Below are 144,179 nucleotides of genomic sequence, written 5' to 3'. Positions count from 1 at the left end.
ACGTGCCTTGTATGGCTCACGTGTTGAACCTTGTTGCCCAGCAATTTTTAACACACTATCCCGGCCTAGATGGCCTTCTGCAAAGGGCACGAAAACTGTCTGCTCACCTCCGCAATTCAAGCGCCGCAGCTGACTGACTTGCATCGCTCCAGAAGTCTTTTGGCCTGCCGGTTCATCGCATGAAATGCGATGTGCCGACACGCTGGAATTCGACTGTCCACATGTTACAGCGACTGTGGCAGCACCGCCGAGCACTGGTGCAATATGTCATGATGTATAGCCTGGGCCAACGAGATGCAGAGGTGGGGCAGATCACCCTGATGGAGTGGTCTCAGATCAATGACCTATGCACCCTTCTGCAAAGTTTCGACATGGCGACGAATATGTTTAGCGCTGACAATGCCATGATCAGCATGACAATTCCAGTCATTCACATGCTGGAGCACACGCTAAACACTATTCGGAGTCAGGGGGTGGGACAACAGGAAGGGGAGGAAGTACAGGAGGATTCATATGCGCGAGGGATACCAACATCTACAAGGTCCAGACATTCATCATCACCAAGGCGGCAGGCATGGGACGGTGGGGGAGAGGGATCAACAAGGGCGCATGGTAGCAGGCAAAATGTGGAGGAAGGTGCAGGAGAACATGAAGAAATAGAGGACAAACTGTCCATGGACATGGAAGACTCAGCAGATGAGGGAGACCTTGGTCAAATTTCAGTTGAAAGAGGTTGGGGGGAGATGTCAGAGGAAGAAAGCACGGTTAGCACCTCTGTGCCCCAAACACAGCGCGGACTTGGTCCGCATGGATGCGCAAGACACTTGAGCGCCTTCTTGCTACACTACCTACAACATGACCCTCAGATTGTCAAAATTAGAAGTGATGATGACTACTGGGTTGCCACACTATTAGATCCCCGGTACAAGTCCAAATTTTGTGAAATAATTCCAGCCATAGAAAGGGACGCACATATGCAGGAGTATCAGCAGAAGCTGTTACTCAACCTTAGCTCAGCTTTTCCACCAAACCCCAGTGGTGCACGGAGTGAATCTCCAAGTTGTAACTTGACAAACATGGGACGGTCTCGTCATCAACAGTCTAACCGTACCAGCAGCACCGTATCTGGTGCTGGTAACAGCAATTTTATTGAATCGTTTCATAATTTTTTTAGACCATCCTTTGCAAGGCCAACAGAGACAAGAAGTCTGACACATAGTCAATGGCTGCAGAGGATGATACAGAAATATCTCCAAATGAACATCGATGCCATGACTTTGCAACTGGAGCCTTGCTCATTTTGGGCTTCAAATCTTGAAAAATGGCCTGAGCTCTCCACTAACGCCTTGGAGATATTGTCGTGTCCAGCTGCCAGCATTGTCTCTGAACGTGTCTTCAGTGCTGCTGGGTGTGTGCTGACAGATAAGCGCACGCGTCTGTCCAGTGACAATGTGGACAGACTAACGTTCATCACAATGAACAAGTCATGGATCCGCAAGGACTTTACTACCCCTGTCTCATCCTGGGGAGAGTAAATGCTTGTGGATTTGGAATGTGCTTGATGCAAATGTACCTGTCAAGTTTGCAACTGGGGCACAAGTGCTGCCACTGAAGGGGTGTCTGTGTGGCCCAATTTTTGGAAAAAAAAGGGAGACTCCGCTTGGAGTAACCCTTGCTTGCAGTGTTTCTAAAAATTATCCAAGATGAAAAGAGCTGGGATCAGCAAAGACTTTGCTACCCACCCCGGTGTCATCCTGGGGACGGTTAAGGATGGCGTATTTTTGAATGTGCTTGATGCAAATGTACCTGTGAAATGTACAACTGGGGCACAAGTGATGCCACTGAGGGGGTGTCTGTGTGGCCCAATTTTTTGAAAAAAAGGGAGACTCCGCTTGGAGTAACCCTTGCTTGCAGTGTTTCTAAAAATGATCCAAGATGAACAGATCTGGGATCAGCAAAGACTTTGCTACCTACCCCGGTGCCATCCTGGGGACAGTTAAGGATGGCGTATTTTTGAATGTGCTTGATGCAAATGTACCTGTGAAGTGTACAACTGGGGCACAAGTGCTGCCACTAAAGGGGTGTCTGTGTGGCCCAATTTTTGGGAAAAAAGGGAGACTCCGCTTGGAGTAACCCTTGCTTGCAGTGTTTCTAAAAATGATCCAAGATGAACAGATCTGGGATCAGCAAAGACTTTGCTACCTACCCCAGTGCCATCCTGGGGACAGTTAAGGATGCATACCTCCCAACCGTCCCAGATACAGCGGGACTGTACCGGATTTAAGCGGGTGTCCCGGTGTCACGATCGTGAGGATTCTGTCCCGTGGCTCCGCCCACCCGCTCTCTCCCCGTCTGACTTTTTCCCCCTCCTAATGCACATGAGCAGTGCCGAGCGCTGCTTCACTGCTCTGGCTCTGTGTTGCCGCTGTTATGGGTGGGCGGCAGCAGCACTTTCCTGGCTGTCGGTGCTTTAAATCGGCACCTGCAGCTCAGCGCTGTCTGCTGGGCTGCTTGTGTACGGAAGGAAGTGCATCTGTGGGCGGAGCTACCGAGCAACATGCTGAGCTCTGTCCACAGATGAAGAGACTGGAGGAAGAGGAGCTGCAGCACCAAGGAATGCTGTATGTGACCCCCCCCCACCTACCCAAAGCTGTATGCCCAAACCCCCTCCTCACCAGAGCTATATGTCTCCAGTCACCCCCCTCACCACATCTGTATGGCCCCCTCACCAAATTTGTATGCCCCCCAGCCACCCCACTAGATCTATATGCCCCCCAGCACCCACCAGCTCTGTATGCCTCCCGCCCCCTCCCACCAGATATGTATCCCCTAGCCCCCCCTCACCAGATCTGTATGCCCCAGCAGCCCTCTCCTCACCAGAGCTATATGCCTCCAGCCACCCTCCCCTCACCAGATCTGTGTGCCCCCCACCCCCCATCGGAGCTGTATGTGCCCCCAGAGCTGTATAAGCCCCAACACTAAAGCTATATGCCCCTTAGTAATATCTATGCTACCAGTAATTTGTATGCCCCACAGTAAAGTGTATTTCCCCCAGTAATGTGTGTACCCCCTAGTAACGTGTATGCCCCGCAGTGAAAAACACAGATGTTCTTCACTGATCTGTTAAACACGCATATGTCCCTTCATACTCCATGATTCACGGCACACAGTGGTTGTCCATGTGCAATCCGTGATACGTGATCCATACTCCGTGATTGCACATGGACATATACTCACCTGCCCCCGCTCCTGCTCTCCGTGGTGCTGAAGAGTCCCGCGATTCAGCATCCAGCCACCGCTCTCTCACCTCTGCAGCTACTTCCGGGCCGGCTCTGGCTGCATAAATGAATATGCATGCCATAATGTGCCGGTCAGGAAGAAGCAGAGAGCAGCTGCCGAACTCAGCATCGCTGGAGAAGGTGAGTTGAAAAAGCTTTTTATTTTAAATGTCCATGTTTTTCTGGTACGTGTTTCACGGATCACACCATAGTGTGGTCCGTGGGACATCAGTGATGCCAAAAAAAACGGACATGTGTCTGTGCGGCAATCACGGACACACGTGTACGCCGCACGGAGACACGGTCAGTGAAAAATCACTGATGTGTGTGCAGACCCATTGATTATAATGGGTCTGCATAGGTCAGTGATTCCTGTACGTATAAAAACTAGCACATACATACCAGAATCACTGACATCTGAAACAGGACTAATATGTATGCCCCTCAAGTACTGGCTATGCCCCAATACCCTCCTGTGCTATATATACTATAACCCCAGCCCCTCCTGTGCTGTATATACTGTAGCCCCCAGCCCCTCCTGTGCTGTATATACTGTAGCCCCAGCCCCTCCTGTGATGTATATACTGTAGCCCCCAGCCCCTCCTGTGATGTATATACTGTAGCCCCCAGCCCCTCCTGTGATGTGTATATACTGTAGCCCCCAGCCCCTCCTGTGATGTATATACTGTAGCCCCCAGCCCCTCCTGTGATGTATATACTGTAGCTCCCAGCCCCTCCTGTGATATATACTGTATATATACAGTGTATACACATTATATATATATATATATATTATATAAAACCCCCATCCTCCCTTGTGATACACACACAGCGGTGTCAGTGTGCATTGTGTGTGGCTAGGTCTGTTAAAGTGATGCCAAGTGATCACATGCCGAGGAGGAGCTGGATAGAGACAAGCGGGGTAAGTGAGTGCGGCTGCTGCCGGTTTCCCCATATTATTACCTCCAATGTGTGTATATGTATGATGTATATATCTAAGTATGTCAGTGCAGATGACTGTGTATAGATTTGTCTGTTTATATGTATTTTAGGGAATTTGTCTTCAAATATGTACTGTATATGTGCGTATGCCTGTGCCCACGATCAGGACTCACTGTGTCCTAGAGGCAGCGGGTCCTGACCTGCGGGGCTGCACATCTCCTCCGCAGGAGAACGCAGCTGCCTGTGCCTATGATCAGGACTCGCTGTATCCTGGAGGTATCGGGCCCTGACCTGCGGGGCTGCACGTCTCCTCCGCAGGAGAACGCAGCTGCCTGTGCCCACGATCAGGACTCACTGTGTCCTGGAGGCAGCGGGTCCTGACCTGCGGGGCTGCAAGCCTCCTCTGCAGGAGAACGCAGCTGCCTGTGCCCACGATCAGGGTTCAGTGCGCTGCGGTCTCCTGCTGTGTTCTCCCTACGGAGGACGCATGCAACTGCAGCAAACAATTGACATGCTGCAGTCTAGAAAGACGCTCCGCAGGTCAGTGTTTGCTGCAGAAAAAACAAGCACAGTGGGCACGGGATTTCTAGAAATTCCTCCACTGTGCTTGTACTGTACAATGCAGCGTTTTAGACACAGCAAAAACACGCTACATGCAAAATACTGCAAATATTGATTGTGGGCACGCAGCCTTAAACAATGTAATCAGCAGTGCTGAAAAGGATTGGATGTGGGCGTGACAAATTGCAAAATGGGTGTGGTTAGGGGGCGTGGCTTAAAATTGCCGCTGGGGACAGTTAAGGATGGCGTATTTTTGAATGTTCTTGATGCAAATGTACCTGTGAAGTGTACAACTGGGGCACAAGTGCTGCCACTGAAGGGGTGTCTGTGTGGCCCAATTTTTGGAAAAAAGGGAAGACTCTGCTTGGAGTTGCCTTGCGGTGTTTTGCATGATTTTAGAAGGGCATGCCATGCCTATATCTGTGTCTCGTCCTCTTTTTCCTCGTCAAGCTGTTTTGTTATTGCATGAGAATTTGTTCTTGTCACTTTCCCATGTGTTTGTGTTGTCTTGTGAGTTGTTTGTCACACCTTTGAGGGTGTTTTCTAGGTGTTTTTATGTGTTTGTGATTGGCTCCCATTGTTTCCTATGGGGTTTGAGTGGTTCGTCGAATGGTTCGCCGAACCGAACTCGAACGCGGCCTCTGTTCGGCGAACCGACCCGCGACCGGTTCGCTCATCACTAGTTAGGAGCATTAAATGGGTTGTCCAAGTTTGTGATGAGTCTGCAGTCACTCCTTGTGTCAATCTATGTGACTGCAGACTTCTGAATTCTCACAGTGTGCACACTGCACGCTGTCAGGATTCTCTGATGCCGGCAGTGACAGTGGGAGCTTACGAAACTGCAAGTATGGGATTTACATAGATGTGGTCACATACTGAACAGACATGCTCAATGAAAATGAATTGTCTGAGGCTGGACACATTATATCAGAATGTGACCAGAAGTTTACAAATCTCATACTTGTGCTCACATGATCGTCCATTCTCATCACTGGCACTGGAGAATCCTAAAAGTGTGCAGAGCATGCATTGTAAGAATTCAGAAGCCTGAAGTCACGAATAGATTCACTGCAGACTTTCTTCTCTAATCTGGACAATCCCTTTAATAACAAAATTAAGCAGTGTAGTATCCTCAGTTCTAACAGCGTGTAATATACCCACTGTCACAATTCAGCTCTGCTCACTGGTCACCACATGGCCACTCCACTCATATGTGATTTTCATACTTGCATGTGACAATTAGCTTTTCTTCATACGTTTCTCATTGAACATTGAGAGAATTAGTAAGAGAAGCTCGTTACCACATGACTGTAAGTGTGCAAATCATATATGAGTGACTGGTCACATAACGACCACCTAAATTGCTTGGAGGGGGGGGGGCGCCAAACTGAATTCTTGCCCCGGGTGCCCTCTGGCCCATTTCCCCATGCAGATCTTCTCTAGAGCAGTGATGTTTTGGGCCTGTCGCTGGGCAACATAAACTTTCAACTCCCTCCAAAGGTTCTCAATGGGTTTGAGATCTGGAGACTGGCTAGGCCACTCCAGGATCTTCATATGCTTCTTATGAAGCCACTCCTTCCTTGCCCTTGCGGTGTGCTTGGGATCATTATCATTCTGAAAGACCCAGCCACATTTCATCTTCAATGCTCTTTCTGATGGAAGGAGGTTTGCAGTTGTAATCTCACAAAACATGGCCCCATTCATTCTTTTATGTACACAGATGTGGTGCCTTTGCAGAGAAATAGCTCGAAAGCATGATGTTCCCACCTCCATGCTTCACAGTAGGCTTGGTATTCTTTGGATGTAACTCAGCATTCTGTCTCCTCCAAACACGACGAGTTGAGTTTCTACCAAATAGTTCTACTTTGGTTTCATCAGACTATATGACATTCTCCCAATATTCTTCTGGATAATCCAAATGCTCTTTAGCAAACTTCAGACGGGCCCGAACATGTACTGGCTTAAGCAAGGGAACACGTCTGGCACTGCAAAATCTGAGTCCCTGGCAGTGTAGTGTGCTACTGATGGTAGTTCCAGCTCTATACAGGTCATCCATTAGGTCCCCACTTGTGGTTTTGGGATTCTTTGCTCACCGTTCTTGTGATCATTTTGACCCCACGGGGTCAGATCTTGTGTGGAGCCCCAGATTAAGGGAGATTATCAGTGGTCTTGTATGTCTTCCATTTTCTTATTACAGCTCCCGCAGTTGATTTCATCACACCAAACTGCTTGCCTATTGCAGATTCAGTCTTCCCAGCCTGGTGCAGGGCTACAATTTTTTTTTCTGGTGTCCTTTGACAGCTATTTGGTCTTCCCCATAGTGGAGTTTGAAGTGTGACTGTTTGAGGTTGTGGACAGGTGTCTTCTACTGATCACAAGTTCAAATAAGTGCCATTACTACAGGTAATGAGTGGAGGACAGAGGAGCCTCTTAAAGAAGAAGTTACAGGTCTGTGAGAGACAGAAATCTTGCATGTTTTTAGATGACTAAATACTTATTTTCCACCATAATTTGCAAAAAAAAACCTTGCAAATTAGACAAGGTGATTTTTTGGATTTGCTTTCTCATTTTGTCTCTCATAAATGTGGTCTACCTATGATGTCAATTACAGGCCTGGCCTCTCTCATCTTTTTAAGTGGGAGAACTACAATTGGTGGCTGACTAAATACTTTTTTTCTCCACTGTATACGAAGTCAAAGTGGTAAAAGAGGGTCTAGTAACAGGGGTTGTTCCTCCCAATCTAAATCTGTCCAAATTATCATTCATTCCAAATTAAAGTCTCCCATACATATCCATATATATGATATTCAGTTCACCGTGTATGAACCCACTCCTTTTAGCATCTTCCCTGGAGCACGGACAGGCACTGCCACGACCCAAAATAATCCAACAAAGTAAGGAGAATCCAGACTTCAGGTTTATTTCAACATGCAGGCAAAAGAGATTGCATGACCATCGCTACGCGTTTCAGGTGAAAAGAATCACCCTTAATCATGAACTGTCCAAATTATCCTTCATTCCAAATTAAAGTCTCCCATACATATATAGTGCCTTGCGAACGTATTCGGCCCCCTTGAATTTTTCAAACATAAAGATAAAAATTTTAATGTGATGGTGAAGAATCAACAAGTGGGACATAATTGTGAAGTTGAACGAAATTTATTGCTTATTTTAAACTTTTTAAAAATATAAATAACTGAAAAGTGGGGCGTGCAATATTATTCATCCCCTTTAAGTTAATACTTTGTAGCGCCACCTTTTGCCGTGATTACAGCTGCAAGTCGCTTGGGGTATGTGTCTATCAGTTTTGCACATCGAGAGACTGAAATTCTTGCCCATTCTTCCTTTACAAATAGCTGGAGCTGAGTGAGGTTGGATGGAGAGCGTTTGTGAACAGCAGTTTTCAGCTCTTTCCACAGATTTTCGATTGGATTCAGGTCTGGACTTTGACTTGGCCATTCGAACACCTGGATACGTTTATGTGTGAACCATTCCATTGTAGATTTTGCTTTATGTTTGGGATCATTGTCTTGTTCGAAGACAAATCTCCATCCCATTCTCAGGTCTTTTGCAGACTCCAACAGGTTTTCTTCAAGAATGGTCCTTGTAGATTGTAAGCTCTCACGAGCAGGGTTGTATTTTTTCCCCTCTAAATATTGTATTTCTATAACTGTTACTTGTATGTATATGATCCTCCTGAATTGTAAAGCGCTACGGAATATGTTGGCGCTATAGAAATAAAGATTATTATTATTATTATTATTATTTGGCTCCATCCATCTTCCCATCAAGTTTAACCATCTTCCCTGTCCATGCTGAAGAAAAGCAGGCCCAAACCATGATGCTGCCACCACCATGTTTGACAGTGGGGATGGTGTATTCAGGGTGATGAGCTGTGTTGCTTTTACGCCAAACATATCGTTTAGCATTGTGCCCAAATAGTTTGATTTTGGTTTCAGCTGACCAGAGCACCTTCTTCCACTTGTTTGGTGTGTCTCCCAGGTGGCTTGTGGCAAACTTTAAACAACACTTTTTATGGATATCTTTGAGAAATGGCTTTCTTCTTGCCACTCTTCCATAAGGCCCCTTTCACACGTCAGTGATTCTGGTACGTTTGTGCTTTTTTTTAAACGTACCAGAATCACTGACATACGCAGACCCATTATAATGAATGGGTCTGCTCACACATCAGTGATTTGCCACTGCACGTGTCTCCGTGCGGCGTACCCGCGTGTCCGTGATTGCCGCACGGAGACATGTCCATTTTTTTCTGGCATCACTGATGTCCCACGGACCACGCAGTGGTGTGGTCCGTGAAACACGTGCCAGAAAAAAATGTGCTTTTAAAATTACAATCATTTTTACTCACCCGGCTCCAGCGATGCCCTCTGCAGCCCGTGCAGCCTGCTGCTTCTGAGCCGGCTCATTACTGTCGCGCATATTCATGATGCATGACACAGCCTACCCGGAAGCAGCTGCTGCGGGGGTCAGCGCCGGCCGGATGCTGCACCCCGGGAGCGTCAACACCATGGAGAGCGGGAGCGCGCACAGGTGAGTTAATCTCTAAGTGCAATCACGGGCCACGGAGAACGGATTGCACTTAGACAACCCACGTGTGCCGTAATTCACGGCACACGGAGGGACATGTGCGTGTTTTACACGCCAGTGAAAAACGTCAGTGTTTTTCACTGACGTGTGAAACGGGCCTAAAGGCCAGATTTGTGCAGTGTACGACTGATTGTTGTCCTATGGACAGACTCTCCCACCTCAGCTGTAGATCTCTGCAGTTCATCCAGAGTGATCATGGGCCTCTTGGCTGCATCTCTGATCAGTGTTATTGTTTGAGATGAAAGTTTGGATGGACGGCCGGGTCTTAGTAGATTTTCAGTGGTATGATACTCCTTCCATTTCAATATGATCGCTTGCACAGTGCTCCTTGAGATGTTTAAAGTTTTGGAAATCTTTTTGTAAAAAAATCCAGCTTTAAACTTCTCCACAACAGTATTATGGACATGCCTGTTGTGTTCCTTGGTCTTCATGACGCTAGCTGCGCTTTAAACAGAACACTGAGACTATCACAGAGTAAGTGCATTTATACGGAGACTTGATTACACACAGGTGGCTTATATTTATCATCTTCAGTCATTTAGGACAACATTGGATTATTCAGAGATCCTCAATGAACTTCTGGAGTGAGTTTGCTGCGCTGAAAGTAAAGGGGACGAATAATATTGCACGCCCCACTTTTCAGTTATTTATTTTTTTAAAAAGTTTAAAATAAGCAATAAATTTTGTTCAACTTCACAATTGTGTCCCACTTGTTGATTCTTCACCATTCCATTACAATTTTTATCATTATGTTTGAAGCCTGAAATGTGGGAAGAGGTTGAAAAATTCAAGGGGGCCGCATACTTTTGCAAGGCACTGTAATTTGAGCATCTGGGTAGCTTAAGGAGAAGCTCACTGCTTGTTTAATTATTTCTAAATTAGCTAGAGGAAGGTTATAGAAACACACAAATTCATTCTCTAGAATTTTTTACAGCCTATGTTAAAACAAAACAGCCTTTTGGATTTGTGTGTGCAGCCTTAGCTTCCCACCTATCCGATTTGTGTACCACCAATGAGACTCCTCTAGAATATCTGGTGTGAAGTGTGCCGACCATTGTACCCAGGGTTTCTTCAACCACCTAGCCGTGGCTACAGTGAGAGAGTCTCCACAATACCTATTATATGTGGTTGACATTTCTTAACCTGTGAAAATACCTTCATCTTCTTACCAGGGGAGCCGAAGCCCTTCATGTTCCAAAGACATATACAGTGGTACCTCTGTTTTCGTTGACATCGGTTATCGCTGGTTTCTGTTTTCGGAGATTATTTGCCACTGAAAATTTGACTCGGTTTTGGTTGGTTGCCTCGTATTTCGTTGGTTTTCGTCAGCATGCCCACGTGACCATGCTGCTAATTTTGCGGCAACAAAGGGCTACCCATGCATTCTCTTGCTCTGTGTGACATTGTGTATTACCCCTCACGTCAGTTTCAAAATGTAGTAACAAATGTAAGATAAAATGTATTTATTCTTTACATTAGTCTTTTATATTCATTTTATATTAATTTCTTATTGATTTTAGTATTAAACACTATCTTTATTCTCTATAAAATGTGTATTTGGTCTGTATTTTGGAGTGTCTTAAATTAATTGGATGTACACTGATTCCTATGGAAATAATTTCATCGGTTTCGAATTTCACCAATTGTATTCGGTCGGATTATCAACAAAAACTGCGGTATCACTGTATTTTAATTGGGAAGCCATATATCTACAGAAAATCTAAATAAGAGAAAAAGGAAGTATCACTTCACAAAGCATGAAAACATTGTCATAAAGGATATAGCAGAGCCAGTCTGGTTACTGTGATTCATAACATGACAAAGTCTTCCACAAAAAGTAACTCGACCAATCTGAGTCATTAAAGGAGAGTGAAACAAACTAGAGTCTTTGCAGCAAGCAACAAACAAACCAGTATCAACGTAAAGGGAATCTGTCATGTGGAAAATTACTATTAACCTGCACATATGGGGTTAATCTGCAAGTTAATAGCATTCTGAACCTGCCCGTCGCCTGCACATTAGGCCAAAAACACACTTCCGCATAAAAAACGTACGTGTGACACGGTCCGTTTTTCGGGTCTGTGTTCCATTTTTTTTTGGCGTTTCTCCGGTACGTATGACATCCGTGTGATAGTGTATGCTATCCGTGTGTGCGTGTGGAATGTCCGTGTGTGCGTGTGGAATGTCGGTGTATGTGTACGTGAAATGTCCGTGTGTAATGTCTGTGTGTGTGGTAAAATGTCATTGATACATGTCGGCAGACAGCAGACAGAGTTGCGCGATGAGAATGAACTCGGGTGAACTTCACCCGACTTCATCCTCATACCGCGGCTCTGTCTGTGTCGCGTCCTGATTAGCGGTCACCCGTGAAGGACTCACCGGTGACCGCTAATCCCCTGAGTGACTGAAGTGAGCAGCGCGATTAGCGCTGCCGTCACTCAGGCTACCTGTGGCTAGCTAGATCCTCCACCCGAGACAGCAACTCACCTGTGACTTCATCGCTGTCACTCGGGCGACTTGCTGTCACAGTTGGAGGATCCAGCGGTGGCCGCGAGTAACCTGAGTGACAGCTCAGCTGATCGCGCGGCTCACCTCAGTTGCTGCGTGGAGCTGTCAGGAGCGGCGGTGTTCTTCTGCAGCTCCTGTCACCTTCATGTAGCAGAGCTAGAAGCGACGCTGGACCTCCGTGGATTACGCCGGACATGGATGGGTATTTGGGGCATAATAAATTGGTGAACGAGGGTATTTGTTATTGTTTATTATTTCAAATAAAGGATTTTTTCACTGTGTGTGTTTATTAACTTTAACTTGCAGGTTAATCATTGGGTGTGTCTCAGACGCCTGCAATGATTAATCTAGGACTTATTGGCAGCTATGGGCTGCCAATAACTCCTTATTACCCCGATTGCCAACGCTCCAGGGCAAATCGGGAAGAGCCGGGTAGAGTCCCAGAACTGTCGCATCTATTGTATGCGGCAATTCTGGGCGGTTGCTGGCTGATATTGTTGGGCTGGGGGGCTCCCCATAACGTGGGGCTCCCCATCCTGAGAATACCAGCCTTCAGCCGTATGGCTTTATCTTGGCTGGAATCAAAATGGGGGGGACCGCACGCCGTTTTTTTTTAATTAATTATTTATTTATTTCACTGCACAGTATATACCTGCCCACCGGTGGCTGTGATTGGATGCAGTGAGACAGCTGTCACTCAGCGTGGGGGTGTGCCTGACTGCAACCAATCACCCTGGTGATCGGGGATTGGTAAGTATGAGCCGGGGGGAAGAAAAAGACCGAGCGCCAATGTAAGTATGACTGAGAACAACAGAAAAAAAGGTAAGTAGACTGACTTTAATAAAAAAGAAAAAAAAAAAAGATCGCTCGTTTAAAAACGCACACGGACGAAACGTGAACACGGACATGCTCCGTGTGCCATCCGTGCACGCACTGACCCATTGAATTTAGCAAGTCCGTGCCTGCGTGCTGACCGCCAAAAACGGACATGTTGTCCGTGCGGGAAAACGCACACACGTACTTATCACACGGACACACGTTCCGTGTGATTTTACGCGTGTGTGCCATCACCCATAGAATAACATGGGTCTCCGTGTCTCCGGTACGTGCAAAAACGTACCAAACACGTACCGGAGGCACGGATGTGTGTTGCGGGCCTTAAACCCTGCTGCCGTGAGGAAATGAACTTTAAACCTTTCGGTAGTGTTCCAGCTTCAGTCATGGTTCAGTCATGGCTCTGTGCATGGAGAGCAGCCGCTGTAACCACACTCTTTGCACTGTCAGAAGCTCAGCATTAGAACCAGCTGTCAGTTAGTGCGTGGAGCGTGCTTATAGGTGCCATTCTCCATACACAGAGCGGTGACTGAACCTGCACCATGACTGAGACAGAACGCTGTCGTGAGGATTAAAGTTCTTTTCTTCCTGGCAGCAGAATTTAACGTGCAAGTGCTGGGCAGGTTCAGACTACTATTAACCTGCTGATTAACCCTATATCTTCAGGTTAATAGCATTTTTCCACATGACAGGTTCTCTTCAAGTTGATACTGGTTTGTTGGTTTGTTTGTTTATTTGTTTGTTACTTGTTGCCAAGACTCTAGTTTGTTCCACTGTGGAAAGAAAAGGAGGTTGATACCTCATTAAGTTTACAATTTCGGGGATACTCACACTAAGCATAGTGAAAGGTATAGTTATTACCAACTATGTGGGAAAGCACAACTTCTATTGTTGTGAAATAAATCCAGTTTTTCCCCCTCATCCAGGTTCACGAATGAAGGATTGGGGTGTCCTTTGGGTTGAGAGAATAGCATTTCTTCCAGCTCGGAGCAGGAGGAAGCTGTACCCATTACAACACTTCACTGGGTTTGGAGAAGAACGTTGCAGATTCTTCGTATATGGTGCGGAGGCAAGTTGAATAAAAAATAGAATAAGAAATGTTCAGATCTTTAAACGTCCTGTTGGCATCCATGAACATCATGGCATCTCTGCTTTTGGAGATCCACAGAATAACCTGGTAATATGGAGTTTATTGCATTGTTATTCTTGAGTGGGCCTCATTGCTTGGCCTGGGGCAATGTAACATCTCTGACCTTGCAATTCAAAATCCGTGCTAGGAATGAGCTAGGAAGGGCTCCTGGAGGCGAAGGTTTAGCCAGGACTCTCTGGGCCCTCTCCACCATGAACAGGTGGGAGAATTTATCTCCCAAATTAGATTTACAGCCAGGTATCAATAAATTGTTCAGGATGTTGACATTGAGCTCTTTCAGGTAGGTCTATAACCCTAGTATTATTGCAGTGAAGTCGGTTTTTAAGATCATCTGTTTATTTATGCCATGCATCGGCTGACCCAGCCACCTTCTTTAATTTGGTCATCATAGGGGAAAGATTGTCCTTTATATATGACACTTTGGATTCCACTTCATAGATACGGCAACTTAAAGAAACTGTCAGGATGTTTTGCTATGTAAGCTAAAGCCAGCATGCTGTAAGGGTACCGTCTCACTAAACAACGTACCAGCGATTCCGACCACGATATGACCTGGTCAGGATCGCTGGTGCGTCGCTACATGGTTGCAGGTGAGCTTGTCAATCAGGCAGATCTCACCAGCGACCAGCCACCATCGACTCTGCGCTTGGTAACCAAGGTAAATATCGGGTAACTAAGCAAAGCGCTTTGCTTGGTTACCCGATATTTACCTTGGTTCCTAGCGTACAACGCTTAGCGCTGGCTCCCTGCACACGTAGCCAGGGTAAATATCAGGCAACTAAGTGTGGCGCCCCTGACTCGGTCAGGCGCCACTGAGTACTGCACCCATGCTGAACAGTACTTCCAGGTAATCCTAAGGGCCAGAACGAGGTGTGTACGCACAGACACATAGCAACCAGTTCTCCCACACCATTAGATGGGACCCTTGGGCAGTCTCCGGAGGGATCTGGCCTTCAAATCTTGTCAAGGGGTGAAGTGGAGGGGCTGGGAGCTAGGAAGTGCAGAGGTTGTCAGGATAGGGAGGAGAGTCAGTCTGGTAGTGGTGATCGGCGGTCGCGAGGTGATACGCGCACGGCCACTAGTCAGACCCTGAACGGGGCAGTAGCCGTCAGCAGGGGAGAACGGTCACCTGGTGAGACAGTAAGGAGTTGCCGGTGACTAGGCACATACGGGGAACAGGTCCCTAGAGCAGACTTCAGTTTAACGACCTGCTAAACCTGCCGGTGAGGGGAATTACAGGTACCTCACCAACCTTACAGAGTCCAAGCCTCAACAGTAACGCAGGGACCCATAAGGGGACAGAGCCTGAAGCCATCTCACTTGGTCCACGCTGCCAGCAAACGGGGCGAACACAGGGGAGAAAAGGCAGTAGCGACTCCCTGGATCATCACCCCTGGGGCGTCACATGAGCAAAGCGCTTTGCTTAGTAACCCGATGTGTACCCTGGCTACGTGTGCAGGGAGTGAGCGCTAAGCGGTGTATGCTGGTAACCAAGGTAAATATCGGGTAACTAAGCAAAGCGGTTTGCTTAGTTACCCGATATTTACCCTGGTTATCAGCATACACAGAGTCGGTGCTCGTTGGTCTCCCGCTGTCAAACACGCCGATGTATGCTGCACAGCGGGAGACCAACGAGCAAAAAATGAACCCGAACAGTGTGTAACGATCAGCGATTTCACAACAGGGGCCAGGTCGCTGCTTAGTGTCACACACAGCGAGATCGCTGATGAGGTCACGGGTACGTCACAAAACCTGTGACTCAGCAGCAATCTTGCTATGTGAGAAGTACCCCTAAGGCTATGTGTGCGTACCCTGCATTTTTTTGACGCTGCGTTTTTGGCCACTAAAAACGCACAAAAATGCATAAAAACGCACCTGCTGCAAAAACGCGCAGAAAACGCACCGGTAAAAACGCATACGTTTTTACTGCGTTTTGGGGCGCGTTTTTGATCTTTGCATTTTTATGCGTTTTTCCAATGCATTGCATGGGGGGGAAACGCAGAAAAATGCAGGAGAGAATTGACATGTCCATTTTCTTTAAGCTCAAAAACGAAGCTTGAAAATAAAGTTGTGTGCGGACAGCAAAAATGAAAACTCATAGACTTTGCTGTTAGACATTGAGTTCAATGAGATGTTCAAAAACGCAATGAAAAACGCAAATTGCAAATATAGCTGCATTTTAGTGTGTTTCTATGACTAAAAACCCAGCTATAAACGCAAGGGGTGGGTAGTAAAGTGACATGTACAGGAAGAATTCCTCCTGTTGGTAAACACAGAAGCATGAATCCTCCCGGTACCGCCACCGCTGCTTCCACCTCTCGTCCGGCGCAATGTCCGCTCCCGTGCGGCGCCATGGCCGGGCGGCAGGTAGAAGCAGCTGCAAAATCAAAAGTGAACAGTAGAAAAAAAAAAGTCATATTCACCTGTCTGCAGACTCCCGACATGTCCGCTCCCAGCTTCTCTTCCCGTACCGCCACCCCTGCTCCGGCTGTGTGCAGACTCCCGGGCACGTCCGATGGCTGCAGGACCTGGCGGTGATCAGCTGATGCGGTCACCTGATGCGGCACCTGACGCATCAGCTGATCGTATAAGTGCAGCGGTGAGGCCGGCTTTTTACCGCCCGGCCGGCTTAAACGATCAGCTGATGCGGTCAGGAGACGTCATCAGATGATTACTGCCGGGTCCTGCAGCTATCAGACTGGAGTCAGCACAGAAGTGAGTAGTTTTTGTTTAGTTTTTTTGAACTGATGCATCAGCTGATTGTATAAATGGCTTGTATACAATGAGCTGATGTGTGATGTGATTCACGTCCTTGAACCTGACATCATCTGATCGCTTTGCCTTCCAGCAAACCGATCAGATGATATTGGATCCAGATTGGACGGCTCGGGACCCTTGACCCAGGATTACTGCGGAGGGGGTTATTTATTTCAATAAAGATGGAGTCACTAATTGTGTTGTGTTTTATTTCTAATAAAAATATTTTTCTGTGTGTTGTGTTTTTTTTATCTTTACTAGCAATTCATGGTGGCCATGTCTAACATTGGTGTGACACCATGAATTTCGGGTTTAGGGCCAGCTAATAATATACAGCTAGCCCTAACCCCATTATTACCCAGCGAGCCACCAGGCATCAGGGCAGCTGGAAGAGTTGGATACAGCGCCAGAAGATGGCGCTTCTATGAAAGCGCCATTTTCTGGGGTGGCTGCAGACTGCAATTCGCGGCAGGGGTGCCTGAAATTCATGAAATAATTAAAAAAAAAAAAAGGGCTTGCCTATATTTTTGGTTCCCAGTCGGGTACAAATAGGCATCTGGGGGTTGGGAGCAGCCCGTACCTGCCTACTGTACCTGGCTAGCATAAAAAAATATGGCGAAGCCCACGTCATTTTTTTGGGGGGGCAAAAAACTCCTGCATACAGTCCTGGATGGAGGATGCTGAGCCTTGTAGTTCTGTAGCTGCTGTCTGCTCTCCTGCATACACTAGTGGATGGAGTATGCTGAGCCTTGTAGTTCTGCTCCCCTTGCCGCTCCCTCCAGCATACAGTCCTGGATGGAGCATGCTGAGCCTTGTAGTTCTGCAGCTGCTGTCTGCTCTCCTGCATACACTAGTGGATGGAGTATGCTGAGCCTTGTAGGTCTGCTCCCCCTGACTCTCCCTCCAGCATACAGTCCTGGATGGAGCATGCTGAGCCTTGTAGTTCTGCAGCTGTCTGCTCTCCTGCATACACTAGTGGAAAAGGAAGAACATATTGAAGAAGGAAATGACATAAGACCTTTTTTTTCAACAATCTTTAATGGCATTGCTCACTGAAAAAACGCATAAAAACTCAGCAAAACGCAGCCAAAAACGCATTTTTTGGGACGCTGCGTTTGTGTGCGTTTTTTGCGGGAAAAAAATGCACAAAAACGCAGCATCAAAAAAATGCAGTGTGTGAACTTACCCTTAGAGCAGGGGTGGGGAACCTTTTTTCTGCCGGGGGCCATTTGGAAAATTCTACCAACCTTCGGGGGCCGCACAAAATTATCAACTTGAAAATTACCCTAATATATTTGGTCAAACAATTAACTCACTGTGACGGCTGGAGCTTCTACTCTTTGGTGCACCTGTAATATTAGGCGATGTTGATCTTGTTGCTTTTCACAACTGCTTTTCCAGGTTTGAGTTGTCTGGGACTGCTGTATATACATCAGAGGAGGGTATGGGGGCATATACATCACAGGGGAGGGTTGGGAGGAATATAGAACACTGGGGAGGCTGGGGGCATAGACATCACTGGGGGGTACATACATCATTGATGGGGAGCACAGACATAGCTGGGGGGGTATAAACATTGCTGGGGAGGGCTGGGAGGAATATACATCACTAGGGAAGCAGCAGGGCATAGACGTCACTGGGGGTACATACATCACTGGGGGTATATACACATCACTGGGTTGCACAGACAAGACTGGGGGGCATAAACATTGCTGGTGTTATATACATAGCCGGGGGCAGACAGCCCTTGGGGATGCCGGAGGGACACAGACAGCCCTGGGGGCACAGAGAATGATGGGAGAGGCTGGAGGCACAGACAAACCTGGGGGCACAGATGGCACAGAGAAGGATGGGAGAGGCTGGAGGCACAGACAAATCTGGGGGACGCTGGGGGCACAGATGGCACAGAGAAGGATGGGAGAGGCTGAAGGCACAGACAGACCTGGGAGAGGCTCGGGGCACAGAGATCACTGGGGAGACTGGGTGGGCACAGATCACTGGGGAGACTGGGGGGGCACAGATCACTGGGGAGACTAAGGGGGGCACGGAGATCACTGGGGAGACGGCACAGATCACTGGGGAGACTACACAGATCACTGGGGAGACGGCACAGATTACTGGGGAGACGGCACAGATTACTGGGGTAACGGTACAGATCACTGGGGAGACGGCACAGATCACTGGAGAGACTAGGGAGACGACACAGATTACTGGGGAGACTAGGGAGACGGCACAGATCACTGGGGAGACGGCACAGATCACTGGGGAGACGGCACAGATCACTGGAGAGACAGCACAGATTACTGGGGAGACTGGGGAGACGGCACAGATCACTGGGGAGACGGCACAGATCACTGGGGAGACTAGGGAGACAGCACAGATCACTGGGGGGGACGGCACAGATCACTGGGGAGACTAGGGAGACGGCACAGATCACTGGGGAGACTAGGGAGACGGCACAGATCACTGGGGAGACTGGGGAGACGGCACAGATCACTGGGGAGACTAGGGAGACGGCACAGATCACTGGGGAAACTAGGGAGACGGCACAGATCATTGAGGAGACTGGGGAGACGGCACAGATCACTGGGGAGACGGCACAGATCACTGGGGAGACTAGGGAGATGGCACAGATCACTGGGGGGATGGCACAGATCACTGGGGAGACTAGGGAGACGGCACAGATCACTGGGGAGACTAGGGAGACGGCACAGATCACTGGGGAGACTGGGGAGACGGCACAGATCACTGGGGAGACTAGGGAGACGGCACAGATCACTGGGGAGACTGGGGAGATGGCACAGATCACTGGGGAAACTAGGGAGACGGCACAGATCACTGAGGAGACTGGGGAGACGGCACAGATCACTGGGGAGACGGCACAGATCACTGGGGAGACTAGGGAGATGGCACAGATCACTGGGGAGACTGGGGGGGAACAGATCACTGGGGAGACGGCACAGATCACTGGGGAGACTAGGGAGACGGCACAGATCACTGGGGAGACTGGGGGGGGCACAGATCACTGGGGAGACTGGGGGGGCACAAAGATCACTGGGGAGACTGGGGGGGGCACAGATCACTGGGGAGACTAAGGGGGGCACGGAGATCACTGGGGAAACTGGGGAGATGGCACAGATCACTGGGGAGAAAGGAGGGGCACAGAGCGCTGGGGGCACAGGCAGACCCGGGGGAGCTGGGAGGCAGTTAGAGAACTGGGGGAGGCCTGGATCACTGAGTGCTGGAGGTGGCTGCGGGCACGGAGAGCGCTGCCGGCGCGCACAGAGAGGAGCCGCCGCCGGGTACAGGGAGCCGCCACCTCCACCGGGCACAGAGAGCCGCCACCGCCGCCGGGTACAGAGAGCCGCCACCGCCGCCGGGTACAGAGAGCCGCCGCCGGGCACAGGGAGCCACCGCCGCCGGGCACAGGGAGCCGCCACCGCCGCCGGGCACAGGGAGCCGCCACCGCCACCGGGCACAGGGAGCCGCCACCGCCACCGGGCACAGACCTGGGGGATGATTGGCAGTCAATCCTCTCCTGTTTGATTTTAGCGCTCCTCACGCCGACCCCACCTACAAAGTACGTCCTCACGTAGGCAGTGCCAGCGTGGGGACGTAGTCTTTCAGGTATAGGAAATGTAGCGTTCAGCACTGAACGCGCTGTGTGGGGTTTTAAAGGCCAACAGCCAGCAAGATCCGGCTGCCGCTCCAGCACTGCAGTCCCCGGGAATCAGCTCGGGGGCCGCAGGAAAAGTGGTCGCGGGCCGCATACGACCCGCGGGCAGCATACGACCCGCGGGCCGGAGGTTCCCCACCTCTGCCTTAGAGTTAACATGAAGTTACAGCCAGCTGTCTCTTATCTCAAAGTGTGTTTTTGGTTACCTGCATTGTACGTTTAAGCCTCTTAAGAATATCATTAGTGGTTCTGAGACGCACATAAGCTCTCCGCTCCCCTCTGTGATTAGAAGCTTCTGTGTATGGAAATCTACACTGAAAGCCGCCTAGTGTGGGCAGAGCAGCTCCCAGAGCTTTGCTACATGTAAAAATCTGAAATCTTTCACTGTGTCATTAGGGGCGCACCCAGTAATCTAAGAGATACATAGTTGGATTCAGAATCTCTTTGCCTACATAATGCTGCTCTCAGATGAGGTAGCAAAAACCTGCTGACAGATTCCCTTTAAAGCCTGTATATCTTGACGTAAAAGTCCCACGCCTGACCTCCTCAATTTTCCCCATTGGTTAAATTTCATCTGACTTTTCATTTAGATTTTTTTTCATTTAAATTTTACTTTTTACAATCGTGGAAAAAAATGTCGATTAACATAAATTTTCATTTTCACAAACCTTGTTGCTTCAGTGTCTTTAAATATTTTAGTTAAATGGTTACTGAAATACAAGCATAAGATTTTCATAGGTTTGCACACTTTTATTGGCAAATAAACTTGATGAATGTAAAGACTCAATATTTACAGCGTTGACACTTATTTTTCTGTAATTCACCCTTGCATACTGGATATCAGATTCTGGTCCAAGTCCTAAATATTCCTATTACAACCTTTATACAACATATTCTTGTTTATTCAGTGCTTTGAGTTTATCACAATTTCTGCGTTTTTTACCTACCCACCCGTTTTTGGGGATTGACTATAGGGTCTCAGTAGGAATGCGATCTGGGAAGTTTCCTTGCCCTGCACCCGAAATTTCAATGATTTATTCACCGAGCTACTTAGCTATCACTTTTGCCTTGTGATATGATGCTCCATGACTCTGGAAAAAGCTTGTTCCTCACGCAATTGGTCTTGGATAGTTGGTAGAAGTCACTCTTGAAGGGTGTTTAGATACTATTCTTCATTCATGGCAGTGTTCTTAAGTAAAATTAAGTGAACCCACGCCCTTGCATGAAAAGCAGCCTCACTCATGAATGATCTCAGGACTGCTGGTATAACACAGGACTCATGATACGTCTCACCTTTTCTTCTCTGGACAATCATTCTTCCAGATGTTACAAACTGTTTGAAAGAGACTTCACCAGAGAAAATAATGTTACTCCAATCCTCTGCAGTTCAATCCCTGTACTTCCTTTAGAATATCAATTTGGTCTTGATGTTTTTCTTGGAAAGAAATGACTTCTTAGCTCACCTTTTTGACAGCAGGCCATCATCCAATAGCCTTTGACTAACTGGGCTTGGAGGAGCTACGCTCACTGCTCGATAGCCTTACTCTATGTGCGCACAGTGCATTTTTCGCGGCGTTTTTGCACGTTTTTCAGGTGCGTTTTTGGCCTCAAAACTGCAGGACTTTGCTTCCCCAGCAAAGTCTATGAGTTTTCATTTTTGCTGTCCGCACACATCTGTTTCTTTTACCTGCGTTTTTGAGTTAAAAAAAAAAAATGGGACGTCAGTTCTTTCCTGCGTTTTCCGCCCATGCAATGCATTTGAAAAACGCAGCAAAACGCAGAGATCAAAAACGCAGCAAAACGCAGCCAAAAACGCACCAAATCGTGGCAAAACGCATGCATTTTTTGGACGCAGGTGCGTTTTTAGCGACCAAAAACGCACAAAAACGCAGCATCAAAAAGACGCAGTGTGCACACATAGCCTAAGTGGTGTTTAACATCATGCCCTGGCGCTTTGAGTGATAGCCCACGCAGATGCGCAGCTGAGTGAATTGCCAATCAGTGTTGGGGCATGCAAACAGCTGACTCATGGGGTGTACTGAGCAGTGACTAAAGACGTTCTAGACATCCCTCTGACAAAGCCAGCAGCTCCTGGAAGGAATGGTTGTTTTTCACATTAAACTCTCAGTAAGGCTACTTTATAGTCCTATTAACCTGCAGGTTAAGTGTTTGGAAATACGAGAGACTCCATTTATACAATAGATAACGTTGCAATTTATCTGATAATTTTTTCACAATGAAAATTGCCACTATAAAAAGTAAAGTAGCAAAGTTTATGAAAAACAAAATTTGTCTCTGTTACCAAAAATGGTGAGACAGTCTTTTTCTCTATAGTCTATTCCATCCTGATTGGGAGTAATAAGGTCTGACCTGTATTGTTTTCATTCACTGTAGGCTCAGTGTACTTATTTGTATGTGGACCTAAGATGGATTGGTTTGCTGGCTAAGAGCTGTCTGGGTCATGATATATACCATTGTATATATTCCTATGCATATGTGTGCTTAGTATTTGTTTGGGGTTTTTTGTTTGGTGCACCAATGATAGTATATAGATGGGGGGTTTTTATCCCAGGATATTCAGATTTTTAGTAACTTTGTCCACATTACATCCTTCAAAAAATGCAGCAAAAAACATATGCGTTTTTACCGCGAGTTGGTGCGTTTTTGATCTCTGCGTTTTTCCAATGCATTGCATGGGGGGAAACGCAGAAAAACGCAGGAAAGAATTGACATGTCCATTTTTTTTTTTTAAAGCTCAAAAACGCAGCTAAAAAAAAAAAAAAAAAAAAAAGTGTGCGGACAGCAAAAATGAAACCTCATAGACTTTGCTGGGGAAGCAAAGTCATGCAGTTTTGAGGGCAAAAACACACCCGAAAAACGCTCAAAACCACCGTGAAAAACGCACTGTGTGAACTTACCCTTACCCTTGGGCCTCGCTCCCACATGTTTAATATGAAAGAGTACAATCTGATAAACAAAATCGGTTTGCACTCACACCAACACTAAATGATTAGGCAGTATTCATCTGCGTTTTTTGGGGGTTTTTTTGCTCATGCTGAATCAGAATGAGGGGGGAAAGAAAACAAAAAAACAGCATACTGCATTTGGCAGCGAATATAAGATCATACTCGCCCATATAAATCTATGGGTGTGTGAAACATTGGACTGCACTCGGATGTCATCCGAGTATATTGTTTATAGTGTTTCTAATCTTATCTTTACTCAAATGACTGGACCAATTGAGCGCATCATAGCCACTGTCTGCATTTGGCAAACACCCCATTGTTTTGAACATCAGGCTTTTTTCTACCTAATGCCTTTAAGCATATTGTACAGCCCAATTACATTTCAAGTAGCTCAAGGGTCTATAGCATAGACATAAAAGCCTACAATAACCAAAAGCCATGAGCAGCATGACATTTGCAAGCTAGCCCCACAATGTTTTTTTTTTTTGCTTAAAAATTGGCTTTTAACCCACAGATTTGCTGGATTTGTACACGACCGACAGTTCAGGAGGAGCCATATATAGGACACATAGTAGGATTCTGCTGCTCCCCATGGTAATATGTAGTACAAGTCACTTGTTTCATTGCAGTCCTGCTTTGGCCACTCGGGAGGAAGGTCATCTAAGGCCTCCTTCACACATCTTTGTCTCCGGTACATGTGATGTCCATTTTCACATGGACACATGTAGACTCATTAAAGTCAACGGATTGCACACTGATGTGATCCATAACTGAGAAAACAGGTGACAAAAATAAAGCATTTTTATATTTACCGGTCTATGGCGCTGTTGCTTCCATGCCGGCTCATTACATATTCACTGCACTGACCGCAGACCCAGAAGTAACAGCAGCACCGGGGACAGGTAAGTATACCAGCTCATGCTGTCCGTGTACTAGCCGGATGTCACACAGATAGCACAGGGACAGCATATATAAAAAACACACACATACCCTGAAAAATACGTAATTACTTATCGGTAATGTGTTTTTTCCGAACCCATGACGGCACCACGATATAAGGGTGCCGTCATAGGGTGAGGGAAAAATATTTGTGTTTTGCTCACACTTGTGAAGGAGGCCTACATATCTTAGCAATAATAGGTTGTAAGACATGGGCACATTAACTTTATTTGTGCCTGGAAATTTTCTTTTAGATCTATTTTGAGGGAAAATTAAAAAAAAAAAACAAAAAAAACTGAGTCCTGCTACGTACTTTATTTTGACAAACTGAATTTCTACTTTTCTGGTTAGTGTACTTTCAGCTCTGGCTACATATAAGTGTGCCCCAGCACTTGTCTTACCCTTCAGTTCCACCAGAAAAGCAGTGTACCTGTGAGTAAGTGGGGGTAACCCTGAGGTACAAAAATTATACAAAATGGAGTTTAGAAACCCTTATGAAAAGACACAAAGCAGATGTGCAAATGAGGATTATGAACTGGACGCATTCTGCACCACAAAATAACCCTCAAGCGTTTTCGAAATTAAATCAATGCATCGAGCCCACTGAGATAAGATGATACAAGCAGAACAATTCACACATACTTGTGACACAGGAAGATTGAATGGAGTGGTTCTGAAGCCATTCTTACACAGCATGAGGCTAGGAAAGAAAACCTAGAAGACCAAGAGGAGCAGAGGGTTCTTCCTGTGCCCACGTGCTGCCTGCTGTCTATACAGACTGTGATATTACCAACCCACTCCTCTAATGGTAAGAGAGCAAGGCAGCAGAACAGAAAGTGGGCCAGAAGCGAAGCCACCCTACATCACAGCGCTGCCGAATGTCAGCCTCTTCCTGAAAACACCCACAAGTGGGGGGGGGGGGGAGCACATTAACAGTTCTCACGCACAGACTGCCAGGAAATACCTGGTGCACACAGAACAGAATACGTCACTGTAGGCACAGTGGGTGCAAGGGGGAAGAGTCAAAATTAACAGAGGGAACTAAGAGGTCTTACCAGGTTTACCAATACTGCATAGAGAAGGAGTCACCCATCACAAAAAAATAGATATATACGCGGCTCCGAGAACATTTAATAAAAAATAAAAATACCAATTTAAATTCAAATAAAAACAAACTAAACTGTTGATCTGGGAGCAAAGAATTACAAAAAAAAAAACCAAAAACTGAAACATGTGAGGTAAATGATAAAAACATAGAAAGCTTGGACACAGCACAAAATGCTGCCTCTCTCCCTGCTACTGTCCCCACCGCAGTGTCACTTATAGGTGAGGATGGGTGAGAGCCACAGCATGCAGAACAGATCCCACCCCAAAGCCAGGCAGAGGAGGGACAGAGGCCCATAGCATAGTACAAGGATGCTACATGTGACAAAAACCGTGATCATTCAGGGGATGATTATTTTAAATAAGTCCCTGTTTAACCTCATCCCAGATCCTTCCAAGTATGAAGTCCAATAGAAGCAGGAACGTCCTGAACAGCAGCATGTCTAAGGTTTAGTCAAGAGCAGGTGGATTCTGAGAAGCATTTCCAAGCTTTGAACGTCTGTGCATTCATGTGATATGGAAGTAGTCTGAGGGTTGAGGGAGGGGTAAACACCATTTCCAGGAACAAGAGTGTGCATTATTGCTTTCACACTCCACAATGCAAGGATACAGTTCAAACCTGCAACGCCTGCGACAGAAGCGTCTAAGGCAGATTTTTTTTTTTGTTATTCAAGTCAAAGAACGAAAAAAAAAAAAAAAAAACTTAAGGTTTGACCAAGTATTCTTTTCCTTTGATGACCACAACATCTTAATCCAAAATTAGTCCTAAAATTCCCAAGGTCCATTTACAGCTGATGAGGTGGAGCAAACAAAAGGAATATGGCTCATGCCACCACAAATTCAGAGTTTACTTCAGCCTTCACATCTGGTTTCCATAGAGAGTCCTCAAAGTCCATCTCAATGGCACCATCTCCACTCGATGTACTGCTGTTACTGCTGGTCCGACTTGACTTTCGTGTAGGAAGCCAATGATAAGGAGCTCTGGAGTCTCTCCGTGCCTTCCGACGCAATCTCTTCTGATGCATAAGCAACTGCAGTCGTTCTACTTTGCAACGAGTCGCCCTATTTTCTGTTTGCCGCATACGATCCCCTGTTAAGGGTGACAATTTAAAAAAGGTGACATTTTCCATTGCAAGTCAATAGTTTAGGTGCCATTTCCCCCTTACATATTTATATTACCGGTGACAGCTATAAGCTGAAGTAACAGAAGTGCTAATAGCCAAATATTGTTAAAGCAGAAGTTTAGCATAAACAAAGGAAAAATTATCAAGTTATTAAGCACAAATGGAAGGGGGAAAACAAACAAGTTTTGTGGGTGGGGGCCTGTGAACAAGCAGTAACTTTACATTCTCACGGCTTACATCAGTCATCTATGACTGAACGATTCGCTTTCCTCAATCATGTGGTGTGTGCAATAAGGGGTCTTTTCTCTAAACAGTTAAAGCAGCCTGTGGATGATCAGATGCACACAAGCATTGCATTTTTTATCATGAAGCTCCCACAGCTTCCTGCTGTATAATAGGATCTGCTTACCCCTCCCACACTCAGCCGTTCTTTGTTCTCCAACACAAAACACACAGAATGAAACCGGCCAGATGCATGCAGACCCTCCCCCCTTCTCACCCACACCCCATGAAGGGGTGGAGGTCCCCCCTACAAGTCTGTCTAGATACCAACTGACAACAGGAGTCAAAATGTGAAAATGTGTACACTGTCCGCCAAACAGACCAAGAAATGTCTCCTATCCCTTCTAATTAAACACTCCATCCCCAGAAGCAAAGCACCCACCACTGGTCAGTAGAGTATACATTCCCCACCCGTCGGAGCACACACTATACCGATAGGGCACTGCACTGGACATGCAGGTCTGATTTCTATGCAAGTGGACCATTTTCCCTTGTAAACCTAAGAGCTTACATTTCTGGGGGAAGTGTGAGAAATAAGTCCTTTACACCTACTGACAAGGAGGGGGTTGGAAGCAGCATTGTAAGGGCTTTATTTTGTAAGAGGCCTTTGTCTAGTCCCTCCCTAGAGCCAACCCACAAAAAGGTCAGGTAACCCTTTCAGTAGGCAGGACACAATCTTTTTGTTTGTGCCATATTTAAAAACAATGCATAAGGGCTCATTCACATGACCGTTCCATTTGCCTTGGTCAGTTCCTTTTTTTTTTTGCGCACCTACTGACAGGGCCATTTTTTCATCTTCATCTTGTGTGTTTTGTATAGGATCGCATGGCACACGGAAGTGCTTCCATGTGCCATCAATGCCCGTATGTCTGTTCCGTTATTATGGAACATGTCCTATTCAGTTCCGCAAAATGCAGGCCGTAACACAAAATACATCTCAATGGGTCCACAAAATCCCCAAAATTCTGTCTATGGGTGACCCTGCAGTCCATGTCCCATTGCCCTGGTCAGCCCCACAGTGACTCACAGCAGTGGGAGCAGCTGCGGGGATGATTAGCACTGCTGTCAAGAAGTTAGCAAAGCTCATTACCTGCGGTGATGAAGTCCCCTGTACTCATGACCTCAACACTCATCACTGACTTTCATGCCTGCTGCGGTTTAACCAAGTCTAGCTAGCGGTGATGTCACGGGCTTCCGCAATACTTTGCGTGAGAACGCTGAGGCCATGGAACTCAGTGACGAGTGCTGACGTCACGAGTTCAGCAGATTTCATCACCATAGGTAATGAACTGAACTAACCTCATGTCGTCGGCGCTCAACCTGGCCTGACTATGTTAGCTCAGGTCACTGCACTGCTCTCACAGCCAATGGGGAACATTCTGTTCTTCACTGACTGGGACAGTGAGTGTGTATCATCGTGGGACACCCTTATTGGATTACACCGGACGCGGATTTGTTTTTTTATTTTCAATAAATTGGTGAAAAACTGAATGAGTTGGGGAGTGTTTTTCATATTAAAAAAAAATGATTCATCACTGACTGGGTTAGTGATGTCAGGTATCTGATAGAGGCCGTGACATCACTAACCCCAGGGCTTGATGCCAGGTGACATTACACAGCTAGTATCAACCCCATATATTACCTAGTTTGCCACCGGACCAGGATGAGCCGGGGCGCCAGCAATGGCACAACTAATGGTTGTGCCACTTTTGGGGCGGCTGTGGCCTACTATTTTTAGGCTGGGGAGGATCCAATAATTGTGGACCTCCCTAGTCTGAGAATACCAGACCACAGCTGTCTACCTTGGCTGATGATCCAATTTGTGGGGGGGGGGGCCCCATGTTTTCTGTTTTTTCTGTTTTAAATATTTCATGTAAAAATAACAGTGTGGTGTGCCATATGTTTTGGATTACCAGCCAAGGTAGAGCTGCCGGCTGTGGTCTGCAGGCTGCCTCAGTCCGCAGCAGTCCCTGTCCAGGGAACAATGAACAATGAATTTGTGGCTAAAAACAAGGCTTAACACCCCTTAGGGCCACATGACTAAGGCTTTTGACTGTATGTAACCCTCCTATTTATTTTGTAGTCAACAAGAAAAAAATACAACATGGAAGGCACGCAGATGTAAGATGGACCGTATCCAGAAAGGATGCAGTTGTCACAGGGATGCACATGAGAAGAAACAGGACCGAGATTAAGAGATTACTCACCAGTAGGCTTGCACTGACGAGCTTGGGGCTGGGAATGCCTTGTTGGTTGGCTAGTTTGCTGGGGATTACTGCTTTGTGTAGAGGTAGACTTGGCATTTCTGGTCTGGGATGTACACTGTGTGTGGCAACGGAGTGTTGTAAGTGAGGGTGGCATGCCCTGGTAATGGCGAGTAGCACTCAGCAAGTCATTAAGGATCTGTAAAATTGTTCCAATGTCTCGACGAGGACGTCCTGTACTATCCTGGCAGTGGGGGTGCAGAGTGCCTGAAGAGAAAAAAAAACAAAAAACAAAACACTGTAAAATATTGCACATAAACCAACAATCACGTTCCAACAGAAATAAAACAAAAGTCCTTAGGCAAATAACCATCATCTCACCTCCCAGGCACTATTCAGACCTACAGATTAGTATCTATGAAGCAAGGATAGCCTTCTGCTCTCATTTAAAATAAGTGACTAGATAATAAATTGAATTTGTCAACAGGTTTTTGTTACCGACAGTAGCATTATGTAGGGCGCCCCAATTCCATTGATGTGTCACTTTACTGGGTTCTGTAGTTTTGATTAAAACAGTTTTATCTGCTGCTGTTCTGTCAGTTTTCTCATTGCTGGGCTCTAACTTCACCCCCTACCCTCCATCAAGGATTGAGTTTTTTGTGCACACTGTGCATAGGCAGAAAGCTGGTAATCAGTGTTTGGTGGTGTGGTTCGAATACCTGCCATCAGGTTTACTAGTCCCATCTTCTGCCGATAAAACTGGTTTTATAAAACACTAGAAAAGTCAGTGAAAAAACTCTGCAATCAGGTTCTCTGCTGCTCTCAGATTCCCTTTAATGTCTGTTTCAGCAGGTTTTTCATCGGAAGCCTGGATTATAATGGCATGTGCATTTCTTTGTATACAATATTTATTTGTACTGAAAATTGGTAGCCTTAAAAATGTAGTTTTTCTAGGACTTCTGTCATAGAAACCTATATGGTGGTGTGTTCAATGTGACCCTGCCCATTTGTCCCATCACGATCACCGATGGTGAGAACCTACAAGTTAATAAACTACACCTACCAGAAAATGTCCCTGAGAAGACTCCAGGAGCATGGTTGACAAAACTTTCTATAATGGCACCGGGTTTTCGGGGGCGTGCAGATTGGGAAGGACTACCAGCTTCACTACTTCGAGTGCTGCTGCTGCTACATGGTACCTGCTGGAAAAAGGATGTATAAGAAAACATTACTACCACCAAAAGAGCTTGCTTGTTAAAACAACGGTCAAGAGGAGAAAGCTCAAAAACTCGTCTGAGGACCTCAAACAAGGTTTGGAAGTCCTCCACTATTTTTAACTTGAAAACATTAAAGCTGTCAGTGTACGCACCTCTGCACAGGGCGATACAGCCACACCCTCTCCATGTGAGCGGAAGACGCTGGTGGTGAGGGATGAGGAATGAGGAGCATCACAGCGAGTGGAAGAAGCTGGTGCTGACTCAGTAGGCTGAGAAGAACCCTGTGTACAGCCTGCCAGCCGGGAGAGCACAGGTGTGGCGCTTGTATGCAGGGTGCGGAAGTGAGGGGCAGCATTGTGCTCAGTTCCTCTAGTGATTAGATGGCGGTGCTGGAGGTGGGATCCACCCGCTTGTTGGGCAGCCAGCTGAAGCTGTACAAACATCATATGATCCCCAACACGAAGCGCAAGTGTGAGTGGAGAGCGTCCAGATAAGAAATCGTTCACCTTCAAGATAAAAACAGAACAAATTGTTTTAGGACTATAGCAAAAAAGAAATGGAATATAATAAGACTAACCTGGAGAACATCCAAAATGAGGCATATGAATTTGAAGATGGCCACACCAATAGCAATGTGACCTAATTAATACCTCTATTGGTCACTCATCCTAAGGCTGGCTTAACACAGCCAAAATTCCAGGTCTTAGTACGGACAGCAATATGGACTGGCCGTGGGTCGGATCCTGATCAGCTTATATGAGGCGGGCAAGCTCAGGTCAGGAGATCCACACTCAGTCCATACTCAGATGTGTGAAGACACGCTAGTCCCGAAATAGGAAACCAGGGCAGTGAACCAGTTCCCTCAGCGGGCCACGGTAACAGGCCTCACCAACTGACAGAATGTGACCAAACGCAAGGATGCAATAGCAGAACACCAGCTACACAGAAGCAGCACACCATCACGACTCAATCACACAAACAGGCATCATTTCAGCACCCCTCCCCCCACGTCACGACTCCCCCCACCCCCGCATCACTGGACAAAGAGCAGAACATTAACCCTGCAAGAGCTGGAGACAATACATTAACAGCCTGTGTGTATGGCAGGTACATCATGTACTCTTTCCATGTATATATGAATGCAGCTACTCTCCCGGTTTTATCAGGCTGCTCTCTGACTCACCCCCCTCCAGCCCACGCCTGCAGGAACAGCTAAAAATAGCAGAGTCCAGCACGCAGCAGTCGGGAGAACAAGGCCAAGGGAGGGAGCAGGGGGAGAAGGTACAGAAATGGGAAGGCTTTGTAGGGTGGGAGGCCAAGGAGAAAGGTACAAAGGCAACCGTGTAAGCAGCAGCCAGAGCTGCTGTGCAAGCAGTGACATGGGATGACACAGCTGGTGACGGGGGGCAGTGTGTTGCAACAAGGAAATGCAATCGTGTCGAACAAAGAAGTGTCTGCAAAACACGCAGGCAAAAGGTCACCATACAGTGAAGGCGCCTTCTATCACTACAACACAGAATAACCCTGCCAAGCAGGAAGAAGTATGGGACTGCACAAGGGAGGGAGGCAGAAAGCAGCGCCACCCTCAACACCATCTGATTAGTAACCGGCTTGTTTGTCAGAGGAATGGCATGATCTGCGTCATACAGTGCATGGTGACATCACGCCGCCCACTTGTCCTCCCCCACGCCAGTCCTCCAGGGTTACTCACCTGCGTCTCAGTCAGGCTTTCCAGGGCCTGCATTACGGACTGCTCCGGACGAGACATCTGGGACTAGAAGTGGGAAAGAAATGAGGGTTATTACAGGGCAGGTTATCCATGTCTCTTTCTACACCATGTCTGTACAATAAACTCACCATAAGTCCAGATTCGACCGTAGGCAGGAGGGTCAGTCTGCTCCCGTCCGCAACTCCCAAATCCTGTAACTTCCCAGAACTTAAGCGCCTGAGGAGAGGACACATATGAGCCTTAGACCTCTGCTACACTACCGGCATATACAGCCATCAGGGCCAGAAAGCTGGGGGGTGCAGTGATGATGGTGAAGGTGGAGTGAGGCATTCAGTGATGTCACCACTGCTGGAGCCTCCCTGGATTACTGGAATAGAGGGGGGTAGGGGCCACCCTGGGGCAGATTCCTAGCCCAGGACCATTGGATGGACCCACAGCCATCAGGGCCAGAAAGCTGGGGGGTGCAGTGAGGCATTCAGTGATGTCACCATTACTGGAGCCTCCCTGGATTACTGGAATAGAGGGGGGTAGGGGCCACCCTGGGGGCAGATTCCTAGCCCAGGACCATTGGATGGACCCACAGCCATCAGGGCCAGAAAGCTGGGGGGTGCAGTGAGGCATTCAGTGATGTCACCATTACTGGAGCCTCCCTGGATTACTGGAATAGAGGGGGGTAGGGGCCACCCTGGGGCAGATTCCTAGCCCAGGACCATTGGATGGACCCACAGCCATCAGGGCCAGAAAGCTGGGGGGTGCAGTGGTGATGGTGAAGTGAGGCATTCAGTGATGTCACCATTACTGGAGCCTCCCTGGATTACTGGAATAGAGGGGGGTAGGGGCCACCCTGGGGGCAGATTCCTAGCCCAGGACCATTGGATGGACCCACAGCCATCAGGGCCAGAAAGCTGGGGGGTGCAGTGATGATGGTGAAGGTGGAGTGAGGCATTCAGTGATGTCACCACTGCTGGAGCCTCCCTGGATTACTGGAATAGAGGGGGGTAGGGGCCACCCTGGGGGCAGATTCCTAGCCCAGGACCATTGGATGGACCCACAGCCATCAGGGCCAGAAAGCTGGGGGGTGCAGTGAGGCATTCAGTGATGTCACCATTACTGGAGCCTCCCTGGATTACTGGAATAGAGGGGGGTAGGGGCCACCCTGGGGCAGATTCCTAGCCCAGGACCATTGGATGGACCCACAGCCATCAGGGCCAGAAAGCTGGGGGGTGCAGTGGTGATGGTGAAGGTGGAGTGAGGCATTCAGTGATGTCACCATTACTGGAGCCTCCCTGGATTACTGGAAGAGGGGGGTAGGGGCCACCCTGGGGGCAGATTCCTAGCCCAGGACCATTGGATGGACCCACAGCCATCAGGGCCAGAAAGCTGGGGGGTGCAGTGGTGATGGTGAAGGTGGAATGAGGCATTCAGTGATGTCACCACTGCTGGAACCTCCCTGGATTACTGGAAGAGGGGGGTAGGGGCCACCCTGGGGGCAGATTCCTAGCCCAGGACCATTGGATGGACCCACAGCCATCAGGGCCAGAAAGCTGGGGGGTGCAGTGGTGATGGTGAAGGTGGAGGTGGAGTGAGGCAGTGATGTCACCACTGCTGGAGCCTCCCTGGATTACTGGAAGAGGGGGGTAGGGGCCACCCTGGGGGCAGAATCCTAGCCCAGGACCATTGGATGGACCCACAGCCATCAGGGCCAGAAAGCTGGGGGGTGCAGTGGTGATGGTGAAGGTGGAATGAGGCATTCAGTGATGTCACCATTACTGGAGCCTCCCTGGATTACTGGAATAGAGGGGGGTAGGGGCCACCCTGGGGGCAGATTCCTAGCCCAGGACCATTGGATGGACCCACAGCCATCAGGGCCAGAAAGCTGGGGGGTGCAGTGGTGATGGTGAAGGTGGAGGTGGAGTGAGGCAGTGATGTCACCACTGCTGGAGCCTCCCTGGATTACTGGAAGAGGGGGGTAGGGGCCACCCTGGGGGCAGAATCCTAGCCCAGGACCATTGGATGGACCCACAGCCATCAGGGCCAGAAAGCTGGGGGGTGCAGTGGTGATGGTGAAGGTGGAGTGAGGCAGTGATGTCACCACTGCTGGAGCCTCCCTGGATTACTGGAAGAGGGGGGTAGGGGCCACCCTGGGGGCAGATTCCTAGCCCAGGACCATTGGATGGACCCACAGCCATCAGGGCCAGAAAGCTGGGGGGTGCAGTGGTGATGGTGAAGGTGGAGTGAGGCAGTGATGTCACCACTGCTGGAGCCTCCCTGGATTACTGGAAGAGGGGGGTAGGGGCCACCCTGGGGGCAGATTCCTAGCCCAGGACCATTGGATGGACCCACAGCCATCAGGGCCAGAAAGCTGGGGGGTGCAGTGGTGATGGTGAAGGTGGAGTGAGGCAGTGATGTCACCACTGCTGGAGCCTCCCTGGATTACTGGAAGAGGGGGGTAGGGGCCACCCTGGGGGCAGATTCCTAGCCCAGGACCATTGGATGGACCCACAGCCATCAGGGCCAGAAAGCTGGGGGGTGCAGTGGTGATGGTGAAGGTGGAGTGAGGCAGTGATGTCACCACTGCTGGAGCCTCCCTGGATTACTGGAATAGAGGGGGGCAGGGGCCACCCTGGGGGCAGATTCCTAGCCCAGGACCATTGGATGGACCCACAGCCATCAGGGCCAGAAAGCTGGGGGGTGCAGTGGTGATGGTGAAGGTGGAGTGAGGCAGTGATGTCACCATTACTGGAGCCTCCCTGGATTACTGGAATAGAGGGGGGTAGGGGCCACCCTGGGGGCAGATTCCTAGCCCAGGACCATTGGATGGACCCACAGCCATCAGGGCCAGAAAGCTGGGGGGTGCAGTGGTGATGGTGAAGGTGGAGTGAGGCAGTGATGTCACCACTGCTGGAGCCTCCCTGGATTACTGGAAGAGGGGGGTAGGGGCCACCCTGGGGGCAGATTCCTAGCCCAGGACCATTGGATGGACCCACAGCCATCAGGGCCAGAAAGCTGGGGGGTGCAGTGGTGATGGTGAAGGTGGAGTGAGGCAGTGATGTCACCACTGCTGGAGCCTCCCTGGATTACTGGAATAGAGGGGGGTAGGGGCCACCCTGGGGGCAGATTCCTAGCCCAGGACCATTGGATGGACCCACAGCCATCAGGGCCAGAAAGCTGGGGGGTGCAGTGGTGATGGTGAAGGTGGAGTGAGGCAGTGATGTCACCACTGCTGGAGCCTCCCTGGATTACTGGAATAGAGGGGGGCAGGGGCCACCCTGGGGCAGATTCCTAGCCCAGGACCATTGGATGGACCCACAGCCATCAGGGCCAGAAAGCTGGGGGGTGCAGTGGTGATGGTGAAGGTGGAGTGAGGCAGTGATGTCACCACTGCTGGAGCCTCCCTGGATTACTGGAAGAGGGGGGTAGGGGCCACCCTGGGGGCAGATTCCTAGCCCAGGACCATTGGATGGACCCACAGCCATCAGGGCCAGAAAGCTGGGGGGTGCAGTGGTGATGGTGAAGGTGGAGTGAGGCAGTGATGTCACCACTGCTGGAGCCTCCCTGGATTACTGGAAGAGGGGGGTAGGGGCCACCCTGGGGGCAGATTCCTAGCCCAGGACCATTGGATGGACCCACAGCCATCAGGGCCAGAAAGCTGGGGGGTGCAGTGGTGATGGTGAAGGTGGAGTGAGGCAGTGATGTCACCACTGCTGGAGCCTCCCTGGATTACTGGAAGAGGGGGGTAGGGGCCACCCTGGGGGCAGATTCCTAGCCCAGGACCATTGGATGGACCCACAGCCATCAGGGCCAGAAAGCTGGGGGGTGCAGTGGTGATGGTGAAGGTGGAGTGAGGCAGTGATGTCACCACTGCTGGAGCCTCCCTGGATTACTGGAATAGAGGGGGGCAGGGGCCACCCTGGGGGCAGATTCCTAGCCCAGGACCATTGGATGGACCCACAGCCATCAGGGCCAGAAAGCTGGGGGGTGCAGTGGTGATGGTGAAGGTGGAGTGAGGCAGTGATGTCACCATTACTGGAGCCTCCCTGGATTACTGGAATAGAGGGGGGTAGGGGCCACCCTGGGGGCAGATTCCTAGCCCAGGACCATTGGATGGACCCACAGCCATCAGGGCCAGAAAGCTGGGGGGTGCAGTGGTGATGGTGAAGGTGGAGTGAGGCAGTGATGTCACCACTGCTGGAGCCTCCCTGGATTACTGGAAGAGGGGGGTAGGGGCCACCCTGGGGGCAGATTCCTAGCCCAGGACCATTGGATGGACCCACAGCCATCAGGGCCAGAAAGCTGGGGGGTGCAGTGGTGATGGTGAAGGTGGAGTGAGGCAGTGATGTCACCACTGCTGGAGCCTCCCTGGATTACTGGAATAGAGGGGGGTAGGGGCCACCCTGGGGGCAGATTCCTAGCCCAGGACCATTGGATGGACCCACAGCCATCAGGGCCAGAAAGCTGGGGGGTGCAGTGGTGATGGTGAAGGTGGAGTGAGGCAGTGATGTCACCACTGCTGGAGCCTCCCTGGATTACTGGAATAGAGGGGGGCAGGGGCCACCCTGGGGCAGATTCCTAGCCCAGGACCATTGGATGGACCCACAGCCATCAGGGCCAGAAAGCTGGGGGGTGCAGTGGTGATGGTGAAGGTGGAGTGAGGCAGTGATGTCACCACTGCTGGAGCCTCCCTGGATTACTGGAATAGAGGGGGGTAGGGGCCACCCTGGGGGCAGATTCCTAGCCCAGGACCATTGAATGGACCCGCAGTGATCAATAGGACAAAGGCACAATGGCCTGGGGGAGACACCGCGGGCACATGCATTGGGGGAGCAGGAAGGACGCAGCAGCCGTTGAGGTCCTGGAAGTTTCGCTAAACAAAGACCAACCTCTCCGGGTGAGAACAAAGGACGGAAACCCCGGAGAACCCGCAGGTCCGTGGGGCGCCACTACAAGGGCCACCATCCGGAGCCCCCACCCTCTACGGTCCGCCAGAGCTGAACTCACGTCTCCCGGTGCAGCAGGGTGAGCCGCTCCTTGGGCACCTTCAGTCGCTGGGAGATCCGACGCTTCAGCCCGTCCACTGTCTCCCCGGCTGGCACTGAGAGCTCATAGCGAGTTCCGGTGGTGCTGTGCACGTTCAGGTTCATGAGCTGCTCTCCTACGTTCGTGCAGCTGCGGGCACTGGGCTGCTGCTCCATCCGGCGATCGTTCTCCAGCTCTGCTCTCAGCTCCGGCGTAAAACTAACACAAAGTTCCACAAGCTCCCCCTCCTGAACAGCCGCGAGAAAGCCCGCCCTTTCCTCCCCCACGTGGCGATAACGTGAGCCCGTCACCAGGCCTTCCAGCCTATCAGCAGCCCGAGTGCACACTGCTTCCCACGGCCCCGCCCCGTCTGCCTGTAGCCACACCCACCCTGGCCATTCATAATAAATCGGATAGAAAACAAAGAGAATCAAGGTGCAGGCGGATGTCAAGGGGAGAAACAAAAGTCCACGTACTCCAGGAGCGGAGGGGGCAGGGCTGCCACGGGCTCCTCTAAACATCAGGGTCTAATGTACCCCTCTAAGAGCTTGTTTGTAGCTGGCTTCCCATAGGTGCACTTGTGATGATGGGGCATCATGCACACAATAGCCCAGGACCGGGTCCATGTGCAGGTTTTCTACAATGGCGCACGAGTGGGCAGAAGTATTTGCGTATGTGAAATACGAAACAAAGAATGGTGTCGTTCCCATTAGCAGATTCCATGCCACAGAGTGGATCCCAGCAGGAGGATGCGCCCTCCTCAGTACGGATCAGCGTGTCTCATGGGCCAGACATGCTCTGCTGTCCTGTCAGGAATTCCCAGGTGCCCAGTCATCCTCTCCCCTCCCAACATGTGCACCCCAAGGCTCCAGATGCCACTCCGATGGATAGTATACGTGGTGTATGTCGTGTGTGTAGTATATGTGGTGTATGTCGTGTGTGTAGTATACGTGGTGTATGTCGTGTGTGTAGTATATGTGGTATATGTCGTGTGTGTAGTATATGTGGTGTATGTCGTGTGTGTAGTATATGTGGTGTATGTCGTGTGTGTAGTATACGTGGTGTATGTCGTGTGTGTAGTATATGTGGTATATGTCGTGTGTGTAGTATATGTGGTGTATGTCGTGTGTGTAGTATATGTGGTGTATGTCGTGTGTGTAGTATACGTGGTGTATGTCGTGTGTGTAGTATACGTGGTATATGTCGTGTGTGTAGTATATGTGGTGTATGTCGTGTGTGTAGTATACGTGGTGTATGTCGTGTGTGTAGTATATGTGGTATATGTCGTGTGTGTAGTATACGTGGTATATGTCGTGTGTGTAGTATATGTGGTGTATGTCGTGTGTGTAGTATACGTGGTGTATGTCGTGTGTGTAGTATATGTGGTATATGTCGTGTGTGTAGTATACGTGGTGTATGTCGTGTGTGTAGTATATGTGGTGTATGTCGTGTGTGTAGTATATGTGGTGTATGTCGTGTGTGTAGTATACGTGGTGTATGTCGTGTGTGTAGTATATGTGGTACATGTCGTGTGTGTAGTATACGTGGTATATGTCGTGTGTGTAGTATACGTGGTGTATGTCGTGTGTGTAGTATATGTGGTGTATGTCGTGTGTGTAGTATACGTGGTGTATGTCGTGTGTGTAGTATACGTGGTATATGTCGTGTGTGTAGTATATGTGGTGTATGTCGTGTGTGTAGTATATGTGGTGTATGTCGTGTGTGTAGTATACGTGGTGTATGTCGTGTGTGTAGTATATGTGGTATATGTCGTGTGTGTAGTATATGTGGTGTATGTCGTGTGTGTAGTATATGTGGTGTATGTCGTGTGTGTAGTATACGTGGTGTATGTCGTGTGTGTAGTATACGTGGTATATGTCGTGTGTGTAGTATATGTGGTGTATGTCGTGTGTGTAGTATACGTGGTGTATGTCGTGTGTGTAGTATACGTGGTATATGTCGTGTGTGTAGTATACGTGGTATATGTCGTGTGTGTAGTATATGTGGTGTATGTCGTGTGTGTAGTATACGTGGTGTATGTCGTGTGTGTAGTATATGTGGTATATGTCGTGTGTGTAGTATACGTGGTGTATGTCGTGTGTGTAGTATATGTGGTGTATGTCGTGTGTGTAGTATATGTGGTGTATGTCGTGTGTGTAGTATACGTGGTGTATGTCGTGTGTGTAGTATATGTGGTACATGTCGTGTGTGTAGTATATGTGGTATATGTCGTGTGTGTAGTATACGTGGTGTATGTCGTGTGTGTAGTATACGTGGTGTATGTCGTGTGTGTAGTATACGTGGTGTATGTCGTGTGTGTAGTATATGTGGTATATGTCGTGTGTGTAGTATACGTGGTGTATGTCGTGTGTGTAGTATACGTGGTGTATGTCGTGTGTGTAGTATACGTGGTATATGTCGTGTGTGTAGTATACGTGGTGTATGTCGTGTGTGTAGTATATGTGGTGTATGTCGTGTGTGTAGTATATGTGGTGTATGTCGTGTGTGTAGTATACGTGGTGTATGTCGTGTGTGTAGTATATGTGGTACATGTCGTGTGTGTAGTATATGTGGTATATGTCGTGTGTGTAGTATACGTGGTGTATGTCGTGTGTGTAGTATACGTGGTGTATGTCGTGTGTGTAGTATATGTGGTGTATGTCGTGTGTGTAGTATACGTGGTGTATGTCGTGTGTGTAGTATACGTGGTGTATGTCGTGTGTGTAGTATATGTGGTATATGTCGTGTGTGTAGTATATGCGGTGTATGTCGTGTGTGTAGTATACGTGGTGTATGTCGTATGTGTAGTATACGTGGTGTATGTCGTGTGTGTGGTATACGTGGTGTATGTCGTGTGTGTGGTATACGTGGTGTATGTCGTGTGTGTGGTATACGTGGTGTATGTCGTGTGTGTGGTATACGTGGTGTATGTCGTATGTGTGGTATACGTGGTGTATGTCGTGTGTGTAGTATATGTGGTGTATGTCGTGTGTGTAGTATACGTGGTGTATGTCGTGTGTGTAGTATACGTGGTGTATGTCGTGTGTGTGGTATACGTGGTGTATGTCGTGTGTGTGGTATACGTGGTGTATGTCGTGTGTGTAGTATACGTGGTGTATGTCGTGTGTGTAGTATAAGTGGTGTATGTCGTGTGTGTAGTATAAGTGGTGTATGTCGTGTGTGTAGTATATGTGGTGTATGTCGTGTGTGTAGTATACGTGGTGTATGTCGTGTGTGTAGTATACGTGGTGTATGTCGTGTGTGTAGTATACGTGGTGTATGTCGTGTGTGTAGTATACGTGGTGTATGTCGTGTGTGTAGTATACGTGGTGTATGTCGTGTGTGTAGTATATGTGGTGTATGTCGTGTGTGTAGTATACGTGGTATATGTCGTGTGTGTAGTATACGTGGTATATGTCGTATGTGTAGTATACGTGGTGTATGTCGTGTGTGTAGTATACGTGGTGTATGTCTTGTGTGTAGTATACGTGGTGTATGTCGTGTGTGTAGTATACCTGGTATATGTCGTATGTGTAGTATACGTGGTATATGTCGTATGTGTAGTATACGTGGTATATGTCGTATACGTGGTATATGTCGTATATGTAGTATAGGCATACTGCTCTCCAGGTTTCACTCTAGAAGATCGAAGCAAAAACAAGGCAGACACCACACTATAAATCAAGGACAAGCCAGTCAGTATTGGCAGAATCAGCCATACAGTGCCTTGCAAAAGTATTCACCCCATTGGCTTTTTACCTATTTTGTTACATTACAACCTGAGTATAAATATTTTTGTAATCCGATTTGTATGTGATACATCAGCATTAACAGTCTACGTTGGGAAAGTGAAGGGAGAAAAATATAGGCAAAAAATTACATTAATGGGATAAAATAAATAAAAACTGCCGTGTGCATATATATTCAAACCTTTTGTTAATAAGCCTCTAAAAATTTCTGGTACAAGCAATTACCTTCATAAGTCATATGCTTAGTGACAGGAAGCCCACCTGTGTGCAATGTGTAACATGGTCTGAAAGGCCACAGAGACTGAAACACCATTAAGCAAGAGGCACCACTAACCAAATCACACCATTAAGCAAGACGCACTACAACCAAACAACACCATTAGGCAAGAGGCACCACTAACCAAACAACACCATTATGCAAGAGGCACTGCTAACCAAACAACACCATTATGCAAGAGGCACCGCTAACCAAACAACACCATGAAGCAAGAGGCAGCACTAACCAAACAACACCATTAAGCAAGAAGCACCACAAACCAAACACCATGAAGCAAGAGGCACCACTAACCAAACAACACCATGAAGCAAGAGGCACCTCTAACCAAACAACACCATTAAACAAGACGCACCACTAACCAAACAACACCATGAAGCAAGAGGCACCACTAACCAAACACCATGAAGCAAGAGGCACCACTAACCAAACACCATTAAGCAAGAGGCACCACTAACCAAACAACACCATGAAGCAAGAGGCACCTCTAACCAAACAACACCATTAAACAAGACGCACCACTAACCAAACAACACCATGAAGCAAGAGGCACCACTAACCAAACACCATGAAGCAAGAGGCACCACTAACCAAACAACACCATTAAGCAAGAGGCACCACTAACCAAACACCATGAAGCAAGAGGCACCACTAACCAAACAACACCATTAAGCAAGAGGCACCACTAACCAAATAATACCATTAAGCAAGACGCACCATTAACCAAACAACACCATTAAGCAAGAGGCACCACTAACCAAACAACACCATGAAGCAAGAGGCACCACTAACCAAACACCATGAAGCAAGAGGCACCACTAACCAAACAACACCATTAAGCAAGAGGCACCACTAACCAAACACCATGAAGCAAGAGGCACCACTAACCAAACAACACCATTAAGCAAGAGGCACCACTAACCAAATAATACCATTAAGCAAGACGCACCATTAACCAAACAACACCATTAGGCAAGAGGCACCACTAACCAAACAACACCATGAAGCAAGAGGCACCACTAACCAAACACCATGAAGCAAGAGGCACCACTAACCAAACAACACCATTAAGCAAGAGGCACCACTAACCAAACACCATGAAGCAAGAGGCACCACTAACCAAACAACATCATTAAGCAAGAGGCACCACTAACCAAATAATACCATTAAGCAAGACGCACCATTAACCAAACAACACCATTAGGCAAGAGGCACCACTAACCAAACACCATTAGGCAAGAGGCACCACTAACCAAACACCATGAAGCAAGAGGCACCACTAACCAAACAACACCATTAGGCAAGAGGCACCACTAACCAAACAACACCATTAGGCAAGAGGCACCACTAACCAAACACCATGAAGCAAGAGGCACCACTAACCAAACAACACCATTAAGCAAGAGGCACCACTAACCAAACAAAACCATTAAGCAAGAGGCACCACTAACCAAACAACACCATTAGGCAAGAGGCACCACTAACCAAATCACACCATTAAGCAAGACGCACTACAACCAAACAACACCATTAGGCAAGAGGCACCACTAACCAAACAACACCATTATGCAAGAGGCACCACTAACCAAACAACACCATTAGGCAAGAGGCACCACTAACCAAACAACACCATTAAGTAAAACGCACTACTAACCAAACAACACCATTAAGCAAGAGGCACCACTAACCAAATCACATCATTAAGCAAGACTCACTACAACCAAACAACACCATTAGGCAAGAGGCACCACTAACCAAACAACACCATTATGCAAGAGCCACCACTAACCAAATAATACCATTAAGCAAGACGCACCACTAACCAAACAACACCATTAGGCAAGAGGCACCACTAACCAAACAACACCATTAAGTAAAACGCACTACTAACCAAACAACACCATTAAGCAAGAGGCACCACTAACCAAATCACATCATTAAGCAAGACTCACTACAACCAAACAACACCATTAGGCAAGAGGCACCACTAACCAAACAACACCATTATGCAAGAGCCACCACTAACCAAATAATACCATTAAGCAAGACGCACCACTAACCAAACAACACCATTAGGCAAGAGGCACCACTAACCAAACAACACCATTAGGCAAGAGGCACCACTAACCAAACAACACCATTAGGCAAGAGGCACCACTAACCAAACACCATGAAGCAAGAGGCACCACTAACCAAACAACACCATTAAGCAAAAGGCACCACTAACCAAGCAACACCATTAGTCAAGAGGCACCACTAACCAAACACCATGAAGCAAGACGCACCACTAACCAAACAACACCATTAAGCAAAAGACACCCTGAAGGAGCTGCAGAGGTCCCAAGCAGAGACTGATGTATGTGTCCATACAACCACAATAAGGCTATGTGCCCATGGTGCTTTTTTTCAGCACAAAAAAGCATGTCTTGGCAGGAAAAAGCTGCTGATAAATGTGCTTTTTCATGCTTTTGTGTTTTTTTCACATGCTTTATTTCATGCTTTTTTTTGTCATGGCAATTGCGGGGGTTCTGGGGTTCAGGCGCTGTACCCCTGTGTTCGCCGCCAGGTCTCCGGCTCATGTTACAGCCGGGACCCGTCTCTCTCTGCTCAGAACAGTGCTTGCGCCGCTCCTGGCAATTTAACTCCCTGAATGCTGCGATCAATGTGATCGCAGCCATCACAAGGCAGGGAGAGGGATGTCTTACCTCTCCGTAGCGATCAAATCCCTGGAAAGTGGCCCGAACGCTGCCATAGTAACCCTGGGTGATCACCATGACGACCCAGGCTTACTGAACTACTGATCACCTCACAGGCCTGGGGACCTACGTCACCGGACGTCTCTTGATAAAGACCGCGATGCCTAGGTGCAGGTGTGATGCCCCACAGGTGTAGTGTCGGTGCATTACCTTCAGGGACTCCACTCGGCTGGATCTGGTCACAGGTAGGAGATCTTCTTCTTGTCGTGACGCCACTCTCAGTATTGCGGCCAGTAGGGACCGCCACTGCAGGTTGAGGGTCGCCTGGGGCTGATGGTATGTGCAGTTAGTTGGAATAGCCTCCTGAGAGTGAGGCAAGCCCCAGGGCCCGATGTAGGTGCGTAGTACCACAAGGCGCAGAATAACTCCACACAGGCAGAATGTCTTTCAGGGTTTTTACTCACTTCAGGTGGCAGGGTGAGTAACCCGGGCGTAGCTGGGATGAACCAGGCGGGAACCAGGTGTCCTTCAGGCTGACTTGTGAGGGTGACTACTAACTCGCCTTCCTTAGCCCTTGGTGGTTTGGGGTGACCCCGACTTTGAGTCCCTATGGGGGTCACCCAGGGAAGATGCTGCAGCCTCTCTCCCCTTCGTTTGCCGTTTGCTTGTCGCCTGGGCCAGATCACTCCAGCTTCTTGCCTCCTGTGAGCTATGGGCCCTAACTGTGGCTACGTGGCTGCGGCTTTTGTGGTGTTGTGGCGTGGGCTTTGAGAGCCCCACACCGGCAGGTTTAGCAAAAGAAAGCTGGATCTATCTCCGCTTCGGGATCTGCCGCCCGTTTGGGCCTGGTACTCTCTAGCAGTCTCCTTACTTCCCACTCCGTTGCTCTCTCTTTAGCTGAAGATGGATTTCGGGTAGCCCTCCTAGTTGACCGTTCTCCCCCGTCAGTAGCCACTGCGCGGGCGCTGTTAGACAGCAACAGCCCCACAGGTCTGCTCCTCACTGAGCCCTATGGAGTTCTGCTCTAACTGACTCACTGCCCCTCCTCTCCTGTTCTTGCCTACGCCACCTAGCAACCAGACTCTCTTACCACACCCCTTGAGAGGAGATGGAGGCTTTTGGCCCCCTCCACTATTCCAGTGAAGGTCAAGGCTTTTCCCCCTCCTGGGATCCCCAGGGGTCCTCTCATGGGTACATGTGTGAGACCTGATCACTATGCGCCTGTGTTCCACACCCCTGTCAGCCTTCTGGATTACCTGTATTGTACTGTCCCCAGCATGGGTGCAGTACTCAGTGGTGCCTGACCAGGTCAGGGGCGCCACACAGGGAAACCCAGTAACGTGACAAGGTGAATCACGTTCATGCGGGTGGATCTGCAGGAAACCTCAGTGAGTGACGTCACCTCTAAAAGCGGCTCACTCTCTGCCTGCAGTTACAGCGCTTAGTAATGTTCCATGATCGCACCTGTAATTTCAGATGTAGCAGTGCTAGAATCATCATGGGACCTTGTTTAGATTACGTCAGACCTTCAGGGGTGTTTTCGGGTTAATAAAGTGGTGAAAGACAGTGGGTTTTTTTTTTCTTTTATTTCAAATAAAGGATTTTTACGTTGTTTATATTTATTTACTGTTACTTACAGATTAGTGATGGGGTGTCAGACACCTGCCATCACTAACCAAGAGCTTAGTGACAGCTGTGGGCTGTTATTAACCTCTTATATTACCCTGATTGCCACAGCACCAGGGCAATCGGGAAGAGCCAGGTAAAGCACCATGCTTGTCACGTCTAATGGATGCGACAATCCCGGGCAGCTACAGGCTGCTATTTTTAGCCTGGGGGCAGCCTAATAACCATAAGACTCCCCAGGCTGAGAATACCAGCCCCCAGCTGTTGGACTTTATCATGGCTGGGTATCAAAATTATGGCGGACCACATGCTGTTTTTTTAATTATTTATGTAAATAATTTAAAAAAGCCGCATGTGGTTCCTCTTATTTTGATACACAGCCAATATAAGCGCACAGCTGGGGGCTGCAGCCAGCCTTATCTGTGCTGGTATCAATACAGGGGGGCCCTACGCCAATTGTTTTACTTATTTATTTTATACCATGATATAGACCTGGAGACAGCACCTGTGATTCCAACCAATCAACAGATGCTGTCTGGGGGCAGGGTATGACACCAGCCAATCAAATACGCTGGTGGGCGGGGACAAGAGTGAATATTCATTAGAGATAATTGTCGGGCCCGGAAGTAACACTGCAGCTGCGGGGGCTCTAAGTATGAACTGCTTTAACCCCCTTTTTTTTTTTTACAGTGGCCAATCAGTTATGCTAATACGTGACATGGCTGTGATGGGCAGGGAAAGGATGGTTTTTGCAATCCGATCATTTACCAATCCTTGGCAAGATCTTTTGCGGTAAATGATCGCATGTCCGATCCAGCCAAAGAGCATACGATTTTTGCTAATTAGGATCGCTCATTTCTATTGCAGGGAACTCCAGTGGTGTCAAAAAGCACATAAAAAAAGCACAAAAGAAAGCAACGTGAGCATTACACATGTGTATTTTCCTGCGTTTTTCACTGACTCCATTGAGGTCAATTGGGGAAAAAAGCAGAGAAAATGCTAAAACAACTGACATGCTGCTTCTTTTTTCAGCAACAAAAAAGCAACCGAAAAAGAAGCAGCGTGGGTACAGCAAATCACGATTCTCATAGACTTTGCTGGGATGATTTTTCCTTGTTTTTATTGATTAAAAAAGCAAGAAAAAACGCTAGAAAAAAACACCCTGTGGGCACAAGGTCTAAGCCGTACACTCCATAGAGCTGGCCTTTATGGAAGAGTGGCCAGAAAAAAATCCTTACAGCCAAAAGTTAGACAGCTCATTTTAAGTTTGACAAAAGATGTGGGAGACTCCCCAAATATATGGAGGAAGGTGCTGTGATCAGATGAGGCCAAAATGTAACTTTTTGGCCACCAAGGTAAATACTATGTCTGGCACCAAACTAACACAGCTCATCACCCCAAGAACACAATTCACACAGTGAAATGTGGTGGCAGCATCATGCTGTGGGGATGTTTTCCAGCAACAGGGACAGGGAAAATGGTCTAAGGGGTACTTTGCACACTACGACATCGCAAGCCGATGCTGCGATGCCGAGTGCGATAGTCCCCGCCCCCGTCACAGCTGCGATATCATTGTGATAGCTGCCGTAGCGATTATCGCTACGGCTGCTTCACATACACTCACCTGCCGTGCAACGTCGCTCTGGCCGGCGAACCGCCTCCTTATTAAGGGAACAGGTCGTGCGGCGTCACTGCGACGTCACACGGCAGACGGCCAATAGGAGCGGAGGGGCGGAGATGAGCGGGATGTAAACATCCCGCCCACCTCCTTCCTTCCGCATTGCAGCCGGGATGCAGGTAGGAGATGTTCCTCGCTCCTGCGACTTCACACACAGCGATGTGTGCTGCCGCTGGAGCGAGGAACAACATCGGACCGTCGCATCAGCGTAATTATGGAATTCGACGAAGCTACACCGATGATACAATTACGACGCTTTTGCGCTCGTTAATCGTATCATCTAGAATTTACACACTACAATGTCGAGAGCGACGCAGGAAGTGCGTCACTTTCGACATGACCCCACCGACATCGCACCTGCGATGTCGTAGTGTGCAAAGTACCCCTAAGTCTAAGGGAAGATGGATGGTGTGGAATATTCTTTAGCAAAACCTGTTTGTCAGTGATTTGAGACTGGGATGGAGGTTCACCATCCACCAAGACAATGACCTTAAAGCATACTACTAAAGCAACACTCGAGTGGTTTAAGGGAATCATGTAAATGTATTGGAGTGGCCTAGTCAATGTCCAGACCTTAATCCAGTTGAGAATCTGTGGTCAGACTTGAAGATAGATGGTTTCCTCCAGTGAACAGCAAACTTGAAGGAGCTGGAGCAGTTTTGCCTTGAGGAATGGGCAAAAATCCCAGTGGCAAGATGTGGAAAACTGATGGAGACTTATCCAACGTGACTTGCAGCTGTAATTGCCGTAAAAGGAGGCTCTACAAAGTACTGACTTTAGGGGGTGAATAGTTATGCACACTAAAGTTTTCAGTCATTTTGTCCTATTTTTTGTTTCACAATAAATAGAAAACCAATTGTTCACAGTTGTAGGCATGTTCTTTACATGAACTGGTGCAAACCCTCAAAAAAAGCCTGTGAAGTTCCAGGTTGTGAGGTAGCAAAACACAAAAAAATGCCAAGGGGGATGAATACTTTCACAAGGCACTGTACATCTTGTGGGTGTGAAGGGAGGGGAGGGTCCTCTGACACGCCCTGGTGGCAGCAAAGTCAGGGCCCTGATTGTATTGTTCTCAAGTGACCTCCAAAGAAGTCTGGCTTACCAAAGCAAGCATGTTGCATGGATGGATGGGGGAAAGGGAGAGGGCGCGGTAGCTTTTGGTTTGAAGTTAGGGTACCTTCACACTTTAGCGATGCAGCAGCGATCCGACCAGCGATCTGACCTGGTCAGGATCGCTGCTGCATCGCTACATGGTCGCTGGTGAGCTGTCAAACAGGCAGATCTCACCAGCAACCAGTGACCAGCCCCCAGCCAGCAGCGACGTGCAAGCGACGCTGCGCTTGCACGGAGCCGGCGTCTGGAAGCTGCGGACACTGGTAACTAAGGTAAACATCGGGTATGGTTACCCGATGTTTACCTTAGTTACCAGCTCACACTGCTTAACTTAGCGTGTGCAGGGAGCAGGAGCCGGCACTGGCAGCGTGAGAGCTGCGGAGGCTGGTAACGAAGGTAAATATCGGGTAACCACCTTGGTTACCCGATGTTTACCTTGGTTACAGCTTACCGCAGGCTGTCAGATGCCGGCTCCTGCTCCCTTCACATTCAGGATTGTTGCTCTCTCGCTGTCACACACAGCGATGTGTGCTTATCAGCGGGAGAGCAACAATAAAAAAACGAACCAGCACTGTGTGTAACGAGCAGCGATCTCACAGCAGGGGCCAGATCGCTGCTCAGTGTCACACACAGCGAGATCGCTAATGAGGTCACAAAAAACGTGACTCAGCAGCGATCTCAGTAGCGATCTCGCTGTGTGTGAAGTACCCCTTAGGCCGGTTTGAACTTGACCCTATAATATAAATGTTACACTAAGAGATAACAGTTACAGTATCACATCCCAGTTGCTTTAGGGCTCATGCACACGTAACTGCTGAAATTTCTGCATCGATTTGACAGCACATGTGTGCGTCAAATCGCTGCAGAAACACTGCATAATGGATGCAGTTTTTTTGTTAAAAAAAAGCTGATTTCATGCGCTATGGCTGCTGCCCCCACCATAGACAGAGTGGGAGCTGCATCCATAGCGCACAGAATAATTGACATGCTTATTTTATGAATGCACGGATTTGGGTCATAATTTTAGCATCCAAATCGCTGCGTTCATAAAAGCATTGTGTGCACGTGTGATGCAGGGGATGCAGGACGCTTGCATTTACGCTGCAGTGCTATACGCAGCGTAAATGCATGTAAGTACGCAATGTGCGCACGAACCCTAAGGCTATGTGCCCACGTAGCGTATTTTCATGCAGTTACGTTGTGTTCTGCACCGCAGCGTAACTGCGTGTGTCCTGCGTCCCCAGCACAATCTATGAAGATTGTGCCTAATCTATGCCCACGTGATGTATTAGAACGCCGAAGCGCTGCATTCTATAAAGCAACATGTCACTTCTTTCATGCCGTTTGGATGCAGGTCCCGCTCTGTCTATGGGAGAGGCTGCAGTCAGAGCGCTTGAAATCGGCTTTTCACTATGGACTATTTCGGCAGCGATTTGAAGCGCACGTGTGCTGTTCAAATCGCTGCAGAAATTTCTGCAGGGACAGAACGCAATGTGGGCACATAGCCTTAGAGTGATTCTTTCTCAGTAGAGGAACAATATTGTACACCAGTACGAGCACATTGTTACAATAGAGAATTTAGAGATCTGTGAGGATTATTTGAAAAAAAAAAGAGATATTTAGCTAATGTCTTGATCAATTCATTACTGGTTATGGGGCAGTAATGAATTGATCAATACTTTAGCTAAATATCTTTTTTTTTTATTTTTTTCAAATAATCCTCAGCAGTTATGCAATGTCACATTTCACTTTTTTCAATTTTTCATATGGCTAATTGTATTTTTTATTCCTTATGTATTATAAAGCAGTTATGCTTGTTCATATTTCTCTGAATTTGGTGTGCAGCTTTCACTTCATATAGATTGTGTATATTTTAGCTAGCAACCTTTTCACATTTACAATGGTGTTCCAGCAGGCTTTTTGATTGTCTGTATTTATTCTGTCTCTTCCTGGTAGCAATGAATCCAACCGCTCTAATTATCAGTCCCTTAGATAACTGTATGATTTTACTCACTCTACCGGCTTCCACAGATAGTGTTAACTCAGCCCAACGATGACTTGTAGAAAGACAAGGAGAAACGCTGTAGTTTTCTTCTAGAATCTTGTATTAAATTCAAAGTAAAGGCAGGTGAAAAGGAATAATCTGTACAGGGTTTTTGACATGTCTCTTCAGCAATGGTTCCTCTAGACTAAAAATTAAAGAGAAGGGAGGAGCTTTCTATACAGAAGCCAACTAAGGGAGGTACATAGGGACAAACTTCATACAGTCTAATCTACCTAGTAACAATAAGGAATTTCCTGATAGGAGGAAAAATATGCAATGCAAGAATTATATACAACAGGTTGTTCCCATTCATGGGACACAACAGTATTGCCGTCATCTCAAGACAGCCTAAAAAGGCCCCGTCGCACACAGAGATAAATCTGCGGCAGATCTGTGGTTGCAGTGAAATCATGGACCTATTGTTCCATTTGTACACCGCCACAAACCTGGCACTGATTGTCCACAATTTCACTGCAACCACAGATCTACCACAGATCTACCACAGATCTACCACAGATCTACCACAGGTCTACCACAGGTCTACCACAGGTCTACCACAGGTCTACCACAGGTCTACCACAGGTCTATCTCTGTGTGTGACAGGGCCTTTAAGCCTTCATTCACACATTGGCAATTGTTCTCACTCACAAAAAACGGACGATTTTCAACATTGTGTCAGTTTTAATCATCAGAGTTTCGTCAGGTTATTTTTATTTGTGGATGAGACTTTTTCCCTCAAGCTTCCATCAAACAAACTCCAAAATTGGAGAGTACATGGATGGCATCTGAGTGTGTCTAGTTTCTTTCATGGACGACAGACATGTAGTGGTGAGTTTGGTCTGTGACCCAGACATATTTCCACGTTTTGGTGCCGATCAATCGGACTGCAAAAATACATGGACTTGTAAACAGCTCCACAGACCATAATGGGTACAATCTAGTCATTGAAAACACATAGAACTTGCATGTGAAATAGTGGTGCCTGAATGAGGGCTTAGTTTGATAGCCCACTATTAAGCAGGACATAGAAAACATTTTTCATATTATGCATCATGCATGTAATAGGCTTAGGAACACTCAAAGGCTATGTCCCCACAGGACTCTGTATCTGCGGATTTTTCTGCAGCTAAATCCGCAGAATTCCCCCGGAATCCGCCCCTTTTCATAGGTGCTGATTTTGTGCGGATTTGTCACGGATTTCATTGCGGATTTTGCAATTTTTTTTTACATTCAATTGAATAGGCAAAATCCGCAGGCAAATCCGCAACAATAATTGACATGCTGCAAATTTTTCCGCACGGAAATCCGCATGATTTCCGCTGCGGAAAAATCCGCAGCGTGGGCACAGCATTTCCCAAATGCCATAGAAATGGCTGGGGAGTAGCTGTGCTGCAGATTTTTGAAAAATCCATGGCTTTTCCGCGAGAAATCCGAGGCAAAATCCGCGCATTTTCCGCAGCGTGGGCACATAGCCTAAGGGCTCATGCCCACGTTGCGTACTTGCATGCATTTACGCTGCGTATAGCACTGCAGTGTTAATGCATGCGTCCTGCGTCATCTATGTAGATTGTGCATGAGACGCGCGCACGTTGCTTTTTTGAACGCAGCGATTTGAGTGTCAAAATTTTGACCCACATCCGTGCGTTCATAAAATGAGCATGTCAATTATTCTGTGCGCTTTGGATGCAGCTCCCACTCTGTCTATGGTGGGGGCAGCAGCCATAGCACATGAAATCGGCATCTATTCTGCTGAAACACTGCATCCATTATGCAGTGTTTTTGCAGCGATTTGAAGCCCACATGTGCTGTCAAATCGCTGCAGAAATTTCAGCAGGTACGTGCGAACAAGCCCTAATAACCCTAACATATATACAGGGTGGGCCATGAGTATGGATATACCCTGATAAAATGGAAGTGGTGTGGGCAAAACATTTGAGGCTGGGTGACGCCCATGGCGGCCGTTTGCAAAGCCACCATTTTGAATTCAACTTTCTTAATCAGGGTGTATCCATACTATGGCCCACCCTGTATGAGCTAGCACATTGCAACATATATATATATATATATATATATATATATATACAGTATATATATATATATAATATGTTGCAACGTGCTAGCTCATAATTTCCATATTAATCAACTTTAGGCTATGTGTTCACACTGTGGAATTGTTTATCCAGCGAAAAAAGCACCTACCTGCGGAAAAAACGCACCTGGCTGTGGAAAAAACGCACCTAGCTGTGTAAAAAAACGCACCTAGCTGTGTAAAAAACGCACCTGGCTGTGGATAAAAATGCACCTAGCTGTGTAAAAACACACCTAGCTGTAGAAAAACACACCAAAAATGCATGCGGTTTTACCACGGTTTGGTGTGTTTTTGCCTGCGGTAACAGTGACATGCTGCTTCTTTTTGCTGCAGAAATTCTGCAGCAAAACCTATAGGGAAAAAAAACGCAGCATGCGCACAGCATTTTGGACTAGACATAGACTTTTCTGGGGAAGGACTGCAGGAAGGTTTTGAACGCAAACTGCACCAATTCTGCACCAAAAACCGTGGCAAATAATGCAGTATGCGCACAGGGACTTAAGGGGGGTTTCCAGGTTAGATTATGACCTATTCTTAGGGCGGCTTTGCACGTTGCGACATTGCACGTGCAATGTCGATGGGGTCAAATCGAAAGTGACGCACATCCGGCGTCGCAGTCGATATCGCAACGTGTAAAACCTTTTTGATACGATGAACGAGCGCAAAAGCGCCGTTATCGTATCATCGCTGCAGCCTCCGACATTTCCATAATGCCGGTGCAGCGACAGGTGCGATGTTGTTCCTCGCTCCTGCGGCAGCATACATCGCTGTGTGTGAAGCCGCAGGAGCGAGGAACTTCACCTTACCTGTCGCCGGCTGCAATGAGAAGGACGGAGGTGGGCGGGATGTTTACATCCTGCTCATCTCCGCCCCTCCATTTCAATTGGCCGCCTGCCGTGTGACGTCGCTGTCACGCCGCACGACCCGCCCCCTTAGGAAGGAGGCGGGTCGCCGGCCAGAGGGACGTCGCACGGCAGGTGAGTGCATGTGAAGCTGCCGTAGCGATAATAATCGCTACGGCAGCTTTCACTATATATCGAACGTGCGACGGGGGCGTGACTATTTCTGCAGCATCGGTAACACATTGTTACCGATGTCGCAGCGTGCAAAGCCCGCCTTAGCTAGATGATAAATTTAGGGATCACTGGGACCCCCACTATTACTAGAATGGGGGAATACTGTCCATTGTTTTCTCCCAGCTGAAAGACTTTGGTCAGGATTAAATGAATGGAGCTGCTGGAGACACAAATCTATGGTACTGATGGAGGTAGCTGAGCCCTTACAATCTATAACCCAGCTTTCTCCAAGTGGATTACCAAATAACATGTCTACTAATGAACCGATGAGGAGTCCATTCATAGTATACATGAACTGACATCATGAGAAGGCAAGCATTTCTCCAGGTGACAATGCACACTGCTCAGGGAGTCTCTTGTGTGGGTCATGACTGCAGCAGTGCATTACAGATTAGGAATATTGCTTCACATGAAATAATCCATTAATAAGCATCACACTTCCCTCTCTGTGCCTTGACTTCCCACATCTCATGAGCTGCTATTGTGAGCAAGACACACATCCTGGCCTGACAAAGGACGCAGTGTACAGTGGGGCGGAAGCTTCTCTTCCTTCCACAGGTCACTCTGACCTTGTGGAGTTTTGCACTCTGTTCTTCCCTTCATAAGGCACAAAAGAAGGGTTTATTGCAATAAGAAATGTATGGAAACGATAAATGTGGCCCAGATAAACACACTACCCCTCTCCCCACCCCCGGTAAAATACTTTCCTAATTTCACAAAGATCTACATGGTGCCTATGTGATAATGGGTGTTTCTCCAATTTTTATATCTAGCAATAGAAAATCCTCTGATGAGAGCATAGTCCAGTTAGAGGCATCCCTATCCATTTTTTTTCTCTTAGATTCTTAAAAGGGTTGTCCAGGACCTCGATACTAATGATCTCGTCAATATCAGATCAGTAGGGTTCTGTCATGTGCTCCTGAGGTTGCAGGATACAAATGGCATACAGCAGCCCAGTAAAAATTGTTTAGTGCTGGTGCCAACTACTGCACCTTATCTCCCATTTACTTGAATAGGTGCAGATAATAGGCGATTGGTGGAGGTGTCGGCGAGTGTCTGATCTAACTTTTATATATATATATATATATTTATATATAATATATATATATAATATATATATATATATATATATTTATATATATATATATATATATATATATATATATATATATATATATATATATATATATATATATATAGTGCCTACAAGTAGTATTCAACCCCCTGCAGATTTAGCAGGTTTACACATTCGGAATTAACTTGGCATTGTGACATTTGGACTGTAGATGAGCCTGGAAGTGTGAAATGCAGTGCAGCAAAAAAGAATGTTATTTCTTTTTTTCTTTTTTTTTTTTTTTAATTGTGAAAAGTTTATTCAGAGGGTCATTTATTATTCAACCCCTCAAACCACAAGAATTCTGTTTGGTTCCCCTAAAGCAGTGTTTCTCAACTCCAGTCCTCAAGACCCAACAACAGATCATGTTTTCAGGTTTTCCTCAATCAGGTTTTCAGGATTTCATTAACCCCTTCAGCCCCCGGGCACTTTCCGTTTTTGCGTTTTTGTTTTTTGCTCCTTTTCTTCCGAGAGCCGTAACTTTTTTATTATTCCGTCAATCTTGCCATATGAGGGCTTGTTTTTTGCGGGACGAGTTGTACTTTTAAATGAAATCATAAGTTTTACCATATAGTGTACTGGAATACGGCAAAAAAATTCCAAGTGCGGAAAAATTGCAAAAAAAGTGGGATCGTACAATAGTTTTTGGGATATTTTATTCACCGTGTTCACTTTATGATAAAACTGATGTATCTATGTGATGCCTCAGGTCGGTGCGAGTTTGTAGACACCAAACATGTATAGGTTTACTTGTATATAAGGGGTTAAAAAAATTCACAAGTTTGTCCAATAAAAGTGGCGCACGTTTTGCGCCATTTTCCGAAACACGTAGCGTTCTTATTTTTTGGGATCTATGGCTCAGTGATGGCTTATTTTTTGCGTCTCGAGCTGACGTTTATAATGGTACCATTTTTGCGCAGATGCTACGTTTTGATCGCCTGTTATTGCATTTTGCGTAAAACTTGCGGCGACCAAAAAATGTAATTTTGGCGTTTGGAATTTTTTTGCCACTACGTCGTTTCAATCAGATTAATTGATTTTATATTTTGATAGATCGGGCATTTCTGAACGCGGCGATACCAAATATGTGTATATTTATTTATTTTTTAACCCTTTAATTTTCAATGGGGGGAAAGGGGGGTGATTTGAACTTTTAGGTTTTTTGGTTTTTTTTTTATTTTCTAAAACTTTTTTTTTTACTTTTTTTTTTTATTTTACTAGTTCCCCTAGGGGGCTATAGCAATCAGAAATCCGATCGCTGATCGCTATCTGCTGATCACAGCAATACAGCTGTAAACAGCAGATTCAGTCACTTTGGTTTTCCCTCTGCTCTCGGCCGCCGAGGGAAAACGAAAGTGAAACATCATAGCAGCAGGCGTCATCACATGACCCTGTGCTACGATGGCAACCACCGATAGTCACGTGATAACACAGGTGACTTCCGGTGGGGGCGGCGGTAAGTAACAAACATGGCCGCGCGCATTTGAATCTTGCTGCCAGACTTTGGCAGCAAGATTTAAGGGGTTAATGGCCGCGGGTGGAAGCGATTCCACCCGAGGCTAGGAGGCACACATGTCAGCTGTTGAAAACAGCTGATATGTGTGCCGATCCACGCCGCCTGCCCGCGGCAGGGGGCGGGGCTTAACGGGACACGATCCTGGACGGATAGATCCGTCCAAGGTCGTGAAGGGGTTAATGTTGCACAGGTGATTGAATTATTCCCTGTCTAATATTGAGGAAAACCTGAAAACATGATCTGATGGTGGGTCTTGAGGACTGGAGTTGAGAAACACTGCCCTAAAGTATTAAGAAGTATTTCAGGCACAAAGAACAATGAGCTTCACATGTTTGGATTAATTATCTCTTTTTCCAGCCTTTTCTGACTAATTAAGACCCTCCCCAAACTTGTGAACAGCACTCATACTTGGTCAACATGGGAAAGACAAAGGAGCATTCCAAGGCCATCAGAGACAAGATCGTGGAGGGTCACAAGGCTGGCAAGGGGTACAAAACCCTTTCCAAGGAGTTGGGCCTACCTGTCTCCACTGTTGGGAGCATCATCCAGAAGTGGAAGGCTTATGGAACTACTGTTAGCCTTCCACGGCCTGGACAGCCTTTGAAAGTTTCCACCCGTGCCGAGGCCAGGCTTGTCCGAAGAGTCAAGGCTAACCCAAGGACAACAAGGAAGGAGCTCCGGGAAGATCTCATGGCAGTGGGGACATTGGTTTCAGTCAATACCATAAGTAACGTACTCCACCGCAATGGTCTCCGTTCCAAACGAGCCCGTAAGGTACCTTTACTTTCAAAGCGTCATGTCAAGGCTCGTCTACAGTTTGCTCATGATCGCTTGGAGGACTCAGACAGACTAGTTCAAGGTTCTCTGGTCTGATGAGACCAAGATCGAGATCTTTGGTGCCAACCACACACGTGACGTTTGGAGACTGGATGGCACTGCATACGACCCCAAGAATACCATCCCTACAGTCAAGCATGGTGGTGGCAGCATCATGCTGTGGGGCTGTTTCTCAGCCAAGGGGCCTGGCCATCTGGTCCGCATCCATGGGAAGATGGATAGCACGGCCTACCTGGAGATTTTGGCCAAGAACCTCCGCTCCTCCATCAAGGATCTTAAGATGGGTCGTCATTTCATCTTCCAACAAGACAACGACCCAAAGCACACAGCCAAGAAAACCAAGGCCTGGTTCAAGAGGGAAAAAATCAAGGTGTTGCAGTGGCCTAGTCAGTCTCCTGACCTTAACCCAATTGAAAACTTGTGGAAGGAGCTCAAGATTAAAGTCCACATGAGACACCCAAAGAACCTAGATAACTTGGAGAAGATCTGCATGGAGGAGTGGGCCAAGATAACTCCAGAGACCTGTGCCGGCCTGATCAGGTCTTATAAAAGACGATTATTAGCTGTAATTGCAAACAAGGGTTATTCCACAAAATATTAAACCTAGGGGTTGAATAATAATTGACCCACACTTTTATGTTGAAAATTTATTAAAATTTAACTGAGCAACATAACTTGTTGGTTTGTAAGATTTATGCATCTGTTAATAAATCCTGCTCTTGTTTGAAGTTTGCAGGCTCTAACTTATTTGCATCTTATCAAACCTGCCAAATCTGCAGGGGGTTGAATACTACTTGTAGGCACTGTATATACACATATATATACACATACCGTATTTTTCGGACCATAAGACGCACTTTTTTCCCCCAAATGTTGGGGGAAAGTGGGGGGTGCGTCTTATGGTCTGACTATAAGGTTGCGGGTGCGGGGAATGAGGGTGCCGCGGTGGAGCGGGTCATCGGCGGCACCAGCAGGCTGTAGCAGCCTGCAGCAGCCTGCCGTGACCACGTGGGCCTGCTCATTACATATGCACGCCCATCCTCCCACCCATCATCTCTCAGCGAAACCGGCGCTGACAGGTGGGCGGGGTGATGGGCGGGAAGGGGGGTGTGCATAATTAGCAGCCGGCCGTGATCACCCCTGGCAACTACAGCCTGGAGTGATCATGTGCGGCTGTATTCACTGCCCCCCGTGCATCATTATCAGCGCGGGGTGCAGTGAATCAGAGTACTCACCCGTCACCGTGTGTGGAGCCGCCCCCCTGCAGCATCGCGTCTTCCTGTCTGTGCCGGCGGTAAGCTGATCTGGACACTAGTGGCGCGCACCGCGATGATGTCATCGCTGTGCGCGCCGCTAGTATCCACCAGAATCGATCAGCTTACCGCCAGCACAGACAGGAAGACGCGATGCTGAAGACAACGGTGACGGCTCCACACAGCGGCGCTGCAGCTGAGACAGAGATCGGTGCTTCAGGGAGTGAGGAAGGGTAAGTATAAACGTTTATTTTTTTTTTCCTGTGCCACAGGATACACGACATTTACCAGGATGGGGATATTTCATGAGCAGGATGGATGGGGGTATTTCATGAGCAGGATGGATGGGGGCATTTCATGAGCAGGATGGATGGGGGCATTTCATGAGCAGGATGGATGGGGGCATTTCATGAGCAGGATGGATGGGGGCATTTCATGAGCAGGATGGATGGGGGCATTTCATGAGCCGGATGGATGGCGGCATTTCATGAGCAGGATGGATGCGGGCATTTCATGAGCAGGATGGATGGGGGCATTTCATGAGCAGGATGGATGGGGGCACTTCATGAGCAGGATGGATGGGGGCATTTCATGAGCAGGATGGATGGGGGCATTTCATGAGCAGGATGGATGGGGGCATTTCATGAGCAGGATGGATGGGGGCATTTCATGAGCAGGATGGATGGGGGCATTTCATGAGCAGGATGGATGGGGGCATTTCATGAGCAGGATGGATGGGGGCATTTCATGAGCAGGATGGATGGGGGCATATCATGAGCAGGATGGATGGGGGCATTTCATGAGCAGGATGGATGGGGGCATTTCATGAGCAGGATGGATGGGGGCATTTCATGAGCAGGATGGATGGGGGCATTTCATGAGCAGGATGGATGGGGGCATTTCATGAGCAGGATGGATGGGGGCATATCATGAGCAGGATGGATGGAAGGTATATTATTAGCAGGATGGATGGGGGGTATATTATTAGCAGGATGGGGGGTATATGAGTAGGATCATATACAAGGCAGGAGGATCCTTATCAGAATGGGGTACCTTAGTAGAGAATTTGGGGACATTACCCCCATAACAGTGTCAGCAGCAGATCCTCGCCCCATAACAGTGTGTCATGACCATATTTTTTGGTTAAAATTTTATTTTCCTATTTTCCTCCTCTAAAACCAGGGTGCGTCTTATGGTCAGGTGCGTCTTATAGTCCGAAAAATACGGTATATATAGAAGTTATATATATATCTATCTATATATATATATATATATATATATATATATATAATATATAAAGCTGAATGTGTGTATGTATGCATGTGTGTATGTCCGGGATTGGCATCTGCACCGTCGCAGCTACAGGCATATAATTTTGCACACTCACACGTCTGGACCCCGAGAGCGTCATAGGCTATGTTGTGGGGCAAAATTTTAACCCGGCGCGTTCCAATTTACCAATCAATTTTGCCCCTATCTTCATAATGGGGAAAAAGTGAAACGAAAAGTGTATCCACACCGTCTCATTTACAATCACGAAATTTTGCACAGACACCTCTTGTGACCCAGGGAACGTCGTAGACTGTGTTTTGACAGGAAAATGTAACCCCATTAAAATAAATGGAGCCTGGAACTACAGGTTATTAGTAGGAGCTGTGATTGGTTGCTATAGGAACAAGAGACATTCATAGTATAAGAACCTTATATGTGAGGTAATAAGATGTCGGTGGGGAGATGGATAGAGAGACAGACAGAGAGACAGACAGACAGACAGAGAGTCAGACAGGGAAAGAGACAGAGATAGAGACAGGCAGGGAAAGAGACAGACAGAGACAAACGGTGAAAGAGACTGACCTGGAAAGAGACTGACCTGGAAAGAGACAGACCTGGAAAGAGACAGGCGGAGCACATTACTTGGCCAATTTAGTTAAATCTGTGTGGAATATCTGTGGTGTTGATATATATGTTGTGAAATGCTTCTATTAGCTTAGTTTTTGCCTTTTAATAATTAAATTTCTATCTATTTGTTTTGTGGCATTTGTGTGCAGAATACATTTTTGTCAATACATTCTATTTTGTTAACAGTTACTAACCCGGGCGAAGCCGGGTAGTACAGCCAGTATATATATATATATATATATATATATATATATATATATATATATATATATATATATATGTAAAGCGAAGTGTATGAATGTATGTATGCATGTGGGTGTGTGTGTATCCACTTTACAGTTATTCACCAAAAAAACTCACTTACTGTTACTATTTGGATGTGTGAGGTAATATATTGGCTGTCTTGACAGTTAGCCTCGATATTTGTCAGGTGGCCCATAGCAACCAATTCAAGCTCTGCTTCTATTTTTCTACAAGTCATTAATAGGAGCTCTGATTGGTTGCTATAGACAATGAAGGACATTCTTAGTATAAGAAGCTTATGTGTGAGGTAATATGATATCGGTGGTGAGCGGGAGAGTTGGAGAGAGAGGGAGAGTTGGAGAGAGAGGGAGGAAGAAAGAGTGGGAGAGAGACAGAGAAAGGGAGAGAGTGAGTGAGGGAGGGAGAGAGGGAGAGTCAGGGAGAGTGGCAGGGTGGCAGAGAGTCTTTATTATTTCTATCCTGGGCAACACCGGGTACTACAGCTAGTCCTATATAAAAGGTGCATTTACACTGCATGACCATCTTGAAAGAGATTTAACAATAATCATGCAGCTAAACAAGCTGCCTACTAAGTGATAAATGAGCAAAACCCTTGTTTGTCAAGTGAAATGATATTTTGCTTTGAAGAAAAGATCATTGTTCTCAGCAGCACATCATTCTGTGTAAACAGGACTGCTGCTGAGGGCAATGGCAGTTTATGTGCACTGAACCTTCTGTTGTAGATTGTACAGTGCACATCTGAAGCACGGTCTTCTTGTGTAAACAGGCTATTATATGACCGCCATTCGGTAAATATTTCCCGATCAGTGGTCACTTAACACTGTAAAATTGCTTAATGTAAATGTACCCCAACCTATAGCGTTACCTAAATATATAGTTAATATAGTAGCAAAGAATGAAAGAAGGAATTGATAATGCCCTGCCATTAGTCCAGTGGTGTTTAAACCGAAAACCTGATTCATTTGAGACAGACTGCTAAACGCCCACTACCTGATGACAGTCTTAAAGCCTCATGCAGATGTGGCTAATTTCCATCAGAACTTTGGCTCAGATTTGTATCAGCTTGTTAGAATATTACCATCAGTCGTTGTCACAGACCTAAACAATCGTAAGGGATTAAGCTGTGACTCAAATCAATAACGGACATGTTTGTGATTTTTTTTTTTTAAGGATACATGGTTCTCAATGAAAAACAAACATGCGTTCAGCTCCATAGACTAGAATAGTTTCAGTTTTTAGCCTTGAAAAGCAAGGGGAGAACATGTAACATGAAAAATGGACATCTGAATGAGGCCTTAAAGAGTGCGATTGTTTGGCAGTTGATCCCCAGCACTAGACAGCCAGATAAGCAGCCTGTGTGAAGATTGAGGAGTTTTCGGAGATCATAAAAATTTGGCCCAAAACAGGCAATTGTTACAAAATATTACCTATTATACCATCTGCCCCTCCTGTGCTTCCGCAATGATATGCCGTCTACTCGTGACCACTGATTTTCTGCAGCAGTTGTGTGTAGTCCACACTACAGGCAGGGGATATACTGGGAGAGTAGAAGTTTGGAAGTGGCACCAGGGCTGCTTGGGTTAGAATAGGTAAGTATATTTCTATCACATCACACCTGCTTTTGGACACTTGGTATGGTCATACATGTGTATTTGGGCAGATCAACTACCAATGGTGTTCAGAAAGTGCCTTTTAGATTTCTACCTAGGGCAATGAACTGAGCACCCATGTTTATGGAGTCTATTATTTTTCTGGTATAAACAGGGAAAATGTGATAGATTTTTGAACCTGAACCAAATGTAGAGTCCAGAATTAAAAAATAATGATTTGTGTTTTCGCATAGCTGAGCTCATGGCAGCACAGTCATTAGTCTCCATTGTAAAAAGCAAAACTTATAGCACTTGTTATACATTTTTCGTAGGGATCCACTCTGAAATCATAGCCAAGTACGAAGTTTGGCTAGCAGTCCACAGTCATATTTGTGGGAAGCATTTCTGACATGGCAATCATATCAAAGATGAGAATTGTAGAAATATCTTCTGAAATTGAGATGACGCAATCCATTCTGAGTTTTTGCCCTTACTTGTCAATGTCTTTACTATGTATTATTAATTTGGGTCTCTTCAATACAAATCTGAATCATACACTGATCTCTAACCTGCTTTTACAGTAAATAGTACTCTGGTGTACACTGAGAATGTCAGTTACTGCCTAGCTGCTTTCCTCCTCACTCATAGGTGATGACAAGAGTGATGTGTCCATTAGTTACACCCAGAATGGCTGGAACTACATATGCATTCCATTGTCATTACACTATAGATTTAGAAGTCACCCTCAATCCTGATCTCAGGATAACAGATGGATGCTGCCATTGGCTTTTTCGGTCTTATTCACATTTCGGGCCCTATGGGCACACTATAGTTTTTGCTGCGTTTTTGGGTGCAGTTTTAGGTGCAGTTTGTGGCCCTAAATTGCAGGCATTTCCTTCCACAGCAAAGTCTATGAGAATTCAGAAAGGTTGTGCGCACGTGCTTCTTTTTTTGCCTCCAGTTTTGAGTGCAGAAAAAAGAAGCGGCATGTCACTTCTTTTCGCGGTTTTCCCTGCTTTTTTCCACTGAATATAGTGAAAAAACTCATGGGCAAAAACGTGGCAAAAACGCAGGTGTTTTTTTATGCGTTTTTTCAGCTGGAAGAAAAAAAAACTATAGTGCCCGCACATAGCCTTCAGTAGTTTTTTTTCTTCAAATCTTCACATAAATTTTATTCCTCAAACTTACTCAATTCTGTATATTTGGGTTATGCCAGAATGGAGAAAACAAAGTGCAGAACTGACAATATACAGGTCTTTTACCAAATTTGGCATATTAATGACAATATGTACATCGTCTGGGGGTCTCCCCACCCCCCTATTTCCAACAAATAAGGTCTCACCTTGCCCCATTCTGTGAGAAATGAATTCCCTGGCAATTCCTAAATTATCTTGCTGACCCAAACCTCAAACTGTTGTAGCTGTGCAGCTAAGTAGCATAGCAGGGGCTTAGGGACAGCCAGTCCCCCTATGTGTTTCCAATTGGTTTTAGCATCCAGAATTGAAAATGCTCTGACCTTTGTTATACTGACACATAAGGATCCATGTGAGATAGAGAACAGTAGAACCATTATTACTAAATTAGTCCTGCCAACGCCTCACATAGGTAATTTGCACAAGTCAGCACCATTCTGTGTAATTTTGCTTAATAAGAGGATACATTTTAGATATACATAGTCTTCTACTTCGGTCAGTATCTGGATACCCACATATTTAGAAACTGAACAAACCTGAACCTAACAGTGATGGTCAACAGGTCTAGTAATAGGACCAATAGAAAGACGACCGACCTGGCCTTATTAATAAAGTGAAATAACAAGTAATGTTTTTCTATAAGATATTCTAACCAGATGCAGAGACCTTTCAACATTACTTATAAAAGGAAAGAAGGGAATTTTGTTTACTTACCGTAAATTCCTTTTCTTCTAGCTCCAATTGGGAGACCCAGACAATTGGGTGTATAGCTACTGCCTCCGGAGGCCACACAAAGTACTACACTTAAAAGTGTAAGGCCCCTCCCCTTCTGGCTATACACCCCCCCGTGGGATCACGGGCTCCTCAGTTTTAGTGCAAAAGCAAGAAGGAGGAAAGCCAATAACTGTTTTAAATACAAATTCAACCCGAGAAACAACCTCGGAGAACTGAACTGTTCAACATGAACAACATGTGCACCTGAAAAAAACAAACTTCCTAAGAAAACAGGGCGGGTGCTGGGTCTCCCAATTGGAGCTAGAAGAAAAGGAATTTACGGTAAGTAAACAAAATTCCCTTCTTCTTTGTCGCTCCTAATTGGGAGACCCAGACAATTGGGACGTCCAAAAGCAGTCCCTGGGTGGGTAAAAGAATACCTCGTGATAGGGCCGTCAAATAGCCCTTTCCTACAGGTGAGCCACCGCCGCCTGAAGGACTTGTCTACCTAGGCCGGCATCCGCCGAAGCGTAGGTATGCACCTGATAATGCTTGGTAAAAGTGTGCAGACTCGACCAGGTAGCCGCCTGGCACACCTGCTGAGCCGTAGCCTGGTGCCGTAATGCCCAGGACGCACCCACGGCTCTGGTAGAATGGGCCTTCAGTCCTGATGGAATCGGAAGCCCAGCAGAACGGTAGGTGTGAAGAATTGGTTCCTTGATCCAACGCGCAAGGGTGGATTTGGAAGCTTGTGACCCTTTACGCTGACCAGCGACAAGGACAAAGAGTGCATCCGAGCGGCGCAGAGGCGCCGTGCGGGAAATGTAGATCCTGAGTGCTCTCACCAGATCCAATAAATGCAAACCTTTTTCAAATTGGTGAACTGGATGCGGACACAAAGACGGTAAAGTGATATCTTGATTGAGATGAAAGGAAGATACCACCTTGGGAAGAAATTCTGGAATTGGACGCAGAACTACCTTGTCCTGGTGAAACACCAGGAATGGAGATCTGCATGATAACGCCGCCAGCTCGGACACTCTCCGAAGAGACGTGACCGCCACTAGAAAGGCCACTTTCTGTGAAAGACGAGAAAGGGAAACCTCCTTCATAGGCTCGAAAGGCGGCTTCTGGAGAGCAATTAGAACCTTGTTCAGGTCCCAGGGCTCCAACGGCCGCTTGTAAGGGGGGACGATATGACAAACCCCTTGCAGGAACGTGCGTACCTGAGGAAGTCGCGCCAGGCGTTTCTGAAAAAATACGGATAGCGCGGAGACTTGACCCTTAAGGGAGCCAAGCGACAAACCTTTTTCCAACCCAGACTGCAGGAAGGAAAGAAAAGTAAGCAATGCAAAAGGCCAGGGAGAAACTCCCTGAGCAGAGCACCAAGATAGGAATATCCTCCACGTCCTGTGGTAGATCTTGGCGGAGGATGGCTTCCTAGCCTGTCTCATGGTGGCAACCACTTCATGAGATAAACCTGAGGCCGCTAGGATCCAGGACTCAATGGCCACACAGTCAGGTTCAGGGCCGCAGAATTCAGATGGAAAAACGGCCCTTGAGACAGCAAGTCTGGACGGTCTGGTAGTGCCCACGGATGGCCTACCGTGAGGTGCCACAGATCCGGGTACCACGACCTCCTTGGCCAGTCTGGAGCGACGAGAATGGCGCGGCGGCAGTCGGACCTGATTTTGCGGAGCACTCTGGGCAACAATGCCAGAGGTGGGAACACATACGGTAGCCGGAACTGCGACCAATCTTGAACTAAGGCGTCTGCCGCCAGAGCTCGGTGATCGTGAGACCGTGCCATGAAAACCGGGACCTTGTTGTTGTGCCGTGACGCCATCAGGTCGACGTCCGGCATCCCCCAGCGGCGACAGATCTCCTGAAACACGTCCGGGTGAAGAGACCATTCCCCTGCGTCCATGCCCTGGCGACTGAGAAAGTCTGCTTCCCAGTTTTCTACGCCTGGGATGTGAACTGCGGATATGGTGGATGCCGTGTCTTCCACCCACGTCAGAATCCGCCGGACTTCCTGGAAGGCTTGCCGACTGCGTGTTCCCCCTTGGTGGTTGATGTATGCCACCGCTGTGGAGTTGTCCGACTGAATTCGGATCTGCTTGCCTTCCAGCCACTGTTGGAAGGCTTGTAGGGCAAGATAGACTGCTCTGATCTCCAGAACATTGATCTGAAGGGTGGACTCTTTCCGAGTCCACGTACCTTGAGCCCTGTGGTGGAGAAACACTGCTCCCCACCCTGATAGACTCGCATCTGTCGTGACCACCGCCCAGGATGGGGGTAGGAACGACTTCCCTTTTGACAATGAGGTGGGAAGAAGCCACCACCGGAGAGATTCCTTGGCTGCCTGAGAGAGGGAAACCTCCCTGTCGAGGGACGTCGACTTCCCGTCCCATTGGCGGAGAATGTCCCATTGTAGTGGACGCAGATGAAACTGCGCAAAAGGAACTGCTTCCATTGCTGCTACCATCTTCCCTAGGAAGTGCATGAGGCGCCTCAAGGGGTGCGACTGGCCCTGAAGGAGAGATTGCACCCCTATCTGTAGCGAGCACTGTTTGTCCAGTGGAAGTTTCACTATCGCTGAGAGAGTATGAAACTCCATGCCAAGATATGTTAGTGATTGGGTCGGGGTTAGATTTGACTTTGAAAAGTTGATAATCCACCCGAAACTCTGGAGAGTCTTCAGTGCCACGTTCAGGCTGTGTTGGCATGCCTCTTGAGAGGGTGCCTTGATAAGTAGATCGTCCAAATACGGGATCACGGAGTGACCTTGCGAGTGCAGGACTGCTACTACTGCTGCCATGACCTTGGTGAAGACCCGAGGGGCTGTCGCCAGCCCGAAAGGTAGAGCTACGAACTGCAGGTGTTCGCTTCCTATAACGAAGCGTAGAAAACGCTGATGCTCTGGCGCAATTGGCACGTGGAGATAAGCATCCTTGATGTCATTGATGCTAGGAAATCTCCTTGAGACATTGAGGCGATAACGGAGCGGAGAGATTCCATCCGGAACCTCCTGGTTTTTACGTGTTTGTTGAGCAGCTTTAGATCCAGGACGGGACGGAACGACCCGTCTTTCTTTGGCACCACAAACAAATTGGAGTAAAAACCGTGACCTTGTTCCTGAAGAGGAACAGAAGTCACCACTCCTTCCGCCTTTAGAGCGGACACCGCTTGTAGCAGAGCATCGGCTCGGTCGGGCGGTGGAGAAGTTCTGAAGAAGCGAGTTGGAGGACGAGAGCTGAACGCTATCCTGTACCCGTGAGACAGAATGTCTCTCACCCAACGGTCTTTGACCTGTGACAGCCAAATGTCGCCAAAGCGGGAGAGCCTGCCACCGACCAAGGATGCGGAGAGAGGAGGCTGAGAGTCATGAGGAAGCCGTCTTGGTAACGGTTCTTCCGGCTGGCTTTTTTGGGCGTGATTGAGTCCGCCAAGAATCTGAGCCCCTCTGATCCTTTTGAGTCCTTTTGGACGAGTAGAATTGGGACCTGCCTGAGCCTCGAAAGGACCGAAAACCAGACTGTCCCCTCCTCTGTTGGGGTTTGTTTTGTCTGGGCTGAGGTAAGGATGAATCCTTACCCTTGGAGTGTTTAATGATTTCATCCAAACGCTCACCAAACAATCGGTCACGAGAAAAAGGCAAACTGGTTAAGCACTTCTTGGAAGAAGAATCTGCCTTCCATTCTCTCAACCACAGGGCTCTGCGTAAAACCACAGAGTTGGCTGACGCCACCGCCGTACGGCTCGTATTGTCTAGGACAGCATTAATCGCGTAAGACGCGAATGCAGACATTTGAGAGGTCAAGGGTGCCACCTGCGGAGCAGATGTACGTGTGACCGTGTCGACCTGTGTAAGCCCAGCTGAAATAGCTTGGAGTGCCCATACGGCAGCGAATGCTGGCGCCAACGACGCTCCAATCGCTTCATAGATGGATTTTAACCAGAGCTCCATCTGTCTGTCAGTGGCATCTTTAAGTGCCGCCCCATCTTCCACTGCAACTAGAGATCTGGCTGCAAGCCTGGAGATTGGAGGGTCCACCTTGGGACACTGTGTCCAGCCCTTGACCACGTCAGGGGAAAAGGATAGCGTGTATCTTTAAGCCATTTGGAAAAACGCTTATCTGGATAAGCGTGGTGTTTCTGGATTGCGTCTCTAAAGTCAGAGTGGTCCAGAAAAGTGCTTAATTTACGCTTGGGATACCTGAAATGGAATTTCTCCTGCTGTGAAGCTGCCTCCTCCGCAGGAGGAGCTGGTGGAGAAATATCTAACATCCTATTGATGGACGCTATAAGATCATTCACTATGGCGTCACCATCCGGGGTATCTAGATTGAGAGCGGCCCCAGCATCAGACTCCTGATCAGTTACATCCGCCTCATCACACAGAGAGTCGTCCCGCTGGGACCCTGACCAGTGTGATGAAGTTGAGGGTCGCTCATAGCGAGCCCGCTTAGGTTGTCTGGGACTGTCGTCCGAGTCAGAGCCGTCACCCTGGGGTGCATGTGACACCCCCGGAGCTAGGAAGTGGTCCAGCTGAGGGGGACAAGGTGGCAATGAATCAACAGTGCCCATGGTCTGAGTTACTGGTCTAGACTGCAATGTTTCAAGAATTTTAGACATAGTCATAGACAATCTGTCAGCAAAAGCTGCAAACTCCGTCCCTGTCACCTGGACAGCATTCACAGGTGGTTCTCCCTGGGTCACCTCTAGCAGCGGCCCCGGCTGAGCAATTGCCACAGGGGCCGAGCACTGCACACAATGGGGGTCAGTGGAACCTGCCGGTAGAGTAGCCCCACATGCGGTACAAGCAGCATATAAAGTCCGTGCCTTGGCACTTTTGCTTTTTGCGGACGACATGCTGTTGTCTCCTTGAGAAATCTAAGGAGGGTATATAGCAGAAAATCACCAGCGACTGTACAGTGCAAAGTATTGCCAGCACAAAATACAAAGTACACTATGGCACAAGTGGGGGAGAGCCCTTGAGGGCTGCTTACCGCCCGCTGAAAGCGGGTGTGAGGTCGTAGAATCCCTTGTCTGAGTCTCCCCGTCTCCCCTCTGCAGCTCAGCGTGCAGGCAGGAATGGCTGCCGGCGTCCTGTGAAGAGGGGCGGACCGTGGGCGTCACAAACAAAAGTGCGGGAAACTGCGTCCCACTGTGCCTAGTGTGAGGGCTGGAGTATGTAAAACAGACTCCAGCTCTTAGCGCTGCTGGTCTGTACAGCGTCCCGCCCTCCTCCTGACTGACAGGTCTGGGGGCGGGAACGATACGAACTAGGCCGCAAAAGCCGGGGACTGTAGTAATCTAGCGCGGCCGTCATATATGCACGGCCAGCGCGGAAGTCCCCGGCGCACCATAAATCCCAGCCGCGACGCAGTAAAAACTGACCCCCGCGGCCGGATCGGCCGATCGTACTAAGTCACCTCACTCAGCAGAGCTGTAGTGAGTAACGGCACAAGCGCAGCAGCGCTGTTTACCCCGGCGCACTAACACACCCAGCAATGCTGCAGTGTGCGTGCGATAAGCACGGGGACACGGAGTACCTTGATGGAGCAGGGTCCTGTCCCTGAGGAAACTCCGCTCCGAATCCAGCAGATCCTCCAGGGGCTGTGGATGGAGCACGGCCTCAGTGCCCGGAGACCGGTAAAGTCCCACTTCACCCAGAGCCCTAATGGGGATGGGGAAGGAATCAGCATGTGGGCTCCAGCCTCCGTACCCGCAATGGGTACCTCAACCTTAACAAACACCACCGACATAAAGTGGGGTGAGAAGGGAGCATGCTGGGGGCCCTCGTATGGGCCCTCTTTTCTTCCATCCGACATAGTCAGCAGCTGCTGCTGACTAAACAGTGGAGCTATGCGTGGATGTCTGGCCTCCTTCGCACAAAGCATAAAACTGAGGAGCCCGTGATCCTACGGGGGGGTGTATAGCCAGAAGGGGAGGGGCCTTACACTTTTAAGTGTAGTACTTTGTGTGGCCTCCGGAGGCAGTAGCTATACACCCAATTGTCTGGGTCTCCCAATTAGGAGCGACAAAGAAAAATAGCATGTCATAAAATGAAACACGATATTAGCTGGATAATAGAAAAAAAACTAAGGCGACAACAGAGACCCCAGAAAGGTTCTCTGTTTCCAAAATGTCGGATATCCTATTAGCTCAGACTTTTGCAGAGGTTGAAATATACAATAATTGCATCCATGCCACCTTCTGAATCCTAAAATTTACATAGGACAATATCAGCTGTCCAAAAGAACAAAAGCTAAGGTAACTAAAAAGGGGGCAATAGAGACCTCTGACAGGATACCCTTTCCAAAGCAAAAGCAGTAAAAAGCTTTTGCCCACACTGTGAGAGATTACCATCATCCAGCCCCCTCTCTTTATTGAGCTTTGTTTAAAAATATTTCCTTAAAAGGGGTATCCCATATCCAAGATCCTATCCCAATATGTAGTAGATGTAATAATAAGAATATTAGCAATACCTCCAATTAGAAATGTAGTCTAGTTTTCCTGATAATATATGTCACTTACCTCATGTCCAGGGTATTGCAGTAGCTTAGGTATCCAAGGTTACGACCACTAGCAACTAAGGGGTGCTTCACACATAGCGAGATCGCTATCGAGATTGCTGCTGAGTCACGTTTTTTGTGATGCAGCGATGCGGACCCTGCTGTGAGATCGCTGCTCGTTACACACAGCTCTGGTTCATTTTTTTGATGTTGCTCTCCCGCTGTGAAGCACACATTGCTGTGTGTGACAGCGAGAAAGCAACAATCTGAACGTGCAGGGAGCAGGAGCCGGCGTCTGGCAGCCTGCGGTAAGCTGTAACCAACGTAAATATCGGGTAACCAAGGGAAGTCCTTTCCTTTGTTACCCGATATTTACCTTAGTTACTAGCGTCCGCCGCTCTCACGCTGCCAGTGCCGGCTCCCTGCACACGCAGCCGGAGTTACACATCAGGTAAATAAGCAAATATTTGCTTATTAACCCGATGTGTACTGTGGCTAGGAGTGCAGGGAGCCAGCGCTAAGCGGTGTGCGCTGGTAACCAACGTAAATATCAGGTAACCAAGCCCTTGGTTACCCTATATTTACCTTAGTTACCAAGTGCAGCGTCGCTTCCACGTGTCGCTGCTGTCTGGGGTCTGGTCACTGGTGAGATCTGCCTGATTGACAGCTCACGAGCGACCATGTAGCGACGCACCAGCGATCCTGACCAGGTCAGATCACTGGTGGGATCGCTGGTGCGTCGCTAAAGTGTGACGGTACCCTTACTGTCCCTATATGCATGGCCGTAGCCATGGATACCCAAGCTACTGCAATGCCCTGTACATGAGGTAAGAGGCATGGCTATATCAGAAGAAATGTACTACATTTCTAATTGGAGGTATTTGCTAATATTATTAGTATTAAAGCTACTACATATTGGGATAGGATCTTGGAAATGGGAATACATAGACTGCCCCAGCACAAAACCAGTCCAATCTAAATGTATGAGGTGAAATATGACCACTACCAGCCTATTTTCAATGACCCTAGTGAAGAATTTGACATATGTGGTCATCAAGAAAAATGGTCTAAGATTGTAGTAATAGTAATAATAATAAATAATAATAATCTTTATTTCTATAGCGCCAACATATTCCGCAGTGCTTTACAATTCAGGAGGCTCATATACATATCATATACATAAACCTATACAAACAAGTAACAATTATAGAAGATACAATATTTAAAGGGAAAAATGGCAACCCTGCTCGTGAGAGCTTAGAATCTACAATGAGATGGGTGAGGGGCAAGGTACAAGTGCTTATTTACAATGACAATCCAGCCATCTCATGGGGGATAGATAATGGCTTCCTGGACCAGTTGGCCAGAGCCTTGAGATGCATTTGGGTGCCATGGAGTTTGACGTGGGGTTATGTTCTGAGAAGTTGTAGAGGGATTAGGTGAAATTAGTTTGGCTAGGGAGTGTGATAGGCCGCCCTAAAAAGATGTGTTTTTAGGGAGCGTCTGAAGCTGAGTAGGTTGTGATTTGTCCTAACTTCTTGGGGTAGAGCGTTCCAGAGGTTTGGTGCAGCTCAGTAAGTTGTTTCCTGGCTTTGGTGTGACAATCACTTCCTCTACAGTACCCGAATAACCTTCAGTATGATATGGCAGCATAAATTCCTGAGGATTTTTATTTATTTTCTGGGTTCATCTTTAAATCCTCTGCTACATCAGTGGTTCTTGTAGTTCTTCGGTTACACCCTGGGAGCAATGTGGCATCCACATTAATTCCTTAAGTAATTCTGCGGAGGCCTGTAAGTGGCTTTAGTCGGGGATGTAAACATAAACAAGGTTATTGGTGCTGGAATGGCTGGAAATGTATAAAGCGAGTTAACCATTGCCTGATTATTATGCATCAGACATGAAATGTTGTAGGATTTCTATAGGGTAGCTGAAGATCACGCCCTTTACAGAAATACCTAGGTCTCCCTTCCCCCCACCTTTTCCACAACGTCAAGGGCTTTCCCTGAACGTCACACAGGATATTTGCAGGAAGGCTGGAGTTACAACATCCTGAACAAGAGAGGGCTGACATTTAAATTAACAATTCCTTTACAGGGATGCCACTCCATCATCTTTTCTGAAACTTCATGTGACATTTTACAAGATAAAGAAAGACAAAAGTCCCACAGTGGAGAAAATCTTTCAATAGAGACTATTTTCCAGCACAAATATTGCAAATTCATTCAACAAGACATGCACTGGTTGGTTCACTCAACGGCTCCATTATTCACTTTCCAAATATCAATATAAAAGAAAGTGATAATCATCCATGTTTAGGGTTAGCATTTAAGGGAACAGGTAATCAGAAAAACTTGCTACTGTTTAAAAGATGTTTTGAAATGTAAGAAATTTAAAAGTAAACTATTTCTTTTTTTTTTTTACTTGAGTTTTGGATTCTGATCATTATAGCTTGACAATCACATTAGAATGGATTAGCCAACCACGAAGGAAGCTGTCGGTGGAGATAAAGGCCTGGTGGAGTCCAGGCTTGAATCGGGTGCGTCTGACTCCAACCCATCTCTTCATGAAGACCAGCATGAACAACACTGGTTTAAAAGGGTGGTCCACCTTAGAGAGACTGCCCACCGTGCGCTGTCAGGATTCTCCAGTGTCGGGAGTGGGCAGTCATGTGACCACAATTATGAAATTTGTATACTTCAGGTTACATTCCGACTAGACGTGTCCAGCTTCACTCAATTCACTTGTATTGAGCAATGCCAAAAATCACATAGTTGTGGTTATGAGCCCACCCACCAACTCCCAGCACTGAAGAATCCCGACAGTGTACACTGTGAGGATTCACAAGTCCGCAGTCACATGGAGTGACCTTAAAGAGGTGGTTCACTACTTATTTTTCCAAGCCACATCACTATAATGTTGATAAAAAAGGCTTCTTTTTTTAAATACCTTGTGTTGCCAATAGTGCCTGTGAGCGGTGCTATTGCAGACCCCTCTTCCCCATTGTGTGACATTTGGGATCCGGTGATATCAGGTCAACTGGAAGTTAATAACAGTATTTATTTTTCTCACTTATGTAGCACTATTCATTCCACAGCACTTTACAGACTTGATTATCACTGTCCTCATTGGGGCTCACAATCTAAACTCCCTATCAGTGTGTCTTTGGAGTGTAAGAGGAAACCGGAGAAAAACCCACACAAACATGGAGACAACATACAAACTCCTCGCAGATGTTGATGGGATTTGAACTCAGGACCCCATGCTCAGATGGACAGTCTCGTAATCATGTAGAAGACATAAAAAACAATCTACAAAAAAAAAAATACACATATGAAAAAATAATTAGTACCTGGTTTCATTGGTACATTCATTACCTTTAATACATTAAGTTCATGGGCTTAGCATTGTCTTTGAACAGAAAAACAAGGAGCTCCTATGGTTCTGTACGATGAACCTGTAGGCTCAGAAGCCATATGTAGCTCATGGGTGCTTGTTATGTGACTTGTTGCTGTCTGCCTGCTTGAACCAGGTCTCGTAAACAGCTATGGAGCGAGGGTCTCCATATGGTGACTTAAGCTGGTGTCACACACAGCGACAACGACAACGACGTCGCTGCTACGTCACCATTTTCTGTGACGTTGCAGCGACGTCCCGTCGCTGTCGCTGTGTGTGACATTCAGCAACGACCTGGCCCCTGCTGTGAGGTCGCCGCTCGTTGCTGAATGTCCAGCTTCATTTTTGGTCGTCACTCTCCCGCTGTGACACACACATCGCTGTGTGTGACAGCGAGAGAGCGACGAAATGAAGCGAGCAGGAGCCGGCACTGGCAGCTGCGGTAAGCTGTAACCAGCGTAAACATCGGGTAACCAAGGGAAGACCTTTCCCTGGTTACCCGATGTTTACGCTGGTTACCAGCCTCCGCCGCTCTTGCTGCCAGTGCCGGCTCTCTGCACTGTGACATGTGGCTGCAGTATGCATCGGGTAATTAACCCGATGTATACTGCAGCAAGGAGAGCAAGGAGCCAGCGCTAAGCAGTGCGCGCGGCTCCCTGCTCTCTGCACTGTGACATGTAGCTGCAGCACACATCGGGTTAATTAACCCGATGTGTGCTGCAGGAGAGCAAGGAGCCAGCGCTAAGCGCGGCTCCCTGCTCTCTGCACATGTAGCACAGCGACGTTATGATCGCTGCTGCGTCGCTGTGTTTGACAGCTAAGCAGCGATCATAACAGCGACTTACAAGGTCGCTGTTACGTCACCGAAAATGGTGACGTAACAGCGACGTCGTTGTCGCTGTCGCTTAGTGTGACACCAGCTTTAAGTGAGTAGACCCTCACAGGGTTGCAGAGATAAATATGCTAAGTTGGAAATAAGATAATAATGCTAGGTGCTAGAAGCTGGATCTAACAGTGTGGTGGGAATACTTGAGGCAGAACTACCTAATAGGGGTAAGGTAGGAAACTTTGATGACTTGGTGTGATTTCTATGGGAAAGCCTTGGCAGGGATTATATATAAACTGGTGGCTCTAGGTACCATGATCCTCTCTCAGAGCTGAATGAAACCTTCAAGGTAAAAAAGAGTTGGGCCCATTGCTGAAGGCATTTTGTGTACTGTGCTATATTATTCCAGCAATACTGATAGGTAACAATATCTCCATAATGCAGCATGCGCTGATGCAGTCTATAGCCTCAATGATGTAGTTAGACGAATCTGTAATGTAGCCATGTGTGTAAGGCCTTAGAGGATGTGCCCACGATGATGGGTCTACTCTGAAATAAAAAGAAATAAATATAGGCAGTTTGTGAAGCGGGTTCTGCGTAAAAACTTGGTGGATTCACCTTAGTTTAAAAGATGTGTGCATAACCTTAGTGTAATTTTTGAGGCGTTTATTATTCTGCCGAGATTATGGGTATGAATGGTTTTTACCCTATCAGAATAGCATATCACATAAGTGTGCAGTTTCTGGAAGTCACTGGTGCTTTAATACCACAGATTCAGGAGCTTTGCCTACACCATCGTCTGTGAGTGCCAGCTGTCTTATATAGTTGGCACTTAAAGGGAATGTATCGTCAGAAAAAAAATAAATAAATACCTGGAAAAATGTAAAGTAATATTATTTTAATGTTTTGTTTAAATATTATTTTCTTTTTTTAATTGAGCAAAATGTAAAAAAAAAATTAAAAAGTTTAATATTTTCCACTGTTTCCACTGTTAAACACTAGGGGGAGCAGCTTCTGAAATCCTACAGAAATCCCACTGTAGGAAAAAGCTCACGTTACAGCTTGCAGTAAAGTGGGCGGAGTCTGCTCTCCTGTGTGATGGCACGCCTCCACCTTCCAATCTGAGTATTTACAAAGGATAACAGAGAATGACATGTAGGGACACAGTGCAGAGCCATTTTGTTGGTGACCAGAAATGTCTAAAAGTGTCACCAAGGACAGCAGGAGTATCACACAGGACAGGATTAGATACACGGCTCTGCAGACAGTATCACACAGGAGAGGATTAGACACACAACTCAGCAGACAGTATTACCCAGGCTAGGATTAGATACACAGCTCAGCAGACAGTATCACCCAGGCTAGGATTATATACACGGCTCAGCAGACAGTATCACACAGGCTAGGATTAGATACACGTCCGTGCACACAGCATCACCCAGGACAGGATTAGATACACGGCCGTGCAGACCGCATCACCCAGGACAGGATTAGATACACAGCTCAGCAGACAGTATCACCCAGGACAGGATTAGCTACACAGCTCATCAGACAGCATCACCCAGGACAGGATTAGATACTGTCTGATGAGCTGTGTATCTAATCCTGTCCTGGGTGATGCTGTCTGCTGAGCTGTGTATCTAATCCTGTCCTGGATGATGCTGTCTGCTGAGCTGTGTATCTAATCCTGTCCTGGGTGATGCTGTCTGCTGAGCTGTGTATCACCCAAGAGAGGATTAGATACACGGCTCAGCAGATAGTATCAAACAGGAGAGGATAATACACAGCCGTGCAGACAGCATCAGCGGCGGTACTCGCATGCAGTGGGGCATGGGCACACACATACACAGCAGCGGCGAGCAGAGCGGTGGCTGGGGAGAGCGGAGGGAGGAAGTGTCATCGGAGACGGTAACGGCGGGGAGAGGGACGGCGGTAGCAGTAACGGGGGCTGGTAAGAGCGGAGGGATGGGGTGTCAGCGGAGACGGTAACAGGGAGGGGCGGCACTAGTGGGGGCTGAGGAGAGCGAAGGAATGGCGTGTCAGCGGAGACGGGAACGCCGAGGGGGAGGGGCGGCACTAGCGGGGGCTGAGGAGAGCGAAGGGATGGGGTGTCAGCGGAGACGGGAACGGCGAGGGGGAGGGGCGGCACTAGCGGGGGCTGAGGAGAGCGAAGGGATGGGGTGTCAGCGGAGACGGGAACGGCGAGGGGCGGCACTAGCGGTAGCAGTAGCGGGGGCTGGGGAGAGCGGAGGGAGGCGGTGTCATCGGTAACAGGGGCAGGGGAGGGGAGGCGGCCTGTACTCACACATCCCGGCAGTTGACAGGGGTGAAGTGGAGCAAACAGCATACGCTGTGAGCTCCACGATGATGGCGCTGAACTCCTCCCTCTGCTGTGATCTGGACAGCCCAGGGGGCGCGTCCAGGTCACAGCATACGCCCACTGTAACGTTAAACATAGGGTCGGATAGCGACCACTATTCTCTATGCACAGGGGCTGCCATAAAGGAGTGTGTAACTGTCGTTACACACACAGCAAATCCAACATGGCCCCCAGTGCATACAGTAAAATTAGAATAACAGAAAAAGTAAATAAGCTACGATTTTCATTTTGTATTAGAAATACTTGATTTCAGAATCACTATTTTTAATACAAAAATAAAAAACCGCGATACTGTCCCTTTAAGTCTAACAGCCAGGATCACAAATGTTGGTTATTAAACCCCTTAGATGCCAAGGTGAAAACCAAGAGTGGCATCTAGGTGGAGAGACAAAGGGAGCATTCTGTCACTCCACATTACATTGGATTCTGCACGTCGGCCTTATGCAGAAAAGCCTGTATAGAAAAAACATGAACACCATTAAAAACAGTGGTTACATTTCTGCTCTCACACTTTCCCTCACAAAAATGAAAATGAGATATTACATACACCCTATAATGGGGGTATTAGAATACAATGCTTCTCAGACACAACAGAGCATCCTATGGTAATGTCAACAGAAGAATAGTCAGGAGTTTCACAATGTACAGATTAAAACAAACAAACAATTGCAGCCCCATGAAGTACTAAACTAGGTCACGTCTTTGTACATAAACTGAGCCCAGTCATTCGAGCCTATATAAGGATCTTTTTGCATTTACAGTTTTTCTTTACATTCAGCATACGTTCCAAACATGTCCACAGGGCCCCATGTACTAAGCATATACAAAGGGCATATGCTGGACCTATATCCAGTGGCATTTTTTTTTATCGTATAATGGTTTACATTTTTAAATACAGAGGGTCCCTATAAAAAGTTTTTAAAAATTTTTATTACAATGTATGCCACTGCATGTCTGTACTGTTGCATACATTACAACCTTTCTTTAGACGTATACGTGGTGCCCCTGAGGCTTCATTCGCCACAGGGTACTGCACCTCACTTAAGGTGCAGTATTCATCTCGGGTAAGGAGGGGGTTAATCACTGATGTTTCCACATTTCCCCTTACATACAGCTTAGGTACCTTCCCACTGGGGACTGGAATAGGGTGGGCTGGGGGGTGGCTATCACGATGCATGAGACTTTCCCGGTCACTAGGACAACCACCTGGGGGCGGGCACCACTTGGGGTAGAAGTAGGAGCAACCTCTACACAATCTTGAGTCAAGTCGGGACTACAGTTCTGGCAACACGACACCACCTTCTTCCTTCTTTCTTCTTCACGGGGCCTGTGGCTTGGAGCGAGAAGCTCAGCCCGAGTTCCTGACTTCCACAGGAGCATCCCTTAGGAAAAGACACTTCTAAATACCAGTGGCTATTTCCAACTTAACCGGTATCGGCTGCAGAGACCGGTACCGTGAGGCAGCACTTGAACTGTGAGTAAAAAGACGTGGAACCGCAGCAGCTGACTCAGCCTCTTATTGCCGTCACAGTTGTCCCGTGCTTCGGCGCCAACGGCCACCACTACAACATCCATCATCCTCCCTGGGGCCCGCTCCACCTGTGGGCAGCAGAACCATTCTTGCTGCGATACCTCCAGCCCCAGAGGACACCACCCGCAGCGGCGGCTAATCCCTGACTGCGTATCACAAATGGTGTCACGCGACAAACTACCATTCCATCATCCTCCCTTTTATTGTACACCTCGGGGCCACGAAGCCGGGCAGGGCAACCGTGACATCCCGGACCAGACATCACTGGCTCGGCGACGAGTATATTTGACCCCTTGCCCCGTGGGTGCTACATATACATGAGGGATTAGTTACAAAGTATACCTTAAGTATACCTTTGAGGGGAGGGGGAGGAAATGGTTCTGACAAGTGTATAATACATAGGTGGCACAAATGTAGCATTTCTAGCATAGGTGAAGTAGCTACCCATCCCGCTTCAATCAGGGTATATATATCAGTTTCCAGCTTGGCAAGGGTGTCCCACTGTGTGTGCACGCTGCATCTTGGTGGTGACCACAAAGATGCAGCGTGTTTGACAAAAACTTATGCATTTAGATGCATTTTTTTTGCAGCGTTTTTGCCCAATTCCTTTTTTTATGTCAAATCTATTGACTGGAAGGGCTCAAAAATGCTGGAAAAACACAGAAAGAATTGACACGCTGCATCTCTGTGGTCACCACAAAGACGCAGCCAAAAGAAAGCTGCAATGTGTGGACAGCAAAAATGAAATCTCATTAACTTTGCTGGGGAAGGAAATTCATGCAGTTTTGAGACCACAGCTGTACCCGCAAAAATGTGCAAAAAGGCGGCAAAAAACGAAGCGTGTGCACAAGGCTTAAATGTCACCTGTCCGGGTGTGTGCCGAGGAGTGGGGAGTAGTGACACACAGGATGTGCACATTCCATACAATGACACAGAAGGAAGCAATGAATTCCTGAAATTTGGAACTCCTAGAAAAAGGAGTGCCTCTGATCATGTGTGTCACACGTGTGTCATTTCTCTACTATGTCATTTTCCTGTGGCTCACACTTTACATACTACTAGGCTTAAACAGAATCCTTCCCTGTAATCCCTGAGTAATCCTGACAGGATCCGCAAAAAAACACTTGATGTGAGAGGCTCATTCCTCATAGGAGTTCAACTATGGAGACCACCAGCCTAAATGGTTAACACTGTGCGTCAAACTCCCCCTGACACCAGGAAGCCTTGTAAGAAAGCTATTTGAGTGTGACGTGGAGGGGAGGCAACTGAAAAAGAGGTATGAGCTGGAGAGGAGGGAGCATTATAAAAGGAGAGGAGGGAGGGAGAAAGAAGGGGAAGGCGCTGAGGAGGGGGGAAGAGAGGACTTCCAAGAAAAAGCAGAACAGCCTGTAAGGGAGCTAGGACAAAGGAGGAGTGCTGGGGGAAGCGGGAGTTAACCTGTTCCCTGCCTGCAGCACTTCAAATTTAGGTAATGCCCCACTCTAAAGACAGCAGTCATTACATATGATAAATGAAGACTTCCCCAGGTGAAGCATTTCAGATCTCATGGTCACAACCACTACAAATGTCATTCAGATGGGATAAAGTAATCAAATGCCTTTACAGGAGGCAGTGGTCACTCTGATCAGTTCTGCCTTTGCATTATATTTCTACAAGGAAGGAGTTAATTAAAGCAGGGCTGGTCATGGTCACGGCCTAGCTGAGTCACACAAGTGGCAGGACCTGATATGACCTCAGAATGATAATGATAAACCCTGGGCGAGCCTCACCTGCACCCTAGGTTCATAGAGGGAGAATGGCTGTACCTGGGTAGGCGCCGCTCCACACAAGTAGTACAGATCCAGGATTCCCACTCCTGTTTCAAAACATTTGATTTGAAAAAAGCATCAAGAGTGGCCATACATGGTGCAATATTCCAGCCCAACACGAAGTAACGTAGAGATAAATATGGAGCGTTGTTCACAATCAGGTGGTTAGATTCAGTGAGGAACAGTCATGCTCGCCCTATAGTGGGGTCAGGACAGTGGGTGGTCTGAGAACAAGTTGTAGTCACCTCACTATGTATGGCCTGTCAGTTCTGTACACAGATTACACCAAAAATATTGTAGGATCCTTTTGATAACTGACTCGCCCACCCCAGGGCTATGGGACACCCGGTGCCGGGCCGGACTAGTCCGGTGGTAGTCAGTGGTGGCTGGGCCCGACTCCGTGGCCCTGGTGGGTGTCAGTAGAATAAGTGGCTTAAGTTAAAGTTTGTGTTCGTGACGCCACCTGTGGTATGCGGCTAATAAGCCGCCGCTGCTGTGTGAGGCCTCCGGGATGATATTATGGCAGCAATGGTAGTACTGCTCCCCACAGGTGGAGCAATGCCCGGGGCACAGTTGGTGCTTGTAAATGTCTATGCAGATGAAATAACTGAGGCAACTTCAGAGGTGCAGTTCAAGTTCTTTTACTCACAGTTCTTGTCAGGGCAGGCAGAACCCTTGGACTGCTGGGACCGCTGTCAGGGACCTCCGTCTTCTGGGTGATTCAGAGTGTGAAATCCGGTTCCCTCTCTTTAGTGTCTCTTTTTCTGCTGTCTTCACTAGCCTTGCCTTAGGTAGATGGACTTGGCTTGGCCTCCATTACAGCCTCCAGGCTGGGGGGTCACCTGTCGGCTGATTACCCCTTTTCTGAAGGTCTGCTCTGGGTTCTGGCCCTGGGAGCTTGCAATTCCCTGGGCCTCGGTTTTTACTGTCTGGAGACTGTCTTTTCACTCCTCCAGTTTCTAGGGACCGTCCCCTGTCGCAGCTAATCACTCCACCGATGTCACTGTGGACCAGGCCACCGCAGCCTGCAGCTACTCGTAGCGCCTCTGGGCCCTCGGCTTCGGTACCCAACAAGGACAGCTCGTGGTACCTACAGGACTACCCGCGGCCCTGCGACCCTTTCTTTCCTTCTCTTCTTTCTCCTCCTTGCCTGCCTCAGCAGGCCTCCTCCTCCCTCCTTTCTCTCGTTCTTCTCCTCCAACTACATGCTGCTTCTCTCACTCCCTGAGGTAAACTGAAACTAACTTGACCTTCCTTTCTCTATCTGCTCTCTGGTGGCTCCTCCCACCTCCCCAGTTGCTAAGCTACCACCCTATGGGAGCAGGGATGGGTCTTACAGCCCCTCTCAGCATGCAGCATGGGAGGGTTGCCTGCCACTTTCCCTGGTCCTGTGTGTCCCTAGCAATGGGTGTAGTGTGGATTTACCAGGGGACCGGAGTTCACTCTCTTCCTCTCCCAGAATGGGGCATCACACCGCTGATGGGGTGCAATGACCTGTGGCGACGGAAGCCTCAGGGGCGCCACACTCCCCCACAGCAAATCCCAGCACGTCCTCGGGCTGAAAAACAACAAAAACAAATGGGAGAACTGCAAAACATTTTTGGTATGCAATAACATAAAACAGCAAAACATTTCTTCCCTTTATGGGAGGCACATATCATGAACGTTGCGAACTTCTTATAAAGAAAACTCTAAGTGTGCACTTCCAGTCCATTGCACGGTTTGGCAAATCCCCCATAATTCTGGTAGGGGGCACAACAGGTGCAACTAATTACATTTTTGGCTACAACAAGTCCAGTAGCCCGGCAGTTCGTTTCTTTCAATCAAACAAAATTACATAATCAACCAGCCATTAAGTCCAATGGCCTGGTTACATAGGACACATAAACAACATACCAGCCACTAAGTCCAGTGGCCTGGTATGACATGCCACATACACTTCCACCGGGGCCCACATTCCAGTTCAGTGGCCCGGTAGCACATAACATGGGGGGTGACGTCTTCAAAAAGAATAAGGGGCAAAACACAGCAGGAAAGGGTGTCGTCTTCGAAAAGAATGAGGGGCAGACAGGGGCTATCTACAGTTCAGCATCTCTTCATCTTTACTTGTAGGGATTCTTCTCCGGCTCCCCACCTGGCAGCAGGTAGACAGCGGTCAGCACAGTCTGTCACACGGTTCTTCAGGCGCACAGTACCCGGTTAGACCGGGCACGAAATCCTGTTCGTGACGCCAAAAGTTGACTCGCCCACCCCAGGGCTATGGGACACCCGGTGCCGGGCCGGACTAGTCCGGTGGTAGTCAGTGGTGGCTGGGCCCGGCTCCGTGGCCCTGGTGGGTGTCAGTAGAATAAGTGGCTTAAGTTAAAGTTTGTGTTCGTGACGCCACCTGTGGTATGCGGCTAATAAGCCGCCGCTGCTGTGTGAGGCCTCCGGGATGATATTATGGCAGCAATGGTAGTACTGCTCCCCACAGGTGGAGCAATGCCCGGGGCACAGTTGGTGCTTGTAAATGTCTATGCAGATGAAATAACTGAGGCAACTTCAGAGGTGCAGTTCAAGTTCTTTTACTCACAGTTCTTGTCAGGGCAGGCAGAACCCTTGGACTGCTGGGACCGCTGTCAGGGACCTCCGTCTTCTGGGTGATTCAGAGTGTGAAATCCGGTTCCCTCTCTTTAGTGTCTCTTTTTCTGCTGTCTTCACTAGCCTTGCCTTAGGTAGATGGACTTGGCTTGGCCTCCATTACAGCCTCCAGGCTGGGGGGTCACCTGTCGGCTGATTACCCCTTTTCTGAAGGTCTGCTCTGGGTTCTGGCCCTGGGAGCTTGCAATTCCCTGGGCCTCGGTTTTTACTGTCTGGAGACTGTCTTTTCACTCCTCCAGTTTCTAGGGACCGTCCCCTGTCGCAGCTAATCACTCCACCGATGTCACTGTGGACCAGGCCACCGCAGCCTGCAGCTACTCGTAGCGCCTCTGGGCCCTCGGCTTCGGTACCCAACAAGGACAGCTCGTGGTACCTACAGGACTACCCGCGGCCCTGCGACCCTTTCTTTCCTTCTCTTCTTTCTCCTCCTTGCCTGCCTCAGCAGGCCTCCTCCTCCCTCCTTTCTCTCGTTCTTCTCCTCCAACTACATGCTGCTTCTCTCACTCCCTGAGGTAAACTGAAACTAACTTGACCTTCCTTTCTCTATCTGCTCTCTGGTGGCTCCTCCCACCTCCCCAGTTGCTAAGCTACCACCCTATGGGAGCAGGGATGGGTCTTACAGCCCCTCTCAGCATGCAGCATGGGAGGGTTGCCTGCCACTTTCCCTGGTCCTGTGTGTCCCTAGCAATGGGTGTAGTGTGGATTTACCAGGGGACCGGAGTTCACTCTCTTCCTCTCCCAGAATGGGGCATCACACCGCTGATGGGGTGCAATGACCTGTGGCGACGGAAGCCTCAGGGGCGCCACATAACCAAAACAGTTAAACCCACGTTTTCTACCAAACAAATTGTGTACTACATTTCCTACGACATTCCATTTTCTTTTTTTGAATCAGATAATTTTTTTGAATATAAAACAATTGCTACAAAGCAAATAAGGTTGTGAAGCCCCACAGGTGTTGTGTCGGTGCATTACCTTCAGGGACTCCACTCGGCTGGATCTTGTCACAGGTAGGAGATCTTCTTCTTGTCGTGACGCCACTCTCAGTATTGCGGCCAGTAGGGACCGCCACTGCAGGTTGAGGGACGCCTGGGGCTGATGGTGAGTGCAGTTAGTTGGAATAGCCTCCTGAGAGTGAGGCAAGCCCCAGGGCCCTGTGTAGGTGCATAGAACCACAAGGCGCAGAATAACTCCACACAGGCAGAATGTCTTTCAGGGTTTTTACTCACTTCAGGTGGCAGGGTGAGTAACCCGGGCGTAGCTGGGATGAACCAGGCGGGAACCATGTATCCTTCAGGCTGACTTCTGATGGTGACTACCAACTCGCCTTCCTTAGCCCTTGGTGGTTTGGGGTGACCCCGACTTTTAGTCCCTATGGGGGTCACCCAGGGAAGTTGCTGAAGCCTCACTCCCCTTCGTTTGCCGTTTGCTTGTGGCCTGGACCAGCTCACTCCAGCTGCTTGCCTCCTGTGAGCTATGGGCCCTAACTGTGGCTACGTGGCTGCGGCTTTTGTGGTGTTGTGGTGTGGGCTTTGAGGGCCCCACACCGGCAGGTTTAGCAGGGAAAGGTGGATCTATCCCCACTCCGGGATCTGCCGCCCGTTTGGGCCTGGTTCTCCCTAGCAGTCTCCTTACTTCCCACTCTGTGCTCTCTCTCTAGCTGGAGATGGGTTTCGGGTAGCACTCCTAGGTGACCGTTCTCCCCCGTCGGTAGCCACTGCGCGGACGCTGTCAGACTACAGCAGCCCAGGGGAAGGGGTCAGCTCTCCTCGGAGCTCCCTGGACTCTGCTCTGAACCGGCTCACATCTGGGACCTTCACTGCTGCTCCTGTCAGAGCTTCACTTTCCTGCTCCTCACTCCTCCACACTCTGCTGCAGACTCTCTACTCCTCCTTCTCTTTTCCCTTTTGTGCCTGCCTACGCCACCTAGCAACCAGATTCTCTTACCACACCCCTTGAGAGGAGATGGAGGCTTTTGGCCCCCTCCACTATTCCAGTGGAGGTGAAGGCTTTTCCCCCTCCTGGGATCCCCAGGGGTCCTCTCATGGGTACATGTGTGAGACCTGATCACTATGCGCCTGTGTAGTCACACCTCGGTCAGCCTTCTGGATTACCTGTATTGTACTGTCCCCAGCATGGGTGCAGTACTCAGTGGTGCCTGACCAGGTCAGGGGCGCCACATTCCCCCTTAGTTATCACCAGCACGTCCTCGGGCTGCAAGACAACATTTTAAAATGCATAAAACATTAAAACATTGTAAAACATTTTTAAAAGCACCAGGTACCATACATCACCACCCTCCACCCACAAGTCCGTTAACCCACCCAAAACCCTTTCACGTTGGCCGCGCCTTCAGCCACTTCTGGCAGGATGTAGAGGCGGCTTTCATGGGCGGGTGGTCTTCAGGGCATACCTGGCCTGGTGGAGCCGCGCCTTCAGCCACTTCTGGCAGGATCCAGAGGCGGCCTCCACAGTTGGTGCTGACCAGGTACCCTCTTTGTGGTGGAGAGCCAGGCCCCATAAACAGGCATGCTCTCTGGTTGCAGGTAAGCCAAGGCCCTATATACGGACGTGCTCCCTGGTTGCAGACGAGCCAAGCCCCTAAACAGGCTGACTCTGGTGGTGGTGGTGGTGCCCTCTGGTGTAACTATTTACACTGCGAGAGTTTGTGGCTATAGCCAGTTCATAGCCTTAAGGTTTATTTCTCACATTAGTTTATGTGGGCACATTCTTAAACTTGTAAAACGTTGCAAAACAAACTTTTCAAACTGGTAACTTGCTTTACTTTACATGAACTTTATGCAGACTCCTCCTCACCAGGGCTTGGGCCTGTAGGGCTGCGGCACCTGTTGCCTTCTTCATTTCTCTCATCATCGGAGGTAGTCTCATCAGTGGGTTCTTTGTCTGTTCTTTCTCTATCTCTGTCTTTCCTTTCTTCCTCTGTGTCTGTTTCTTTTCCTTTAGGACATGGTGTAACATCTAGTGCATACCAGCCTCTTTCTCCTTGATGCATTGTAAACTCCACTGAGTCTCCCATCCGTAGGTTTCTTCCAGGATGTCCTCTGGGCAAATGGGCTCTGACGTCTCGTCTATTGACAAAAATGCCCTCCTTCATACCTGGTGCCACTATAAAGCCATATCCGCTCTTCAAGTTAAAGTCTTCCACAACTCCTCTACAAAGGGGTCCTCTGACCTGTGCTTTGGCTCTTCTCAGGAATCGTTTTTCTTCCAGGTCTCTGGCCGTGACTTCTCTCTGCTCTGGGGATGGCGGTGCAGGGAAAGACTGGGTTCTGCTACGGCGCCGTGTCTTGCGGACTGGATTCTGCGAGGTACAGCTTACCAGCTCCCAGGTGAGGCTTTTGGGTAAATCTTCTTCCGCAGATGGTGTTAGGTCTTCCTCGTCCCAGCGGGAGTATGGCAACATCTCTGGCTCTGGGCATGGGTCCACTGCTGGTGGCTCCTGAGTCAGCTCCTCAGCTTCCTGGCCTCCCCTCCCCCTTAGTTCTTCTGAGCACTCCTTTGGTGGCAGTGCTGGGGATGGACTTTCTTCAGCAGGCCCAGGCAGGGATCTCTTTGGCATGATTGCTGCAGGAGTCGTCTTGGGGGTATGCGGAGGGAGCATGTACCGGTCCACCATCTCGTGTGGGAACTTGGCCTCCAGGTCAGCCTTCAGCTGCCAGTATGCGGGGTCCTCCCCCAGCGTGGGCTTCCTAGCAGGGACCTCCCTGGACCGGGGAGCGGTGTCTGCTCTGGCCTTGCAGGCCGGGGTAAATGGTGATGCAATCTTATCTTGGCGGGCCGCGCCTGGCATGGCGGCGGCCTGGTCTTGGCGGGCCGCGCCCTGCATGGCGGCGGCCTGGTCTTGGCGGGCCGCGCCTGGCATGGCGGCGGCCTGGATGGGCGTTTCTGGCGCAGCTTGGATCGGCGTCGCAGCTGCGATGGGGTCTTTGCAGGCTGGGCTGGGCGTCGCTGCCTCGATCGGAGCTTGGCGGGCCGCACCTGACGGGGCTGCGGCCTGGTTCAGCACCTCACTTGCGGCGCGGACGAGCGTTGCGGCTGCGGTAGGGTCTCGGCGGGCCGGGCCTAGCATGGCGGCGGCCTGGGTTAGCGTCACACCTGCGGCGTGGATGAGGGTCGCGGTGGCAGCCGGTTCTTTGCGGGCCGGACTGGGCGTCGCTGCAGGGACCGGGTCTTGGTGGGCCGAGCAGGGCATCGCTGCGGCGGCCGGGGCTTGGCGGGCCGCACCTGGCGTGGTTGCGGCCTGGCTCAGCGTCGCCGCGCCGGGCGCCTCTTCAGGGACTGCGGGCGTGGCAGCAGGGGTCGGGGCACTCGCGCCGGCAGGGGCATCACTGGACTCACCCATCGGTGGCAGCATCGGGGTCTGAGTCGTCGCCGTCCGGTCTGGCACTCGGCGCGCGGCTCTCCCCTCATAGGCCTGAACCGCGGCAGCCATCTCCAGAAGTTCCATGCGTTCTTCTCTGATCTGCTCCACGACCCGGGTCTCCAGTCGGTCGCAGAACTGGGCCAGCTCCCGATACCACCAGGCAGCGGAGCCCGGTTCTGGGTTTCTGCGGTCAGACGCCATTTCTTCTGCGCCCTCTTCTGTACGATTTCCCAGCAGTGGACTCGTCGTTGCCTCTAGTAGCAAGCTGTTCAGTTTCCGCTCTGCCTCTTTCAGCAGCTCCTCTCCCAGCAGCAGGCTTCTGGCTCCCTTTCTGTCCCGACGTCTCTGGACGCCTCCGCTCTCTTCACTTGCGAGGTCAGAACTCTGCAGGGGATCTCTGGGTAGCCACACCTCTTTGTGGGCGGTAACTTCTCCCAGCGCGGGCTGCTGTTGTTTTTCAGCGCGCTTTTCATGGTGGCAATATGGCGGCGCTTCCAATTTTTCAAGCGGACCGCCCAGGCACATGGTCACCTGTCTGAACAGGTCTAGTCCTTATCCTGTTCGTGACGCCAGATGTGAAGCCCCACAGGTGTTGTGTCGGTGCATTACCTTCAGGGACTCCACTCGGCTGGATCTTGTCACAGGTAGGAGATCTTCTTCTTGTCGTGACGCCACTCTCAGTATTGCGGCCAGTAGGGACCGCCACTGCAGGTTGAGGGACGCCTGGGGCTGATGGTGAGTGCAGTTAGTTGGAATAGCCTCCTGAGAGTGAGGCAAGCCCCAGGGCCCTGTGTAGGTGCATAGAACCACAAGGCGCAGAATAACTCCACACAGGCAGAATGTCTTTCAGGGTTTTTACTCACTTCAGGTGGCAGGGTGAGTAACCCGGGCGTAGCTGGGATGAACCAGGCGGGAACCAGGTATCCTTCAGGCTGACTTCTGATGGTGACTACCAACTCGCCTTCCTTAGCCCTTGGTGGTTTGGGGTGACCCCGACTTTTAGTCCCTATGGGGGTCACCCAGGGAAGTTGCTGAAGCCTCACTCCCCTTCGTTTGCCGTTTGCTTGTGGCCTGGACCAGCTCACTCCAGCTGCTTGCCTCCTGTGAGCTATGGGCCCTAACTGTGGCTACGTGGCTGCGGCTTTTGTGGTGTTGTGGTGTGGGCTTTGAGGGCCCCACACCGGCAGGTTTAGCAGGGAAAGGTGGATCTATCCCCGCTCCGGGATCTGCCGCCCGTTTGGGCCTGGTTCTCCCTAGCAGTCTCCTTACTTCCCACTCTGTGCTCTCTCTCTCTAGCTGGAGATGGGTTTCGGGTAGCACTCCTAGGTGACCGTTCTCCCCCGTCGGTAGCCACTGCGCGGACGCTGTCAGACTACAGCAGCCCAGGGGAAGGGGTCAGCTCTCCTCGGAGCTCCCTGGACTCTGCTCTGAACCGGCTCACATCTGGGACCTTCACTGCTGCTCCTGTCAGAGCTTCACTTTCCTGCTCCTCACTCCTCCACACTCTGCTGCAGACTCTCTACTCCTCCTTCTCTTTTCCCTTTTGTGCCTGCCTACGCCACCTAGCAACCAGATTCTCTTACCACACCCCTTGAGAGGAGATGGAGGCTTTTGGCCCCCTCCACTATTCCAGTGGAGGTGAAGGCTTTTCCCCCTCCTGGGATCCCCAGGGGTCCTCTCATAGGTACATGTGTGAGACCTGATCACTATGCGCCTGTGTAGTCACACCTCGGTCAGCCTTCTGGATTACCTGTATTGTACTGTCCCCAGCATGGGTGCAGTACTCAGTGGTGCCTGACCAGGTCAGGGGCGCCACAAGGTCAAAAAACAAAAGAAACATGGAGTAATAAATAGTGCAAAACAATAACAAATTTTATTCAGTTATATGAAATAGACAAGACACAAAAAAAGGGGAGGGAATGGCCATGTAAACACAATAAAATGCAAAAAATGGGAGGATGGGAGTAGATGGTGACCCCAGGGGAAGAGGCAGCAGCATGTATGGAAACAATCCAAAAATGTCAGTATATTAACCTGACTGGCAGTTATTAGGCTATGTGCGCACTTACCGGATTTTGCCGCGGATTTTCCGCGGATTTGCTGCATGTTTCGCTGCAGAAAATGTTCATAACATCTCTGCAGTGAATCACCAGCAAATCCTATGGAGAAAAAAAATCCTGTGCGCACTGGGCGGAATTTGACAGCTGCATGTTTTGCTGCGGGAATCCCGCAGCAAAAACAAGTGCATGTCACTTCTTTTCCGCACATCGCTGCGGGATTTCACTCCATTGACTCCAATGTTAATCGTGAAATCCCGCAGGGAATAACGCAGGCAGCAAATTCTGTGCGGTTCACTGCGTTTTCCTGCGTTATTCCCTGCGGTATTTCGCGGTTTACCTCCGGTAATGTACATCGCCTGTCTGCGGTTTTGCAGGGAAGTGATGTCATTACAGGAAGAGGAAGCCGTGCAGAGAGTAAACACACACAGACACACAGACATCACAGACACAGACACAGAACACATCACAGACACATAGAACACACATAGAAAGAAAACGGAAATATAGAAAACAAAGAACGTGGGCTCCGCTGCATATTTACCGTCCAGCCGAGGTAAGCACACAGCGGCGGCCCGGTATTCTCAGGCTGGGGAGGGAGAGGGGCAGGGTTAATGTCCCCCGCCTCACTCCCCCTCCTGCAGCCGAGAATATCAGTCGCAGCTGCCCCGGCACTGTCGCATGCATTATGCGGCACTACCGGAGTGTCCTTGGCTCTTCTTGCCACCGTGTAGCAGTGGCAGCAAGGTAATACAAGGGGTTAATGATGGTGGGGGACCACCGCCATTAACTCCAGGCTTGATCATGGCAGCGTCTATGTGACAGCTGACATGATCAACCCGTAAGTAAAGTGAAAAAAACACAGACACCGAAAAATCCTTTATTTTAAATAAAACAAACAAGCCTCGTTTACCCTTTTATTAACCCCCCCAAACAAAGCTCCGGCGTAATCCACACAGCTCCGGCATAATCCACACAGCTCCGGCGTAATCCACAGGTCAGACGTCCTGCGCTGCTTCCATCCAGCCGCGACTGTCACAGACACAGCGCTGAATGAAAGCAGCAGAGGTAATTACCGGTCATTTCCCACGGCCGGTAATGTGAACTCACTGCCGACCGTGGGAAATGCAGCGATCTGTCCTCTAGCTATCCCTCTATCTATCTGTCTGTCTATCTATCCCTCTATCTATTCTTCTGTCTATCTACTATCAGAATTAAATGTATTTTTTTTTTTTTTCTTCTTCAATGTGCTTTATTGCATTGAATGCAATAAAGCACATCCCAACCCGCACGCGGCAAAACCGCGGCAATACCGCGAATAATACAGCGGTAAAACCGCAGCAAACCGCGGCAAACTGCATGCGGTTTTCGGATGCGGTTTCCCGCGGTTTTTTACCGCGGGTGCGGTAATCTTTGAGGACATGCGGAATTTTCTCAAGAAAATTCCATTTCCCAGTGCGCACATAGCCTTACAGACAAAATACCAACATGACAGCATGTAATAAATAAATAGTCATAAAGTGCTAAGTGCATAAGTGGATTCAGTGCAAAAAATAGCAGCATACAGAGATTATAAAGTGCCAAGTGCAAACATGAAATCGTAAAGCTGCTATGAGCACAATATATGTGTGAAATCCACTATATCACCTGCCATCAACATAGTACAATATATAGCGATGTACAAAGGGCTGCTTGCAAGATGCTAATTGCAAAAAAGGAGCCAAGATCCCGAGGTAGGGAGACCCCCCATAGAAGAGAGCCCCCTAGAACCTCCAACGTACGTTTCGCAGGATAGATACTACCACTGTGGGTACCGCTTCATCAGGGAGGAAAGGCGAGGGAAGCAAATAAGGGTAGACGTCGCATAACATTTATATCGTCACCATAATGAACTTAGTGTCACAATATTATTCAAAATTACAAATCCATCCTCTGTACGATTTTTTTCTTTTTATCAGTAGTTTGATTTTCCATAAAAGAACAGTTAACATAACCTTGTAATTAACGAAAATTAAAGATAAAGATTATACCAGTACATATGTGCCGTTTAAAATCATTTGACGGCCGCGTCACTCCATAGCACGTCCTTATCCATGTCCACCCCTCTCTCCCCCAACTGTTCATCAGATCAGTCCCCTCCAACCTCTCCCCGCAATGCTCTCCAAGGTTTCGTGACAACTCAGGAGTAGTCAGACCCCCATCACCAAAATGACTCCCTTTATTGTAGGCACAATAACAGACGGTCCAGCATAGCATCCTGGACCAATGCCCCAGAGGGAAGACCTGGTACCTCCATCCATGGCTGCCATATCTTATAAAATGTACTAAGTGCTTTCCTCTTTAGATAGACTTCTCTTTCTAGTCTAAAGACGCCATTGATCTTGTTTTTAAAGGGAACCTATCAGGTGAAATATGCACCCAGAACCACGAGCAGTTCTGAGTGCATATTACTAATCCCTGCCTAACAGTCCCTGTATACACTAGTATAGATAAAGAGATCTTTAGAAAAAGGATTTCTAGAGATCTTTTATCGTATGCAAATGAGCACAGGGACTAGTCGACATACGTTGCTTCCCTTGCTAGTCAGCCCACATAGCATGCTAGCACACACAGTGGGTGTGCTAACATGCTAATGAATACGCAGCGTCAGAGGATGATCTTACTTGGCTCCCCGCTGCCATCGCCGCCCACCAATTTTAGCTCAGTGCACATGATCCTGGACTGTCGGTCATGCGCACTACTTCAGTTTGAAGCCAGGACGCGTACACTCAGCTTCATAGTGCGCATGACCCAGACTCCGGGGTCATGCGCACTGAGCTGAAATCCCAGCTTCGGGAGGCGATGGCAGCGTAGAGTTGAGTGAGATCATCTTCTGATGCTGCACATTCATTAGTATGATAGCACGCCCCCAGGAGCATGCTAATGTGCTAATGGGGCCGACTAGGAAGGGAAGCAACACCCTTGGGACTAGTTGCTCATTAGCATAAGATAAAAGGTCTTTAGAAATAGTTTTTCTAAAGATCCTTTTATCTGGGCTACCAGATGCAGGGACAGATAGGCAGGGATCAGCAATATGCACCCAGAAATGCTTGTGTTTCTGGATGCATATTGGATCTGACAGGTTCCCTTTAAGCTCCACTATAGTCGGAGGAGAGGGATCTAGCCAATGATATGCCAGCAATTTCCTTGCTTGGTAGAGAATGCGTGTTACACCTAGGGCCGTTGGGGGATCCGGGTCTACTCCTTCCTTCCATAAGTCCAACAGGCAAAAACGGGGCGAGGGCTATATTTTAATATGGTACACTGCTCTATAAGTCTCAGGGCTTGCTTCCAAAATTCACCTATATGTCCACACTCCCACATAATATGTATTACATGGGCATCATCTCTGATATGTCTATATCTGACACATTGCACTTTTGGTCTAAAGGGTACTTTACACGCTGTGACATCGCTAACGATTTATCGTCGGGGTCACAGTGTTTGTGACGCACATCCGGTGTCGTTAGCGACATCGCAGCGTGTGACATGTACGAGCGACCTTCAACGATCGCAAAAGTGGTAAAAATCGTTGGTTTTGGAGAGGTCGTTTAAACACCAAAAATCCTTGCATGTGCAGTAACGAGGTTGTTGCTCGTTCCTGCGGCAGCACACATCGCTATGTGTTACACCGCAGGAACGAGGAACATCTCGTTACCTGTGGCCGCCGGCAATGAGGAAGGAAGGAGGTGGGCGGGATGTTACGTCCCGCTCATCTCCGCCCATCCGCTTCTATTGGGCGGTCGCTTAGTGACGTCGCTATGACGCCGAACGAACCGCCCCCTTAGAAAGGAGGCAGTTCGCCGGTCACAGCGACGTCGCTAGGCAGGTAAGTCAGTGTGACTGTTCCTAGCGATGTTGTGCGCCACGGGCAGCGATGTGCCCGTGACGTACAACCGACGGGGGCGGGTACGCTCGCTAGTGATCTCGCTAGCGAGATCGCAGCGTGTAAAGTACCCTTAAGTCCAACCTTAAACAGGATAGGTGTCTTATACAGTATAACCTATAGATAAAAAAATAGCTGGGAGCTGTCACCCGACACACGTCCTGTGTCTACAAAATGCTGACCGCAATGGTCCTGACTGCCCTCCCCCACTTTTGGAGTGCATGGGAGACGGAGCTTCAGGAGAGTTCTCTAGGGAGCAATTGGATCGTTGTTTCCACCTAACCCATAAATCGGCAGTGGCCACAAGGTCCCAGGAAATCTGTTACAAGATAGTCTCCCGTTGGTATCGGGTCCCAGCACTGCTTCATAAATGGTGTCCGGACATACCTGACGTATGCTGGCGATGTGGTGCCCCTGGAGTCATGGACAGGATTCTCGAGGTCACAGGAATCATTGTACCCAAACGACCAGAGGCGGCCCTGCTGTATATGTTTCATATGCCAGAAAAAGCATATAAGAAATTGCTTCTAAGGTATCTTCTTCAGGCTGCCAAGGCGATCATCCCGCGCCACTGGAACTCAGTCGAGCCTCCTACTTTGGAGGAATGGTTTGTGGAAATAGACATGACCTACCGCACGGAGTGAGTTGTGGCCCAGTCTCGCAGGGAGGCTGCAGCGACCGTCACCAGGTGGTTCCATTGGGAGTCATTTGTGTCGGGTCCCAAGTTTCTTTCCTCGCATTAGCCTCTGCCTGGTCCCCCCGTCGGGGGAGGGGGGGTGTAATATCATGTTTGTCCTCTCATTAATCGTTCTGACACTGCAGGGATCGATTTGGTCCTCGAGGGCTTTACCCACCCTTCCTTACTCGGACTTAACTACAATATTCTATCCTAACTCTTTCCCCCCTTTTTTTCTTTTTCTTCTTTCCTCTTTTAATGACTCAGATATTTCTCCATTTAAAGGATTATACCCTTATAATTGCCTGTTATTTTGTATCCGAGGGTGTCTGCTATTTCATCAGTTTTGTAGTTTCTTTCCTTTATGAAAACTTAATAAAATATTAAAACAGAAAAAATAGCTGGGAGATCCTCTGACACTCTGAGACCGCCATTTTAGGAATTTGCTCTAGTATGTCAGACCACTGGTCATCAGAGATAGGGCCTAAGTCCCGCTTCCATTTATGTTTGACAGTTAGCGGATATCTATCTAGATGGACAGGTAATAATCTATTATATATTTCAGATATAAGGCCTCTAGAGGACTCAGATGTAGCTAAAGTATACAACAGAGAATTATGTGTCACATTCACAGGGCCTGATCTCCTCTGTCTTTTCAGTGCATGCCGCAGCTGTAAGTATTGGTAGAAAAATACATGTGGGAGATTAAATTCAGTCCGCAATTACTAGGTTTTTAAGAAAGATCATTGTGTAGAACATGGGACAGCAGGCAGACCCCTCTATCTTCCCACCCTTTGAATCCTTAAAGCTTCTGGATTTCTTGCAGGTCTGGGTTCCGCCATAGTAGCCAATATTCCGCAGGCCCACTAACTTTCAGAAGAGATTTGCCCCTATCCCAAACCTTAAAGATCATGGCTAGCGTTGGATGTAGCACTCTGTTCACTTGCCTCCGTCCCACCTCTAGCCGACTTAGTGGGTATTTCTATTTTGATCTCTCTCTCACCAAACCGCCACTTATAACGTATGCCCCCCTCATTTCCCCAACCCCTTAAGTGTTGCATCTGAGAAGTAATATAAGTACGGATTCGGTACGGCCAGTCATCCCTCCTCTATTCCTCTCTGCAGTATTTCCAATAGGATCCTAACATGGTTTTTCTTCTATATAAGTTCCCAAAACAATGTGTCAACTTTGGTAAAAAGGTCCATATGTATCCACACTGGAGAATTATGTATAAGGTATAACAATTGTGGCATCAATACCATTTTAATTAAGTAGGTTCTGCCAATATTTGAGAGGGGGAGTCGGCAGCAGGGATTGACCTTTACCCTGAATTGCATCAACAGGGGATCAAGATTAAGAGCTCGAAATTCATTTGGGCTAACAATTATTCCCAAATATTTAAACCCTCGGACTATGAGGACTGGGATCTGTAGGTTAGAAAAGCCCACTGGGAGAGGATCTTCCGGCATCAGGGCCGATTTGGACCAATTAATCCTGAGGCCAGACCTCCGCCCAAATTCCTGAATGTGGTCCATTGCTGGCAAGATTGAGGAGTATACCCTATCCAAGTATAAAAGCAAATCATCTGCATGTAAAGATATTTTCTGCTCTACAGCCCCACACTGAAATTCCACCACCTCCCTGGGCATTCATATGGCGACCGCCAATGGCTCAGTTGCAGTAGCAAACAGCAGCAGGGAGAGCGGGCACCCCTGTCTAGTTCCTCTTTGCAGTGGAAAAGATCCGGAGACCCGACCGTTCACCCTGACTCTCGCAACTGGTGAGTCATATAGCAGTTTCACCCAATTTATAAATCTGTCCCCAAATCCAATTTTCCCAAGGACCGCCCACAATAATCTCCACTCTAGGCTGTCAAATGCCAGCGGCATCTAAAGATAAAATTGCCCTCTCCACCGAAGTCTCAGCACTAAGTTGCAGTCCTAAATACCGTCTCCTAAGAGTCAAAGAAGTAGCCCTGCTTGGAATAAAACCTGTCTGATCACTATCCACAATAGATGAGACAACTCAAGACATTCTGTTGGCAAGTACCGTATTTTTCGCTTTATAAGACACACCTGATTATAAGACGAACCCCCAAATTTGGTGAAGGAAAATATTTTTTTTTTTAATGTTAAATGGGGTCCGTCTTATAATGCCAGTGTCCATCTAACAAATCGTATAGGGTATATGTCCCTGATAGCCCCCATCCTAAAATTAGCCCCCTTAAGCTGGATATGGCCCCCTTATATGGAATATAGCCCACTTGTGCTGGCACATGTCTCCCAATGATGCCACATGTCCCCCATTGATGGCACACGTCTCCTATTTATGGCACATATCCCCATGTGCAGGCAGACGTCCCCTATTGCTGGCACATATCCCCTACAGCTGGCACAGGTCTCCTATAGATGGCACACGTCTCCTACAGCTGGCACAGGTGTCCCCCTGTGCTGCCCATTGCCCCCTATGGATAGCACACGTCCCCTAGTGCTGCCCATGGCCCCCTATGGATGGCACACCTCCCCCTGTGTTTGATATGGCCCCCTATAGATGGCACACCTCCCCCTGTGTTTAATATTGCCCCCCTATGGATGGCACACCTCTCCCTGTGTTTGATATGGCCCCCTATGGATGGCACACCTCCCCCTGTTTGATATGGCCCCCTATGGATGGCACACCTCCCCCTGTGTTACATATGGCCCCTTATGGATGGCACACCTCCCCCTGTGTTAGATATGGCTCCCATGCTGCTGCCCATAGTAAAATAAACTCTTTCCATGTGTGGCATGTGCCATCAAAGGGTGGCGCAGGCAGATATAATATGCGCCGCTGCCCCAGTCCCTCATCGTGGTGCGGTTCCAGCACCACGGTGATGGACAGCGGCAGTGCATATTATATAAGCGGGAGCAGGAGATCTCCCTCTGCCTCCTGCAGCTTTCACCAGCCCCCAGCACCACTCCAGAGCTGCCCCCACCTCCCCTGGACTCTGTAGTAGATATATACCCATATATTCGGATTATAAGACGCACCCCCTACTTACCCCCAAAATTTGGGGGAACAAAAGTGCGTCTTATAAAGCGGAAAAAAAACGGTATTTTGGCTAATAATTTGATGTCCGTTGGGAAAAGGGAGATTGGTCGGTACGATTCTGTGGTTTCAAGGTTTTTCCTAGGCTTTACAATTAGGACTATTAAGGCTTCTCTCATAGAAGGTGGTAAAACCTTTTGCCTCTCTGCCTTTTCAAACACTTTAAGCAATTTGGGTAATAACTGCGGAGCGTATGTGTTAAAGAACTCAGGCAGGCTGTCCATTCCCGGAGCCTTTTCGTTTTGTTTCTGGCCAAGCGCCTCCTTCAACAGAATGTCCCTGTCCAGCAGGTCTCTATCCTCATCACTGAGAGGAGAGCATCAAGATACTGTGCAATCTCGTCCACCGTAAAGTCACAATCCGAGGTATATAAACGGGAGTAATATGTACACATTTCTTCCACTATATCCTCACTACCTTCCACTATGCTACTAGAACCCGTTACTAATCTATTAATATAGGAGGAGCTATCTTGAGCTCTAATGATCGTGACTAAAGTATCCTACACCCTCCCCCTCTATTAAGAATTTCTGCTCGAGGAAGAAACGCTTATTTGTTGCCACAGACAGGAGATTTTCTCTTAGTGCCACTTGTGCCTTTTCTAGGAATTTTTTTATTTTCCTCTGTCTGATTCAGTATCACCTCAGCTTACATATATTGAGTATACTGTCTGGTTTGGTTTTTGCGGGAACATATTTCACTGACATAAAAGCCCCGTACAACGGTTTTCATAGAATCACACAGTGTATGTGATGGCACGGAGCCCTCGTCCAAATTGAAAAATTCTAATATATCCGTATTTAAAAAAACCCCTGTTGGGCCTTGCACTGTACAGTGGTCTGTCCGTGCATGATACACAGTGGAGTACGGCTTCGCAGCCCGCCTGATCTAATAGTATGGGCATCACCTAATAGGCTTCGGGTTTGTGACTGTGCTATGCAAGCCACTAGTGTGCAGTTTCATCATCTAGCAATCGCCCTCCTCCATTCCATGGAGGTGTGTGTGTGATTTGCTCCTCCTGCACCTGTGACGCTTCCACTTTAGTGGGGTTTTAGCTGTATCCTGCTAGAGTACTAGTTTTTGGCCAGGGCGATGTACACATTGCAGCCCATCTTGCTGTAAGTAATACCTATATTTTACTCACTTCACTTCCCCAACTTAAGACTATTTAGTACTGATGAATCAAATGCAACTCAAATGACAAAAATATTTATGCACAGGTTGTAATGTAACAAAATTGGCTTTTTACCTAAGGGGTGAATACTTTCACAAGGCACTGTATGGTTGCCAACCTGAGCAAAGATACATAACTATAAGGTTAGAGGAGATTGGGACAGTAAAATCTCTTGTGTATAGTCAGCTTAAAGGGAAGGTGTTGTCCAAAAAAAAAAAAAAATTCAATAACTGAAAAAATGTAAAGTATTAATGTTTGTGTTTTGTTTAAATATGGTTTTTAATTGAGCAAAATATATATATAAAAAAAAATGTATAAAGTTTGATATTTTCCACTCTTAAACACTAGGGGTAGCAGCTGCTGAAATCCTACAGAAATACCACTGTAGAAGTAGCTCAGATTACAGCTGCAGTAAAAGTGGGCAGAATTTGCTCTCCTGGGTGTGATGACAGTGTTCCCCCTCCCAATCTGGGTGTTTCCAAAAGGACAAGGGAAGATGAAGTTTAGGATCACCGTGCGGAGCCATTTTGTTGGTGACCACAAATGTCTAAAGTGTCACCAAGGACAGCTGCATAGCGCTCCCCACATAGCGCTCTGCACGCCCCAGTGCAGGAATGCTCAGCCGTATGCACGCCCACCCACAATGTTCTGCCACATGCACGCACAGTGTGTGTGTGTGTGTGTGTGTGTGTGTGACAGAGCAGCATGAGGGAGGCAGAGCCAGTGTGTATATACTATATACCATGTACTGTGTGTATATACTGTGTGTGACCGAGCAGCAGGAGGGCAGCGGAGCCAGTGTGTGTATATACTATATACCGCGTCTACCATGTGAACTGTGTGTATATACTGTGTGCAGCATCGGACTGGCCACTGGAGGAACTGCCAGCAAATACCCAGTCCTGGCCAAGATTGCCTGCACTAAACTCCGGAGTGCTCAGCTGAGCTGCGGAATGCAGCCCGGCCTGTCCACAGCTGAATGCAGGTTACCGCAGCCAGGACTGGTATTACCAGAAACCGCCGGTAATACTATTCCTGGCCGCGGTTACCTGCATTGAACTTCGGAGCTCTCACCTGAGCTGCGGAGTCCAGCCTGGCCTGTCTCGCTGTCATGGACTGAACTGTGATAGCCGGAGAATCAGTCGGCGCTCGCACTTCAGTCCTGCAACCCGCTATTCAGTCCAGGCTGCACTCCGGAGCTCAGCTGAGAGCTCCGGAGTTCAGTGCAGGTAACCGGGCCAGGACTGATATTACTGGAAGTTCCTCCGGTAGCCAGTCCGACGCTGACTGTGTGTGTGACCAAGCAGCATGAGGGAGGCAGAGTCAGTGTGTGTGTGTGACACTTAACATTGGTAAAGCTGCAGGGCCAGATGGACTCAGTCCACGTGTCCTTAAAGTGTGTGCAGACCAGCTGTGTACGGTCTTTACACACCTATTTAACGGGAGTCTACAAACACAGAGGGTACCAGTGTTAGGGCACGCTCACACATCCGGCTTTTTGCCGGTTTGACGGATGCAGCGCATGCCAGTACAGTGTATACAGTACACTGGCAGCGCAACAAGCACCGGTCACATGCTGTCATGTGACCGGAGCATGTGACCCGGAAGTTGCGGCTCTGCCACTGTACTATATCATATCATACTGTAGTGGCGTGCGCCGAATCCATCAAACCGGCGCAAATCCGGATTTGTGAGCGCCCTTATGGAAAACCTCCTGTTTGGTTCCGGTACCTGAGACTACTACTCCTGCATCCCTAAATGACTATCGTCCTGTACCCTTAACATCTCATGCTATAAAGGCCTTGGAAAGATTAGTGCTTGCTCACTTGAGTCCGAGGGTGAGGGCTTTTATTGACCCCCTACAGTTTGCTTACCGGCATAGATTGGGGGTGGACGATGCTATTCTCTATTACATACTGTACATTCATTTTTGGAAAATGACAGAACCACTGTGCGAGCGATGTTCTTTGATTTCTCGAGTGCATTTAACACCCTGCAGCCACTCTTACTACACAAAAAGAGGACTGATATGAAGGTGGAGGGGATGAGAAATTGGATAACTGACTACCTATGAGATTAGCCACAGTTTGTACAGATGGGAACAGTTGTGTCTAGCAAATTATTGCGCAGTGTTGGTGCCCCTCAGGGAACTGTGCTAGCGCCCTTTCTATTCACACTGTATACATCAGACTTTCGGTATAAATCTGATTTTTGCCACGTTCAAAAATTCTCGGATGACTCCGTGGTAGTCAGATGTATTAGGGGGGACCAGGGGGATGAGGAATATAGAAGGGTGGTGTCGAAGTTTGTGGATTGGTGCCATGGTAACTATCTACAACTAAATGTTAGGCTATGTGCCCACGCTGCGGATTTACCGCGGATTTTGCCGCGGATTTGCCGAAAATCTGCAGCAGCGGCACTTCCAAGCCATTTCAATGGCATTTTGGAAATGCTGTGTCCATGCTGCGGATTTTTCCGCTGCGGATTTGCCGCGGATTTTGATCCGGAAAAATCTGCAGCATGTCAATTGTTTGTTGCAGATTTGGTGCGGATTTTGGGTATAGAATGGGGGAAAAAAAAAAAAAAAATCCGCATCAAAATCCGCGGCAAATCCGCGGGTGCGGATTTGCCGCGAAAGTCGCGGATTTTCATGCAGAAAAATCCGCAGGTACATTCTACCGTGGACACATAGCCTTAAGAAAACTAAGGAGTTGGTGGCCAACTATAGCAGGAGAAAGATGGAATGTTTACCGATCACTATTGCTGGTCAGGAGGTGGAGCGTTACAAATATTTGGGGGTCCACCTGGATAGCAAACTGGACTGGAGATGCCACTCAGAGAGGGTCTATAAGAAGGGGATGAGCAGATTGTATTTCCTAAGGAAACTGAGGTCTTTTACTGTGTGCAGCAAAATGTTAGAAATGTTCTACCAGTCTGTAGTGGCAAGTGCCATCTTTTTTGCACTCATATGTTGGGGTAGTAGTGTGCGGGTCTCTGATACTAATAAGCTGAATAAGCTTATCAAGAAGGCAAGCTCTGCTGTTGGTTGCAATCTGGACTCTTCTGAGGAGGTAGTGGAGAGAAGAACTCTGAAAAAGTGAATGGCGATGATGAATAATAATGCACATCCATTATATGAGCTATTCAAGAGACAGAAGAGCACCTTCAGCAACCGGCTAATCCTTCTGAGGTGTAAGAAGGAAAAATATAGGAAATCATTTGTGCCAACTGCTATGGGAATGTACAACAACATTAGTGTTAAATCATCAAGGTGAATGTCTACTTTATTTCTTCTACTTTCAGTTCACCCGCTGTGTATGTCCCAATCTAATGTATAATGTTCTTCTGTCAACTCTACTGTCTTGTCAATTATGTAATTCATATTTAAGTTGTGCTGCTGTGATACCATAATTTCCCACGGGATCAATAAAGTGTATTGTATATACTATATACTGTGTGTGTGTGACCGAGCAGCATGAAGGAGGTGGAGCCAGTGTGTATAGGTTACCGGCGATGTGTAAAAACAGGCATTCTATAGAATACCTAGGCAATGCATACAATGCCAGAAATGGGTCGTCAAAGCATGAAATACATCAGACGTTCATACATTTCCTAGTCATTCTATAGAATACCTAAATGACAAACAGGTGGAGTGTAGAATACTACAGGGGTGGACCGTCCAAAAGTAGGTAGACAATACAGGCAGCATTTTGAACCAACTCTTTGCAAGATCACAATTCAGTGTTTGTCAAAAGGGCTTGCTCAAGGTTCAAGATGTTCCCGACCACAAAATACCTCTTCAATCTGCTACTACTGCTCAGTCTACAGGAAGTGGCCAAGGATTTTTAAGGTGTATGTGCAAAACTAAGTGCCAAACTAACAAATGCTTTTGCGTCAAAAAAAAAAAAAATATGAAGTGCAATTCAAAATGTCATTCTAGCCTCCCGTGCTGCAACAAATAGTCAGGAAGGACACTTCTGATTCCTTTTTCTTTTTTACCCCAGCAAAGACATCCTGTTCATTTTGCATTTCTTCTTTCATGTTTTTGACTGTTTGTTACTAAAGACTAATAGACAGGAATGACACTTCTGTTTCTTTGTGTTTCCCAGTAAAGATATGCTGTTGTTCATTTAGGATTTCTTCTTTCATTAGTTTTTTTGACTGTTACTAAATACGTTTCCAATTTAGGCATTATATCAGACTTTGCCCTGAGCAGTTCTTGTCATTCTTTAGAATACCTAGACATTTTATGTAATGCCTAAGGACGGTATAGAACAACGCAGATATTTCACACCTTGCCTGAAAACGACAGGGATTGTATATATTGCCTAGGTATTCTATAGAATGCTGGGTTTTCATACATTGCCTGTAACATATATACTATATACCGTGTGTACTGGGTGTATATACTGTGTGTGTGACCGAGCAGCATGATGGCGGCGGAGCCAGTGTGTGTGTATATACTATATACCGTGTGTGTATATACAGAGGGAGGCAGAGCCAGAGTGACTATATACCAGTCATGGCAAACCTTTCACAGGCCGAGTGCCCAAACTGTAGCCCTAAACCCAAATTTTTTTCCAAAGTGCCAACCAATCCTCTTCTGTAAATAATTGATTTTAACCTTACCTTTGCAGTCTTCTCTTCTCAGCAGGGGGCACCACGCTCATGCCTGCTTACCACACATTGAAGCTGAGCCCTTTCCAGACACAGCAGTTGGATTGATTTTTCTGGAAAAAATTGCAGCATATCAGACAGAGATTTTAGCATGGAATGCAATCAGATGTCACCCTGTAATCCACATCTACATTTCAAAGTCTGAACATCTTGAAATCCCATAAAGACGTACAAGTTGCTCCTCTCCCCTTTCATTGTGTAGTTATGTCCCCCCTTCCTGGGCCACTTCCTGGTAAACATGTCCCCCATCCTGATATATATTTCCTACATTCTGGTATATTTGGCCCCATCCTGGCAAATGTACTCCATCCCGGCATATTCCCCATCCTGGTAAATGTACCCCATTCTAGCATGTTCCCCCATCCTGGTAAATGTACCCCATCCAGGCATGTTCCCCTTCCTGCTACATGTTCCCCATCCTGGCATGTTCATGTACCCCCGTCCTGGCATGTTCCCCCATCCTGGTAGATATATCCCCCATCCTGGTAAATGTCACCCTTCCTGGCATGTTCCCCTTCCTGCTAAATGTACCCAATCCTTGCAGCCATATTTCCCCCCCCCCCCCAATCCTTGCAGCCATGTTTCTCCCACCCCCCAATCCTTGCAGCCATGTTTCCCCCACCCCCCAATCCTTGCAGCCATGTTTTCCCCATCTGTGCTGACACGCTCCTAGGAGACTGCTCCGCCGTCGCCTAGGAGAGGAGGCGTGTCAGAGGGAGGAGAAATGTCTCCTCTGCTCCAACACAACTTTGAACTGCTGGCGCGATACACCGACAGTTCAAAGTGGCTGAATGTGGCGACAGAGCGCGTGCCGGCAGAAAGGGCTCTGCGTGCCCAGTCTGGCACGCGTGCCATAAGTTCGTCATCACTGCTATATACTGTGTGTGACCGAGCAGCATGTGTGGCAATGCTCTGCCGCGCGCGCGCACGCAATGCTCTGCCGCGCACGCAATGCTCTGCCGCGCACGCAATGCTCTGCCACGCACGCAATGCTCTGCCGCGCGCGCACGCACGCACGCAATGCTCTGCCGCGCGCGCACGCAATGCTCTGCCGCATACGCGAGCGCACCTGCGGGGTGGGAGGGGGGGTAGCGGGGCTAATTAGAGAAGGGGGAGGGGGTGTCATTGGAGACCGTAACAGCAGGGGGAGAGGCGGCATCTGGCACCCAGTACGCACACATCCCAGCGGTTGACAGGGGGAAAGTGGAGCAGAGAGCATATGCTATGAGCTCCACAATGTTGGCGCTGATCTCCACCCTCTGCTATGATACAGACTTCCCAGGGGACGCGTCAAGGTCACAGCAGACGCCTTCTCTATGTACAGTTATACAGTAATAGAGTCCCAGCCCGACCACGGTCTTCTATGCCCTGGGCACTGCCATAAAGGAGGTAACTGTCGTTACACTCAGCAAATCCAAGATGGCAGCACCTAGTGCTTCAGTAAAACGAAAATAAAATACAAAAATAAAAAGTGAGTTTTATTTTGTATTGAAAATACTTGATTTCTAAATCACTATTAATACAAAATAAAAAAACGCAACACCTTCCCTTTAAGATTACCTTAAAAGGTCTCCTGACTGATATACTATCATTTTCGATTATAAGTTAGGTGTAAGTTTCTGCATGACTACAGATTTTACGTCAGCTCACATAGCTACCAGTGATCTTTGAAGTTTGTTTTTTTTTTAATCTATTATGCAATAGTATTCTTCTGAGAATATCAGAAAGGTCAGGAAACATAAGATGGCACTAAAACCGTATGTCACGCAAAAGAAAGCAGCACACAAGATTGTTGGTTTTTGACATTTTTATTTTTTGGGGGTGCCAGCGGCCAGAAAGTGCTGTATAACAGACAAAACTCCTGTAAAAAGAAAAAAAAAATGGTATAAAAATAAGAGCAACCAATACACTTCCCCCTTCATTTCTATGTGGTGGAGCATGAGAAATATCACATTACCACCACCTTGTGGTAAGCTGATGCTCCGAGCAGACAGTCACTCATTACTAAATGAAAGGCAGCAGAATGCAGCAAAATGCCGACTAGCTGCAGTGGGATATAAAGGTTCGGCATAGATTATAAAGCACAGCAGATTTTTTTCCTATACAAACACTATAATGAAAGGAAATGAAAAGCCTAATCTCAGAAAATACAAAATCTCCCATGTTACAATGGACTTCATAAAGCCTAGTTGTTTGTCAGACATACTCTAGATTAATACAAAAAAAGATGAAGGCACATATGAATAAGATGGCAGGAGAAGGAATCTGCAAAACAATGGGTGGGATGAGGAGGATGTACAAGCACAGAAAGAGCATTTGTCCGCATGTGCATAGAGGAGATGTGAGAGCATGGCAATACCAGATGTAAGGTGGGTGAGGGATGTGTCAGAAATCTATGGGAGAGAGCAGGAGGGGAAAACAAAAAAAAACACAGGATAAAGCCATGCTGGAGATGGCAATGCATTCCAAGTATGAGGAAGCAGTCTGTACCTCATGCAGGCTGATCCAGCCACAGAGCACAAGGGACACAATGCAGAGCTGTGCAAGTACATAGGAGGAGCAGACTACAAGCATTGCCAAGTGCAATAAACACATGTGTATTTGAGAAAGTAAGAACATCATACAGGGATACCAACCTGCCCTTATTCCAGGGCCTTAACAATGGCTTCACAAGCCTCTAGGTTAACCTGTGCTTCTGCCTTTGCTACTTCATCTCCGGCACTCTGCAGCTCTGCCAGGGCCTTTTCAAGGTTGGACTTTGCACTCTAGAAAAAAAAGCAGACATAAGTAATTGTTACCACTTATTCATCATAGAGCTGGCCAAAGATAGGGCCAAGATGTGATGGTTTATCATAGTATACGGTGAGGAAAAAAAAAAAAAATAGTATTTAGTCCGCCACCAATTGTTCAAGTTCTCCCACCTGAAAAGATGAGAGGCCTGTAATTGACATCATAGGTGACCACAATTCTGAGAGACAAAATGAGAAAAATCCAGAAAAATCACTGCGTCTGATGTGGCAAGATTTTATTTGCAAATTATGGTGGAAAGAAGGGAATTTTGTTTACTTACCGTAAATTCCTTTTCTTCTAGCTCCAATTGGGAGACCCAGACAGTGGGTGTATAGCTACTGCCTCTGGAGGCCGCACAAAGAACTACACTCAAAAGTGTAAGGCCCCTCCCCTTCTGGCTATACACCCTCCCGTAGGAGTACGGATTCCTCAGTTTTAGTACCAAAGCAAGAAGGAGGAAAGCCAATAACAGTTTCAAAAACAAATTCAATCCGATAACTAGATCGGAGAACTTAAGAAACAACATGAACAACATGTGCACCCGAAAAAACGAAACCCTAAAAACAGATAGGGCGGGTGCTGGGTCTCCCAATTGGAGCTAGAAGAAAAGGAATTTACGGTAAGTAAACAAAATTCCCTTCTTCTTTTTCGCTCCTAATTGGGAGACCCAGACAGTGGGACGTCCAAAAGCAGTCCCTGGGTGGGTAAAAAGATACCACATGAACGGGCTGTCATACAGCCTCTTCCTACAGGTGGGCCACCGCCGCCTGAAGGACCCGTCTACCTAGGCTGGCGTCTGCCGAAGCGTAGGTATGCACTTGATAGTGTTTGGTAAACGTGTGCAGACTCGACCAGGTAGCCGCCTGGCACACTTGCTGAGCCGTAGCCTGATGCCTCAACGCCCAGGACGCACCAACGGCTCTGGTAGAATGGGCCTTCAGTCCAGATGGAATCTGAAGCCCAGCAGAACGGTATGTGTGAAGAATTGGTTCCTTGATCCACCGCGCCAGGGTGGATTTGGAAGCTTGCGATCCCTTATGCTGACCAGCGACTAGGACAAAGAGCGCATCCGAACGGCGTAGAGGCGCCGTGCGAGAAATGTAAATCCTGAGTGCTCTCACCAGGTCCAACAGATGTAAACCCTTTTCAAATTGGTGAACTGGATGCGGACACAAAGATGGCAAAGTGATATCCTGATTGAGATGAAAGGAAGAAACCACCTTGGGAGAAAACTCTGGAATTGGACGCAGTACTACCTTGTCTTGGTGAAACACCAGGAAGGGAGATTTGCAAGATAACGCCGCCAGCTCGGACACTCTTCGAAGAGACGTGACCGCTACAAGAAAAACTACCTTTTGTGAAAGCCGAGAAAGGGGAACCTCTTTCAAAGGCTCGAAAGGCGGCTTTTGAAGAGCAAGAAGAACCTTGTTCAGATCCCAGGGTTCCAATGGCCGTCTGTAAGGAGGAACGATATGACAAACTCCTTGGAGAAACGTGCGTACTTTAGAAAGCTGTGCCAAGCGCTTCTGAAAGAATACGGATAACGCGGAGACTTGACCCTTAAGCGAGCTAAGGGACAAACCTTTTTCCAACCCAGACTGCAGGAAGGAAAGAAAAATTGGCAATGCAAATGGCCAGGGAGAAAACCCTTGAGCCAAGCACCACGCTAAGAATATCTTCCACGTCCTGTGATAGATCTTAGCTGAGGATGGTTTTCTAGCCTGTCTCATTGTGGCAACAACTCCCTGAGATAAACCTGAGGCCGCTAGGATCCAGGACTCAATGGCCACACAGTCAGGTTCAGGGCCGCAGAATTCAGATGGAAAAACGGCCCTTGAGACAGAAGATCTGGACGGTCTGGTAGTGCCCACGGTTGGCCTACCGTGAGATGCCACAGATCCGGGTACCACGACCTTCTTGGCCAATTTGGAGCGACGAGTATGGCTCGCTGGCAGTCGGACTTGATTTTCCGGAGAACTCTGGGTAACAATGCTAGAGGTGGGAACACATAGGGGAGTCGGAATTGCGACCAATCCTGAACCAAGGCGTCTGCCGCCAGCGCTCGGTGATCGTGAGACCGTGCCATGAAAACTGGGACCTTGTTGTTGTGCCGTGACGCCATCAGATCGACGTCCGGCGACCCCCAGCGGCAACAGATCTGTTGAAACACGTCCGGGTGAAGGGACCATTCTCCTGCGTCCATGCCCTGGCGACTGAGAAAGTCTGCTTCCCAGTTTTCCACGCCTGGGATGTGAACTGCAGATATGGTGGACGCTCTGCTTTCCACCCACGTCAAAATCCGCTGGACTTCTTGAAAAGCTTGGCGACTGCGTGTTCCCCCTTGGTGGTTGATGTACGCCACCGCCGTGGAATTGTCCGACTGAATCCGAATCTGCTTGCCTTCCAGCCATTGTTGGAAGGCTCGCAGGGCAAGATAGATTGCTCTGATTTCCAGAACATTGATCTGCAATGTGGACTCTTCCTGAGTCCACGTCCCCTGAGCCCTGTGGTGGAGAAACACCGCTCCCCACCCTGATAGGCTCGCATCTGTCGTGACCACTGCCCAGGACGGGGGAAGGAACGACTTTCCCTGTGACAATGAGTTGGGGAGAAGCCACCAACGTAGAGAGTCCTTGGCAGTCTGAGAGAGGGAGACGGTCCTGTCGAGGGACGTCGATTTCCCATCCCACTGGCGCAGAATGTCCCATTGGAGAGGGCGCAGATGAAACTGCGCGAACGGGACTGCCTCCATTGCTGCTACCATCTTTCCTAGGAAATGCATGAGGCGCCTCAGTGAGTGCGACTGGCTCTGAAGGAGAGATTGCACTCCAGTCCGTAGCGAGCACTGCTTGTCCAGTGGAAGCCTCACTATCGCTGATAGAGTATGAAACTCCATGCCAAGATAAGTCAGAGATTGGGTCGGGGTTAGATGAGACTTTGGAAAGTTGATAATCCACCCGAAAGTCTGGAGAGTGTCTAGCGCCACCTTCAGACTGTGTTGGCATGCTTCTTGAGAGGATGCCTTTATAAGCAGGTCGTCTAGATACGGGATGACCGAGTGACCCTGCGAGTGCAGAACAGCTACTACTGCTGCCATGACTTTGGTGAAGACCCGGGGGGCTGTTGCCAGACCGAAGGGTAACGCTACGAACTGTAGGTGCTCGTCGTGTATGACGAAACGTAGGAAACGCTGATGCTCTGGTGCAATCGGCACGTGGAGATACGCATCTTTGATGTCTATTGATGCTAGAAAATCTCCCTGAGACATTGAGGCTATGACGGAGCGTAGGGATTCCATCCGGAACCTCCTGACTTTTACGTGTCTGTTGAGCAACTTCAGATCCAGGACGGGACGATACGATCCGTCCTTTTTTGGGACCACAAACAGATTGGAGTAAAAACCGTGACCCTGTTCCTGAAGAGGGACGGAGGTCACCACTCCTTCCGCCTTTAGAGCGGCCACCGCCTGCAACAGAGCATCGGCTCGGTCTGGTGGTGGAGAAGTTCGGAAGAAACGAGTTGGCGGACGAGAACTGAACTCTATCCTGTACCCGTGAGATAGAATGTCTCTCACCCAACGGTCCTTGACGCTTGCTAGCCAAATGTCGCCAAAGTGGGACAGCCTCCCACCGACCGCGGGTGTGGGCATCGGAGACCGCAAGTCAGGAGGACGTCGTTTTGGCAACGGTTCCTCCGGCTGGTCTTTTTGGGCGTGACTGAGACTTCCAAGAATTTGAACGTCTCTGGTCCTTTTGAGTCTTTTTTGACGAGGCAAATTGGGACCTGCCCTGTCCTCGAAAGGACCGATAACCAGACTGACCCCTCCTCTGTTGGGGCTTGTTTTGTCTGTGTTGCGGTAAGGAAGAGTCCTTACCCTTGGAGTGTTTGATGATTTCATCCAAACGCTCTCCAAACAATCGGTCACGAGAAAAAGGCAAATTGGTCAAGCACTTTTTGGAATGAGAATCTGCTTTCCAATGTCTCAACCACAGAGCCCTACGCAAAACAACTGAGTTGGCTGACGCCACTGCCGTGCGGCTTGTAGCGTCAAGAACAGCATTAATCGCGTACGACGCGAATGCCGCCATTTGCGAGGTCAATGGTGCTACCTGCGGGGCAAATGCACGTGTGACTGAGTCGACTCGCGCAAGCCCGGCCGTGATAGCTTGGAGTGCCCATACGGCCGCAAAAGAAGGCGCTAATGACGCTCCAATCGCTTCATAGATGGATTTCAGCCAGAGCTCCATCTGCCTGTCAGTGGCATCTTTAAGTGCCGCTCCATCTTCAACAGCAACCAAGGATCTAGCTGCAAGCCTGGAAATTGGAGGATCCACTTTTGGACACTGGGTCCAACCCTTGACCACTTCAGAGGGAAAAGGGTAGCGTGTATCTTTAAGTCGTTTAGGAAAACGCCTTTCAGGATAAGCGTGGGGTTTCTGGATTGCGTCTCTGAAGTCAGCGTGGTCCAGAAAAGTGCTTAATGTACGCTTAGGATATCTAAAATGGATTCTCTCGTGCTGCGAAGCTGACTCCTCTACAGGAGGAGCTGGTGGGGAAATATTCAACATCTTATTGATGTTAAATATAAGATCATTAACTATGGCGTCACCATCTGGTGTATCTAGATTGAGAGCGGTCCCAGGATCAGAATCCTGATCAGTTACGTCCGCCTCATCACCCATAGATTCATCCCGCTGGGATCCAGACCATTGAGATGAATGTGAAGGCCCGTCATAACGAGCCCGCTTAGGCTGCCCGGGGCCATCGTCCGAGTCAGAGTCTTCACCCTGAGGTGTAGATGCCCGTCCCGGAGCTAGGAGCTGAGGGGGACCAGGGGGCAATACATGCACAGTGTCCGTGGTCTGAAGTACAGGCCTAGCTCGCAATGTGTCAAGAATTTGTGACATAGTGAGAGACATTCTGTCAGCAAAAGCTGCAAACTCAGTTCCTGTCACCTGGACAGCATTCACAGGTGGTACACCCTGGGACACGTCCAGCAGAGGTCCCGACTGTGCAAGCGCCGCAGGGGCCGAGCACTGCACACAATGGGGGTCCGTGGAGCCTGCCGGTAGAAAAGTCCCACATGCGGTGCAGGAAGCATACAATGTCTGTGCCTTGGCACCCTTGCGTTTTACGGGCGACATGCTGCTGGCTCTCTGCATGTGAGAGAGTCTATAGCCAAAGGGCGACCAGCGCTATGTAATACCAAGTATTTGTAGCAACAAAATACTAAGAATACTACGAGCACAAGAGGGGGTGAGCCCTGAGGGCTGCTTACCGCCCGCTGAACAGCGGGTAAGAGGCTGCAGAATGCCTTGTCTGGGTCTCCCCGGCTCCCCTCTGCAGCTCAGCGTGTCAGCAAGAATGGCTGCCGGCGTCTGTGGAGAGGGGCGGTCCGTGGGAGTTCCCCAACAAAAGTGCGGGAACAGTGTCCCCTCTGTGCTGACTGTGAGGGCTGGAGTATGTAAAAACGACTCCAGCCCTCAGCGCTGTGCACTGGCCAGCGTCCCGCCCCCTCCTGATTGGCAGGTCTGGGGGCGGGAACGAACTAAAGCAGGCCGCAAAAGCCGGGGACTCGAGTTATCAGCGCGGCCGCCGTAAAAGCGCGGGCCGCGCTGAAGTCCCCGGCGCACTACAAGTGCCAGCCGCGCCGCTGTTCCAGCGGCCGGCGCGCCCGAGTCCTAGACGTGGGCAGCGTCCCGCCCCTCTCCTGACTGGCAGGTCTGGGGGCGGGAACGAACGGAAGCAGGCCGCAAAAGCCGGGGACTGTAGTTATCAGCGCGGCCGCCGTAAAAGCGCAGGCCGCGCTGAAGTCCCCGGCGCACTACAAGTGCCAGCCGTGCCGCAGTCCCAGCGGCCGGCGCGGCCGAGTCCCATAAGTGTGCCTGCTTCAGCTAAGCTGAATGAGGCTATGGCACAGGCGCCGCAGCGCTGATGTCCCCCGGCGCACTACAACACCCAGCATGCTGCGGTGTGAGCGCCAAATGCACGGGGACACAGAGTACCTTAAGGAAGCAGGGCCATGTCCCTGATGTACTCCGCTCCATCCAGCATCTTCTCCAGGGGCTGTAGATGGAGCACGGTCTCAGTGCCTGGAGACCGGTAAATCCCACTTCACCCAGAGCCCTGTAAAAGGGGATGGGGAAGGAATCAGCATGTGGGCTCCTGCCGCCGTACCCGCAATGGGTACCTCAACCTTACAAACACCTCCGACATAAGTGGGGTGAGAAGGGAGCATGCTGGGGACACTATATGTGTCCTCTTTTCTTCCATCCGACATAGTCAGCAGCTGCTGCTGACTAAAAACAATGGAGCTATGCGTGCGTGTCTGACCTCCTTGCGCACAAAGCTAAAACTGAGGAATCCGTACTCCTACGGGAGGGTGTATAGCCAGAAGGGGAGGGGCCTTACACTTTTGAGTGTAGTTCTTTGTGCGGCCTCCAGAGGCAGTAGCTATACACCCACTGTCTGGGTCTCCCAATTAGGAGCGAAAAAGAAATAAGTATTTGGTCAATAACAAAAGGGCATCTCAATATTTGGTTATATATCCTTTGTTGGCAACGACAGGTCAAACGTTTTCTTTAAGTCTTCACAAGGTTGGCACACACTGTTGGTGGTATGTTGGCCCATTCCTCCATGCAGATCTCCTTTAGAGCAGTGATGTTTCGGGCCTGTTGCTGGGCAACACGGAGAAACCGCACCAAAGCATGATGCCACCCCCATGCTTCACAGTAGGTATGGTGTTTTTTGGATGCAACTAAGCATTCTGTCTCCTCCAAACACGACGAGTTGCATTTCTACCAAACAGTTCTACTTTGGTTTCATCAGACCATATGACATTCCCCCAATACTCTTCTGGATAATCCAAATGCTCTCTAGCAAACTTCAAACGGGCCTGGACATGTACTGGTTTAAGCAGGGGAACACGTCTGGCACTGCAGGATCTGAGTCCCTGGCGGCGTAGTGGGTTACTGATGGTAGCCTTTGTTACGGTGGTCCCAGCTCTATGCAGGTCATTCACTAGGTCCCCCTGTGTGGTTCTGGGATTGTTGCTCACCGTTCTTGTGATCATTTTGACCCCACAGGGTCAGATCTTGCGTGGAGCCCCAGATCGAGAGAGATTATCTTGTGTGTTTTCCATTTTCTTATTATTCCTCCCACAGTTGATTTAATCACACTAAGCTACTTGACTATTGCAGATTCAGTCTTCCCAGCCTGGTGCAGGGCTACAATTTTGTTTTTGGTGTTCGACAGCTCCTTGGTCTTCACCATAGTGGAGTTTGGAGTGTGACTGTTTGAGGTTGTGGACAGGTGTCTTTTACTGATCACAAGTTCAAATAAGTGCCATTACTACAGGTAATGAGTGGAGGACAGAGGAGCCTCTTAATGAAGTTACAGGTCTGAGAGCCAGAAATCTTGCATGTTTTTAGATTACTAAATACTTATTTTCCACAATAATTTACAAAAAAAAAAATAATATCTTGCCAAATAAGACGCGGTGATTTTCGGGATTTGTTTTCTCATTTTGTCTCTCATAGTTGTGGTCTACCTATGAGGTCAATTACAGGCCTCATCTTTTTAAGTGGGAGAACTTGCACAATTGGTGGCTGACCAAGTACTATTTTTCCCCACTGTATAAAGATCACCACATTGCTTTAACGTTGCGTTGCTGAATCTGATGACATTTTTGACTAATTTTCTACTGTTCAATTTGGGACTTCTAATAATTCTGGTTTTATTGTTTGTTTTAATTTGCTTAGACAGGATTTCAAGTTTTAACTTTTTTTTTTTAATCAAAAAATAAGAAAATCAGCTCTGCTTACACTTGCTCATCCAACAATGCCTCTTCACTGTTGCCCCAACCTGTCGACAGAGCTGCAGAAATGCTGTCACAACTATAGCATGTCTTGTCTACCTTTACATGAGCACCAAGTCCAATGATTAGCAGCAGCTATACTGCAGTTATTATATCTCTGCTGCTGCCATGTTTTTTTTTATGAAGAAATACACTGCAGTTTTTTTTGTTGCCAAAGCCAGACGTACGATAGATTTAAAAGAAATGGTAAAGTTCTGGGTGTCACCAGGCCTGGAACCATACAAATTTATGAGTAGGAGAACCACTGAATAACTAGTGGATGAAGCTCCTTAAAGAGACCAAAGTGCAATCTAGGAAGTTGGTTAATAATATTTCTTGTTAGTCGTATGGATTATAGGTTAGATTGTAGTATTCAATTGGTAAGTACCAGTGTCACATGAGTAGAACGCTCGTAAGTATATACTGGAGACTCAGGAGGACCTAGTGGAAGGGTTTGTGTCCAGCGAGTCATATAGGATGTGCCTGCATTGATGATTTACGTGAAAAAAAAAAAAAAACGCGTTTACTAATCCCCCCCATGGGGCTAGAAGGATCAGCAGTCTGATCGTTCATTCATTTCTCCTGATTAGAGCAGCACAGCTCGAAATTGCAGAAATGCTGCATTCTTGTTGCAGCCGCTGCACTTTTGGCTGTAACAGGAACTATGTCATGATAGCGACCGGAGTCTTCACATGACCCGTCATTAGAATGGAAACTATCGGCTCCCTGTGATAGAGTCATGGGGCCTCTGATGGCGGCGGGGAAAGGCACGTTCCCTGCTGCAGCCATTTAAATTGCTCTGTCACATTTTGACAGCGCAATTTAAGGGATAAACAGGCGTCGGTGGATCGCGGATCCATCTGTGGCTGTGAGGCACACGTCTGCTGTTGAAATCAGCAGACATGTGCGGAGACCACTGCTGGCGCACCGCAGCAGCCAGCTGTGATCACCCCTTCGTGATTTAGGACGTACCGTTATGTTCTAGGCCGTGAAGGGGTTAAATCACGTTTGGTGTACTTACTGGGAGAGAGGGTTAGTTCTCGCTCACACTAGTGTATAATACGGGGGAGTACAACATCAGAATATCTCTCCAAGCACTCTGATCAGTGTTATTCAACAAGGCAGAGCAGATCTGCATTTTTGTTTTCTCTTGCCAATTCGTTTGGTAGCGTATATCGGATAAAAGTCTATGGGTGCGTATGAAACATCGGACTGCACCTTGATGTTATCCGATATACGCAGAGACAGACAATGGAGAAATTAAGTTCTTCTCACCTGTGATCCAATTTTCACAAACGAGAGATTCGGAGCAGAGTAGATGACACTTGGCTCACGCTCGCAGCAGAGTTTGAGCAGAGTGTCATTAACATCTCGCATCCAATGCTATATGCCAGTGTAATCCCGGCCTTAGAGAGAAAATTGTGGAGTAGGGGAGAGCTGGGACATTTATTGGCAGGTAGAATCCAAAACTAATTACAAACATCCTAAGGTCTTCTTCAGACATTTTTGATAGATACAATGGGTACGAAAAGAATTCAGACCCCTTTAAATTTTTCACTCTTTGTTTCATTGCAGCCATTTGGTAAATTCAAAAAAAAGTTCATTTTTTTTCTCATTAATGTACACTCTGCACCCCATCTTGTCAGGAATAAAAACAAATGTAGAAATGTTTGCAAATTTATTAAACAAGAAAAACTGAAATATCACATGGTCCTTTGCTCTGACACTCATATTTAAATCACATGCTTTCCATTTCCTTGTTATCCTCCTTGAGATGGTTCTAATCCTTCATTGGTGTCCAGCTGTGTTTAATTAAACTGATAGGATGTGATTTGGAAAGACACACACCTGTCTATATAAGACCTCACAGCTCACCGTGCATGTCAGACCAAATAAGAATCATGAGGTCAAAGGATTTGCCCAAGGAGCTCAGAGACAATTGTGGCAAGGCACAGATCTGGCCAAGATTACAAAAGAATTTCAACAGTACTCAAGGTTCCTAAGAGCACAGTGGCCTCCATAATCCTTAAATGGAAGAAGTTTGGGACTCTTCCTAGACCTGGCTGTCCAGCCAAACTGAGCAATCGAGGGAAAAGAGCCTTGGTGAGAGAGGTAAAGAAGAACCCCAAGATCACTGTGGCTGAACTCCAGAGATGCAGTAGGGAGATGGGAGAAAGTTGCCCTTCACCAATTGGGCCTTTATGGCAGAGTGGCCCGACAGAAGCCTCTCCTCAGTGCAAGACATATGAAAGCCCACATAGAGTTTGCAAAAACACACATAAAAGACTCCCAGACTATGAGAAATACGATTCTCTGGTCTGATGAGACTAAGAACTTTTTGGTTATAATTCTAAGCGGTATGTGTGGAGAAAGCCAGGCACTGCTCATCACCTGCCCAATACAATCCCAACAGTGAAACATGGTGGTGGCAGCATCATGCTATGGGGGTGTTCTTCAGCTGCAGGGACAAGACAACTGGTTGCAATTGAAGGAAAGATGAATGCGGCCCAGTACAGAGATATCCTGGAAGAAAACCTCTTCTAGAGTGCTCTGGACCTCTGACTTGTCCGAAGGTTCACCTTCCAACAAGACAATGACATTAAGCACACAGCTAAAATAACAAAGGAGTAGCTTCAGAACACTCTGAACATTCTTGACTGGCCCAGCCAGAGCCCTTACCCGAACCCAATTGAGCATCTCTGGAGAGACCTGAAAATGGCTGTCCACCAACGTTCACCAACATTCACCATCCAACCTGACTGAACTGGAGAGGATCTGCAAGGAAGAATGGCAGAGGATCCCCAAATCCAGATGTGAAAAACTTGTTGCATCATTCCCAAGAAGACTCATGGCTGTACTAGCTCAAAAGGGTGCTTCTTCTACTCAATACTGAGCAAAGGGTCTGAATACTTATGACCATGTGATATGTCAGTTTTTCTTGTTTAAAAAATTAGCAATATTTTCTACATTTCTGTTTTTTTCTGACAAGATGGGGTGCAGAGTACATTAATGAGAAAAAAAATAATAATTTTTGAATTTACCAAATGGCTGCAATGAAACAAAGCGTGGAAAAGTTAAAAGGGGTCTGAATACTTTCCGTACCCACTGTATGTTCAGTCAGTGTTTTTTTTTTTTAATAAAATATGTACTCCTAGTTATAGCGCTATTCATATCTCCAATTTTGATCAGTCACAGATCAAAATCACCCTTGCAAGTCAATGGACCTGATACATTATTCCTTCACCCCGATCCAGTTTTCCCCTTCATTACCAGGCCAATTTCTTAAATTCTGACCACTGTCACTTTACGAGGTTATAATTCTGGAACATTTCAACAGATCGCCGTGATTTTTAAGGCTGTTATTTCGTGACATATTGTATTTCATGGTAGGAGTACATTTAGGGCGATTTTTTTATTTATTTTTTTAAACAAAAAAAAAAAAATGGAAATTTGATGAAAATATCAATTTTTAAACTTTACATTTTTAATGCCTTTAAACTAGGGAGTTATGCCACACAATTATTATTAATAATGTTTCCCACATGTCTACTTTACATTAGCACAAAACTTTTTGTGAGGAAGTTAGAAGGGTTGAAAGTTTATCAGCAATTTTTTTTTCCAACAAAAATGTTACTTTAGCATTAAATTTAGCATTTAAACAAGGGTAACGAGAAAAGGCACCATACAATTTGTTGTGAAATTTCTCCCAACCACGCTGATAGCCCATATGTGGCGGAAAACCACTATTTGGGCGCACAGCAGGGCCTGTAAGGGAAGAAGCGCCACTTGAATTTTTTTTTTTAACGGAAAATTGTCCGGGAACATTAGCGGATACCATGTTACCTTTGGAGAGCCACTAAAGTGCCTAAAGAGTGGAACCCCCCCTACAAGTGACCCCATTTTGATAAATACCTTGGGTGGGGGGTACGTCTAATTATCTATATGTGTGGGGAGCACTTTGAACCCCCAGAATTTTATAACGTTGAGCTGTAAACATTAAAAAGTACATCTTTTCCCACAAAAAAAAAAAATTAAAAAAAAAAAATGTACTTTTACACCTATTTTTTTTTTTTAATTTTCACAAGGGAAACAGGAGAATGGACAACAAAATGTATTGTATAATTTATCCCACGTACACAGATACCCCATTTGTGGTGGAAAACTACTGTTTGGGTGCAGGGCTCGGAAGGGAAGCAGCATCATTTGACTTTTTGAATGTAAAGTTGGCTGGAATCATTACCGGACTCCATGTCGCGTTTGTAAAGCCACAATGTGTCTAAATAGTGGAAACCTCCCACAAGTGACCCATTTTGGAAGCTAGAACCCTCAAGGAACTTATCTAGATGTTTGGTGAGCACTGTGAACTCTCAGGCTATGTGCGCACGTGTGTTTGTAGCGCAGCGTAACTGCATGCGTCCTGCGTCCCCTGCACAATCTATAGAGATTGTGCAGGGGACGTGCGCACAAGGCATATTAGAACGCAGCGATTCGGCTGCTGCCCGAACTGCTGCGTTCTAAGAAGTGACATGTCACTTCTTCCGTGCGCTTTGCCGGCAGCCCCTGCTCTGTCTATGGCAGGAGCTGCAGGCAGAGCGCACGTTCTCGCCGGCACCATGCGCTTCAGAACGGAGCTTTTCAGCTGCGCTCTGAAGCGCACCTTTTAGGTGCCGTGCAGAGCGCACACGTGCGCACATAGCCTCAGGTGCAAATGTTGCTTCAACCCTTAAATCATTCATTTTCACAAGGGCAACAGGAGATCATGAACCATAAAATTTGTTGTGCAATTTCTCTTGAGTACGCCAATACCCCACACGTGGTCAAAACCTACTTTTGAGGCACAGTGAACAAGGGAAAGAGCGCCACATTGGAGTTAAGATTTAAAACAGTGGAGCTCCCCCACAAGTCCATTTTACAAACTGCACCCCCTCAATGAATTCATATGGAGCTGTAGTGAGCATATTGATACTACAGGTGTCACAAAATGTTATACTATTGGGCAGTGAACAAAAAATAATTACAATTTTAAAGCTAAAATGATGTTGTAGCCCCATATTTCTAATTTTATCAAAAGGAACAAGAAAAAAAAAAAAAAAAAAAAAAAAAAGGCCCCATAATGTCTTACACAATTTCTCCTGAATGTGGAAATAGCCCACATGAGACTGTTTGGCCAAGCAGCTGGGCTTGAGAGGAAAGGAGTGCCATTTATTTGATTTTTGCAGAGCTCCTAAGTGCCAGAACAGAAAAAATCTCCTGACCAAATTTTTGGAAATTACACCCCTCTGGGAATTCATCAATGGGTCTAGTGACTGTTTAGTCTCTGAAAAACACCCATGGTGTCAAGCAAAGTGAATGTTGCAAAATTAAAAATGCAAATAAGTCCCAGTACATTATAGTGCCCGTACATTGTGCCCAGCTCATGCTCCTGGAAACTTGCACCCCATAAATTAAGCAGGCTCTCCTCACTACAAGAATTTTGGAGAGCAGGTTTCGCTCTCTACCCATAGTGTTTTCTCAGAGCCCTTATGCTACCAGTAACAAGAAAGCCCCCTACATTTCCGTTAACAGATGACGAACCTTAGTGGGGACTTGTGTTTTTGTGGGTTGAGTTGAATGCCATTTGGTGGCAATTTCAGTAGAGAACATTTTGGATCAGTCCACATTTATCCTGTTCTCTATGCTGAGCACTTCCATCAGGCTTTTTATCTACAACTCTAAAATACATGGATTCATGTGAAACCCCCGATGGATCCTTTCACAATATTGAGGCAGCAGAGTTAATCTAAGTATATATATATAAAAAAAAAAAATCCAGCTCACCCTGCTTCACTCCATGGAACACCGGCGGAACACGGAAAAACACCCAGACCCGGGCGAGAACAAACGATGCAGAAACAAAGGCAGATCCAGTGCCTTAGCAGGGAGACTCCAGAAGTAAAACTCCAAACTTAAGTCCAATAAAAAAAATACAAAAAAGGATGACTGACTCAAGGACAGAAAAATTCCTACATGTTTCGACCAAATCATGACCTTCACTGGTCAAAACATGTAGGAATTTTCCTCCGTCCTTGGGGCACTCTTTTTCTCTGTCCCCCCACAAGGTGGTCTGTACCTTTGTATTTTTTTATTGGACTTAATAAAGTTTGGAGTTTTACTTCCTGAATCTCCCCTGCTAAGGCGCTGGATCTGCCTTTGTTTCAGCAGAGTTGATCTAGACTCAGTTTTTTCAAAAGATGAATAAAACTTTTGATGAACGCACTTTTGTGCACGCCTAAATAGTGTGAACCCACCTCCACACCATCGGCCAGAAGGGAGTTTAAAGTAACTCCCACTGCCTTATAGTGAATTTTCCATTGGGAATTTTGTCTGAATCACGTTTTTCAGAGATCTACACACAATCCCCGTTGTAAGTGCTCAGCGCAGAGAGCAGGACAAGTATGAGCCGCGCCGTACTGCGATCTTTGAGAGGCAGAGTGAATAAATCAACAGCAGTTGAAGAATTGGCTTTATTTTTTACAGCTTTATTCCTCAGATCAGTACGATTACAGGGATACCAGATTTATATATAGTTTTTTAGGGTTTGATTATCACACTATAAACGCTTCTTTACAAAATAAAGGTCACCGGATTTGGAAGGCCATAGATTACTACATTTTGTGCTGACAGTCATGAGAAGGCTTTTTTTTGTTTTTGTTTTTTTATTAGTACCATTTTGGGCCACACTATTTTTGGATCCCTTTCTATTCTGCTTTTTGTGAGGCAGAATCAAGAAGAAACAGCAATTCAGTATTTTTTATTTTTTAACGCCGTTCACAGTGTCGAAAAGTGATCAGACCACTTTATTCTTCAGGTCAGGGCGATTACAGCAATACCGTATTTAGTTTTTTTTTTTTTTTTTAAATATTTTGCAACTTTTACACTAAAAAAACCAAACTTTTTTAGTAGAAGAATAGGGTTTTTTTGCCTTGCTGTATTCTGAGAGCTATAGCTCTTACGTTTTCACTGATTGAGCTGTATGGCAGCTTTTTTGCAGGACAAGATTACATTTTCAGCGGTATTTTTATTTATGCATGACTGCGTTTTAGTCCACTTTTTTGTCAGCTGTATGATGAAAATATATAGTTTTTGCTAAGTTTTTTATTTCAGTTTTCACTGAAGGGGTTAACTAGTGTGACAGTTTTATAGATCAGGTTGTTATGGACACAGCAATACAAAAAATGTAGGTTTTATTTACATAAATAGAACTGTTGGAATAATTTTCTGTTCTTCATTTTTTTGCTTTTTTTTAAAAAAAGGTTTACATTTTTTTTTTATTTTTGACACTTCTTTACTTAGTCCCTAAATGAGATATTACCTTTCACTGTTCTGAGTGCAACTGCACTGTATTGCAATGATTGATCATTGCAGCACAGTGCAGCTGTCAGAGCTGCAGGCATGATCCCTGAGGCTTCCTGTAGTCTGGAGACCCAGAGATAGTCATGACTACCTCGAATCACCATGGCGATAATTGGGCCCTGACCATTATATCATGGGGGCACCAATCGGAGGTGAGGGAGCGTGATCCTCCCCCAAACTCCTTAGTGCCGTGATCGATATTGATTGTGGCATTTAGGGGGTTAAACAAACAGGGATGGTGTGAGGACTTTGACTAGGAAAGCAGAGTCCCCGGCGGCGATTGCGCCGGGTACAGCTCCTCTGCCCCTGTGATTGCCTGGATGCACCTATGTGTCCAAGGTCGGGAACCCACTTTTCAGCTAGGACATATAGGTATGTTCAAGGTCATGAAGGGGTTAAAGGGGTTGTCCAGCCTTGTGGTACAAATCTGTAGTCACTGAGATTTTCATACATGTAGTCAAATGGCAATTAGACATGCAAACTCTCGCTCAAGGCAAGTGAATTGACCGAAGCCAAATAGGTCTAATCAGAATGTGGCCGAAGAATGCACATCTCATACTTGTGGTCACATGACCGCCCATTCCTAGCACTGGAGAATCCTGACAGCGCAGACACTGTGTACTGTGAGGATTCACAAGTCTGCAGCGGTTCATGCTGGCTTGCATGAAAGTTGGAATCAGATGCTCCCGATCCATGAAAAGGTATATGCCTCGTCATTAATCAGGAGCGCTGGAGGAGTGGCGTATACACCTGTCTGCGCCTCGTCACAAATCCTACTCCAGTCCCTGCTGGAGTAACATTTCTTGCATAGCGAACAGCACTCAATATATTTGCCATACGGCAGGTCACCGCTTTATCCACTTGTCTGAGCTGCATGAAAATGGTGTAAAAATGCCAAAAAGTTACATAATGTTAGTGCAGCCTCCTGTTGCGCCCAGTTTATACGACTTTTCAAAGCCTTTTCTGCCAAACTACTGCTGCAAAAGCTTATCTGATTCACAAAACACACAGATGCTGTCCATTTTTGCAATGGGCAGGAAAATCTTTACAATTTTTTTTTCACGATATAAGACAATCAGTGACCAATCACGAATGGTAAAAAACACTGACCAAATTTGGATCCAAAACACTGATTTAAATTGGGCTGTCTTTTCAATTACAAGAAAAATCAGCGATCTCTGAATGAGACCTAAAAGGGTGTTTTACACGCAGCGACATCATAGCGATGTCGCTCATGAAAGCACCCGCCCCCGTCGTTTGTGCGTCACGGGCAAATCGCTGCCCGTGGCGCACAATATCGCTAGTACCCGTCACGCGTACTTCCCTTTCTAGCGACGTCGCTGTGGCCGGCAAACCGCCTCTTTTCTAAGGGGGCAGTTCGTGTGGCGTCACAGCGACGTCACTCGGCAGGCAGCCAATAGGAGCAGAGGGGCGGTGAGCAGCCGCATGAAAGACACGCCCACCTCGTTGCCGGAGGACGCAGGTACAGTGTTTGTCGTTCCTGGGGTGTCACACGCAGCAATGTGTGCTGCCTCAGTAACGACGAACAACCTGCATCCTGCACCACCAATGATATTTGGGAAATGGACGACGTGTCAACAATCAACGATTAGGTGAGTATTTTGCATCATTAGCGGTCGCTTGTATCACACGCAACAACGTCGCTAACGAGGCCAGATATGCGTCACAAATTCAGTGACCCCAACGACATCTCGTTAGCGATGTCGTTGCGTTTAACGGGGCCTTTAGACTGATTGGTAGAAGTATAATCTCTGAAGCCGGGATACATATTCCTGGCTACTGAGAAGTGTGCGTGACTGGAAGTGCGAGCAACTTCCGATCATGGACAGTGAGCGTATTTGAAGCCAGGACACTTACACCCGGCGTCAAAGAAGCTCAGTGCTAATGGCTCTGTATCGTGTTGCCATGACGCTTGGGCATTGTAAAAGCATGTTATCACACCCATAGGGGAGTGGTAACATGCTAAGTCGGCAACTAGTCAGGGAACTAACATGCCTGCAACTAGTCACTGCCATAATTAGCATAACATAAACAATCTTTAGAAATACTTTTTCTAAAGATCTGTTTATGGAAGATAGTAAATGCTGGGACAAATAGGGAGGGATTCTAGATATGCACCCAGAAGTGCGAGTGGTTCTGGGTACACTCGGAACTTAACAGGTTCCATTATAGCGCATACTAAATGTATGTGCGCTGACCTAAAACTGCAATTGATCCCAGAATGAAGCTTTGTAAAACATTCAAGTACTGACTGTGGTTCAGGTGCTGCATTCATGTACCAATTGTGTTTCTGATCATGTAGCAATTTCTAACATGCTTCATATTAAAACCGGAGAATTTTGTTGCATTTCTGTTGCAAAAACTAAGCGCAAGTTTGGGTGTGTTCACAGATTTTTTTTTTTGGAGCATATGCTCTTCAATTCTCTCTCAAATACTCTACACTTGGTTCTGATGATGTATTAACCTCTTTACGACAGCCTTACGAATTAAAATGGAGGCAAGAAAGGGTACTTATTCTGATCCGCCGGTTGAAATCTGCGACAAAAAACTAATAAAATAAAATAAGTGTATAGTTCCACCCAGCGTCGGAAAATCCCCAGGGTTTCAGCTAACAGGGGTAGCCAAGACACTGGAAATCACGATTCAGGCTGTTTTTTTTTCTGTCCCCAATCACGGTTATACACTGAATAACAGTGATAACTTTACATTAAATAGCAGCGCTGGTAAAAAAGGATTCATCTCCCACCTGGCATAATCAAACAAATCAGATGGGAGATAAATCTCCTCCCCTGGTCCCCTGATGTGGTCAAAGTGCTCCCTGAACTCCAACCCCCTACAGATCTAAAATGGCGGCCGCATGAGTGGTGCGCCCGCCGCATTCATCTTCCTCCTCTGATTTCTGTTGCATCTGACATGACAGAAGAGTCCCCCCGGTCCAGCCAGGTCACCCAGTCACCCCCTGGTACCTCCTGCAGTGTCAATCCCCCGCGATCCCTACTTTTGAAAAGATGTTGGCCGCATGCGCAGAGAGCAGCACTCAGCTGGCTTCCTGCGTGCAGCGATACTGAGGTTATTGCAGTTCACACTGCCGTGGTGTGGACCTGGGGCGTGTGGCTACAGTATTTTCAGGTCACTGCACCCCACTTCCAGAAAATGGGGTTCCTTGAGTGCTCCCCCCATATTTTGGCAGGTCCAGAAGAGTCATGGGACCTCCAAAATGGATTACGGTGGACCGGATTTTTCTTTTTTTTTTGTTTTCAAAAATTGGTGAAAGAGGGAATATGTTAGGGAGTATTTTTCAAATAAATTTTAATTTGTGTTTAGTTTTTTTTTTTTTTTTTTTTTTTTAATTACTGACAGTCAGTGATGTTGGGGATTTATTCAAAATTGAAGGCATACTGAACCAGCATGCCTACCACAGCATCTTGCAGCGGCATGCTATTCCATCCAGTTTGCATTTAGTTGGACCATCATTTATTTTTCAACAGGACAATGACCCCAAACACACTTCCAGGCTGTGTAAGGGCTATTTGACTAAGAAGGAGAGTGATGGGGTGCTACGCCAGATGACCTGGCCTCCACAGTCACCAGACCTGAACCCAATCGAGATGGTTTGGGGTGAACTGGACTGCAGACTGAAGGCAAAAGGGCCAACAAGTGCTAAGTATCTCTGGGAACTCCTTCAAGACTGTTGGAAGACCATTCCAGGTGACTACCTCTTGAAGCTCATCAAGAGAATGCCAAGAGTGTGCAAAGCAGTAATCAAAGCAAAAGGTGGCTACTTTGAAGAACCTAGAATATAAGACATATTTTCAGTTGTTTCATACTTTTTTGTTAAGTATTCCATTCCACATATGTTAATTCATCGCTTTGATGCCTTCAATGTGAATCTACAATTTTCAGAGTCATAAAAATAAAGAAAACTCTATGAATGAAGTGTGTCTAAACTTTTGATCTGTACTGTATTTAAAAAAACAAAACAAAAAAAAAAACAAACAAACACAGCGTGAGGTGACCTCCGCTTTGGATTACCAAACAAGATGAAGTTGCCAGCTGCGATCTGCAGCCGTCAGCTCAACCCTCGTTGGTTATCAAAAATGGAGGGGGGGGCTCCAGGTCATTTTTTTTTTAATTATTTGTTGGTTTTTTTGCTAAATACTCGGCTACACAAAATATTTTAGCCAAATTTGTGTTCTTAAAATTCAAATATTGCTGCTTCTGTTCCAAGCCCTTTAATTTGTCCAAACAGAGGTTTCTGACCGCATAGGGGGCATCAGCGCTCAGAGGACACCGGGGAACAAATTTTGGGGTCCATATTGTTGTGTAATTTCTTCTAAAAGTAAATAAAAAGGGCTACAGCAACATTTTTTAGGTAAAATGATATTTTTTTGTTTTTTTTTCATTCCACATTGCTTTAGTTCCTGTGAAGCACATGAAGGGTTAATAAACTTCTTGGATGTGGTTTTGAGCAGCGAGGGGTGCAGTTTTTAGAATGGGGTCACTTTTGGATATTTTCTGTCAACTAGGCCTCTCAAATGGGAAATGGCTGATTAACTTTGAGCCCTTTTAATTTCCTAACCCCCCAAAAAAATGTGGTTTCAAAAATTACGCTGATGTAAAGTAGACAAGTGGAAGATTTAATTTAATGCCCATAAACCAGAGCGTTATGTCACATAAAATAGTTAATAAATTATAAGTTTGAAAACTGTGAAATTTTCTAAATGTCACATTTCTGATTTTTTTTCACAAATAAAAGCAAAAAAATATCGTCCTACATTTATAACCATCCTGAACTGCAATAGGTCACAAAAACAATGTCAAAATCATTGGGATCCGCTGAAGCGTTCCGAGTTATAACCTATGGCACGGGTCAGAATTGCAAAAAAAATGGCCTGGACATTTGGGACAAAATTGGCTTCATCCTTAAAGGGTTAATACACTGCCTGTGGTTCTGCAGATGTATTTATTCAAGTACCCCTTTCAATTTCTTTTTTAGGCCCTTTGGATTAGTTCAGTATGACTGTGTCCCTTGGACCAAAAGATGTTGTGCACCCCTGTATAAGGGATTAATATGGGCAATTAGCAGCTGTCATGGGGTTTTTGCCTCTCTCTGGATCAATGTTAGGTTATAAGTTGAACTTTTTGGACTTGTGTCTTCTTTCAACTTTAAAAAATGATGAACCTATATGCACAGATGTTAAAGGCAGAATATAACATACAGCATTACCCTTTTCATTCCACTATGTACAAAACAATATAGAAGCAAATAGTGACCTCATATGCAAAGAGGGGGAAATGGAACTAGTGACTTGTATTATTCTTACACTGGGATCCAGCATGTCCAAAGTCACCGCTTCCTCAGCCAACAGCTGCACAGAGGAATCTGCATTCACAGTCACCGAACCGCTGCTCACTACAGAAAGGACAGCAGAGCAAAGCAATTTGTCATTACACGAATACACGTTCAGCGCACAAGAGATCAGAAGCGTTTAAGAAAAATTATTATACAACATATCCAGGCTAAAAGCTCCAGTCATCGATTAATCCTCTCCTCTCCTCCTTATTAAGAATTATTAAAAGGGTGCCAGTCACCCCCAAAATGCCTTTGAAAACTAACTATGCCGTGCAATAGGGGACTTAGACCCTATAGAAATCATATTAGCTCTGTATCCGTTACTGGTATAGTGCTTGAGAAAATAAGTCATTTTATAGTATTACCGTATTAAGTCCCCATTCTTAGTCATAGGGTTATCTTATTATTTACCTGATTGTTACTGGACACATTGGGGGTAAATTAATATGCATAACTAGCTTTAAAAGGGGGGCCAGATTTAGAAATAAGATAAGGCATGGATTTTTACCATTTTTGTAGAATTAAAAATGTTTATTGTAAGTACTGGTCTTCAATATTGGTGGCGGTCCAATAACCAGCACCCCCACAGATTAGCTTGCATCTCCCATTATGGCTCTGTACACTTTGTAGTGCCTGTTCTCTGATTCTGCAGCACGTCTCCCATTTATCTCAGTAATAACTGGGCTGCCGTACCAAGAACAGCCAACATACCATACACAATATATCGAATAGACCTGGCTCACTGAATATAATAGGGTGCTCTGGAGAAAATAATCAGCTGAAATCCAAAACGAATCTCCGGCACTCCAATGGAAGAATAAGAACAAAGTCTGGGTTTCTTTGGTGTTTTTTATTGTGAAAAATAAAAGAAGTCTGTCTCTGTCTCAATGTTTCGGTCACAATGGGACCTTTATCGAGAGTATTATCAGACTATGAGATAAAGGAATCGATGTATGAAAAGCACCAAAAAAGAGCGATGTGGGTCATCACTTAAAATGGGGAGAGAAGGATTGGTACGTGTGAGCACTGTGACCATATAGCGAGATATCAAAGTCAGCCGGTCAGTGTTGCCAAAGGGATCATATAGTGGTATTCTGCAAGGGTAGGGGGCCGCAAATCAAGTCTGCCGGATAGGGGTGAAGGACTCAGTGACTACTGCACAGATAGAGCACCTATCTCCTCCAAGAGGGGACAGCCTGTCTAAAGTAGTGAAGAGGTGTACAGATGGTATTTGTATCAAGATACTAGATAGGATCAGTCTGGGGTTGACAGGAATTACCCTGGTTGGTAATGACGGTCTCCTGTACTTGCTGTGGACTTATAACGCCAGGAAGCGAAGGTTTATATTTATCTGTCAAAAGTAGTGGAGAGGACAACAGATGGTATTGAGGTCCTATTATTACTATAGGACCTCAATACCATCTGTTGTCCTCTCCACTACTTTTGACAGATAAATATAAACCTTCGCTTCCTGGCGTTATAAGTCCACAGCAAGTACAGGAGACTTCTTTTATTTTTCACAATAAAAAACACCAAAGAAACCCAGACTTTGTTCTTATTCTTCCATTGGAGTGCCGGAGATTCGTTTTGGATTTCAACATACCATACACAGTCTAAAAGTGGTCAAAGCAAGAGTTGCAAATAGCCGATTGGTGGGGGTGCAAGGCTCGGATATTGGTTACCTATACTACGGCTAGGTCAACAACACTCAAGGTGACTGGATAACCCCTTGAAGCAGACTTTTCTTATAAATTTACAGTGAAGTATTTCTCAGACACAAAGATCCTACTTTATTGTATACATTTGAGCAGATATAGTATACGAACCAAAGTATTTGGTAGTGGTCCCATCTTCACTTAACACTGTGACGAGGCCGGGTCTGAGAACCTGTAGCGTGGGGACGTGATTTGCCAGGATGCCAAACATTCCTGTTGTTGTAGGAACGTCTACTTGCTTCACATTAGCATCATTGTAAAAGACCTGCATGAAAGACACTGGTCACAATGACAGCCACAGAACTGACACCAATACAGGAAACGAGACTCCAACATGGAGGATCAGAACACATTGTGGAAGGTTACAAGTCATGCACATATGTGGCCTGTACATGTAGGCCAGGCAGTCTTTTCTAACTTCTCACCACCTATTGTAGATGTATTCACAGTAAATCTCTTAACTTAGATACTAAAGTCTAAAATGTGCCTCAAGTAGCGGACAGCAGGTTTTTTAGTGTAGCCATCTGAGCCAAGATGTGGACACATTCAGCTAACTAAGCCTCTCCGATGGGCAATGAAAAGGTCCTAGTTTTAATGACTTCTATCAACCATTTATGATAACTGACAAACACCACTGATACAGAAAGCCTTCAGTATGAAACGTGAGCCTTGTAGGGCTAGAGAAGAGTCCACCTCGTGTGTATGAGCCTGAATGATGGTGCCACAGACATCAGATGAAAGTCGGCTGAAATGGGCGATTTCAGCCATAATGAAAGCGCACTGGCTGCCTCTATGAAACGTCCAATCGTTGTCTCTCCAGGCTGTTGGGTGTAGGGTCTGCTGAGGAGAAGCCAGGCTGGATAAATGGCCTTAGTCCAATGCGTATGGGGCGGGCTTGATACTGTCAGATTGCCTAACAGGAATACAGGCATACAATACTTTGCTATCTCAGTCTGCATAGCTCCTACAAGAGGCAGTGTGTGGCATGGAGGAGTGACCCGGCTTGGGATTTCAGTACAACCCCTAGACATAACATGGAGAAAGTGACGAAGCGCAGATTTCCATTAGCCACTTTCCTGCTAGGATGAAGGCACTGTGACCAAGAAGCCCTCTCCTACAGGACACTGCTTCCTCCGGGGCCGCCCCTGTGTGCATACAGCCATGGAGGCAGCCCACTACACCCACTGCCCTGTATGTGGGGACTACACGGAGCAGTGCCCTCTCATACAATGACATGACCAGCATTCCATACATCAAACAGCATACAACCTGGCTGGGGGAGGCGAACGTGAAGCTCATAGCTGGGGAGCCAGCCGGTGCCGCCTCGGCATAGCACCTCACGTGCCCCAGTACCACCCGGCGAAGAGCCAATAAACCGCGGGCAGACAGCATGGTGAAGCCGGGAACCTGTGACCGAGGGCAAGGACACCGGATAACAAGCTAGGCCGTCGCGCAAGGACTGACGGGACTTGTAGTATGACCCTGACAGGACGCACCGCCTACAACCTCACAGTCACTACATGTTCCGGCGTGTGACGAGCCTTACGTAAATAACGCGCCTTACGTGAGTGACGCAGAGGGCTGTTGCTGATCATTGTAGCAGAATCAATGCCACTGCTGGGAGAACCGCACAGCGTAGCTTTCCTACCGGAGGGCTAGAGCCGTGTGAGCCCCTAGGCCAGATATCTGCCCCTCAGAGTAAATGGAGCTCTTATGTGGCATTTGGAGCAACTCTGCTGTAGAATCCATGTACGAAGCTGTACGTGAATACACCTGACACATGATATGTGCTGGATTTTACCTCATGCCTTTTATGTGTTGTTCACTGCTCAGGCACCTGAAATTCTGTAGTCCCAGCATAAAGTGAAACATGGTATATTCGCCTGTTCCATGGGCAGAGTGCCATTGACTACTGCACTCATGTAGGGTGGAAGCAGCTGCTAATGGCTCACGCTTCTGTCTGACCAAACTGCACGAAGTGAGCGCTGCAGTCCATCAGTGGCCACTGACTGACTGCAGCGCTCATGTGACATAATGCCATGCTGGTATCCTTGGAACAACAGCTTGGCGGGAGGGGAGTATAAGGATTATTCTTATTTTACTCCAGGGACAACTAAAGTGTGACTGATCCATTCACGGGACTCCGTTCCATGGTCCGCGCTCCACGAATCCTTTACCTTCCATGGAGCGGCTATAGCTTATCCTGTGGACAGTAAAGATTTGCAGAACACTGACCTGGCCCATGGAGTCCCAACTAGAGTTGAACGAAGTTCGAGGTTCACCAGTTTCAAATTCGAGTGATTTTGGGCGGTGTGTGAGTCGTTCGACGAATTCAAACGATTTGCTTCAAGTTCGGTAGTTTGAGTTACCGTTCGAAAACGGTTCGATCACCAAAAAGCGTAGCTAGTTACTAGCTGGCTTTTCACTGTAATAGTGTCAGTCACTGTTAATAATGATATTATCAAAATTCAGCGTATAGTGTGCAGGGGGGACGGTTTAGATCAGTGCTGCTGAGTGCTGAAAGAATGGCGATCACCTGTTGTTTTTGTTTCCTAACCGCGCGTACAGTGGGGCGGGCCAGGCTGTCAACCAATCACAGACACACACACAGCAAAGTGGATTTTTGCCAGACAAGCAAGGGCATGTGTCATAGGCTGTGCATGTCACATGTCCTTGCCCTATAAGACCCGGCCATTTTCCCCATCGCCGCCATTATCTCACTGCTGCGAGTGTGTGACAGCCACCGCTCCCGCTGCTGCTGTGTGTGCTATAGACATACAGTGCAATCTACACAGCGCTTTAGGGATTAGTGACTACTTGTAATTTCAGCCCATTTCAGGGCTGCTTTACAGCCGTTCATAGCCATTGTTGCTAGGCAGGTCTGTGCCAGCGCTATGCAAGGGTTTATATCACAACGATTGGCTAAACGTCAGCTCAGGCAATTCCTTGGGGCATAGTTTCTATTGTCAGGGATAGAAAGTGAGGCTTCCTCTGCTGACAAGCAAGCTACAGCACCTGTCCATTTTTGCTACGCAATTTTAATTTCAAACAGTGCTGCCATTTTTAGGGCCATACTTTCATTGTCTGGGATACTACGTTAGGCTTCCTCTGCTGTCAAGCTAGCTACACCACCTGTGCATTGCACACCACCTGTCCATTTTTGCTACGCAATTTTAATTGCAAAAAGTGCTGCCATTTTTAGGGCCATACTTTCATTGTCTGGGATGCTACGTTAGGGTTCCTCTGCTGACAATTTTGCTATACCACCTCTGCATTGTACACCACCTGTCCATTTTTACTACGCAATTTTAATTGCAAAAAGTGCTGCCAGTTTTAGGGGCATAGTTTCATTGTCTGGGATAGTAAGTGAGGGTTCCTCTGCTGACAAGAAAGCGACACCACCTCTGCATTCTACACCATCTCTCCATTTCTGGTACGCAATTTTAAACTGCAGGTAGTACAGCCAATCTGTGAGAAAGGTGCAGGCGTAGATATAATGTTGCCTTCATCCAAAGGTGGTGCTCTCGATGTCTGATAGAGCTCAACACCAGTAGCTGTTTCCACTTCCTAAACAACTGACGACCTGTCAATCACACTGCCTGTTGCGGTTAAAAAAGTGGAAGGTCTGCGTCCAAAAGTATGTGTGACTGCTGTCCCCACAGTCACAAAGCATGAAGACCACTTGATGCACTTGATGAGGCAGACGGTTGCACAGCCCCGCTAGTCCGCATTGTAGCACAGTGACCTTCCCACTGCAACTTATACTTCATTTAAAGTTGTGTACAGGGTGGGATCCCCAGTATACAGCAAAACCACGCACTAGGAAAAGGACTCTAGGCAGTTGGGTTGATAAATGATTGTTTAACTTTACCAAAACAAACAATAACAACCACAAGTCCAAAAGCCTACACCCCTATGCTGCGATACTCGTAATGGCGATTTATACCCCCTTCTCACCAACCTTTGCCTAACCAAGGGCAAACAGGAGTAATTGTGTGTGTGTGTGTGTGTGTATGTGTGTGTGCGTGCGAACACGACCTACAAGTGGCGCATCACAAGAGCTTACAACTTATCTACCTAAACATAGACAAAACCCATTAACCCCCCTGAATACCCTTTTTTGATGAAGCCTCACAGATAAGGCAGATGATAAAAGTGGTAAGGCAAACCACACAGCTCAGCAACACAGTCCTGGAAATCTTGTAAAGCAATAGTCAATGCAAACATGTGTCGCTGTCTCTCTAGGATTTTAACTGTAACTGACAAACTGACAGAGCAGAGGCAGCAAGTATTATTGTCTAGTCGGCATAAGCAGAACAGCTATGTATTTTGTTACCAAAACAAAGTGTTGGGTGCACGCAGTCCTGGCTGGGCCCAGCCTACCGTACCCGGGTACTGTGGTGTCCAGTTGCCATAAATACAGACTTGACAATCCTCTCACGGTAATCAGTGTAGCCAGCAACTGAAGAATGGCGGTTTCCGACACAGGATGCTGCTCACAGGCGTTACGGTCCTCCGCACCAAACTCAAACATGAGTCTCTTCACAATCCACAAAAGTGTTTCCGCGGCGGCTGCTTTCTGTTCTGCACACCTTTCGCTTTTTCTTCAGCTCACATACAGCACCTATTCCGGTCTCCAAGTCCATAGTCGAAGACTGTTTTGATATTGCTATAGTGACCAAACAGTCAAAGGCAGATGCAAACCAGCAGCCCCTTGTGGGTAGTCAGCAACAATGCATACAATGAACGGCAAATAAGCATCTTGCATTCACAGTGGATAAAGGTCATCAATACACCCTCACCCTATCACTTCATATCCATGTGACGGTTCATGGACGAAGTACTCAAAGTAGTGATTTTTTGGCCTCTACTTAGAGATTGGTGACAAATCTTACAGATGACATGAGTTGTGTGATCCTTTGTGATGTCAAAAAAGCCCCAGGCTAGGCAAGGCTTAAGGCCCACACACAGAGATAAATCTTTGGCAGATCTGTGGTTGCAGTGAAATCATGGACATATTGTTCCATTTGTACACAGTCACAAACCTGGCACTGATTGTCCACAATTTCACTGCAACCACAGATCTGCTGCAGATTTATCTGTGTGTGTGACAGGGCCTTTACAGCCCTTGCGACCTGCAGAGCAACCACGACTTCTACTCAGAGGCAGAGTTGTGGCTGAGGATTCAGATGTTGACGTGCTTCCAGTACTTTGTCTCTGTCCATGAAAACGCAACCTAACCTCGTCGTCAGTAGAATCCACCTCCTCTGCTGACCTCATCGACTGGCTGACTGTGAGTTTACAGCAAGTGGGGTGTCCAACCTCATCATCACCCTGTGTGTTTTCACTCCCCTCGTCCTGACTCCTCAGAGCCAACCTCTTCCTGCCCTGACCAAATAGTAAAGTTGTCTTTCTAATCAGGTATCTGAGTCTCATCAGCATGTTCCCCATTGTCCCCACCAAGAGGATTTACAGTTTGGGAATGAGGGTCTACATTATGCTCAGAACCTTCTTCATCGGGGCCTAGATCCGACTCACAAAGCTTCTGGGCATCAGTGCAGATCATTTCCTTGTCTGGACTCACTGCGGCTTTTGAGCAGACCTCTGATTCCCAGGCTATAGTGTGACTGAACAGCTCTGCAGACTCAACCATCTCTGTTACCCTATACTCAGCAGGGCGGGTGGAAACTTGAGAGCTGGTAGGAAACAAGTGCGATTGGGGTGACACCACAGAGGAATGGAGTATTTGGGATATTGAAGTTGAGGTGGAGGAGAGGCCACTTGATGGAGCACTTGAGATCCATTCAAGCACCTGCTCTTTTTGTGCCTCATCTACAGTTGTTAGCAATGCTCGTGTCCGTAAACAAAGGGATCATATCAGATTATCCACGGGAAGAAGTAGACATCTTATTTTGGCTGGAAGTTGGTGTTACGAATCGGTGCCGCCGTAGCCGCAAGCAGCCTGCTGCGGTTCCAGTTGCGCACAGGCCTCAGCTGCCATTTTTGGCCGTGCCTTCGGTCGTCCAGCTGGCTGCTTCCTCCTCCACATCTAAGTGTGGAGAGGCAGCTAGTGCGCATGCGTGTGCCGATTTACCCCAGCCACAGCCTAAGTCCAGTGTTTCGCCTAGTGAGCATGCTCAGCCTGACTGTGCCATTCCTGAGGTTAAGTCCTCAGTTCGGGCTACTAAGCATGCTTCCACACTTAGTGTGAAAAGCCTCTTTGCACAGGTACTTGGACTCCGTGCCGTGTCTAAGTCCTGTGTTGTGCCTACTGAGCATTTAGTGCATCAGAGGCTAGGTCCGGTAAGGACCTCACTGGCCATGTCCGTGAGGTGGCAGGCCCCGATAGGCCAGAGGGCATCAGGTGTCCTGATGATGTGGCCACTCTGGACTGGCTCGCAGAGGCCCGCCCCTATGACTTGGCACCTCATCATTGTTCGTCAGACGATGAATGGTGAGGTGTTTCGGGCGTGGCTGCCATGAGGTCATCAGTGAAGTTGCGGTTACGGATAGTCCACTGGTTATGTCACTGATGACGTGGAACTCTGCTATTGCCTCCTGGAGGTGCATTGTCGTCCACCCTGGGTTGCGGCGGACCCAGTTTATAAAAGGGGCTGGAGACAATATGGAGGTGCGCAGTCTTCTATTATGCTCAGAAAGAGCACACCTCCATGTGTTGAACCCATTGCGGCTTTAGGACAGAGGTAGGCAGGGATAGGGCGTCGGTGCTGGACACCACCACACTTGGCAACGCAGAACGGTTACGGCCAGCTCCTGTCCTACCAGTCCTGCTAGTGCAGCCAGTGGCATTAACTGGGCTGCTGCTGCTGCGCCTGCTGTCCACAGGTGTGCCCCCTACGCACACGGACAGCATACCCAATGGCCCCTGTGTTGTTAACAGGGAGTTCCTGGGCTGTGTGTGTGCACCCTGTGACACTAACAGGGTTCACAGTATCCAGATCTGAGTGTCGTCTAACTCGGTTCAGGCTACTATTAGTTTCAGAGCCACCCAGCTCTGTATCCTCCTCCTAACCTTCGGGTTGCCAGCATCTCCTTTTCCATCTGGGAGCACGGTGGACCCCGACTGGCGATTGGGATATATACCACCTTATGCAAATCTGCCTGTCCCCCCGTAACAGATGGTGTTTCTTCAGCAGATGTTACTGTTGCTTTACCACCAAACCCACGGACACAAACTTTTTTCCCCTTCCCAACACACCTGTTCCCCTTTCCACCAGCATCTGGCCTTTTCCCACTTATTTTGTATATGACCAAATTTGCAACTCTGCAGGGACACCTTACTCAACGCCGTCTCAGCACAGCAGCCAGCCCTCGGTCCCTCGGATGTGGACAAGTAAAACACCATTTCCTCTTAGCCATGACAAAGCGTTGAGATTCACTCTGTGCAGCACTGGTGTTTAGTTGAAAAGCCGATCTAAGATTGCGTACCAGCTTCTGCAGATACTCCTGCATATGTGCGCCCCTTTCTATGGCAGGACTTATTTCACCAAATTTTGTCTTGTATCGGGGATCTAACAGTGTGGCAACCAAGTAGTCAGCATTACTTCGAATTCTGGAAATCCGAGGGTCATGTTGTAGGGACTGCAGCAAGAAGGCGCTCATGTGTCTTGCCCATCCAGGAGGACCAAGACCTTGCTGTGTTGTTGGCGGCAAGGTGAGAATCATGCTTCCTTCCTCTGCCCTCTCCCCCCAACCTCGCACAACAGAAATGTGATCAAGGTCTCCCTCATCTGCTGAGTCTTCCATGCGCATCGCCAGTTCGTCCTCCATTTCTTCCTGGGCTCCTGCACCTTCCTCAACAGTTTGCTGCTACTATATACCCATGTTGATCCCTCTCGCCCACCGTCCCATGCCTGCCGCCTTGGTGCTGCTGACCGTCTGGACCTTGTAGATCTTGTTATCCCTTCCGCATATGACTCCTCCTGTACTTCTTCCCCTTCCTCTTGTCCCACCACCTGACTGAATAATGTTTAGAGTGTGCTCCAGCATGTAGATGACAGGAATTGTCATGCTGATAATGGCATCGTCAGCGCTAAACATCTTCGTTGACATTTGTAAGCTGTGAAGAAGGGTGCATAGGTCCTTGATCTGAGAACCCTCCAGCATCGTGATCTGCCCCACCTCTGGATCTCGTTAGCCCAGGTTATACGTCATAACGTATTGAACCAGTGCTCGGCAGTGCTGCCACAGTCGCTGCCAAATGAGCAGAATGAAATTACTGCGTGTCGGCACATCGCATTTCAGGCGGTGAACCGGCAGGCCAAAACACTGCTGGAGCGATGCAAGTCATTGAGCTGCGGGGTGTGAACGGCAGAAGTGAGCACATAGCGAGCGTGCCCTCTGCAGAAGGCCATGTAGGCCGGGATAGTGATTTAGAAATTGCTGGACAACCAGGTTGAACACGTGAGCCATACAAGGCACGTGTGTCACATTGCCCCAGCAAAGGGCCGCACCCAGGTTTGCAACATTGTCGCACACGGCCTTCCCTGGCTGCAGGTTGAGTGGAGACAACCATTGATGAAACTCGGTCTCCAGAGCTAACCGTCCACAACTCCTCAGCGGTGTGACTCACATTTCCCATGATTTGCATGAAGCACTATCAAAAATCCACAAGCCTTTCGTCTCCCCAGGATGACAAAGGGGTAGAAAAGAACAGGCAGATCCATGATTTGTTCATCTTGGATCATTGAAAACATAGCAAGGGGACTCCAACCAGAGTCTCCCTTTTTTCCAAAAATTGGGCCCCGGACAACACTTAGGGGTGCTTTGCACACTACGACATCGCAAGCCGATGCTTGCGATGCCGAGTGCGATAGTTCCCGCCGCAGTCGCAGCAGCGATATCTTGTGATAGCTGCCGTAGCGAACATTATCGCTACGGCAGCTTCACATGCACTCACCTGCCCTGCGACGTCACTCTGGCCGGCAACCCGCCTTCTTCCTAAGGGGGCGGGTCGTGCGGCATCACACGGCAGGCGGCCAATAGGAGCGGAGGGGCGGAGATGAGCGGGACGTAAATATCCCGCCCACCTCCTTCCTTCCACATTGCAGCCGGGACGCAGGTAAGGTGATGTTCGTCGTTCTTACGGCTTCACACACAGCTATGTGTCCTGCTGCAGGAACGAGGAACAACATCGTAACTGTCGCTGCTGCTAAATTATGGAAATTTCGGACCCTACACCGATCATACGATAACGACGCTTTTGCGCTCGTTAATCATATATAAAAGGATTTACACACTATGATATCGACAGCGACGCCGGATGTGCGTCACTTTCGATTTGATCCCACCGACATCGCAGCTGCAATGTCGTAGTGTGCAAAATACCCCTTAAGTGGCATTAATTGTCCCACAGATGCAAACTTAAAATGTTGATTTGCATGAAGCATTATCAAAAATCCACAAGCCTTTCGTCTGCCCAGGATGACACAGGGGTAGAAAAGTCCTTGCAGGTCCATGATTTGTTCATCTTGGATCATTGAAAACATAGCAAGGGGACTCCAACCAGAGTCTCCCTTTTTTCCATAAATTGGGCCCCGGACAACACTTAAGTGGCATCAATTGTCCCACAGATGCAAACTTAAAATGTTGATTTGCATGAAGCACTATCAAAAATCCACAAGCCTTTCGTCTCCCCAGGATGACACAGGGGTAGAAAAGTCCTTGCAGATCCATGATTTGTTCATCTTGATGAACGTTAGTCGGTCCACATTGTCACTGGACAGATGCGTGCGCTTATCTGTCAGCACACAACCAGCAGCACTAAAGACACGTTCAGAGAGAACGCTGGCTGCGGGGCACGACAAGATCTCCAAGCGTAGGTGGCGAGCTCAGGCCATTTTACCAGATTGGAAGCCCAAAATGACCAAGGCTCCAGTTGCACTGTCATGGCATCGATTTTCATTTGGAGATACTACTACATCTGTGTCTCCTCCTCCTTTTACTCGTCCAGCTCTTTTGGTTCAGCATGAGTATATGTACTTGTCACTTTCCATGTGTTTGTGGTGTCTTGTGAGTTGTTTGTCACCTTTTGGACACCTTAGAAGGTGTTTTCTATGTGTTTGTATGTGTTTGCCTCCCATTGTTTTCAATGGGGTTCGAAGGTGTTCGTCCGTTCACCGAACCGAACTTGAACACTAGGGGGGGTGGCTCATTTCTAGTCCCAACTACATATAATGGAGTCATCCACATACTGGGAAAATCCAAAAGCATCATAAGAAATGAATATGTATCAATAGAAGCTAAAAGAATCAGGGTAGAGGTGGAGACTCAAAAAAGGGGTACACAGGCAAATTATATAGAGGGGTGACCACCATTATCAATAATAATATAAAGATGTACTACAATAATATGTATTTCAGTAGCAGTGCCGAGATACACTGCAAAAATACAGTACAGTGGAACCTCGCTTAACGAGTAACCCACTTAACGAGAATTTCGATTAAAAAGCAAAGCTTTCTGTAAATTTGTAACTCGGTTTCCGAGAAAGCTTTGCTGTGCAAGCAAAATCCTCACCGCACACTCTTCCGGTTCCGTACATCCACCACACTCTGACCCGCTCTTGCAGTCCACACAAACACATACATGTATGCACAAAACACACACAAACAAACACGCACGCACGCACACACATACAGTATGATGCTCACCTTACCTTCCGTTCCATCGCCAGCCTCCTGGGTCTTGTAGTTTGCCGGTGCATCGCGACGAGGGAGGAATCCTCGCAGCGAACTACAAGACCCAGGAGGCCGGTGATGGAATGGAAGGTAAGGTGAGGATAATATGTGTACCTTCCGTTTCATCGCCGGCCTCCTGGGTCCTGTAGTTCGCCGCTCCACGCTGTGTATCGTAACCATCGGCGACGAGGCAGGAACTTCCCCTGTCAGACGCTACTCAAAGGCAGCGCGCTGACCAATCAGAGGCTCCTGCCTTTGACATCAGCGCTCTGGGTGCAGCAGTTCCTCCCTCATCGTCATGGTTACCCGATACAGAGCCCGTGCTAGAGAATAGCAAGTCCCAGCAGGCCGGCGATGGAACGGAAGGTAAGGTGAGCATAATATGTGTGTGTGCGTGCGTGCTTGTGTGTGTGTGTTTGTGCATGTTTGTGCGTGTTTGTGTGTGTTTGTGCATGTGTGCTTGTGTGTTTGTGTGTGTTTGTGTGAGTTTGTGTGTGTTTGTGCGTGTTTGTGTGTGTTTGTGCATGTGTGGAATGGCACAACAGGGGAACAGGATGGGACATTTAACAAGTTGTGGAACGAATTGTCTGCATTGCAATGCTTTCCTATGGGGAATCTTGCTTTGCTGAACGAGTAACTTGGTTAACAAGCACAGTCCCAGAACAGATTGTTCTTGTTAACCAAGGTTCCACTGTAATGTAAACATGAAAAAGCTCCAAGAAACAAAGTATGCCAGTGGCCACATGCAGCCACTATAGAAAACTATGCCAGTTAACCCAGAGGTGTATCTAGGCTTTCCGGCACCCGGCGCAAGAATTCAATTTGGCGCCCCCCCATGTGACCAATTATTTATATGTGATTTGCACATTTAGTCACGTGATGACGAACTGCTCTTAATAATTCTCTCAATGTTCAAAGAGAAATGTAGGAAGAAAAGCTAATTGTCTCATGCAAGTATGAAAATCACATATGAGTGCAGAGGCCATGTGGTGTCTGCTGGAACCAGAAGCAGAGCTGAATCCTGACGGAGTATATTACATGCTGTTAGGCTTGGGCTACACTGTTTAATTTTACAAGTAAAAGGCTTCTCCAGGTTTGAGATAAAAATCTGCAGTCATTGTGTGTCACTCTATGTGACTGTAGACTTCTGAATTCTCACACTGCCTGCTGTCAGGATTCTCTGGTGCCGACGGTGAGTGGGAGGTCACGAAACTGCAAGTATGGGATTTACATACATGTGGTCACGTGCCGATTAGACATGTATGGCCTCGCTCAATAAAAATGAATTGAGTAAGGCCGGACACATCTACGGTCAGAATGTGGCCAGAAATATAAAAATCTCATACTTGCGCTCATATGACCGTCTACTCTCGTCACTAGCACCAGAGAATCCTAAAAGTGTGCAGAGTGTGCATTGTGAGCATTCAGAAGCCTGCAGTCACCTAGAGAGACTGGAAACTTTCATCTCAAACCTGGACAAGACTTTACTTATACGGTTAAGCAGTGCAGCCCAATTCTAAGTAAAGGGGTTGTCCAATCTTACAATTTATGTATTGTTACTTGTGTACAGGATAAGAACTAATAACAGCACCAGAACCACCAGATGTACAGAGATACATAATTGTAACACCCAACAGTACAGAAACACAGGATCACAACCATCAGCAGTTTAGAAATTCATCATCCGAACCACCAACAGCACAGAAATACATCCATATAACCCCATAAGTTTAGAAACACAGCATTAAAACCCTCATTAGTACAGAAATACATAATCAAAACCACAAGAATGGTACATCAATTGTAATGTCAGGTCAGATATATAGACATTTGTATTGCAGGAATCTACAACTTCCAGTACATCCTTAAGACCCGCAACACACATCCGTGTAATTTGTACGTGTGCGGTACGTATTTGCACGTACCGGAGACACGTACACACGGAGGCCCATGTTATTCAATGGTAGATGGCACACGTACGTAAAATCACACGGAACGTGTGTCCGTGTCATAAGTACGTGTGAGCGCTTTTCAACACGGATGACATGTCCGTTTTTTGCTGGCAACACGCGGGCACGGACCCGCTTTAGTCTATGGGTCCGTGCCTGCACGGACCGCACACGGAGTATGTCCGTGTTCAGCACGTATCGTCCGTGTCCGTTTTTCATCACAAAATCTGAAACACTTGTTACCAATCTATCAGGTCAATTGTAGGCCATTAATTCTGGCGCCAAACATACATTTCCTGTTTCATTTGCACGCCAGACAGCAGCTGGGCACCTGTCCTCTCACTGCAGGGGAACTTTGAGCACAGAGAACAACACAGGTACTGAGCATGGCGCCCAGAATCGATACAGAGAGGCTGATTGGAGAAGTAGAGAGGCATCCAGAGCTGTGGGACACACGTGTTGATGGCTATCATGACAGGTTAATGGTGGAACGAGCATGGATGGCTGTGGCAGAGATAGTCTACCCTAGGAATGGATGGTCTCAATGTACCCCTGGAAAGAAAAATAGATATGGTGAGCACAGATATTTACATTGCTTCTGTCTTTACCTACATGTGCACATTCTGTAGGCAGAGTATAAACATATTTGTATTGTTTGTTTGGTATGTATTAATGGGCCTGACTCATTTTGAGATACACTGGAGACTCACAAACAGGAGAGTGTAGTTTTCTGCACTTTTGAAGTATTCATTGCAGTTTACTAGTAATGTCAGCATGTGTATATACAGTCAGGGCCAGAAATATTTGGACAGTGACACAAGTTTTTGTTATTTTAGCTGTTTACAAAAACATGTTCAGAAATACAATTATATATATAATATGGGCTGAAAGTGCACACTCCCAGCTGCAATATGAGAGTTTTCACATCCAAATCGGAGAAAGGGTTTAGGAATCATAGCTCTGTAATGCATAGCCTCCTCTTTTTCAAGGGACCAAAAGTAATTGGACAAGAGACTCTAAGGACTGCAATTAACTCTGAAGGCGTCTCCCTCGTTAACCTGTAATCAATGAAGTAGTTAAAAGGTCTGGGGTTGATTACAGGTGTGTGGTTTTGCATTTGGAAGCTGTTGCTGTGACCAGACAACATGCGGTCTAAGGAACTCTCAATTGAGGTGAAGCAGAACATCCTGAGGCTGAAAAAAAAGAAAAAATCCATCAGAGAGATAGCAGACATGCTTGGAGTAGCAAAATCAACAGTCGGGTACATTCTGAGAAAAAAGGAATTGACTGGTGAGCTTGGGAACTCAAAAAGGCCTGGGCGTCCACGGATGACAACAGTGGTGGATGATCGCCGCATACTTTCTTTGGTGAAGAAGAACCCGTTCACAACATCAACTGAAGTCCAGAACACTCTCAGTGAAGTAGGTGTATCTGTCTCTAAGTCAACAGTAAAGAGAAGACTCCATGAAGGTAAATACAAAGGGTTCACATCTAGATGCAAACCATTCATCAATTCCAAAAATAGACAGGCCAGAGTTAAATTTGCTGAAAAACACCTCATGAAGCCAGCTCAGTTCTGGAAAAGTATTCTATGGACAGATGAGACAAAGATCAACCTGTACCAGAATGAGGGGAAGAAAAAAGTTTGGAGAAGAAAGGGAACGGCACATGATCCAAGGCACACCACATCCTCTGTAAAACATGGTGGAGGCAACGTGATGGCATGGGCATGCATGGCTTTCAAAGGCACTTGGTCACTTGTGTTTATTGATGACATAACAGCAGACAAGAGTAGCCGGATGAATTCTGAAGTGTACCGGGATATACTTTCAGCCCAGATTCAGCCAAATGCCGCAAAGTTGATCGGACGGCGCTTCATAGTACAGATGGACAATGACCCCAAGCATACAGCCAAAGCTACCCAGGAGTTCATGAGTGCAAAAAAGTGGAACATTCTGCAATGGCCAAGTCAATCACCAGATCTTAACCCAATTGAGCATGCATTTCACTTGCTCAAATCCAGACTTAAGACGGAAAGACCCACAAACAAGCAAGACCTGAAGGCTGCGGCTGTAAAGGCCTGGTAAAGCATTAAGAAGGAGGAAACCGAGCGTTTGGTGATGTCCATGGGTTCCAGACTTAAGGCAGTGATTGCCTCCAAAGGATTCGCAACAAAATATTGAAAATAAAAATATTTTGTTTGGGTTTGGTTTATTTGTCCAATTACTTTTGACCTCCTAAAATGTGGAGTGTTTGTAAAGAAATGTGTACAATTCCTACAATTTCTATCAGATATTTTTGTTCAAACCTTCAAATTAAACGTTACAATCTGCACTTGAATTCTGTTGTAGAGGTTTCATTTCAAATCCAATGTGGTGGCATGCAGAGCCCAACTCGCGAAAATTGTGTCACTGTCCAAATATTTCTGGACCTAACTGTGTGGGCTGCAAAGTATTTTATGCATGTACAAATGACATTTTAGAGTGGGGAAGCCACTATTAAACATGTTTGGCATTTTTTTTTGGTTACCATTTCTGTTCATTTTCTATTGCAAATGTGCTGTGATTTGTCTATATTTTTGGATTTGTATTTCTATGTTTGGTTTATTATGCAAGTTCCTTGGTGTCACCATGTCTGGAATGGTAACAGTAATGTGTAGTGTGTAATGGTAAATATATGTGGAACATATGGCACTTCATGGGTTTGTAGACTTTTTTTTGTCATGGCTTTCTGTAGGTTTTTTTTTTTAACAATTATAAGGAGATGAATGATTAATAAGTGGTTGAAGATGTTTACTGCTGAACTTGTTTTTTCTCCCATGCTTATTGTGTTATTATGTCACTAGATGAGTGTAATGGGTTGTTGTTGTCATACACATGGATGTGTGTTCCTATTTCATACAATTGATGCAATCCAAGACTAATGTCTAATTTTTTAACATCTACAATTGTTTGAATTAGTGACTTTATTTTACATTTGTTAATGTTTTTTAACAGTGGATCTTGTCAAACGGCGATGGCGCTCAGCCCGTGACCAGTTCCGCAGAGAGTATAACCCTGTGGCCACCACAGCTGCCACTGCAAAGAAGAAAAAATATGTCCATTATGAAAAACTGAGCTTCCTTATGCCCATTATGGAAGTACCAAAGTAAGTTTCAAGCATTACATCACATGGTGGTTTTATTTAAAAGGCACACAGTAATTATTTTTTTTTTTTTCATCAAAGTACAGAGGATAACCTGGAAGATAGTGAGGAAGCCCAGTCAGCAGTATTAACAGCGACCTCTGCTTCTGAGATGGAGCCTACCTCATATCAACCTCCACCAATCCCCAACACCAGCCAGCCAGACTCAGAAGAAATGTCCTCTGATTTGGGTTTGGGCACAAGTCAATCCACTAATGTAATTGCAGGCCAGTCTACAGGGCAACAAAGTGGCCCTTCATCAGTTCTTGCAGAGAGTAGTCCACAGCAACATGCAGGCACACAGCCAAGAATATCAACTAATACCATGTGCACAGTAGCACAATCTATCCGTGGTCGCCGACATAGGCGTTATGAAGATTTACGTTCCCTGCCAGATATCATTGATACCAGAATTATACACATGATGAATTCACTGATACCAGAGAGTGATGGAGAGAGATTTTGCCGCTCCCTTTCTCCCTCTCTTGCATTGGTTGCACCTGATAGGCAGGACAGATTGAG

The 144,179-nt window shown here is 47.4% G+C and overlaps 2 protein-coding genes across 4 annotated transcripts; both read right to left on the bottom strand.

The window, feature by feature from the left end:
• Positions 1–25,322: 25,322 nt before the first annotated feature.
• MIDN (midnolin) lies at positions 25,323–81,177 on the bottom strand. Of its 3 annotated transcripts, none has more exons than XM_075352995.1 (7): positions 80,079–81,177; positions 32,008–32,095; positions 31,862–31,924; positions 30,303–30,656; positions 29,997–30,135; positions 28,937–29,200; positions 25,323–26,413 (listed from the first exon to the last, which is right to left on the bottom strand). In XM_075352995.1, exons 1-7 carry the CDS (start codon positions 80,171–80,173, stop codon positions 26,148–26,150), a joined length of 1,269 nt encoding a protein of 422 aa, XP_075209110.1. In that variant the 5' UTR covers positions 80,174–81,177; the 3' UTR covers positions 25,323–26,147. The 3 variants fall into 3 exon arrangements, with proteins under 3 accessions (XP_075209110.1, XP_075209088.1, XP_075209099.1); XM_075352973.1 differs by lacking the exon at positions 80,079–81,177 and adding an exon at positions 36,878–37,133; XM_075352984.1 differs by lacking the exon at positions 80,079–81,177 and adding an exon at positions 36,878–37,133 and having other exon boundaries at positions 29,997–30,132.
• Positions 81,178–104,491: 23,314 nt separating this feature from the next.
• On the bottom strand, positions 104,492–129,309 carry ATP5F1D (ATP synthase F1 subunit delta). Its single transcript, XM_075337886.1, has 5 exons — positions 129,098–129,309; positions 127,940–128,093; positions 126,085–126,173; positions 105,339–105,467; positions 104,492–104,563 (listed from the first exon to the last, which is right to left on the bottom strand). The coding sequence occupies exons 1-4, from the start codon at positions 129,218–129,220 to the stop codon at positions 105,345–105,347; spliced, it is 489 nt and encodes a 162-aa protein (XP_075194001.1). The 5' UTR covers positions 129,221–129,309; the 3' UTR covers positions 104,492–104,563; positions 105,339–105,344.
• Between the last annotated feature and the right edge of the window lie 14,870 nt (positions 129,310–144,179).

Source organism: Anomaloglossus baeobatrachus, chromosome 1 (genome assembly GCF_048569485.1).
Source record: "Anomaloglossus baeobatrachus isolate aAnoBae1 chromosome 1, aAnoBae1.hap1, whole genome shotgun sequence".
Taxonomy (NCBI): domain Eukaryota; kingdom Metazoa; phylum Chordata; class Amphibia; order Anura; family Aromobatidae; genus Anomaloglossus; species Anomaloglossus baeobatrachus.
This window is presented reverse-complemented; position numbering and strand designations above follow the sequence as displayed.

What these genes read in the sequence shown, in the direction of transcription:
- MIDN (XM_075352973.1), bottom strand. Translation starts at nt 37,071, where the DNA reads ATGGAGCAGCAGCCCAGTGCCCGCAGCTGCACGAACGTAGGAGAGCAG. An exon ending in ACCCTGCTGCACCGGGAGAC is followed by an intron (nt 32,096 to 36,877) that starts GTGAGTTCAGCT and finishes TCCTCTCCTCAG; the next exon opens with GCGCTTAAGTTCTGGGAAGT. An exon ending in TCGTCAGTGCAAGCCTACTG is followed by an intron (nt 26,414 to 28,936) that starts GTGAGTAATCTC and finishes CACCCTTAACAG; the next exon opens with GGGATCGTATGCGGCAAACA.
- ATP5F1D (XM_075337886.1), bottom strand. Translation starts at nt 129,220, where the DNA reads ATGCTGTCTGCCCGCGGTTTATTGGCTCTTCGCCGGGTGGTACTGGGG. An exon ending in CGTTCGCCTCCCCCAGCCAG is followed by an intron (nt 128,094 to 129,097) that starts GTTGTATGCTGT and finishes TCTTTCATGCAG; the next exon opens with GTCTTTTACAATGATGCTAA. An exon ending in GACCACTACCAAATACTTTG is followed by an intron (nt 126,174 to 127,939) that starts GTTCGTATACTA and finishes TCCTTTCTGTAG; the next exon opens with TGAGCAGCGGTTCGGTGACT.